At 38.2% G+C, this 142,220-nt stretch overlaps 6 protein-coding genes across 37 annotated transcripts in view; 5 read left to right on the forward strand and 1 right to left on the reverse strand.

Moving 5' to 3' along the window:
* plekha7a (pleckstrin homology domain containing, family A member 7a) overlaps positions 1-7,490 on the forward strand; it is a 91,787-nt gene extending 84,297 nt beyond the window's left edge. For all 26 annotated transcript variants that reach the window (XM_084124629.1, XM_084124648.1, XM_084124649.1 and 23 more), the window contains 8 exons: positions 1-132; positions 942-1,038; positions 1,150-1,235; positions 1,967-2,185; positions 4,911-5,066; positions 6,740-6,873; positions 6,952-7,082; positions 7,177-7,490. The exon at positions 1-132 is cut by the window's left edge and continues 54 nt beyond it. In XM_084124629.1, coding sequence (XP_083980755.1) covers positions 1-132; positions 942-1,038; positions 1,150-1,235; positions 1,967-2,185; positions 4,911-5,066; positions 6,740-6,873; positions 6,952-7,082; positions 7,177-7,199 — 978 coding nt within the window. In that variant the 3' untranslated portion in view covers positions 7,200-7,490. The remainder of the gene's footprint in view (positions 133-941; positions 1,039-1,149; positions 1,236-1,966; positions 2,186-4,910; positions 5,067-6,739; positions 6,874-6,951; positions 7,083-7,176) is intronic.
* Positions 7,491-7,789: 299 nt separating this feature from the next.
* On the reverse strand, positions 7,790-10,467 carry cUnh11orf58 (chromosome Un C11orf58 homolog). The gene is made up of 5 exons (XM_084124657.1): positions 10,314-10,467; positions 9,730-9,813; positions 9,560-9,620; positions 8,477-8,586; positions 7,790-8,351 (listed from the first exon to the last, which is right to left on the reverse strand). The coding sequence occupies exons 1-5, from the start codon at positions 10,368-10,370 to the stop codon at positions 8,154-8,156; spliced, it is 510 nt and encodes a 169-aa protein (XP_083980783.1). The 5' UTR covers positions 10,371-10,467; the 3' UTR covers positions 7,790-8,153.
* A 1,695-nt stretch (positions 10,468-12,162) lies between these two features.
* cd81b (CD81 molecule b) lies at positions 12,163-22,662 on the forward strand. Its single transcript, XM_084124658.1, has 8 exons — positions 12,163-12,350; positions 14,351-14,465; positions 19,733-19,830; positions 21,029-21,103; positions 21,197-21,310; positions 21,406-21,507; positions 21,789-21,872; positions 21,979-22,662. The coding sequence occupies exons 1-8, from the start codon at positions 12,285-12,287 to the stop codon at positions 22,039-22,041; spliced, it is 717 nt and encodes a 238-aa protein (XP_083980784.1). The 5' UTR covers positions 12,163-12,284; the 3' UTR covers positions 22,042-22,662.
* Positions 22,663-23,593: 931 nt separating this feature from the next.
* Positions 23,594-32,710, forward strand: LOC311089367 (tripartite motif-containing protein 14). Its single transcript, XM_084124010.1, has 7 exons — positions 23,594-23,908; positions 25,203-26,074; positions 27,047-27,142; positions 28,100-28,348; positions 29,087-29,109; positions 29,464-29,612; positions 31,440-32,710. Exons 1-7 carry the CDS (start codon positions 23,680-23,682, stop codon positions 31,994-31,996), a joined length of 2,175 nt encoding a protein of 724 aa, XP_083980136.1. The 5' UTR covers positions 23,594-23,679; the 3' UTR covers positions 31,997-32,710.
* A 21,520-nt stretch (positions 32,711-54,230) lies between these two features.
* tp53i11b (tumor protein p53 inducible protein 11b) lies at positions 54,231-121,440 on the forward strand. Of its 6 annotated transcripts, none has more exons than XM_084123751.1 (9): positions 54,261-54,410; positions 87,333-87,426; positions 91,170-91,316; positions 93,503-93,640; positions 114,119-114,177; positions 116,401-116,449; positions 116,537-116,633; positions 118,033-118,134; positions 119,355-121,440. In XM_084123751.1, exons 4-9 carry the CDS (start codon positions 93,512-93,514, stop codon positions 119,486-119,488), a joined length of 570 nt encoding a protein of 189 aa, XP_083979877.1. In that variant the 5' UTR covers positions 54,261-54,410; positions 87,333-87,426; positions 91,170-91,316; positions 93,503-93,511; the 3' UTR covers positions 119,489-121,440. The 6 variants fall into 6 exon arrangements, with proteins under 6 accessions (XP_083979879.1, XP_083979881.1, XP_083979877.1 ...); XM_084123752.1 differs by lacking the exon at positions 54,261-54,410 and adding an exon at positions 54,752-54,974; XM_084123753.1 differs by lacking the exon at positions 87,333-87,426 and having other exon boundaries at positions 54,231-54,410.
* A 5,285-nt stretch (positions 121,441-126,725) lies between these two features.
* cd82b (CD82 molecule b) overlaps positions 126,726-142,220 on the forward strand; it is a 26,931-nt gene continuing 11,436 nt past the window's right edge. Inside the window, exons 1-5 of one of the 2 annotated variants that reach the window (XM_084124151.1) lie at positions 126,726-126,869; positions 132,623-132,695; positions 134,119-134,191; positions 139,119-139,243; positions 140,193-140,267. In XM_084124151.1, the coding sequence (XP_083980277.1) occupies positions 132,633-132,695; positions 134,119-134,191; positions 139,119-139,243; positions 140,193-140,267 (336 nt within the window). In that variant the 5' untranslated portion in view covers positions 126,726-126,869; positions 132,623-132,632. The remainder of the gene's footprint in view (positions 126,870-132,622; positions 132,696-134,118; positions 134,192-139,118; positions 139,244-140,192; positions 140,268-142,220) is intronic. The other variant, XM_084124152.1, reaches the window with a different exon arrangement.

A 142,220-nucleotide genomic window follows, 5' to 3' on the forward strand; every position in this document is an offset into this window, starting at 1 on the left:
ACACCGCCTGTTGTCCCGCCCCTACCTAAAGAAACATCGGTCATCAGACACACTTCTGTTCGTGGCCTCAAGAGACAGTCTGATGAGAGGAAACGGGACCGAGAGAGCAGCTACATTAACGGAGATTGCAGGGTAAGTTGAACTCACTCATCCATCAGTGTTATTGTTGTTTACTAAAACTATTAAAAGTCATTTTGTCATTTAAATAAAGCTGAAAACTCAACCTTGAAAAACATAAAGGAACATTTGAAATGTTGCCTTGGCAACAACACAAATACAACATAAACAATATAATAGTATATAAATATTACTAAAATAACACTGATTGTCATTCGTCTCACTGAACTCCACATGTACAGTACAGTACACACATGACAACTCTCTGAATGGTTTTATCATGTTTTTGAATGTGACTGTGTTCATGTATTTGGTTTGGGCAGACTAGATCTGTTGCTGCTGCTGTTGGTTATTACTGCTGATGAAGAGCAAGTATGGACTTGCTAATGCTAATAGATACACACACGCTGCTGTGAGCATGTAAGAGATGCTAGTGCATAAATAGACATACATAAATCAAATCCCGTAGCAGATCTAGGCAGGTGGAGCTGGGGGAGGTGGAGGATTTCGGACGAACAATAAACCAGACTATTTAAATATTGAGCAAGCAATCTCATTGGCTGCAGGATCAGCAGAGGCCAATCAGCATGTGACACGCGGTAATGGTGTGATTGCTTGAAGATTGTGTCTAAAGGACCTTTCAGCCTGCGCCCTCTAGAGTTACATGAATGAACTAGATATTAATTGAATAGTTGAATGTCTTTCAAAGAAGTTTTAAAATAATTACCTTATACTTCCTTATACACCAAGCATCCATGTGACCATAACACTTTAGTCTTTGCATTGTGATTAGATGCTCGCCATTTAAAATGTTTGGGCTATAGGTGGAACTGCGGTCCTACCTGAGTGAACCAGAGCTTCCTGGAAGTGGACAAGGGACAGACCAGGTGGACCCAGGCTACCTGACTCTCCAAAGAAGAGGTCAAATATTATTTTAGATTTTGATCATTCGGGTTATTTCCAAGACACTTTATGTTTATAGGGATAAAATGCCATTTAACCAATCCCAGTTATATTTTTGTGATCACTTAGGTCTGTCAGGCTCCTCGTCCAGAATAAACCAGTACGGTGTGGCCTTCTGCTCACAGAGGAGAGGAGATTCAGTGTTATCCACAATGGTGAGATTCACAGAAAACCAACATTATTCATTCATTATAGTACAGATCAAATGTTTTTGAAAGTCACTTATGCTCATCAAGCCTGCATTTATTTGATCAAAAATACAGAAAAAAACTGTAATATTGTGAAAAATTATTACAATTTAAAATGATGGTTTTCTATTTTAATATAATTTATTCCTGTGATGCAAAGCTGAATTTTCATCGGCCATGACTCCAGTCTTCAGTGTCACATGATCCTTCAGAAATCATTCTAATATGCTGATTTATTATCAATGTTGGAATCAGTTGTGCTGCTTACAAACTTTTGACCGGTATTGTATTTATATGTAATAAATTATGTAAGTGTATAAAATAATATTTCATGTTAATATTAATTTATATTTTGAATATTTATAAATTAATTAATATATTCACATATTCATTTTTATATATATATATATATATATATATATATATATATATATATATATATATTTTTTTTTTTTAATGTAATTTAATATTTGTATTTAAAATTATGATATTTTCATATTCAACATAAAAATGTTGTTATAATCAAAGTATATAGATCCTGTATGTTATTTCTTTTACCCCCTTTTTTTGTGGTCCTGTAAGCAATGTAACTGTTATCCTTGTGCATTGTGGTACTTTTTCTGAATATTTGAAAGGCCAGATGTAGCATTCTTCAGGCATCAGAATAAGTTCACTCTTTTTTTTCCTGTCTCACGTAGGAGAGACCAAAGAGTGCCTTGGAGCGGCTGTGTTCGGGAGAGTCCCAGCCGGATCACCAGCCTCAGAGAGGGAGGATGAGTGTGGATGAGCAGCTGGAGAGAATGAAGAGGCACCAGAAAGCTTTAGTGCGTGAGCGCAAACGTAACTTGAGTCAGGGTGAGCGACAGCCCGTCGGCTCCCGCGGCCCCACTCGACCCGTCAACTCTGACCCAGGATCCGTACGTTACTCCTTACCCAATAAACACAGGGACCCTCGATATGGCTTTCCCCCATAAGGCCACAAAACACAAAGCTAACATGCTAACACACGTTTTACCCCGTGAACAAAGCACAGCTTTACATTAACAGGCCGTGGGTGGGACGGGGGCTGTGCTGTGGGTGTGTTTAGGGATTGGCCAGAATGTGGACAGGCACATGGAGTTGTTACAGTCCTGCAATGGACTCCTGGCTTTTCCTGCACAGACTTGTGAATATTTGAACGTGAAGAGAAAAGGATAACACTTTCCCTGACTGCCTTTCTGATCTCTCATAATGGATTTTAGAACATTTTTATGCCTGTTTTCTCGAATGTTAATTCACTAAATTATTTATTAAATAATCGGAATATATTTTCTGGAAAAATTTGTAAAGCTATATTTTGTATGAACATATTACGGTGGGAATTACTGATCCTGCTGCCTCGTCTTAACAACAAATTAATTATTGTAATTAACTGGGTATGAAGGTATTTCTGTGTGCAATGACTCTTAATCCTCATCTCCTATAGAAGAAGAAATCAGTGAAGTGCCTCTTCTTTCTAACCTGATCATCCAGCTCCAGCTGAAACACTCTGAGAATGACTTCAAATTAAACTGAGGAGTGCAACCAGTGCCTGCCCACTTTTTAAGCGGCTTTGGTTCCGGAAGGACTTTTCCCATTCATTTTTTGCCATAGGGATTTTTAAAACGTCTGCGTTAAAGAGTTATAAAGCATTGCAAATGACATAATCAAATAAAAAATGATGGATATAGTATATATAAAACTATTGATTTAAAGATGCTGATTGTATATATAGAAACAACATATTTTACATATATATATATATATATATATATATATATATATGAATTCCGCTGTTAAATGCGATTCGTTCAAAAATACATTGAAATAACCTGGGCTGATGGCTTCAACAAAAGCATTTGATTAACAACCTCTTAGCTCACCTTAGGTTTGTCTTGAACGGTTTATACATTATTGTTAAAAATCAATTCCCCTATGGAGAAAATGAATGGGATTTTTACTTCTGGAGCCCGACTGATGAACTCTATTGCCCATATAGTGTGGTGAAACATTGCTGATTGGCCATGAGAGCTTGCACTCATTTAGTCAATTGCTTTGTTTGCTAATTGCTAATGGTAGGAAATTAGCAAGCATTAGTCGGTGGGTCAGAAAGAGTGTTTGGCCCAATCAAACGCTTGACCACCTTTCAATTTACTGTAATCAGAGTAATCAGCAGGAGCTGACTGATATTTGGGTTTTCTTTGCTCAAAATCACCTTTGTCTTTTTTTAAATCATGGTGCATCCAAAGGTATTTTTGTTGCTCACTTGCTCTAAACTATGTCTCTGACTGACTTTTTATTTAATGATTGATTACTTCGATCACATTTTTGCATTCAATCGCATTTCCCAATTGCATTTGGGAAATACTTTAACAATCAAGCACTTAATTCAATTGAAAAGCAATGCAATACTCGGCTCACAAATATTCGTGAGTCATGCTGCCCACTGATTCATGGGACAATTGACACCATTCCAACATTTTTTTTTTATTCAGTTATAACTGATATCATACTAACACCAATTTCAGTTTGGCCAACGAAAAAGTTCACTCGCTTCTCTATAAATTGTGCTGCCAATGAGAAAGGTTACTAACCCTAACCTTTGAGTTACTAACCCTAGTGTCAAACTAACCAACTTGACATAATTATCAATTAATACAACTTTCCTCTAAACCAATAAAATCCCCTATACATTAATGCCTCTGTAGATATTTGGCTGAAATTTCTTCTTTGAAGACTCCATGAAATCAAAATCGCAGTTTGTCTGTTAGCTTTAATGCCATCTATATATTAGTGTACTCTTAAATTTGACTTTCAGCCCAAATGTACAATCTACAGGACAGAAGACTGCACCCATCATGGCATTTCATGGGGTCTTTAACCACACCAGCACCTTCATCACTGTTAGCCTGTTTGTCAGAAGGAAAAAAGAACCATTAAATCACAACTAAACTGTAATAGCAGTAAGAAAATATAATGTACATCAATCCACCAACATCTGCATTTTGAGGTTTGCACTAAAGGCACAAATAAAATGAGAAGTTGTCTAAATGCCTTGTTTTTCATTGCAGTTAACTGACAACTGAGTTGTAGATGGTATCCTCTTAAGTTGAGAGTGAGAATGAATGGATGGTTTTGCATGATCGTTTAATTGTTCATGTTGATTGTAAGCTGTTATGCATGGTTAGATGTGTTCAACTACAAAGTTCCACAGCATGTTGTAATTTGGTGATGGGTTTGATTTGTAACTGTGACACAATAATGCCTGTAAGTAAATAACTGTTTTTCCCCCTTTTATTTTCCTGTCTCTTCAGGCTTAAATGTAAGTGCAGGAGAACTATACAAGCATACAAATGGCTGCCAGACAGACTTTACTTACTCTCATTTGATTTCCCACAAACTGTTAACTACAGACATTACAAAAAGCTTGTTTGAACCAGTTGATCTGCCAACCATTTATAATTTCACAATTGATATCAGTCCCCTAGTCACTTTGTGATATGGCAAAGATATTGTGTGTCTGACCCATATTAGGTTTTAAATCCAGTATCAAGGCTAATTTCCAGAGGAATTGTGTAGTGTGTGTTGCCTAAATATTGTATATTGTTGTCTTCGCCCTAGTAGGGATGGGAAAAAGTCATTGATTTGCAGCGACCGAAACAGACCTTACTCGCCAAATCTCAGCGGCCGGCATCGGATGAATGGCTGACGGTTGAGGCTCGGCCAATGAGCGAACAGGAGCTGGAGCATGTGGACTTTGAGTTCGATCTTACCCAAGAGGTACTTCAAATTTTAGTTATGTTTGCTTGCATCCAGTGCTCGCATGTTTAAAACCAAATTCACCTGATTCAAGCAGTTCAATCCTTCCCCGCTGGATTTAACCCTGTATAGAGCCTGACTTTAAAAGTTTGCATATGTGTTTTTTTGTTGAGTATCATATGTGATAGATCAGGCTTCTATGGCTGATATAATAGGAATACAAAGCTCATACTTTGTATGAGAAAAAAAACACCTCAATTTTATTCAGACGCCCAAACTAACTAAGAATATGAAATCTGGTGCATTTATCATAAATATCAGCAAATGCACCAGATTTCATATTCTTAGTTAGTTTGGGGCGTCTGAATAAAATTGAGGTGTTTTTTATGATATTTGTTCAAAAATTAAGATGAAATCCTGATAACTTGTAAAGTTAGAAATCCTGATAACATAAAATGCTTATAAATATCAGTTATCACTCTATATTTTCCAGTAATATGTCTTTATGATGATATTTAAATGCTTAGTTTTATGATCAAAGATCTATTCTGTAGTTTAATTGTGGTGGCAAAACATGCAATGCAATGATGATTCAGAGATTTCCAAATAAACGTTCCTCAAAAGCCTGATGTATCATATTTGATATATTTTAGCATTATTTTTTCCTAAAAACATATTTATAGGTAATTAAGTAACTGAGTTTCTTCAGTCCAGTAAGTGTTTGTTTTGAAATATTACGTTATTTTTACATTTACTTTATAAAAAAAATTCACAGCAAAAAGGCACGTGAACCAGGACCTGAAGGAGGACGATTTCTGTATTATTTACTACAAGACCTTTTATTTGCTAAAGCAATATAAACTATAAAACAGACGACAGTTTGTCAGTGGAGGTTTGATCATGTTTATATATGTGCATCCACATATATGATACAGTAGGATTTATAGTGTTCAATTATAGTTAATTATAACTAATAAGTTATTGAGATCTTGATTTGAGATAAACCCTGTTGATTCCTCTGTTTTTACAGCCAGTGTTGGGGAAAGTTACTTTTAAAAGTAATGCATTACAATATTGCGATACGCCCTAAAAAAGTAATTAATTGCATTGGCTTGCATATTTGTCTTTTAATAAGAATAAAAAGTAAGGTTTTGGCAAATGTTAAGGCCCTTTCACACCATAAGTGAAATGAATAAGCCTCGGCTGAAGGAAATGCAAATTCACATCTGTACAGTAGAGGGCGCCGCTCAAACAAGCCTTTCAGCTGTGCTGCCTTTCTGGATTGCAGAGGAAAAAAAGTCACTTTTACTCCAGACATAAAAACAAACAAAAATTAAACATAAATGTGATGTATATGTAAAATCATTTTTGCTTATTAGTATGGTTGAATTGGATCATCGAAGGTCGGCAGCAAAGACAGTGGTTAATAAAGTGAGATTAAATACATAAAGTATACCTGTATTATTTAATTATTGAAGGTGGACAGAATTATTGAAGGAGGACAAAATAGCTGTCAGTCAATAAATGGGAAAACAAACTTGCATCACTTGTTTGAAAAAGTAACTTAGATGTAAATTTAAAAGTAATGTGTTACTAGAACTTGCAAAAAGTAATCTGATTACATAACGCGCGTTACTTGTAATGCATTACCCCAACACTGGTCACGGCTGAACTTACCCCCTGTCCCGCCTCAGCTGTCTACACCACAGAAGGTGCCCATCCCAAAGCGACTCATGGACGTGGAGTCAGATGAAGAGCTGACTCCAGAAGAGAAGGAGGTTCGTTCTCGCACCGTAGCAAAGATAAAAAGCCTTCTGTCGAAGTCGAGGTACGCTGGAAAAATAAGATGCAAACATGTAACTGGACTATGTGCTTAGATGTTGAGTCTTCCGTTGTGACGTTTCAGCTCGAAGTCTGTGGATGCAGAGCAGATCGATTTCACTGAGCTGGATAATGCTCTTCATCATCAGGAGAGGATCATGAGCGTTCCTCGTGCTCTCGCCACAGAGGCCTCCATCAAGAGGAAGCAGGTCATAGGTGAGACATCTGCCAACGCCGGGAATATTGAACATTTTATCATACACAATAATGTCCTGACGTTTTAAAGTAATTTTAATGTTTTGTTTTGCAGCCAAAGCCATGTCCGAGAGCTAAATTGTGTTGATACGCTTCCTTGGGAATCCAAAGAACAATATTTTTGTGGGGGGTTTTTGTACCAAATATTTATAATTCACATTCTATTATTCAGGTTATCTGATGTTCAGAACGTTTTATATGTTTTTATTCATTTTACTGGTCAATGCCAGCTACGGTTTCAATATTATAACATCGAAAATGGTTTATTTTGCATGACGATATGTTTTGTTAAAATGTAATTGTGTACTTAATTGTTTGCTGTGTTATGTATTTTAATAAATACTATTAAAGGTACCTTTGATTGTAAAATACTTGCAGTGTTTCTATTCTGAAAAACTCAAGTAAGCTGTCATCTTCCATGTTATTTGAGTCATCATTAAAAATCATAATTTTAATATTTTGAAAGACAATAGAGAGCTCATGCTCTAAATAAAGTATGTCACAAAGTTATTACACTTTTTATATGTCCCTTTTCATCATTTTAAAACAGCACTTCCAGATACACCATTATTCAATTATTCAACTTCTAAATTCTCTAATTTCATAATTGTTTGCAGGCAATATATATATATATATATACACACACACGGAAAGTTTTATAATCACAATCACAGAATAATTTTTTCTCTTTATTGATATTCATACATTGACTTAATACACACAATGGACATTTTGTCTGCAATTTAATGCATCTCAGTTTCACAATAACCTCAGTTTCTGCTCATCCTCGTGTTTATACTGTATGAAATTTCAAGGGCTGAGTAGACTGAGACCGGATTTCCTTTCTTGAAGGAACTATTTATTTAATTTGTAGAGAAGAAACAGTTCTCAACAAGTTCAAGCAAGTCCAAATAACATGGCACAGACGTAATTACATTTTTTTTTTAAATCCATTTTGGATCCATTCACTCTCAATCGATTACTGGAACATTTTGGGAGATAAAAAAAAACAACAACAACGAAAAAAACCATTTATGTGGCTTTTACAAATGCCATTTTAAAAGTTTTTTTCTTGTCCTCTGAGTCTGTGTGCTCCTCCTGTTTCTTGAGCTCTGTGTTAGAAGGGGTTTTCTCTTCCTTGAGTGGTTCTGATGGTTGTTCACTGGCCTCTTCTGAACCGTCCGGCTTCTCTGGCACAGCAGCGCTCGGACTCACAGCGGGGGGGTCGGGCTGTGAAGAGGAAGCACAGCAGTTCACAACAAATCACAAAACATTTGCTCACATTCTACAATTCCCAACATGAAAATCTCAAGTATCAACATTATTTCACACCACAGCTTATAAGAGTCTCAGACCTCACTAAAGCCCAGGCCACAGTGTCTCCTGTTCCTCCCTGACATCTTCCCATCCAGACCCTGTTGGTACTGGTGTTCAAGCTCTGCGTTAATCTTCTGATCCTCTGACCCTACAGACACACAAACAAATACAATATAACATCATTACAAACGATAAAAGGCCATCATACTTGTTAGCATTTGCCCATATCAATTTTTATTGCTATATCAGCATCAAAGCAAAAATGGCAAAAAGTATACCATATATATATATACAGTAGTCAACATTTGAAATGAATCAAAAAAGTTCATCAAAGTTGTCCTAAGACAAGAACGGGTATTGTTCAATATTGATGTATAACTTTGATGAAAGGTTTTGATCCACTTCAAATGTTGACTACTGTATGTTTATATATATATATACATACATACATACATGTATGTATATAGATATATAGTATATACTGTATACACACCTATGTATATTAATTTCTGTATATTTAGAATTGTTCTATTCAAAGAATGGCAAAAATACACACACACATATATATATACATATACATATATACATATACATATATATATATATATATATATATATATATATATATATATATATATATATATATACACACACACACACACATTACTCATTATATATATATATTACTCATATATATAATGAGTGTGTGTATTTTATGCCATTTTTGCTTTAATGCTGATGATATAGCATCAAATAGAAACATAGCATTGATAGAATTTCAAGCATTTTCACATAACAATAAAATGTCTCCCTCATGGTTTGTTTCACACAGCGTATATCAATAAGAAACTGGAATAAGATAGTTGTTTTATATTTTACAAGTGTACACTGCATTGTAACGTAGTCCTGTGTGCACAGTAAATGACAGAACATTACCGGTGCTTGGTCTAAAGGTCAGAGCATGTTCTCTAAAGCTGCACTGTAGGGAAAAGGATATGCGGCGTTAGGATGTCATCTGATCCAGCCCCCATAAAACCGGGGATTTTGAAGTGTCTCATCCAGCACAATAGGAGACTGCAATCACTTTCCAGCAACCCTTCACTTCCACCCTAGAGACTCACCGCTGCGGAAATGGGACGTTGACTTGTGATCCCCAATAACAAGGCGTCCAGTGTGCTCTTTCTGCCAATGCATGAAAACATTTGAAGCAAGAATGTGTGATGTTCAGGTTCGAATTAGTTAATAATTGTTTGAAACAGTTGAGATGATTTAATAACAGAAAGAAATGTACCTTTCCTGCTCCCATCAGCCTCAAAAACTTCTGCTTCCTTTCGTCTGTCCCTAAATCTGCCGATGTCCATTTTGTGGATCCTGTCTGCATTAACAGGTTAAAACAGATTCAGTTGATTCATTAGTGTTATTGAAAAGCACTTTAAAATTAGTTCTAATAATAATAATAAAAAAATGAAAACATATATATATATATATATATATATATATATATATATATATATACACACACACACACACACACACACACACACACACATATATATATATATATATATATATATATATATATATATAAAAAAACGTTTATCTATGAATGCAGAAAATGCTTAACATATCACCTGGAACTGAATTATCCACAGTAGCTACAGTAGTTATGCAAATTTATTTATAGCCAAAGCAGAATAAAGTACCAAAGAGGCAGATAATCCACTAGTAAGATGCATGTGTAACTCCTTTGGCACACGACTAACATTTAAAAATAGTTGCAACCCACTGCTAACAATCTGCTAACATTTCTGGTACACCAAAATGCCAGATCTGCTGTAGTTAATTCAAAAATACATGCTGATGGAAATCACATACTTCATCTGGAGATGCGGGTCGTTTTGTGCCTTTACATTTTTCGTCTGAAGAACTCATTATCAAGGGTTTTGAACAACAGTGGTCAAATCAACCACTGCCTGCCTGCTTCACCGTTTAACTAGCATAGCAGCTAGCAGCTATCGAGAACCTGCGCGCAATGCATCTTGGAAGTTGTAGTTACAACGACGCAAAATCGAGTCTACGAGGCTATAAATAACTTTTATCCTATTGTTTTGTGTGTTTGTTTTCAACAAACCAATTGACCATATCCATCATATAGACAGCATAGTTGAAACCTAGTTGATTTTTGGTCTTCAAAAATATGAGCTTTTTTGTGTAGCCTATTTCACAATAAGGGACTGTCTATAATGCATGGGACTTGTAGTTGTATTGTATTATTGTCTTATTTTAATGGACTTTTGGGGTGATTTTAGTATGTTTATATGTAACGTACTATATATCTTCCCCTTGTCTCTATTTTTTGCGTGGGTTCAGAGTATTTATTTTTTCCCGACATTAATTTCACACGTCTAGTACAATTATGTGGTTTTGTTTTAATAATACAGTGTATACTTTTTTCTTGATATAGGCTACCCCGAAAGAATGGAAGTGGAATGTGACAACATGCCCCATCGGTGGGGCACATTGTAACATGACCATATGACAGCTTAAAATGCTATCTGATCTAATAAAAAAATATATATACAAGACAAACTAAAATATTTTCTCAATTAAATACAATTATTAACTTTTTCATATAAAATAATGGCATTTTTTAATAATTAAAAATAAAATAATTTTTGAGTTTGACAACGAACACACCGGAAAACACTGCTATACAAAATATAGTTCAAAACATAATAATAGTTAATAATTTCCGAACATTGACTCTCAGTTTTTATTCACCTTTTTCTCATGTTTTCTCAATAGAATTCATAAAAGTATCAAATAGAATAGCATAGTTCTAATAGGGGCACATTATAACGGTGTTACAATGCACTGCATTTAAACTCTGCTAGTGTCTTCTGCTAGTTAGCGAAGCAGTAAATAACCATATCAACTGTTAAATAACATATTGGAGATTAAAATAATATCAGATTTGTCTAATTTAAAATAAACACCAAAACTAGAGATTAAAAAATAACTTAAGTAAGAAATTTACTTTTGCTATGGTTAAATAAATGTTCAGTGATATCTTCCAAAGATTTCTGAATTTTGGCGGATTTTTTTTTTCTCTATATAGTGTTGATATGGCAACTAGTAAATACACTAAGTAAATGCTAGCATGTGTGGAAGTATTTAAAACAAGTGTGTTAGCCCCGCGTTAGGCTGTGCCTCGCTCTCCCCGTATACTTAAGAATTTTGTTTAGGCCTAGCCTTCATGTAATAATTTTTTGATCAACACGTTGTTAGAAATTTTTTAATTGTTGTAAAGGAGGTAACTTTTTTAAATTCACTTTTTTTTTTTTTAAGAAGTAGGCCTAAATGGTAGGCTAAATGTTGCAAACAGATTAAATAGGGGTTCGTTTTTATGGAGAATAGAGACTATAAATTATAATATAAAACAGAGATTATACAAATTATCAAATAAAATATAGAGAATATGTTATTCATTATAATGTAAATTATATACAAATGTGCCAGTTTGTACCAACTGATGTGAATTTAGATTCGTCATGCATTGCCGTTTAATCAATTAAAACATGGTTTTTATATATATGTAAATGTGGGGCTGAGCTTGGCACGGGATGCATCTCTCTCTCTCTCTCTGTATCTCTCTCTCTCTCTCTCTCTCTCTTCTGGCTCAGTGCGTTAATATAAGCACATGAGCTCGTGTGTAGTCTAGTCTCAGAGATCCGGTCTGCCTGCACTTCCACTCAAAACCATCTGTGGAACAGAGACTGACACTCATCTTCCTCATCTTCCTCCACACCAGCATCATTTCAGCGCCTGCTTCGACGACATCAAGCCATGGCTGTTACCGGCTGCTCTCAGTGCATCAAATATATGCTTTTCTTCTTAAACTTCATTTTCTGGGTAAGTTTGCTTGTTTACCAATATTATTTTTAGCGTTCCTTGTACTGCTATTGAAAAAGTCTAAAGCAATCCTATAGCTAACAAAAACACCTTCAAGTAAGACCTTTTTGCTAATGTTCCCATGATGAAGTTATGACAACGTTATTTCTGAATGTTCTCTGTCCAGTTTTTACTTTCAATCGTTAAGGAAACACTTTGGGAACGTTACTTTGGAATGTTCTCTTAAGTTTCTAAAACAAGTAACTTAGTAGCTAAAAAATAAAATAAAGTAACATTTAAAACGTTCAACTAAAACCTTTCAGGAAAAAAGGGTTGTAAACGATATATAGCTAAGTAATGTTTTTGTGCTAATGTTTTGAGAGCATGATAAAGACCAGATAACTTCGAACAAACAATTTGCCATAAGGTTGTAGCCAAAAGTTCTGAGAATTTTCCCTGTTTTATCATGAAAGGAAAAAGAAAAAGTTTTTTTATGGTATTACACATTTATATCATATTGATATTTGTTATTACTAATATAATGTAAAATACTACTGTCACACTGTAAAACACTATATATAAACAAACTTGTAATATTGATTGTTCCTGAGTTAAATTAATCCAAAGGTCCTGATTTAAGTCAAGTCTTCAGAGCAGAAAAGCAAAAATGTTCTGACTCTAAACAATCGTCACATCTGAAGTGATTCGATTTTTTCCACAGTGTTTTTTTGTTTGTTGTTGTTGTTGTTGTTTGTTTTATGTGTTGTCTGATTTCTGCAATAAGGCACTGACTGGATTTGAGTTGTAAATTCAAAGATGAAAATTTTGTCATTATCATTATTATTTTGAAGAATATCCATGCTGCTGTTTTACAGAATCAAATAATGCCCCCAAAAAAAAAAAAAAATAGTGTTTGAGTTTAAGGACATTTAAAACACATACCTGTACATTAACTGGACTAAATAATAACTGGATGTCATGTCATAGATAATTTGGCGTTTGCATGCATAGTTTCTTTTGCATCTCACAGTCAGTTAAATAGTGTAGTCAGAGTTTGTCTTGCGTTCCTAGACATGAATAAAATATGTGTCCCTCCAGAGAGCCTCCTGTAGAATGAGGGTTAGCTGTGGTTTTGCTATATTTTTACACTCTATAATTATGTCCATGTGCTTTAGGGACATGAATACACCTTAAAATAACTGAAGCAAATACGAAAGAGAGAATCACAGGCACACATGTTGTTTTAGTAAATTTAGTTGATAATAATGGTGTGCACACACACACACACACACACACACACTCATATATGCTGCGATATCTTCATAAAATGTTGACATACAGTCTGCTGTGATTAAAACATCACATGATGTTCAAACAATGATATCATAGAGTCAAACTAATTATGCGTTTTGATGTCAAATTAGCATTTAGCAGCAAGACAAACATTTTGGAATAACATTCATTACTGGAAATAAATGATGTTTACCGCATTCTAAGTTGTTCAAAAACTAAAACTGAAGATCACGTAATTTTCTGACTCATCTTGATAAAAGTCTACTTCCCACTGCTGCAAATTTAAATTCATGTTTTCATCCAAGACCTTCAGCTTTCACGAGAATGATGTTGTGTGATATCACATCCACAGCGCCAATCCCACACTCTCTCGAGATGCGTATTGTTTCCTGTCATTGTACTTTACATGCTGCCAACACAAAAATATATCTGCCTGACTTCCACAATTCTCTGAGTGAAGCTGCCGCTTCCTGAATTACAAAAAAATAAACAAACAGAAGGTATCACAGCAGACTGAAGAGGACCCACACCCTTTTTTTTTTGTGCGTGAATAACACCAAACCTGTCAGATGTTTCTTCCCCAAATGCAGGAAGAAATAACCTCTGGAATGACCTCCGGAAAAAGAATCGAAACAAACATTTCTGGGTGATGACAGTCTGTTGAATTTCAGTATTTAAATAGTGAAATGTACGCTCTGTTTTTCTCTTTGGTCTTCTCTTATTTTTAGCTGGCTGGTGGTGTGATTTTGGGTGTAGCTCTATGGCTTCGCCATGACAGTCAGACCAGTAACCTCCTAATGCTCCAGTTTGAAGGAACTCAAGCACCAGGAACCTTTTATATCAGTAAGTGACTTCCGCTCACACACTACAGCTGGCTATGCCATTGATGACAAAGTTCTAATTATTAAAGGGGTGGTATAATGCCCTTTTCACAAGATGTAAAATAAGTCTCTGATGTCCCCAGAGTGTGTATGTGAAGTTTTAGCTCAAAATGCCCCACAGATATTTTTATATAGCATGTTAAAATTGTCACTTTTTAAGGGTGAGCAAAAATGCACCGTTTTTGTGTCTGTCCCTTTAAATGCAAATGAGCTGCTGCTCCCGGCACAGGGGGCGGAGCTACAACAGCTTGTGTCCTGAAAATTTCAAAAACTGTTTTGTTTATGTTTAAATTTATGTAGCTGATGTGGAGTTAACTATCTTCTAGTCATTGATTAGCATATTCTGTCATGATAATCTATAAATCGCGTTCCGGGGGCGGGGTTTATGTAAATTTTAGGGTTAGTGATGTCACTAACCCGGGAGGAATGTTGTGTAGTCCCTACCAGCCGTTTGTTGTAGTCCTAAAAAAGCAATTTCTTTAAAAGCAAATATCTCCCTTTGCTTTGAACTTTGAGCATTGTGACTTTGCAGATGTTCTTTATGCTCAAACAGCAACATTACACACTAACTACAGTTAAAAAAGTCATAATCAACCACCCCTTTAAGTTCAATTATAAATACCTAGTTTTGTTCCAATTATCCAACCTTGTTATTTAAACTAGCCACCCAAACATTGCCATCATGAGCATCTGATAGTAACTAACAACCATCGTTTAGAATAGAATTGTGTTATTCATTCTAATTTTGGGTCTTTATTTACCTATGTTTTATTATTATATATAATCCTGTACAATGTTGTTAAAATTAGGGAGCAGAATATTTTAAATTATTATAATAAATTATTATTATGCTCACAACAAAAACGCAGACAAAACAAAAAAGGACAAAACAGAGATGCAGAACAACTGAAGGACATGTACAGCATAAACAAACAATTCATAATCAAGTAAACATAACAGTATTTCAACAGGAAATGCATTGAAAATGTATAAACTTGCATATGTCCTTTATGTGAGCTAAGGGATAATCTACGGCTAGCTATGCATTAAATGATTTTAATGAACGACGTGGAGGAAAAGAACCACTGTTATTGATGTTTGCAGTGCAATACTTGACTGAAAGGACAAAAATTATGGTTATTTTGAATTATGGTCAGTTACGGCATTCTGCCTGCTTTAAATCAGACACAGAGATCAAGTAGTGCTGTAAGATTACATTTATTTGAATTAATTGTTGAGAGAGAATGTGTGATGAGAGATGCGTGTGTGAATTACCTGAGTCTGTTCAGCATCTCTCTCTATTAACAATAAAGCTGTGAGTTGAACCACTTCAAAACCAGCGATGTTACTCCTGTTGCTGAGAAATATAATGTAGCGATTCAGTAGCTAAGCTACTTTATTAATAAAATTCACAGGGCAGAGTTTGGTAACAAGTTTCTGTGCTGATAAATGTTTCTGTGTGTCGAGTTACGTGTGTGTGTGTTTCAATGAAAACAGCGTATTAATATAGAACAGTGACTGGATTTTAATGCACGCCTTCCAGCCAATCAGAATCGAGTATTCAGACAGACCATGGTATAATAATAGTTTGTTAAAGTTGGCATGAAATGGAAGTTGCGAGTCTTTTCTGCCCTATTGTGTCCTTATTTCTTCACTAATCTAGATTATGAGGGCACATGAATTTTTAAAAAATGATGTTTTGCACAGTTAAATCATTTATAATAAATCCTTTGTTTATGACTTTGCATAATCAGGAAGCCTTTGCACTAAGAACTTTGAGAAACAATTACTCCTGAAATAGAGGTGCATCTCCTTAAAAGATGGAAGGAAGAGGGAAAGCTGGACTTTGACAGGGCCACTTAATCACTTCGTGTGTACGTGTGTGTTTAAACAACTAATATGATGGCATCAGCGCATTATCGTTGCATAAGAGCTTTGATCCTCCATAGTCAGATGATGGAGTCATGTTGTCGTTCCTGTATTTTCTTTAATAACACTTTATTTGACTGTTTTCACATGAAGTCAGTGATTCTACAGACACACCCACAGGGTGTTTTAAAAGAACCAGGGAAAGACTAAAAGTGACCACAGGGCGTGTTCATACTCCACCCGTGCACACACACACACACACACACACTCATGTTTACACACTTAACCACAGCAGATGCACACAGAGTTCAGTGGCACAAGCTCAGCTTGTTGTGGGCACTAGCGTAGAGTTAGCGGCCATTCATTTTTGTAGAAACCATGGGGTTGTCTCTCTCCACTCAGTATAAGTACATGTAGGAGCAAGAGCTCCGCCTGTTCCTTTTTATAGCAGCAACAACCTTTTCTGATTAAAGAAGTTTAAAGGGTTGTTGGTCTGGCCCACCCAGAGAAAGAAGAGAGAGATGAAGAGTTCTTCTCCCACTGCTCCTGAACATCCGTGTAATTGAAAAAGCCCAGCTCATGTGCCCGTTACACCACAAATTAGAATGAGCAGTGCTTGGGTTCGCTCAAGTGCCGGTTAAACAACCCTAAAAATATGTTCAAGCCCGGCCGCCCCAGCAAATCATTACAGCTTAGAGAGAAATCTGGCTGGAGAATACACTAAAATCCCTAAATATAAGTTTTAAACAGAGAGTGGAGCTTGAGCAGCAGCGAGGGCAGTGTGTTTTGAGCAATGAAATAAATCTAAAAGAGGATACATCATCATATAGACTACTTGTATCATATTAAAGAGGATGTAGTATATACATTATATAGGCCTACACAATCTTTTTAAGACTAAAACGTAACGTAAGTCTAACGTAAGTCTTTCATTTATCTTGAAACACAAATGAAGATCTTTTTGATGAAATATGAGAGTTTTCTGTCCCTCCATTGACAGCTACGCAACTACCACTTTGATGCTTCAAAAAGTTCATAAAGAGATCGTAAAACTAATCCTTATGAATTGAGCGGTTTAGTCCAAATTTTCTGAAGAGACTCGATCACTTTATATGATGAACAGATTTAATTTAGGCTTTTATTCACATATTCATCAACTCACACATCAGTTGTGGTAAACGGAAGCTCAAGCATGTTCGCTTGACGTGCGAGAACCAATGAGGTTCATTCTCGTGTTACGCATCACGTTTGAGCTTCAGCAAGAACCAATGAGGTTCGTTCTCGCAGGTTCGGTTGAGCTTCTGTTTATGTTCGCTGATCAATGTTTATATGTGGATAAAAGACTGAATTAAATCTGTTCATCATATAAAGCGATAGTGTCTCTTCAGAAACTAAACCACTCAATTCATATAGATTAGTTTTATGATCTCTTTATGAACTTTTTGAAGCATCAAAGTTTCAGTTAGCTGTCGATGGAGTGAGAGAAAGCTCTCAGATTTCATCACAAAGATCTCCATTTGTCTTCCAAAGGTTTGAAACGACATGAGGATGAGTAATTAAAGACAAAGTGTTCATTTTTGGATGAACTATCCCTTTAAGTCCTATCTATATAAATTTAAACTATAATACATTTTCATTCAATTGCAATTAACATTAAAGGGATAGTTCGCCCAAAAATGATATTTAAGCCATGATTTACTCACCCTCAAGCCGTTCGAGATGCATATGTCAATCTTTTTTCAGACGAACACATTTTCAGTTATTTTAGAAAATGTCTCAGACCTTTCAGTGGTTATAATGTGAAGCAATGGGGTCCAGCTGATTCAAGTCGCAAAATGTGCATGCATCCTTCACAAAAATAATCCATCCGGCTCCAGGGGGATAAACGAAGGCCTTCTGAGGGTAATCCGTGCGGTTTTGTCGTAAAAATATACATATTTAAAACTTTATAAACGAAAATAACTGGCTTCCGGTGGCGGTTGGCACGCGTTCATGGAGATGAATGACGTCGTGACGTAGAGCGAACGTAGAGTTTTGTTTTGCTCTGCTCTCTGGCTGCGCTGTCACGCTCGTTCTACGTCACGACGCTTCCTGCGCTACGTCCTACGTCATAAGCCAGCAACCATCTCCATGAACGCGCACCGACCGCCACCGGAAGCCAGTTATTTTCGTTTATAAAGTTTTAAATATGTATATTTTTACGACAAAACTGCACGGATTACCCTCAGAAGGCCTTCGTTTATCCCCCTGGAGCCGGATGGATTATTTTTGTGAAGGATGCATGCACATTTTCCGACTTGAATCAGCTGGACCCCATTGCTTCACATTATAACCACTGAAAGACCTAAGACATTTTCTAAAATAACTGAAAATGTGTTCGTCTGAAAAAAGATTGACATATGCATCTCGAACGGCTTGAGGGTGAGTAAATCATGGCTTAAATATCATTTTTGGGCGAACTATATAGAGAAGTTAAGTCTCTAAAAACATTACATTCGGTTTGCATATTCTTTTAAAGTATTTTAGTATATAGATAGAGTATATATTAGGACTGTGGAGTATAAGTGTAATTTTTCAAAAGGGAAGCCAAAAATGTGGGGTTTTTTTCTATTTTTTAACATACTGGAATATTCAACAGTGCGGGTGTTGCCACTTTAATTCTTTGGTTTAGGGGTTTAGAACAAACTCCCTAAACTTTAGTATGAGCAGTAATAATAATGATACATTTACAGAGATGTTTTCCATGTGTTTAGAGTCAGTTGTGTTTTCAGATGCTGTTGTGTGAGTCTAATGGGCACAGAAAGCAAGTCTGGCTCTATGTGGAAGTTTCCTGTTTAAAGTAGATCTTCCTATGCCTGTTTATAGCTTGTATGGTAACATGCTCTTTTACCTGTAAGTCTGAGCCTGAGATGTTGTTTTTGCAGTGTTTAAAGCTACTGTTATGGTACTGTAAGTCAGACAGGAAAACTACTCAGTGGCTTTTTTTAGTTTTTGCCTCTGAATTCCACAGAGCAAAGTGACACATAAAAAAGAGGACTAGACTTTACCAGCTCAACATTGACAGTTAGTCAGTGCATTATTTTATTTATCATTAGGATGAAGGCTATATACTCCACATACAGTAGTTTTAAATGCAATCACAAATAGGGTTCAAATTTGAGGTAATGTTCAACACAGCTGCACACATGCCATCTAGTGGCAAAATATTGCATTAGCCAGTTACAAAATCACAATACCTGTTCATAAATATGAATGAGGAATGAGTCCTCTAGAAACTGTGTGAACATGTGTAATTAATGTGAATCTCTAAATGTTTGATGTCAGGATCATATGCATACATTATCTGTGTTTCTCTTTCAGGTGTGTATGTTCTCATAGCGATTGGGGCCGTAATGATGTTTGTGGGATTCCTCGGCTGCTATGGAGCTATTCAGGAATCTCAATGTCTCCTAGGAACGGTGGGTTTTACTCAACTCACACTGTTCATTCTGCATGCCTTTAATAGATTTACCATTCATCTTCAAAAGACCTTTACAAGAGCTGCGGTTTAATTACTCAAAACCAGTGCATTTTGCATTAATCTCTTGTACACTTTACTTTAAGCATTATTTATTACTTTAGAAAAGAATATACTTAAATGCAAACTGAATATAATGTTTTTGGACACTTAACTGCATTACAGTTAAATTAAAATGTAGCAAACACTTTACAATAAGGTTTCATTTGTTATCATTATAGTTAACTACATTAGTTAATATGGACTAACAATGAACAATACTTCTACAGCATTTATTAATCTCAGTTAATGTTAATATCAACATTTAGCCTATTACTATTTTATCAAAAGTTGTATCTGTAAACTCCATGGTTAACACTAGTAAATGCACTGTGAACTAACATAAACATTAATATTTTTAATACCGAACATTAACAAAGGCTAATAAATGTTGTAAGAATATATTGCTCATTGTTAACAATTGAGACCTTATTGTAAAGTGTTACCAAAATGTGTTATAGTTTACATTAATATTAAATGCAATTAGCAGAATTTTAGAGGTCTGTGAAACCGGGGGTATATGTATAATTCATAATTATTCATAATTACGTTAAAGTGGTTAAAGTGTAGTGCTAAGTACTGACAATCAAACTAAAATATATATAATTCCTATTGAATCAGATAATTAAATGTATTTGTAATTACACATTTGTAATGATAATGTTGCAATTTAGTACATTTATTTTAAAGTATTTTAACTTTAAATGTAATATATCAAATAATCAAACAAGTTGCGGTTAGTATTAGGTAGTATTACGTTTTTAATAAATTATTAAAACATAATAATTCAAAATGTGCCTAAAATGTAAACGTAAAACTATTCTTTTTACTTTATGACAAAGTGCACTATTTAACAGTCATGAAAATGTAAACTTAAGTGGCCATTTGCACGTTCAGTTTTAAAAAAAAACATACTTTTAAGATTTAAAGTACACTACAAGTACTCATTCAATACAATTAAGCACGCTTCTTTTTCACAACAAGGGTTGTGCTGTTTAGTCATAATATTTTAATGATTTTTAAAGGAAAAACCATACAGTCTACCTTCCTATTCCAGTACTTCTTTCTTCATCACACATTTTTGTCTTTTTCTCCCTCAGTTCTTCACATGTTTAGTGATCCTCTTCGCCTGTGAGGTGGCAGCAGGAATATGGGGCTTTATTAACAGGGACACGGTATGTCTACACACACACATACACTCAAAGAGTCTGTCTGTATGTTAACACCTTCATTTTGAGAGCGTCACTCTCCTCTTTCTGTCCGTCCAGATCTCCACTGAGCTCATTAACTTCTATGATACTGCATACATTAAAGCTGTGGATCCTGTGGAGACAACATCCAAACAGGCAGCTTCCAAAATCCTGGAGGTCTTCCATGACACAGTGAGTTTCCAAAATCAGTTCTCTCATCAAAACTCCTCTGTTTGTGCCAGTTAATAATCCCTATCCCATCTTTTTCACACTCTCTCAATATCTAGCTCGAGTGCTGTGGTAAAGGGGATGATAATGCACTTTTCACAGCTGTCCAGGCCTCTGTGTGTCCCAAGAAGACCAACCCAGTCGACCTGCTCATCTCTCAGGTATCTGTTGGATGTAGTGTCAACAAAAAACATGACATTTGTATATAACAAATATTTCTATGGTAAAGCAACATCTAAACATTTGACCAGTGTGGCTCACAAAACACTTTTTATTGTGGTGGCATTGGCCGATTTACTACACATTAACTAGGAATTAAATATTTTGGGTGAGTTACTACATTTCACAGACATGCAACTGAGTTCTGATGTTCCAACAAACTGTTGTGACAATTGCACTTACAGTTTAGAGAATGCTAAGACTGTTTTGATTGAAATTCCAGAGTTGCCACACGAAGCTAAGGGACCTGTTCTCTGAGAAACTCCATGTCATTGGATTGGCCGCCCTAGTGATCGCTGTCATTATGGTGAGAATGTACACACATGCACAATTACAGACTTGTACTATGAATAACTCACCGCCCCTCCCAAAATTTCCCTGTGTGTATAATTTCCTCTCTGCTTGGCGTCCAGGTTTTTGAGATGATCTTCACCATGGTCCTCTGCTGTGCAATCCGCAATGCTCCTGCATACTGAGTTGCTGGATGAAGACCAGGTTGATCAACAATGTTCGATGTTCTGATGGGCAGGAGGCCATTTCACTTTTGCATTCCCTCTCTTTTCAAGTTCAGATGTCCAAACACTGAACATTGATCCCTGTGTTTGTAGAGAGGACTTTTTAAGTGAATGCACACCGAACACTATAATAAATAAACCAATAACTGATATCAGGGAAGAGGAATAATGTGATTGACAGTAATATGGATAACATTGCTATTATGTATTGTTTTACTTTTATTTAATCAGTTTATTAGATAACTCTTACATTGCTCTTATGGCCTATTTTCAACTTTAAGTAGTAAAAGTGCTTCAATGCACTTACAATTTAGTTTGTGTATGTATGTATGCTTGTTTGTGAAGTAAATCAATGTGATGTTTATTGAGAGATAACCTATGAATCTATGAGTCAATTTGTATCTTGCATATCACTGTGCAACAATGCATTTGATTTCATTAGTGGCCCTTATGATGACGGCATGATAATCTAATGATTTAAACCTAAATCAAATAAATCATTACTCAATGAGCCCATACTTTTTTATTTTGGGGACATTCAGTTTATTTCTAATAAATCTAAAATAAAAAAATTCTGCCAAATTATTGTGTCATGAATGTTGTGTTAGTAATGTATTGAATAAGGGCCGGGGCCCCTTTAGGTTGGGGAGGCGGGTGTGTGTCACCGTGCGGCCTAGTGTGCTTGGACCAAAATCGTACTTTATTTGAAGCATATTTGCATAAATGTTTAAGGCAAATAAATTACTGTACTTGTATTCCAATGTGAAGACTGTAGAAATAGAATGTACAGACAGATAGATAGATTATGATGGCGTTGATCAAAGAAAACTGCACTGTTGCTTTAAAAACAATGTTTGCAAGATTCAAAAGATAGATAGATAGATAGATAGATAGATAGATAGATAGATAGATAGATAGATAGATAGATTATGATGGCGTTGATCAAAGAAAACTGCACTATCGCTTTAAAAACAATGTTTGCAAGATTCAAAAGATAGATAGATAGATAGATAGATAGATAGATAGATAGATAGATAGATAGATAGATAGATAGATTGATTGATTGATTATGATGGCGTTGATCAAAGAAAACTGCACTATCGCTTTAAAAACAATGTTTGCAAGATTCAAAAGATAGATAGATAGATAGATAGATAGATAATGATGGCGTCGTGCAAAGAAAGCTGCACTGTCGCTTTAAGAACAATGTTCGCAAGATTCAAAAGATAGATAGATAGATAGATAGATAGATAGATAGATAGATAGATAGATAGATAGATAGATAGATAGATAGATAGATAGATAGATAGATGATGGCGTCATGCAAAGAAAACTGCACTATCGCTTTAAGAACAATGTTTGCAAGATTCAAAAGATAGATAGATAGATAGATAGATAGATAGATAGATAGATAGATAGATAGATAGATAGATAGATAGATAGATAGATAGATAGATAGATAGATGTGCAAAGAAAACATTGTGCACTGTCTCTTTAAGAGCAGTGTTTGCGCGATTCAAAAGGTGAGGCTCCGCCCACTCCGTCTTAGGTCAGTTTCGTTTACTCGATCGTGAGACGTTCTGCTGTAACAAACCCTTTATGATGGGAGCATCTAATGCCAAACCTCTGAAATGTCCTCTGTGTCATGAGGATTGTCGGGAACAGGTGACGCTGGGATGCGGACACAGCTTCTGTCGGCTTTGTATCAGTGAGTTATGGAGTGGATCTGACACTGGACCGTATTACTGCCCCGAGTGCAGATACGAGTACCAGCAGCTGCCGGACTACACGGACGGAGCCTCGACATCCACAGCCACACCAAACACACGTACGGGCATTAACACACAACTAAACAAACCTCGACTGGTTGACCTTGATGGCTTCTAGCCCAAGTTATATTTGTTGTGCACATGTGTAAATTGACCATGACGTAGGCCACAATTACTCCTGTGTGTTTACTCTTTTGTAGTTGATTAACGTTAGTTTTCTCATATCAAGTTTCAAGCATAATGCTTTAATAGTGAATAGGAGGACGCATTTATAGATTATTCTTATAGAGTTATAGAAAATTAAGACTTTTCACAGTCTCACTAGTTTGTTTAATTTTTCTACTGACAATGTTCAACAGTTTATAATATACATACTATATATCACGGGAGAATTATGATATTTTTGTCATGTTCAGCCATTTCCAAAACAGCATCAATAAGGCAATATCAAATGTGTTACATTTAAAAGCATTCCAGGACAGAAATGATATACGGTATATTTTAGGATAGATAACTCAAAGTTAGAATTTTGTAATATTATAATGCACACTATTGAATAATATTTCTTTTACACTTTGTGTATAATTTGAAATAATGTACAATAAAAAAAAATGTAGTTCATTAGTGACAGTTACTTTGCACGTCAAATAATTCATATCAGGCTCTTGACTGATATATTTTGTCTCATTGGTAAACAAGTTAAAGGGATAGTTCACCCAAAAATGAAAATGCTGTCATCATTTACTCTTCCTCAAGTTGTTCCACTTTCTTTCTTCTGTTGAACACGAAAGAATATATTTTAAAGAAGGTTGGTAATTAAACAGTTGCTGGTCCCCATTGACTTCCATAGTATTTTTTTTTCCTACTATGGAAGTCAATGGGGTCCATCAGTCGTTTGGTTACCGACTTTCTTTAAAATATCTTCTTTCGTGTTCAACAGAAGAAAGAAAGTCATACAGGTTTGGAACAACTTGAGGAAGAGTAAATGATGACAGCATTTTCATTTTTGGGTGAACTATCCCTTTAAAAAAACAATAACCACAACTGAGAGGTATAATTAAAAAAAATCTATATTGTGTCAAAATATTTTTTATAATTTAGTTTCATAGATTAAGAAGATCAAAAGTATGAGTCTAGGACAATAAAACGTAAAAGCCAATTGAAAAAATAATAATAATTAAAGTATGGTAAAAAGCTTCCAAGACTGTTTTAATGTGACTTTCATATATCAAAAATAAAAAGTTGAAATCTGTTAGTTTTAATAAAATCAATCTCTAAACAAAAATAAAAAAAAGCAGATGTTGGGAGAAAATCACTTACAGTACATTAATGCGGTTTCATGTTTTCCTTTAGATTGGGCCTTCAGAAAGAAGCATCATGGCCGGCACTCGAAGAAATGGCTTGGGAAGAGGAAGTTCAGTTCGGCGTTCCATGGTGGCGGATGGAGACTTGGCACAGCGCCGTTTAATGACATCGTCAGTGGCCCTGATGTAATCGCCATCAATGACTCTGATGAAGAAACATCAATACCAAGGAAAAGAAAGGCCACAGCAGATGAACGTCCATCTGAAAGCCAGACTCCATCAGTGGTTTGGGGGATGACCTCTACAAGTGAGACATCAACACAACACACACCTCCAGAAACAATGGAGATCACATCTCCTCATGCAGAATCATCTCCTGAGAGGAACACAAGTTCCTCTCAGCAAGACCAGCATACCGTGTCTTCACACGGTGACACAGGCTCACCAGGAGCCAGCACATCTCAGGGAGAGAGAGAAGTCTCACAAGAGCCACCATCAACCTCTTTCAAACCTCTTCCTCGTTCGCCTGGAAGGCGAGAAAAGGACAGTGCTTGTAACAGTGAATCAGCTTCCCTCAGGATCTGCTCTACATCTTCAGACAGACGGTCCAGGAGCAGCTATGTGCCGTGCCATTACTGTCCCAGTTCAGACCAGAAGGTGGCGGTAAAGACCTGCCTGGTGTGCGGGGCCTCCATGTGCTCCGAGCACCTGCGCGCGCATCTGGAAAAGCCTGTATTCCAGAACCACCCGCTCGTGGACGCCGTGGAGGATGTGTCTCTCTGGAGATGCCAAGAGCACCAGGAGATGAACCGGATCTACTGTCGATCATGTGCAGTGTGTGTTTGTACTGTGTGTTCCCTGGTCGGGTCGCACAAGGGGCACGAGTGCATCAGCATCCGCGAGGCAGAGCAGGAGCTCAGAGTGAGGCTTTGTTTGGCACTTGTTTTCTCCTTTCGAATTGGTGATTTAATATGTGGCTCAACTTTCAGGTTTCTATTGTGAATAGTATTTTTAGGCATAAGTAGTACACTATCTACAAAATAAAAGATAGAAAAGTTATTTAAAGTGATATTTCACCCAAAAATGAAAATTCCGTCATTCATTTCTCACCCTCATGTCGTTCCAAACCGTGTTCTGTATCTTCGGAACACAAATGAAGATCTTTTTTGATGAAATCTGTGTGATTTCTGTCCCTCCATTGACAGCTACACAGTTATCACTTTGACACTTCAAAAAGTTCATAAAGAGATCGTAAAACTAATACATATAAATTGAGCGGTTTAGTCAAAATTTTCTGAAGAGACTTGATCGCTTCATATGATGATCAGGCTGAATTTTGTCTTTTATTCGCATATAAACATTGATCAGCAAACATAAACTGAAGCTCAAACGTGATGCGTAACACGAGAATGAACCTCATTGGTTCTTGCTGAAGCTCAAATGTGATGCGTAACACGAGAATGAACCTCATTGGTTCTTGCTGAAGCTCAAACGTGTTGCGTAACACGAGAATGAACCTCATTGGTTCTTGCTGAAGTTCAAACGTGCTGCGTAACACGAGAATGAACCTCATTGGTTCTTGCTGAAGCTCAAACGTGCTGCGTAACACGAGAATGAACCTCATTGGTTCTTGCTGAAGCTCAAATGTGATGCGTAACACGAGAATGAACCTCATTGGTTCTTGCTGAAGTTCAAACGTGCTGCGTAACACGAGAATGAACCTCATTGGTTCTCTCACGTCAAGCGAACATGATTGGTTACCACAACTGATGTGTGAGTTGATGAATGTTTATATGTGAATAAAAGCCTAAATTCGAAATAGAAATATTTTTTAACATGAAAAATGTCACTTTTAATCATTGGTACATTGGTTTATCTACATTAATTTCTCAGGGCTCACTGAAGGATGAGATGCAAAAAATACAAAAAACGGAAAAGTCCATTCAGGAAAAACTCTCTGAGCTCAGTGAGAAAAAACATGGTGTCCAGGTAAGTGTAAGTGTATCATGGAGTTGTTGCAAGTTTTGTTGTTGTTGTTTAGTTATTCATTTTGTATTTTATAGTTATAATTGTTTGACTTGTTCATGTTTTTAAGCTTTCTTTGATCCAGTGTTATTAACAAAAAAATTAAATAGTTTTTTGCCAATTGTAATTAAACTGAATTAAGTGACATATCAATGAAAAACATGAAAATTAGAAATGTTGCCTGGGCAGCTAACTGAAATAAGATAAGTTGAAGTACTATTGAAAGAGAAATATTTATATAGAAATTTAAATGTAATTAGAAATCGCTGAATAGAAGCACATAACAAAATGGCTAAAAATGAAAATGACGACTGAAAATAGAAAAATACAAGCTAAAAGTATATAAAATGATTCTAAAATAACACTGCTCATACACATTGGGTCTGGTTGGTTGGGTCTGTAAAGCAACTCTTGTGTTGTTTTTAAATGTGCTTTAGAAATAAAATGATTGATTGATTGATTGACATGAAATCAACCATGATCTCTTATACAGGTGAAACTCGAAAAATTATATCGTGCAAAAGTTAGTGTATTTCAGTAATTCAAATTAAAAGGTGAAACTAATATATTTAGTATATATAACTATATACATATGCATGATGATACTTTTCAGAGGGCTGACATTTCTGTATTTAAAATCCTTTTGTTTATTGATTTCAGGTAATAAATTTTCTCTAATTTTCTGAGATTTTGAATTTGGGGTTTTCATGAGCTGTAAGCCATAATCATCAAAATTATAACTTTCGCACGATATTCTAATTTAGTATAAGTCAAGTCAATATTAGTGTTAAAAGCAAAGTTTATTTATAGATTCCCTAACAGAAAAGATGAAAATAAACAAAGGAATAGATCAGCATACAATAGCATGAAGTAAATGTTAACTCTTTGTGCAGTAACTGTCATTGTCCCTGACTCTCGTAGACGGGGCTGGAGGACGTGCGGGCTGCTGTTTTGCAGCAGTATCAGGTGATTCGAGAGGCTCTGGAGCACGAGGAGGGACAGGCGTTACGCTGCGTAGCCCAGGAAGAGCACAGAGTGCTGGGAAGCATTGACAAGCAGCTGGACACGCTACAGGGCGCCTTGACATCTAGCCAGACCGTATTAAACACCCTGCAGGGAATGACCGATGCTGAGCGGGTGTCACAGTACCAGGACCAGGCCTTCATCATGGTACGACAAGCAGCAGTGATCATTAGCTAGCTATGTTTCCATCCTTCTGTTTTCATGCTCGTTTTGGGATAACACGTCAAAAAACGCTGAAGAGAAATGCCAAGGGTTGCATAAATTCTAAAAATCCGCATTAAAAATGGATGTGCTCAATTGAGGCGGATAATGTTTTAACAGATGCAGCGCAGCAAAAAACGTTGACTGACTCAACAGAGGATGTGATTGGAAAACTGGACTAACCAGCAGATAATTGTCATTGCATCATTGTTTTAGTTCTTCTGAAATACCTGAGCAAGTCTGTCATCAGAATGATCTGGTTTAATTCCCTTCCAGAAGCGTCTCACATGATAGCGTTCACAAACACCAGCATCCGAACACAAGATAACATGACAGTGTTTATTGCATTTCGTCTGTGTGTTCTCAGAGGCGCAAGTCATCTGATGTAGGTTAAAAGAGCCACAGTTTCTTCCCCAGTTGCAGCAACTTTCATTTTTATTACAGATATTTTGCGATTTTGTTCTCTTGAACACATGGGATGGAAACGCTGCTTTATTCCCAAATGTTTTATGCGATATTCCAGTTTTGTGCAGGTTAAATTCACAACTTTGGATGGAAACATAGCTAATGAGAGATTTACAGAGATTTATAGTTTTGTTTCTTAAACATATTTTGGTACTTTCATTTTAGTAAATGTTGTATATTTAGTTGTATATGTAATGCAAATCTTGCTGTTTATTTCAGGAATACAGCAAAATAGCAGGACAGTAAGTAAAATTATTTGGTGATTTGGATAAATATACTAATTTAAGGGATAGTTCGCCCAAAAATGAAAATTTTGTCATCATTTACTCGCCCTCAAGTTGTTCCAAACCTGTATGAATCTCTTTGTGCTGGACACAAAAGAAGATATTTTGAAGAATGTTTGTAACCAGATTTGTGGGGCACATACTATGGAAGTCAACGGTATAAATATCTTCTTTTGTGTTCGGCAGAACAAAGACATTTATACAGGTTTGGAACTTGAGGGCGAGTAAATGATGACAAAATTTTCATGTTTGGGTGAACTATCCCTTTAAGTGTTTTTAATTTATTTGACTAACCACCCTGTCTTCATCCAGACTGACAGCACTATCTGACCCTGTGCAAACCCTCCAGCCTCCTCAGGAGATAAACCAAGACCGACTGGACTGTCTTCATGACTGGACCGAGAGGAGACTGGAGACTGTGCTCATAACACTGCCTCACCGAGACCCTTTCAGACTGCTGTGTGAGTCATTTACACTCCTAATTATACTACAAATACTGCTAGGGCGCATATATATATATATATATATATATATATATGCGCCTTAGAAATGCTTCCCTATTCAGACAGTAATTGCTTCTCATGTGTACGTCTGTAAACTGTCGAGTCGTGCTGCTTAATACTGTATATTTTTGGAAACCATGATATATTTTTTCAGGATTCTTTGATGAATAGAAAGTTCAAAAGAACAGCATTTATTTGCAATATAAATCTTTTGTGACATTATGAACGTCTGTACTGTCACTTGATCAAAATCCATGTATGCTAATAAAAGTAAACATTTCTTTTTTTTTATTTAAATCATGCTGACCCCAAACTCTTGAATAGTAGTGTAGTTACCACGTACACTTTTACTTTTAAACACTTTTTAAAATATTTAAATAATGTCAATAAGTAAGGCAATTGTACTTGAACTTATTTGATTAAATTTGGTATTGTGATATATTATACTGTAATACTTTAATGGCAGATAAACAAAGCATATTAGATTTTATATCTAAAGATGATATACTTTAGTTTAGGGTCCAGTTATCTCTAACTAGTTGCTTATTAGCATACATATTACTAGGATATTGGCTGTTTATTAGTACTTATAAAGCACATATTAATGCCTTATTCTGCATGACCATATTCTACATCCCTTAATCCTACCCGGTCACACTTTAGATTAGGGTTCAATTCTCACTTTTAACTAACTACAACTTTTGCCTCAATAAACTCCTAATTACTGCTTATTAACAAGCGTGCCGGACAAGTGCTGAAAAGCGAAGCCAAACCGTCTTGATCGCCCCCGGTGGCTGGTCCCAGTATAGGTCCTCCCCGTGGGGTCTAATGGACGTGATGGAAACTAAACAATCAAATTACACTTCAAATATTTTTTTTCCAAAGTCATTTAATGTAGTTTTTCTCACGCTGATTTAAGTTTAAGTGTTCGTTTTTTAAAATAAGTTTGATCTTGGTTCGTTATTTGATGCTATAAAAACGGGAATGTGATGTAATGATTGACAGCTTCTCTAGACGAAGTAGTCACCAAGGCACCATGTCTTTTTTGTGGGATTTTCGGGAGGAGATTGGATCTTCAACTTTAATTTCTACATGTCCATAACTGTTTATTTCACACGGAGTGAGGGCGGGACCATGATATCGCGGCTTTACTCGGGTCCCGCGTTCACTACTGCGCAGAAGCAGGTCCCAAATCAGGGCAAGATGTCAGCGCCATATTAGGACTTTGACGGCTTCACTTTTCATCAGTGGAAGAGAGTGAAGGGGCGTCATCCATCTTTTTTTACAGTCTATGCTTATTAATAGTTAGTGAGGTAGTTTTTAAGTTTAGGTATTGCGCATAATTTTACTCATTCCTACAGATTTTGTGCTCACACCCAGTGCACGCACATAAAGCCACCTCTCAGTATTAAATTGAGTTATTTTTCGCTGCTTTTTGCACTTGAACTGTCAAATACACACAAAATAAAGACAAAATGCCAATTTTGGTGAGTATTAATGTAAACAGTTGAGAACGAAAACGTGTGTGTAACAGTATAATGGACCCGTGTGCCAGGACTTAAAGTGACAGCAGCATAATAAACTTGAGGCCAAATGCGATAATATTAAAAATATCTATATGGCAGTTTTCCCCATGGTATCGATGTCAAAATTGTGGCCAGTGATAATGCTGAGGGACTAATAACTTTGGAAAACCACTAGCCACAGTGTCTGGTGAGCCATAAAAGTTAGTGTCAAGACCCGGACACACATATGATGTCTGACACCTGATGTTTCTGTCTGCAGATGGGATAAGCCCAAGTCTGGATCCTGATACTGCCCATCCAAAGCTGCTGCTGTCAGATGAAAACCGTACGGTGGAGTACAGCGAGACCCAGCAGGACTACAGCGAGCAGGAGACACGCTTCAGCATTTTCCCACAGGTGCTGGGCTCTCGCGCCATCGACGGAGGCTGCAGCTACTGGGAAGTGGAGGTCTCCCTGGATGAGGGCCGCTGGAAGCTGGGCGTCTGTGATGGACAGATAGGCAGAAAGGGGCAAAAGGACGTCTGCCGTATTGGCTTCTACCCCAATTCTTGGTGTTTAATTTATGAGAAGGGAAAGGTGGAAGCTCTGCACGATAAGGTGGCGTCACCTGTGTGTGCCGCTGAACTTTGGAAGGTCGGAGTGCTGCTGGAGTTTGAAGAAGGTCGCTTGTCTTTTTACAGCGTGGCCAGGGAAGGAGCTCTTTCTTTGCTGTACAGTTTTGAGCATAAGTTCACTGAGCCCTTGTATCCGGCGCTGGCGGTTTCTAAAACTCAGCTCAGCATCTGTGATATATTTACCAAGATCACTACAGACTAGACTATTTTATGACATTTAAGAAACACAAATCACTTTTACATGACTGCTGAATCTAAGAGTGCAAGAGGTCTTGAAAACAATGGCCTATTTTTTTCTGAATGATTTATGATGATCCTCTGATTTTTAATGCGGAAGATTTACATATCTGAGCCATTTCCATTCCAAATATATGCTTTATATATGCATTTATATATCATCTGGAATGGTCTTTTTTAATAACAATCTTGCACGGCCTTTTAACTTTTTTCAACCACTTCTCGATCTTTTTTTAAAACGTCTTTTTTTATTTTTTTAGATAAATCATTTTGTATTTTTATATTAAGTAAAATATATATGTCCATTGTATTTTCATGTATACTTTGAAGGCCAGGAGAAATATTTTTCAGTAATCTAAAAGACTAGATAAAGTGAAAAATTTCAAACGTTACTCGATTTTACACTAGATACCAGCATATCTATATCATTCCATGTTGAATTACTGTTGCGAGTTGATGAATGTTGCATTTTAACTCTAGGTGGCGGTATTGTTCAATATCTAATTTGAAATTTCTATGATGATTGTTTGAACTGTGCAGCAAAGCTTATGGAATTAAATTAAGATGTTTCTTAGAAATTTCACAGATGTTTCACAGCACAAATATATTCTTCTGTGCTGTACTGTGTTCATGAATTACCTGTGAGATATTTCTAGATAAAGCCTGTGTTGTCACGAAAGCTTCTCTCGTTTCGTATGTTTTGTAAATAAGGACGTGCCCTTTTGTTTTCATTTAAGCCACTGGTGGGAGATGTCCTTCAGGAGTCATCCGTTCTAAACACTGCTTTCACAATTCATTTCAGGTCAATACAAATTGCCCTGGCTGTTAATAAAGGAAACTAATGAGTGAAGAAAACATTACAGTGATGTGGTGATAAAGACCCTCTTAGAAAATGTCAATACATGACTAAATTATTCATTTGTTCATGATGTACATTTAATAATTAACCTTTAGTTCACTTGTAAAATAACAGAATTAATTGGATTTACTTGTCAAGTACTCAGTAATCCAATATTACATAATTTGATTTAAAAATCTCACAAAAACAAGTACATTTTTCATCTTGCATAAAGATAATAAAATCTGTTTTAGAATCATTAAGATTTTTTTGCATTGTGACTCATTTTACTGAAAATCCTCATTACCATAATATGTCTGGGCATTTTTTATTCTCAGTTATTGTTATTCTCATATTATTCTCATTAGATTCCATTACTGTAAGTACAGCAAAAAAAAGTAAAAACAAAAAAAGTTTAATAAACTACATGCTTATACACCACTTAAAATGAATATATATATACAATATTTCTATATACACACACAGACCTTAATTCTTTGCGGCATAGATTTAGCAAGGTGCTGGAAACATTCCTCAGAGATTTTGGTCCATATTGACATGATCGCTTCACACAGTTGCTGCATATTTGTCGGCTGCACATCCATGATGCGAATCTTTAGTTCCAGCACATCCCAAAGATGCTGTACTGGACTGAGATCTGGTGACTGTGGAGGCCATTTGAGTTCAGTGAACTCACTGAAACCAGTTTGAGATGATTTGAGCTGTGTGACGGACGATGTTATCCTGCCAGAAGTAGCCATCAGAAGATGGGTTATAATGGGATGGACATGGTCAGCAACAACACTCAGGTCAGCTGTGGTGTTTAAATGAAGCTCGGTTTAGTATTAAGGGACCCAAAGTGTGCCAAGAAAACCTCCATTACACCAATACACCAGCAGGAGCCTGAACCGCTGATACGAGGCAGGGTGGATCCATGATTTCATGTTGTTTATGCCAAATTCTGACCCGATGGCCTGAATGTCGCAACAGAAATTGAGACACATCAGACCAGGCAATGTTTTCCCAATCTTCTATTGTCCAGTTTTGGTGAGCCCGTGTGTATTGTAGCCTCAGTTTGCTGTTCTCCACTGACAGGAGTGTCACCGGTGTGTCTTCTGCTGCTGTAGCTCTTCTGCTTCAAGGTTTGATTGTGTGTTCAGAGATGTTCTTCTGCAGACTTTGGTTGTAACAAGTGCTTATTTGAGTTACTGTTGCCTTTCTATCAGCTGAACCAGTGTGGCCATTGTCCTCTGACCTCTGGCATCAACAAGACATTTTCTCCCACAGAACTGATGCTCACTGGATATGTTCTCTTTTCTGTAAACCCGAGACATGGTTGTGTGTGAAAATCCAAGTAAATCAACTGTTTCTGGAATACTCAGACCAGCCCGTCTGGCACCAACAACCATGCCATGTTCAAAGTCAGTATATCAGTATATATATATATTTGTTTTTTTGTTTTGTGAGCTTCACCTTTTTACTTCTGAATAACTTCTTTTGAAGTTCCACCTCCTCATTTTTGGCAAAGCATCTCTACAGGCGAACTAGGTGCACATGCCATGGCAACAAACCTGCGCCCTGAGCCAGGCTCTATCTCAGCGGTGCAGACATTGGGTCAGGGGTGCTTTTGCTCCCGGCTGCCTGTGGAAACAGGTGCAGAATAATTGTGTAAGTGCCTTACAGCTGCTCACCGTACTCTGAACGCTCACACATCAACTCTCCCCCAGTGTGAATTTACACCGTTCAGAACAGCTGAGACATGGAGGGGACACTCAGTCCTACTGAGATTGAACTAATTCGCTGAAGAAATTCATTTGTCATGTAGGGCTGAGCGCACTCGATGCTAGATCCATCTTATTTTTGATATTCTAATATTCAGAATTTGTTTTTCTGCTATACCTCTCTTTCATTGTGGTGGCAATAAACAAGAAAAGCTGTATTGGATTACCTTAATTGTGTTTTTGTCTTTTGGAATTTGTTCAAAGTAAAAAATTATATGAGATCAGTCATGGCAGCATATTAAAATAACCAGTTTCAGCTTAATTTTTTAAGTTATAAGAGATTCAACTTGTTTTTTTTAAGTCAGTTTATATAATATTAATAAAAATTTCACATCCAGTTTGATTTTACTTTAATGCAGCGATTGGACAAAGTTTTTAAGTTGAAATATATATAATTTATTTACAGCAGCCTATAGGTTCGATTGCATATGCTAGTATATGCAATGAGTGAAATTAATATAACTCATTTTTATAATTAGAATCTCTCTGATCAGTGTCTTTAAAAGCCCCAAGGAAGCTTTTTGCTGTTGGCATGTGTGTATACAACATCTCCTTATATACTAGACTGTTCCTCTGGCAACAACAGCGCCTTGGACTGCTGAATATATCATACCTAACGGCAATCCAGCGCACAGAGCTTTTATCTGAGATTTGCAGACTTTATGTGAAATTTAGGCATGTCTAATTTTCTGGTGATGTGACTGAATTCTCAGAGTACATCGCCTCATCATTTTCATCATGTATCATCGTTGTTCCCATGAGGATGTTCATTTCAGCCTTTAGCACAGATGGCCAGGGACAGAGAACGTGGCCAGCTGGCTAATGTACATATTCCAAGACCTCTCTCAGAGGAAAAGACTTTTGACACTGTCCTCAATGTGACTTGACACTCAGAACACGGTGTACAGCAGGGATAGGCAACTCCGGTCCTGGAGGGCCACTGTCCTGCAGAGTTTAGCTTCAACCCTAATTAAACACACCTGAACAAGGCAATCAGTGTTTTCAGGATTACTAGATAGATACAGACAGGTGAGTGTTTATCAGGGCTGAAGCTAAACTCTGCAGGACAGTGGCCCTCCAGGACCGGAGTTGCCTATCCCTGGTGTACAGTATACTGTATCAAAGCTATACTTGCCTAACAATGCAATGCATGAACCAAAAAAACTACATGAATGCTTATCCTAATGGACACAGTGACAGATCTTTTACTCTATAAACTTGTTGTGTACATCCAGGTGAAACTGATTATTGAAAAAGAAAAGGGCAGTGGCTATTTGCACTAGTGAATAGATGCTATTTACACTAAGTGAAAAATAGAGATAGCTGCTATTTACACTATAAGGAGAAATTCACTTTAGGGATTTCACTCACAGTTTTTGACTAACAACACTGTTGTTTCCTCTCTCATCCTCATAATTTTCAGTAAATGGGTTTGACAGAGTATGTCAGTCCTTTAATTAAGCTGTCACTCAATGAGACCCAAATTAGGGTGGATGGAACAGATCTCTCAGTTGAGAATGACAGTCTGGGTATATTGTAATCGAAATAGACATATCCAGCTACTCGAAACTAATTTACATACAGCTCAAGCTCCTAAGCTTGTTTGGTCCTTGAAGACTTTTGAGATGGCAGTAAGATCAATACGTTTTCGGAGTCAGAGCTTTTCACACTGCTTTTTATATTGGTGTTGTCGACAGGTGTTGATGCCATAAATCCATGCACTGGCAGCCTGTTCAAACACACGTCCATTTGTGTTATGCTCACTTACTATTGGAATTCGCCCAGTATCCGCATCCTGTAACTAATACTGGTGTGTGAAGATTTGCGTCATCCCTTGAAATCGGGTCTCTTTAAATACTAAGCTACACACATATGACATTTATTTAAAATATGTAGCCTATACTACGTGCATAATAAAACAAATTGGACGTAATGCAGTTTATTTCACTTGATAAACTGCCATGAAAAGGAAGTTGCGATTTTATCTTTTTTGCATATTTTCATAATCTGAGTGAAACGGCTTCTCAAAGAAAAAATAATGTAGGGCGGGACTTTTGTCCATTGGGAATTGATTGGATGGTTGTGGTTTGCAATTGGTGGATCTCACGTGAGTGACAGGTTGCCTCATCGGAGAAGAGATTACAAGAGGGAGGGGAAGTTATTTTGATCAAAGATTATAAGGACACGTGGACACGTTTTTTTTTTTTTTTTTTTTTTTTTTACATTGTAATGGACTATATTTTTCTTAGCGGAAGCATGAAGACAATGTAAAATTATAAAATAATTTGAACTCAAATCAATAGGCCTATTTCATGTCCATGTTTTTTTTCCCATTAGCTGTGAAGTAAGAAAGATAGTGTAGGCTACGGTCACAAAAACCCTAAGCATTTAGCAACAAAATGAGCTTTATATGTGCAGCCATCCCATAAATCCTCTGTGACTCCAAAAAAGTCTCTTGCGTGAGAATATGGTTTGATCTCATCCGCGTTATTTCTTTGGAGGCTGTTGGGAAGAAAGTGTGATCACATGATCATCATCGTCTACCCCAGAGACGAGGGAGCATCGACGGAACGTGTTGCTCATCGGTGACATTTAACTCTCTGTAAGGAGAATGGGAATATGATTCTGTTTCAAAGGCTTGTAGATGTGGTCCTTCCCGTAGCAGTGGACTTTTTCCCTCCTGCTGGCTAGTTTTCTCTGGCCTCTTTCATTCAGCTTGTTCTGGACGACGTCATCACATTGCTGCTGTCACATAGACATGTTGTTGCGAAACTGACTTCATAACATCTTAAGCACTCTCTAGAGATTTTTCCTTGAGCGTGTAATAGTTTAAACACCTCATGATTAAACACAGGCCTCTGACTATAGCGATAGCAATGTCCAAATCAAAGTTTTGCTAGGCTGTGATGTAAACAAATGTATTGGATAAAAACTGTGATACACAGAAAAATTACAATTCAATAACAAATACATCACAGGAAAGTGATCTTCAAGCCATTTCATGCGGTCTTTCATTAGAGATTTAGCACTGACAATGGCGCATTCATTTCTCCATGTTTCACTGATGCTGATTTCTTCACAGTAACTGCTGTCACCTTTCTTTATCAATCCCGGCCATGAAATGAAACACCTTGTAATTGATGCCAAAGAATTCTTTGTACCGCCATATGTCTCGCCTACAGCTCGCTCGTCTCATATAGAAGAGACTGAAAGGAATGCCCACACAAATCCATCTCTGACTGCCTGTGACACGCAGCATCGCTTCATTTCTCCTGCCTTTGCCCCTGTATCGGTTTTCTTCAGACCTTCTTCAGAGTGTTGTAAACTGTTCTTTCCTCGTACAATAAACAAATCAAATGCAGAAAATATTTTCTAGTAACATCAAGAGAATATTTAACTTAAAAAGTTAAATTGAGTAGGAATTGTAATCAGTCGAGTTCCCACTTGAGTAATCTTTCTAACGCAAGAGGAAAATCTCACAAAACAAAACTGCATGCATTTTGAAGAAGAACACTGTTTTGGTTGTGCTTTAGCTCTTCATGACTGTGCGGATAAATATGGTTATTTCTCATTACTAAAAGAGTGAGAGAGAGATTATCCTACTGTGTACTGTTCAATAAAATATCTTACTCACCTGTTGAGTAATAAAAATGCCATTTCCTGCTTTTACAACATTTCAAATCCCTCAGTTCTCGCCATCTCTGAAAAGCCAAGACAATGTTAACTACAATCTAACTATTGTTTCGTTAGAGGTCAATGCCCTTTTCACAAGACGTAAATAAGTCTCTGATGTCCCCAGAGTGTGTATGTGAAGGTTTAACTCAAAATACCCCACAGATATTTTTTATAGCATGTTAAAATTGTCACTTTTTGAGGGTGAGCAAAAACGCACCATTTGTGTGTGTCACTTTAAATGCAAATGAGCTGCTGCTCCCGGCACAAAGGGCGGAGCTTCAAGAGCTCGTGTGTGTTTGCAACTCCGATTACTTCACACAGACACACACTGAAAATGAAACAACTTTTAGCCTTTTATGTCCAAACAGGAGTCGGACAAAGATGGAGAGACTCGAGAAGTGACAACATGTAGAATGCAACAGGACATTTCTGAATGGTTAGTTGATGAATTTGTGCAGCTGATGTGGAGTTAATGATGTTGATTACCTAGTCATTGATTAGCTTATTCTGTCATGATAATCTATAAATCGCGTTCCCGGGGGGCGGGGTTTATGTACATTTTAGGGTTAGTGATGTCACTAACCAGGGAGGAAGCTCGTATTGTCCCTACCAGCCACATTACACACTAACTAAAGTTAAAAAAGTGAAATCATAATCAACGACCCCTTTAAGGCATAATTTCAGTATTTCAGTTATGGACATGTGTTTGTATGGCGAATTATATTTCTGTTGTTCAAGAGCTAAAAGCTGTACTGCGTGACTAAAAACATCAAACTGTCAGCTGTGTTTACCTCTCCATTTGTTAATCTAAAGCTGTTACAGAATGTTGCATCCCTGACTGTTTTCCTCTTTCTCATTCATACTTTCATTCACTCTAACTGGCATCAGATGCTGCCTTAATTTCAGCCTCATTTAGCAGAACAAAAGAAAACATTAACTCTGCGTTTTAGCAAGAAAGCACTCTTTCTCTCCTTCCTTCTTTCTCTTCAGAGCCGTCCTCATTTTCCCTGTTGTGTCTTCTAAAGTTAATACTCCCACTCCTCTTCCTCCCACACGTCTCAGTGCTTTATGCATTGAAGAAGAGCCTCGGGCTATGGCTAGAAAGCCCTGTGCCCCTGCTGTTGCGTGCAGCGTCGCCACAGTCGATGATTTCCAAAACCTCCAATCCATCCAGCGTTTCTCATTAGAGCTGACAACTCTGCTCGCTGAAACCACCTGCTAGACCGGAGCACAAGGGCTAAATGCAAGTCGTCACCACAGATCACACTACCCACTGATTTAATCGCTCTCTAATTGGAGCTTTTATCCCAGCCGTAATTTATGAGAACAATTAAACCAGCGGAGGGTTCAATAATGAAGACTGACAACCCATTTTGGGGGGTTGGATCTTCATATCTCACTCTAAATTATATTTCTTGGTCTCATGCACGCACCTTTTTTAGAAGAGTGTATTTAATTGGGATGAAAGATATAGAATGTACTGAATGTTATTGCTTATTGTGCCCAAGAGCCGGATCTATTTTAGTCCATCATGTTAACAAGAACTGAAGTTCCAACCACACAAGTTTGCAATGTTGTTTGCGAATATTCATTTCTGTAAATGCCAGGTGGTCAAAATGGCAAATCATTGAACAATTTTGGTAACGACAGAAAATTGTTGGCTAACGATGCATTTGGAAAACGCAAGCCAGAAGGTTTGATTAAAAACATGTACTGACACCCACAGGCACCGGTTGAAATGCAGAACCAGGAATAAATTGATGTTTGAGCAAAAGTAATTTGTTAAAGTCAAACACCTTATGACTATGTGACAGTGATTCCTACAGCAATGAATATATGATTCTTGAGATGTGTGAGAACTTGATGGACAAGATGGTTCTGCCAGACAATGACATTCAACGTCCCCCGCTGTGTGCTGAAACTGTCAGCCTTTTTGAGTTTCCTTTCAGAGATTTTTTACGCTAGCCTAAAAGGAAACTTTTTTTTTTTTTTTAAACCTGCAATAAAATGTCATGTGTTAAAAGGCTTCCAGTAAAAACCTGAAGTTTCTTGGACTGAACGGATGCGTGACCTGGATATTAAGATGTTAGGACGGTCTCGACAGAGCGAGAGCACCAGGGCATTTTAACACTCAGGCTAATGTGAGAGTTATAATCTTCTGCAGCCAAGAGTGACAGCATGGAGAGAGAGTTTCTTTCATTTAACAGCGTTATTAGATGTGTAAATCACACAAATATTTACTGATTTTATTTGCAGTTTATGAAGATTTTATTGCTTTCAATTTTAAAATGGACATAATTTGTCTATCTTATAAAAGATTTCTAAAATGTGCACATAAAAAAACATTTAAATGTTGGCATGAAATGAAAATTTACCCCATATATTTTCTAAATGCATCTTGTTTTTATTATTGTCAATGATTCATCTATGCATCCGCAATTTTATTTTTTTGGAGCTCATAATGTTAAATCAACTTGATCTTCTGTTGACGTATATGCCAAACTTCTCCAATTATTTTGCCCTCATAAAACCCGCCCCTTTCTTACAATCGTACTCGGTTACCTAATGTAACCTCGGTTCTCTCTAGAAGAGGGAACGAGTATTGCGTAAGTAGCTTACGCTTCGGGAAAGTTCTCTTTCTTCGAGATCTGAAGCCAAAAAATTATCCTTAATTTTGCATTTATTGTCAACGCAGTGCAGCAGCAGGCAGACCAAAGCAAGCTGTATAAGCGTGCTCATTGGCTGCCAGGCGGCAACTGCTTAAGCCTATCAGTGAGCCCGGTGTGACGTCACACCCAATGAGGGCGCTTCGCGCCCTCCACACCCTTCTAACCGTCAAGAAGGGTGTGGCCAGTGTGTATATATTGCGGGCTCACAGGCTGAACTCTGGTTTTCATAGTCTGAAGCGCAAAAGCTTGTGGCGCGTCACGGCAGGTTACGCAATACTCGTTCCCTCTTCTAGAGAGAACCGAGGTTACATTAGGTAACCGAGTACGTTCTCTTACGAGAGGTTCTCTCGTATTGCGTAAGTAGCTTACGCTTCGGGAACCCATTGTCAACGCCGTGCGCGTCGAGCATCCAACACATGAATCCCAGGGAGACCGGGGAAAAACATAGCGTTGAAACAGGTGGCCGGTGGCCAACGCCTGTACCAAGCACTTCACTTCACATAAATGACAGAGCAGCATAGCCGGTCTGTATACATCAGTGTAAATGGTGTGGCCGGCAGCGCGGGCCCACACAGTGCATAAACACGTATAGGGAAAGAAAATAGAGCAGAAACACTGGTCTATTTATGGAAAGAATCCTTCCCCTGGTGCCAACCAGAAAATTAACCAGTAAGTGGACATAGTCTGCACTTATACTGATAACAGTGTAGCCTGCAGGGCGGGAACTTCCAGGTTATAAAACCTCACGAATGTAGATGGGGAGGCCCAGCCCGCCGCCATACAAATATCGTGAATCGAAATTCCGCTGGACCAGGCCCACGAAGAGGCCATGCCTCTAGTGGAGTGGGCTCTGACACCCAAAGGACACTGCAGGTGTTTGGAGGCGTAAGCTGCTGCAATCGCGTCCACTATCCACCTGGACAGGCTCTGTTTCGAGGCGGCGAGACCCTTGGTGCGTCCGCCCAAAAGAAACAAAGAGCTGCTTGGACCGCCTGAAAGCGGCGGAGCGCGTGATGTAAACTCTCAGCGCCCTAACAGGGCATAGGAGGTTATCACTGTCCCCGTTATCGGATAATGGCAGAGCCGAGAGGGAGATGATTTGTGCCCTAAAGGGGGTACCAATCGCTTTGGGAACATAACCGTGTCTCGGTCTGAGAATGACTTTAGAGTCATTCGGTCCGAACTCGAGACATGCAGGGCTAGTAGATAGCGCGTGCAGGTCCCCCACGCGTTTTACTGAAGACAGAGCTATCAGAAAAACGGTTTTGAGCGAAAGGTACTTAAGATCCACAGATTCAAGCGGTTCAAAAGGAAAAGCCTTCAGGGCCTCCAGGACCAAGGACAGATCCCAAATAGGAACCGAGGGGGGCCGCGGGGGATTCATCCGCCTGGCTCCTCTGAGGAAGCGGATAATAAGCTCATTCCTACCGATTGCCCGGCTGCGCGTCGTCTCAGCGAACGCTGCAATAGCCGCCACATACACTTTGAGCGTGGAAGGGGACCTACCCTTTTCCAACAGCTCCTGTAGGAAGGAGAGCACTTGCGAAACCCCACATGTGCGTGGATCAAAGCTCTTAGCAGCGCACCATTTAGAGAACACAGACCACTTAGACGCATAGAGCCGCCTCGTGGAGGGAGCTCTAGACTGCGAGATCGTGTTCACAACCCCTTCTGGCAGGTCAACGGATATCCGTTGATTACCCATGCATGCAGAGACCACCGCTCCGGGTGGGGATGCCAGATTGACCCGCCGGCTTGAGAGAGGAGATCCTTCCTCACCGGGATCGGCCATGGGGGTGAGTGCGACAGCCTCACCAGCTCTGGGTACCAAATCTGGTTCTCCCAGCGCGGGGCTATAAGGAGCACTGGGTGCTGTGTTTCCCTGATCCTTGTTAAAACCTGAGGTAACAGGGAGATCGGGGGAAAAGCGTACAGCGGGAGGCTGGGCCAAGTCTGGGACAGCGCGTCCTCGCTTTTCGAGAAAAATATCGGGCAGTGAGCGTTGTCTTTCGACGCAAAAAGGTCGACCTCCGCCCTGCCGAATAGGCGCCAGAGGAGCTGGACTGTCTGAGGATGCAGGGACCAATCTCCCGGGGGAATGATGTCCCTGGACAGTCTGTCTGGTCCCACATTCAAGTGGCCCGGCACGTGCGCGGCTCTCAGCGAGCGCAACGAGCGGTGAGCCCACACGAGAAGGCGTTCTGTCAGTTTGCACAGGCTCTTGGATCTGACACCGCCCTGTCGGTTCACATAGGATACCACTGACATGTTGTCCGAGCGGACTAACACATGGTGATCCCGTATGAATGGGAGGAAGCGCTTGAGAGCGTTCTCGACCGCTATCATCTCCAAACAATTTATGTGGAGGCATTTCTCCTGGTCCGACCACAGGCCAAATGCCGGTTTGCCCTCGAAAAGAGCGCCCCAGCCTGAGGTGGAAGCGTCCGTCGAGATAACTTTGCGGTGCGAGACGAATGCCGCCAGAAGCCCAGGCTCTGTGAGGCACTCGGGCGTTCAACCAGCGTTGAAGCGGGCGCATACGCAGTAGACCCAGCTGAAGCACTGCTGCAGCTGAGGCCATGCAACCCAGCATCCTCTGAAATGTCTTTAGAGGAGCGGTGCTGCCCGACCGAAAGGAAGCGGCCAGGCGTCGAATGCAGCGCGCGCGCTGTGTCGACAGACGGGCCGTCATTGCCACAGAGTCCAGTTCCAAACCCAGAAAGGAGGTTGAACGACTGGGCACCAATGAGCTCTTGGTCCAGTTGACCGTAAGCCCCAGGCTTTCCAGGTGGCTGAGGAGCACTGTTCTGTGAGCGATGAGCTCGGCCTCTGACTGTGCTAGACTCATCCAATCGTCCAAATAATTCAAAATCCGCATTCCCTGACCTCTCAGGGGAGCGAGAGCCGTGTCCATGCACTTCGTGAATGTACGGGGTGCTAGAGACAGGCCGAATGGTAGGACGGTGTATTGATATACCTGACCGTCGAAGGCGAATCTCAAGAATGGCCTGTGACGGGGTATTATCTGGATCTGAAAGTATGCGTCTTTCAGATCGAGAGAGATAAACCAGTCCCTCGGGCGAATTTGCGCGAGGATCTGCCTGGTTGTGAGCATTTTGAACGGTCTTCGCATGAGAGCTTTGTTCAAATATCTCAGATCCAAAATCGGTCTGAGAGCTCCGTCCTTCTTGGGAACGAGGAAATAACGGCTGTAAAAGCCCGACTCGCTCATAGAAGGGGGAACCGGTTCTATAGCCCCTTTGCACAGAAGTGTCGCTATTTCTGCTCGAAGCAGATGTGCTACTTCCCCATTCACTCTCGTCTCGGTACGCGCCTGAAAGCGCGGGGGGCGGCGAGCGAACTGCAGAGTATAGCCCTGTTTTATTGTGTTTAGCACCCATTCTGATGCACCTGGGATAGCCTCCCACGCTTCTGCGTGTGCAGCCAGGGGTAGGATGGCCTCCGGGCTCTGATCGCCGCGTATCGCGGGCTCGAGAGCTCGAAACGGAGGGGCGGGTGCAGCGCGCGCGCTCTCTGTGCTTAGACACGGCGGATCGCACGCAGCGATAACTGGCCGTTTTACACGTGGTGTCCCGGTGGCTTTGGACGGGGAACACACAGTGTGAGGCGCGACGCGCGAGGGCAGCGTCGGGGGCGAAATGTTCGTTAGTATGTGTGAGCGCAGGGGAGCGGGCACAGCATCTATATTTAGAACATGACCGGTTGTGAATGGCCGTGTGACAGAGCGGGCAGTGAGTAGACGGGGGCACCGTGAAGTGGACACGTGACCTACTCGAGCGGATTCTACTCGCTTTATGAGAGTGGGCTCTGTGAGAGACACGGGATTTATAGTGCTTGTGTGCAGGGGTGAACACAGAAACGTGGGCACATTCACTGCATTTGAAACACATGCGGCGCGAGCCGTGCAACCAGACATAATGCTCTCTTTGAGATTTCTGTGGGTCGCCGTGAAAACGGCGGTTGTATGCAGGCGAGAGGGTGAGATTACCGGCTCGTTGGCTGCGAAATGAGTGTCCGCAGTAACCGTGGCAACGGGGACTGACAGGACATGAAGCTTTGACGGTGGTCCGGCCGCAGCGGGACACAGCCGTCGCTTCTTTCCTCGGGCTAGGAGGTCTTAGCGGGCTCCGGTTTCACCGTAATCCTCTGCCGGGGTCCCCGGGGAGGAGGCGGTCTGTTTCGGCTGGAAGAGCGCGATCTAGGGCGGCCGCCCTGTCGTCGCTGCGATGACGGAGGTCGAGCTGGACGCTGGGTGGAACTTTGCGCAGGCTGGTCGCGAGGACGGCGTGCAGCAGAGCTAGAGCGTCGAGGCAGGAAGAGATTCATCGCCTGTGTAGTCTTCTGTACCTCCGAGAAACGGTCAACGATCCCGCTAACCGCTGGGCCGAACAGGCCGGTGGGAGAGAGGGGGGCGTTGAGAAACACCGCACGCTCAGACTCTCTCATGTCGGCGAGCGTCAACCAGAGATGCCTCTCTGTAACGGTCAGAGAAGCCATGCACCGTCCGATGGCCTGGGCAGCGGATTTCGTAGCGCGAAGGGAAAGGTCCGTCGCGCTTCTTAGATCCGTAATGGAAGCAGATTCCAGAACTTTCTCGTCCATATCACGGAGGAGATTAGCCTGGAGAATCTGCAGCACGGCCATGGAGTGAAGGACAGAAGCAGCTTGACCGGCGGCGGAGAAAGCGCGGCCGACAAGGGCTGATGTGGTCCTGCAGGGCTTAGACGGGAGGGCAGCCTTTGAGCGCCAACGAGAAGGCGGGCAAAGGTGCGCTGCTACCGCCTCTTCTACAGGGGGAATGGCATTATACCCCTTCTCAGCGGCGCCGTCAACCTGTGAGAGCGTCGATGAAGCGTGTGAAGAGACCCTCGCGGAAACCGGTGCATTCCATGACTTAGAGAGCTCGCTGTGGAGCTCAGGCAGGAAAGGCGTGGTTCTGGAAGCTGGCGATCGGCGGCGGCGATGGAGAAAGCAGCCGTCGAGCCTGTTTGGTGCTGGCTCCTTAGGAGGAGACCACTCGAGGCCTAACTGGTCAACAGCCCGGGTAAGGAGGCGCAAAAGCTCCGCATCCTCGCCCGCTCGAGAACGGCCAGAATCCTGGACTGTAGAGGAGGCGGTGGACCAGTCCTCACTGTCAGACGCCAGGATAGAGCAGCTGTCAGCGGCGCGTCCATCAGACTCATCCGCCTCGTCCCCTGAAACGGCGGCGGCGCGGGCGAGAGCCGGCGGTTGAGCGGCCGGGAGGGGGGGCGGAGAGGGCGAGAGAGAAGCTCGAGGGAGAGGTTCCGGCGAGCTTCTGAACGCCGCATCTGTCTCCGGTGGTCGCTGCGAGCGGCGCTTTTTCTTGCGCGGCCCAACAGGGACATGCGGAGCGACAGCCTGGTCAAAAACCTCAAGTCGAGCCCGCAGGGTCGACATTGAGAGTTCTTCGCACTCGGGGCAGCCGCCCGTAGAGAGTGCGGCGGCGGCGTGATCGCGGCCCAGGCAGAGAGCGCAGATGAGATGGCGGTCTCCGTTGCTGAGCGGGGCGCGGCACGAACCGCAGGAAAAACGAGGCATTTTGACAAAAACGCCTCGCGCTCTTTTAGAGAAAGTGCGTGTCGCAGGGCGAACACACACACAACACAGAAAATGCAGAGAAAAAGGATATGTCGCCGGATAGCGTAGCAGGCACGGATGGCTGAAGGCGGCGAAGGTGGCCGGCTTCCTCAGGCGCTGTCCTAGGCTTGCTGGTCGCTGGTTTCAACGGCGGCGGCTTCTCAAGATCCAGCGATGCGAAGAGCTTCGCTGAAGACAAGAAAATCAGAGTTCAGCCTGTGAGCCCGCAATATATACACACTGGCCACACCCTTCTTGACGGTTAGAAGGGTGTGGAGGGCGCGAAGCGCCCTCATTGGGTGTGACGTCACACCGGGCTCACTGATAGGCTTAAGCAGTTGCCGCCTGGCAGCCAATGAGCACGCTTATACAGCTTGCTTTGGTCTGCCTGCTACTGCACTGCGTTGACAATAAATGCAAAATTAAGGATAATTTTTTGGCTTCAGATCTCGAAGAAAGAGAACTTTCCCGAAGCGTAAGCTACTTACGCAATACGAGAGAACCTCTCGTAAGAGAACTACCAATTTTCAGTGCCTGGTTAAACTGGATTGCATGTGGTTATAATAAGATGCAGGGTTTTTTTCCGTTTTTCTTTTGTTTTGTTTTTGATGCAATATGTGTGCAACTTTTAAGTGAATTTGCCCCACAACATTACACATTTCAGAAAGTTCAAGAATATGTGATAAACTGTAATGTTTGAGAAGAAGAGAGACCACATATGCTCAAATACGACCTCATTCTCTATAAGAGCTGCACTTAGACATTCAAATGGATGAATTTTTAAAACCTCATTACTGATGAGTTTCATCCTTGACCCTCTTCATAACATTTTCAATTTTTTCATTTTCTGGCAAGCTTGATACAAAGAGGTGTGGGAATGAACTGATGTAGGAGGTAAAAACTTTAAAAAAAAAATTGAATACAAATATCTTGGTATTTGTATGTAACCTTACACTATATGAGAATAATTGAAAAAATTACTTTTAGGGTAAAACAGATTGTCACATGAGAAGCACCCTTAAATGGTTAACTTTGTACCATGTCTACCTCTAAAAAGTTAATATTCATATCTTGGAGTATTTCTATGAACTAGTATTTCTATGAACTTTGTAGAGGTAAATAAGGTACAAAAATGTCTCTTTGATGGATAACTGCACCTGTGACAAGCTGTTGTACACATTAAGGAACAATTTTTGCATATTCTGAGAGTCTAGTTACAGTTCAAAGGTTAGCACCCGAAAGCTGCACTCGTGTGACTTGTCAAAAGTTGATTTTTAGGGGGTTTATTGCCACACATTTTATGTTCAATGCTTTTATTGTACCATTTGATGTTGAGTCACGCATTCAATTAAGCTTCAGAGCTTTTTATTTCCACTTGTGTACCTGAAAAGGTTATACTAATGCTTGAATGCAAATTATACTAATTTGAAGTTCTTTCACCATTTAAACATAATTTCTGTTACAATGAAGACTGTACAAATCTTCTTTAAAGCTCTGGCGCTGTCACAATATGAATATGGTCATTAATTATGATAACAAACCTTGGTTTTCTTCTTTAGACTGGGAGACGGAAAGAATTCATTAGTGGCTTCACTCAGCAATTTAGTTTAGTGAGGTTTGTGTGTATAGAAGGGAAGTGTATAACTTGCTTTTATAGCTTAGCACAACTTAAAAGAGGCTGTCTACACGGTATGCTAATTTAGTCAATAAACACATCAAACTGGAAATTGTGTAGCAAAATGGTCATCATTTGCTTACTTTAAGATATTTTGAAAAATTACATTATGCATACACTGAAAGTCATGAAATGTATGACATGCTCCTGTAATGTATGTTATGTTGTTTTTTCCACTACAAAGACCAAACTCAAAGCTAGCATTAGCTCATCACAGGTCAGTTTAATATCAAATTAAGTCAGTCTGTTCTAGATGAGTGCAGAACTGAAAGGGGGTCAAAAGGAGGTCAGCACAGTACACAATAACAGCCATTGATTTGATCAGCAGTAGGAGGGTCCATTTTGAACTGAGTGGACTAAGTTTTTGAGCCATTCACTTTAAATAGGGAACTTACTGACTATTTCTGGTGTAATCAATGTGAAGGAACACCCACGCCACTAATGACTGCTCTCAAATCAACAGAACAGCAAAGTGAACAAAGCACCGTCTTGACATGTTCTGATTGATCTAACAGGCATCTCTGAGCTTAGATTTATGGGTAATCCATATAGATGTGTGTAGGTGGTAGAATTAAACGACACAGTCTTGTTAGAATTGTTGAATCATTGGGCCTCATTTATCAATCTAATGTAAAAAGCGCAGATCCAGTGCAGAAATCATGTTACAACATTCATGATTCATGAAACATTCGTATGCCACCAATCAATCGTACTAATGATTGGACGTTGATTAATGTGGCGGCTGAAAGCAATCGTCATTTAAATTTCATTTCCCTATAAATTCACGGTTTAGAAGCCTTGTGAGTTTACGACAAACTTAGACTTGTTGCCTCGCATCCCTTATCAGCCAATGACTTTGCAGCCAGCATTTATGCACAAAGGTACCTCACGAAATTTCAGACAGACCTCTGAGACGTAATGTTTTAATGATCTACAACAAAATAGAGAGAGCTTTGGTGATGATTAAATTAATATTTAATTACTACAATAGTAATGTCTCGCTAAATTACATCAAAAGTGGAAAACAATGGCCAAAAACGTCCACTTACACACAATCTGACCACCAACCACAGCTTTCAGATGCCATCTTTATTTTTTAGCTCAACTGTCACAGAATGGAAGCACAGGATTGTGGGATATCAAAGGCAGCGAAGGATACATCTATGCTGCCTTCAGAAATCGATGAGATGAATCTTCTTCTTTCCCCTTCTTCTTCGGCGGTCACTCGAAACGAGTATGACTGTCCTCTCCGTCGGGTCGCCTTATTTGTGGATCCTCAGGTGGCTGTAAAGGCCGATCTGTGATCCACAGATTCTGCTGCAATGTGGGCATTGGAAGGTTGAGGTGATGTGTGGTGGTAGAGCCTTTCTCTGTTTGTCCGCTTTGCATCTGCGGCACGGCGGAGTTCTGTTTCGTGGTGTGCTGCACCTTCCTGCACTGCTTTTCTCCAGTGGTCCCTGTTAAACGCAAGATTCTCCCAGTCGCCGGACGTGATGTTAAACTTTTTCAGGCTGGTCTTGATATTGTCCTTAAAGCGTTTATTTGGCCCACCAGGGGCTCGCTGTCCTTCTTTTAGCTGGGAGTACAGGATCTGCTTAGGGAGACGGTTGTTGGGCATGCGGATGACATGTCCTGTCCATCGGAGTTGGTGCTGCATTATGGTGGTAGTGATGCTGGGCATATTCGTTTCCTCCAGAATACTGGAGTTTGTACGTCTGCCTTCCCAGTTGATCCTCAAGATTTTTCTTAAGGCACTTTGATGGAATCGTTCCAATGCTCTCAGGTGTCTGCTGTAGGTGGTCCAGGATTCCGCCTTTCAGATGCCATCTTTATTTTTTAGCTCAACTGTCACAGAATGGAAAGCACAGGATTGTGGGATATCAAAGGCAGAGAAGGATACATCTATGCTGCCTTCAGAAATCGATGAGATGAATGTATCTCAGGAGACAGGAAGTGAAGCCAACATTGGATTTGGACATGTTTTGATAATTCCGACCTTGGAATGCATCCTCCGAAAGCGGCATTTTTCAGTTTTCGGATGCAGCCATGTTTTCGGAAAACCCTGACGAACTTATGGCAACTTTGAGATTTGCTCTGCAAGTCCGTCTGGCCAAGAGCCCATTCAAGCCCATTTCCAATTTTTCCAAATCGAGGCACCAATCACAAACGTTGAGGCGGGCTTTACACGATGACGATAGCGCAGCGACGTTGAAGCAGATTTTGTACATAACAAAGATGGCTGCCGCCGTGGAACATCCAGAACATCACTCGTTCTAATCAGCTATCGCGTCTGTTTTAAGCGATTTGAACGTTTCCTTTTTAAATACCGAGCAAAGAACAACAACTCTTTTCCGTCGCTCTGCATACATCATCTCCTTCATCGCTCTGATTGGTTTTAGGTCTATCAAATTGCGCTCAGAGGCATTTGAGCGACGTCCGTTGGTGAAATGAACTGTGAATGAACCTTCCCCAGAGACCCACTCTCAGTTACAACTAAGAAGGTCTGGTGTCAACCAGGCTAATGGAGAACTGTAACTCGGCCAAGAAGAGGAAGTAATCTCATGAAAGAGAAACCGACACCAAAAACACCTGCTAATACTTTAATATAAGAAAATGCTTCATTAATGTTATGGATAGGCAATATGGCACACTGTCAACTGAATATTTTACCATTGGCACCACATTTTTAAATGATGAATAAGTTGCTTATGTTCATGCTAACTCAGAAACTTGCATACACAAGTTGAAACCGGATGTGAGATTTGATCATTTAGCCACCACTCACATCCATATTGATAAATGTCAAGTTTTGTGTCGAAATGCCCAGTTTTACGTTCGTTACGTAGCCATTATGTTTTCGTGCACAGCCTATCTATCCTTCATAGGAGCTAAAGCTATGAATTCAGCTGCCTCTTAGCACTTGTGTTAATGTGAGACTCAACTGACTGTTCACCAAATGTACTTACCCCCATTTTATTTTCTGCATAGAATAACAGGAACTATGTTTGATATAACATTGTGAATGAATACATGGCAGTGCATGCTAGAATAAACAGTCCTGATTTCATTGGTGCAATGCAGTGCTCTTGAAAAAAACATCGGAGCAGCATCAGGCGTGATGAAGAGCTGTGAGAATGCATTGATATTCATATCATTTATTCTCAAAAGCCTGCACGTGACATTTAGAAATGCCTCTATCCTTAGAGAGGTTGAAAGATGTTACACGAGTATTGAAGGTTGTTTATTTTCACTCAGTATTTGTAATGTGCCTATCAACACATTTAACATTTGTCCTCTTTATCCGAGCAGTTTTCATGAAAGGAAACTATTGATATCATTTCTTACAAAGCCCCCAAAACTTATGTTGAATTGTCTTGGAATTATATACTGTCTGTAAAATGACTGATTCTTTTCCAACTGACAGACATCTTGAAAATCAAAAGTTGAATTACATGAAGTGTAAAGCCTTGAAATTGCTATTAGGGGTCTGGATGAATCATATTTGTTTAGTATATGAAAGCGTCATCCATTTGCATAGCTTTTGTAGGCCTATTTTTAAGGAAACAGAACTGTATTTCACATAAATAAGCTACTGTTTTTAATAGCAAACTGAAATAATGAATGAATCTCAATGCAGCAAACATTCATCCATGCGCAGCTCAAGCTTATGAAATATTTTCTTCCTCTAGGTGTCTAATAAATTACTTCATAATTGCTTCCGGAACTTTTTTCACAATAGCCTACAAAACAATAGGTATTTAAATGTAATGGCCCTCAACACTGCACTAGGTTCAGTAATCCAGCTCTTGTGAGAAGAAAGTGCAAATTACTGTTCTCATTAAGGATCCTTATAACCGTTTTAATTGCCCTGAGCAATGAGTCAACACAGACTGGAAACCACGTGACATGAATCAGAACCAATAAAAATTAATGTAGACGACCACTTGTTACAAAAAATAAAAATAAAAATAATACTGAGCTGCGGGACACTTCGTTCTTTCCCTTAAATAGATTCGAAAGCAAAATACCTGGCGTCAGACTGTTTTTAGGAATGTAATAGTTGGAGGAAATATGCTTTATTGTTAATATCTATTTTCATACCATAATCTTTTTCCATCTTAAACAGTACATTTTAACATGCATTCTTGGGTAAAAAGTAAAATTCCACTCACAAACTGTTATCAATAAAACTCACAATGATAGAGGCATGCTTATGTAATATTGTTCAAGTTCATGCCTAACTGAGAGAACGAGGACAGTGAGAGCTGAGTGTTTTCTCTCTCTCTCTTTTGCTAGTGTACTGACATGGAAATATTAAACATTATGTTGGCAAGACATTTCTGTTTAAAGAGTGTGTGGGTTGGTGTCTCATGAGATTATTCCAGAATTCTATGTGGGCTGCTTTTAATTCTAGACTATACAGCCAATGTATGCTTTTACTCTCCTGTGGAAGATTGTCTTACTACGGAGTCAACAGCTGAAGCAATTCTCACGTTCAGATTTGTTTAATCGCAAATAGATTGTAAGCTATCAGACTGAGGTATTTTAAGGTGCACAAGGTTATTTAGATGAAAAGGTCTTTATGGCACCCGCTCCTCACCTGTAAGGACACCTGAAATCATTGGTTCCTTTACAGAACAATACAGAGGAACCGCATTCAACTCTTCGCCATCTTTGATAAAAAAACATTTGATTGCATGATTGACTGTAATGGAAGCCCATTTCCGCCACATATAAAAAAATCATGCTTTTGTAAATTGTAATTATGACATCAAAATGTACAAATATGAAAAGTCATAATTATGACATCAAAATTCCAAAATGATGACAGTAAATCGAAATTATGAGATAAAAGTGGGAAATTATGACAAAGTCAATTTGAATTTTTTTATCTCATAATGATGACTTCATATTCATAATATCATAATTGTCTTTGTTTATAATTTTGACTTTTTTCACAATTATGACTTAGTATGTCATAATTATAGTTTATAGTTTTATCTTATAATAATGACTTAGATGGCTATGTAATAATTACAGTATGTCATAATTTATGATTTATGTCAATTTTGATTTTAACCATAATTTTGATTATGTCATAACTGACATACAATTTTGTTTTAGTATGTCACAGTTATGACTTATGTCATGATTATGAAATAAAAATTCAAAATTATGACATCATTTAATCTCCTAATGATGACTTCATAATATCATAATTTCTCATAATTATGACCTTTATGTCATAATAAAGAGTTAGTGACTTTTTATGTTATAACTTTGACTTTTTATTTCATAATCATAGTATGTCATCATTTCATCTTTTTATCTCATAATTATGACTTAGTTGGCTATGTCATACTTACAGAATGTCATCATAATTATGACAGTGGGCTAAGCCATAATTGTAATAATAATAATAATAATACATTTTATTTATATAGTGCTTTTCAAGAACCCAAGGAGACTTTACATTACTTTTAATGTCAGAATTCTGAAATGAAAAAGTCAAAATGATGACTTGTCACAATTATGACTTTTCATTTCATAATAGAGATTTACCAAAGCATTAGGCTATTAGTGCGGAAATGGGATTCCAGAAATAGCAGTTCAAGCTATTTGTTGACCTATCTACACCACTAGTATTAATGAAGGTGTTTGAAAGGCATTGGGAAGCAGATCGAGCTGCTGCAACCACAACAGGCACTTGTTGATCAATATGTTTCCTTTTCCAATGTTTTTATCCTTACAGCATGTTTCCCTGTTACCAAGGACACAGTTACAGCCTTGTTTGGAAGTCAACACTATTTTTACAATCTTGTTTAAGCTATAAAAATCTTAACAAATCACTTTTCAGACTATAAAGATATAAAGATAAAGATTTCCGTGAGGAATCTGTATGTCACGTGTATACGAGCGCTCTGTGTATTACGGTAGACAGCGCTGAGCCGATGCTGTGTATATGTGACATTACGGTAAATTTATAGATCAGTCGGAGTCTTGGTTGTTTGCAAACCCAAAGAGCACCGCAATGTAAATTTATCAAGAGAATAATCGGACCGCATACCGAAAATAGCGCTGCAGAAACGCAGAAGACCTCCGAAGCTTCTTTCAACTAACTGGTGAGAAATATATTAATTTTGTTCATTTGGATTTTTATTACAGGTTAAACATCTTTGTGCGGACGCTAGCCTACATCTATCCATCTCACATAGTTATACACAGGAGTTCTGGCTATTCTCTTTGATTCATAACCGAGCAAATTAGAGAAACGCACGCGGTGTCGCAGGAATGACAAAAAAGTAGTGCGATTTCTTCCAGTAGGAAGTTAATTTTAATTCACTGTTGAACAGACCACGCTCAACACTGCTCAAAATGTGTTTTATAAAGTATATGGAGAATACAAACAGCTTGGAGTACTGAAGGCACGCGCGCGCGCTCGAGCACGCGACAACTTACTATTGCACAAAACGGACAGTTTTGACAGTTATGGACGTTTCCTTAAGAAGCACCTCCTTTAAAACGTAAGATTGGATTGGCAATACTTGTGTTGTGTAATATCACACTTTCTGAGTTGCTTGAAACACATTTCTGTCTTTAATACTTGTCACCAACTGGTGCGTCTCGCGCGGCTCTGGACGTTGATAAGACAGATTCCCTCACACTACAGTCAGTAATGCGCACAGGTTTGTCTATCTGTTATTTGTCTTTAGTTTCGGTCATTCCGCTCAATGTGTCTTGTTTTTATGCTGAAAAAGTGTTTTAAAGTAAATGTTAGCATAGGCTTTAAATGTTGGGAAATGCCTTTTTACAAATAATTGATTTTTAATAGGCTAATAATCATGGTTTCCTTTAATTTCATACATTTGTTATGAAGTTGACAGTTGATGGTAACTGTTTGTTATGAATTATATAGGCTGCTAAATAATTATATAACAATTATAAAGTGCATCATTGCTATTAAAGCAAAGAGAAGTTGAAAACAGGTCAAAAAGACATCCTCAATCACTGTATTTTTTATATTTGAAGAAAAATACCTGTAATAACACAAATATGAGGGTCACAAATGGCATGTTTTGGAATGACAGCTATTGCAGTGTTTGATTTATTCCATACTTTCTGTAAGTCATCTTCAATTGGACCCAAAAGGTTTTTTTTTTTTTTTTTAACTGCATGTACAATGCTTGTTTATCTGGCCAACAGAACATGATATTATGTAAAAAGTCTAGACATGCTTTTAAAAGATTTTTTTTTTTTTTTAAAGTCTGTTGCACTTTATACTCTCGGGAATGCTTTTAACCCACTGTCTTTGCACATATTTTGAGCAAAGCAGGGGCTGAAATTTAAACTGTAATAATATAAAAAAGCCTTTGCACACTCATGGTATTTCTATGCAAGAAGCTTTTGGAAAAGAGCCGCACAGTTGTGTCAACAAAGACATTGATCCCTTTTCTCCTCTCAAACTACCAGCATCTGAGCTTTGTTATGCTTTCAAGTATTTACTGTTAGTAGTCTTTCTGCATGCAATCATGTTCTTGGCATTGTAAATGATTTCTTGGAAGTCTCCGCTCCCTGTCTGATGTGTTACTTGCTCTGCTTAAGGTCAGAGAGTAATTGTTGCTTACAGTCTTAGTAAAACGCCAAGTGCAAGGACAGATGCATGGAAATGTTTGGGTAATGTCTGGCTGTTTTATGTCCTTGTTTCCTGTCATATAATTCACACCAGTCCCTTTTTCCGCCATTTGTTTCTGTGTGGTTTGTCACGTAACAGCTCAACTCAAATAACCATCATGGTCACCTATATGCCTCGAGGTGAGTCCTCAAGCAGCTGATTTATGAGAAAAGCAACACTGCTGCGATCCAAAATCCATAGCACTTTTTAAGCAGCTGATCATAACGCACAATACAGCGGTTGTGGTCGTTTGTGTTTTCCTGGTCTTTATTCTTGAGACAGGTGTGGGCGGTGAATGTGTGGGAATTTATTACTCAAAGGAGGAGGAAGAAACGGTATCCCGTTCTTCCCGATTCTGTTACCATGGTTACATATAAGAAGCAGGGGTTATGCATTTTATATAAAGTGCAGAAACCAATAGTTTGAAATAGGGGGCTTGAAAGAGCACTAAATCTAGATCATATGTGCACTGGACCAGAATTGCTTTTTGTCCATTTCAGATGTCTCATGAGAACAGAATGTGTAGTTATGCATGTGCAGGTGAAATATGGAAGAAAACACCTTTTTGTTGTGTGCAAAGTCAAGTCTAAGATTAATTATGGTGAGCTGCATTAAATATCTTCATAATAGATGACATTTCTGGGTGTCAATGATATGAAGTGACCTGTAAAAAGAGTCATTATTCATGAGGCTACTGCAGCTTTTACCCTGCTTTCATTCGATGAGGCTGGGAAGTGCACCTCAACTCAATATGATCTCTTTGGTTTACTAATCAAACCGGTAGTGATGATGATGATTTAATGTCACTGCAAAGAGGCAAACCACTCTGTTGCTAGTCCTCAGGAGCACAGCACTCTGGGTAAGACAAGCAGATGGTGACCTGCTTTCTGTCCGGTCTTATTCTATCACTGGGTTGATTTATCAAACACTGTCCTGTGAAACTGTGACGGCACCATATTTTCAGATACTCGGACCAAGGAATCTTCAATTGCTGTGTGATATGGTGATGGACAGTTTGGTGGAAAATACGTATTATTGGTGATGTTAATAGTAGTGAGTTGAATGTGTGATTAGGACAGAGTCGTTTATTCTCTAATAATGAGTGTTCCCTTCAGTCATAGACTGTGCAGCATGTATAATATATTAGTGTGTGCAACAGGCCTTAAAATGTGATATGATTCATTGTAGTCGACACAATACTGTTTCCTCCTGCCCTACAGGAATCGGTTTGTGATTCCTGATATTTATGCCTTTGCATTTACACTTTTCATGTGATTTCTTTGTAGAGAACACAGGCTCATTGTAAATACTTAAAATGTGCAAAAACGTACCTATACGTTTCAGTTTCCAGCTGAAATGAACACTAGAGGTATTAAAAGCACCAACAACTTTTATTCCCTTTTACACAAATTATGATAACCGTGATGAGATTATTGATTAATAAAGTTTATTTTTTGCACAGTTCCTTGCACAATACTATGTTATGACCTCAAAACACTTTTACCGTAGTGCATGATTTGTAAACTAATACATTTTGACGTTTGAATTACATAACCAACTCCATATATATTTCTTTTCGGACTTGGTGAACTTGCTTGGAAGCTCACCTGGTATGCAGAGATCTCAGGTACAAGTCCCATGAAACACGGGAGTCTCGTCACTTGATAAAAGAGCTCAAAGTCTTGTAGAAGTGAACGAAAACAGCGTTAAATAACCATGGTAATAAGATGTTGCTACAGTCATGTTGAACTGTTGAAAATTAAAGACTCTATGTAGCGCCAGTCACTGTTTAAACTGCCGTTATTCATGCTACAAGCAACGCAATATCATTTTGCAAAAATTTACCCTCAGGCACATTTTTTTATTACACTGGGCAGTTTAATAAACCTGCATCTGCAATGTAGAAAAAAATATATATAACACCTCTTGTGGACGTGCCAACAAGGGATGCGTGATATATTGGATTCATATCAGTTATTGGCCAAAATTACTAATGCTTTTACGTTTTTTGGTATTATCCCATATTAGATATATATCGGCAGATATTTGATTCTTTATTTAATTGGATATTTGTCCTATTAAGTTAATCCTTAGTAGCTGGTTATGTACATTATAATGATGTGATGCCTAAAACTTAATATTATTTCTTGTGTGTTATATTTATATATATATATATATATATATATATATATATTATTATATATATATATTATTATATATATATTATTATATATATATTATTATATATATATATATATATATATATTTTTTTTTTTTATATAATCAATAAAGTATAACATTTTATATCGACCATATAGTTAAAATAATTATGGCTTCAATCAATATTGACCAGAATATTATTATCGGTACATAATTTCCTACATGCACACTTAATACTTGGTCTTGGTGGCCATGAACTTGAAAGCTACAAATATGGTCTTTTTTGTTGTTGTTGAAAGATTGAAAGCTTGTGTCGTGTTGTAACTGTTGTATTTCAGAAACCTCTTTCTGAAAAGAATTTTGACCACTGACGTGTACAGCACTAAAGGTGGTGACTAATATCTTTAATAAAAACATAGGCATGTGTTTTTATATCAAGCATCTGTCACAAAGCGAGGTGTTCTGAGAAAAGGTTAGTGTGTTCTTCTGATTGATTGGTCCCTCAGAGTGAGGATCTAGTTGAGCTTCTAGATTAATTTCCTCCAACACTGTTATGTCAGCAGGGCACCGCTGTGCCACAGAATGAACAGATGTCCTCTCCTGGATTTCTCACAGATTGAATTACTACGCCTAGGCAGCCCAGGCTCTTAGAGACTGCATTGTTGCAAGGCTGAAAACAATCCCTTTGATTTTAGCCAAGGTTTTAATATGGTTAAAGCAAGAAGAGAAGAATGTTTCACATTTTGGGTCTAAATATTTCTAAATAGGCAAATTAGTGTCTGCCAAAAGTATCTAAGACCCTGAAGCTCATGCGTGGGCTTATCAGGTTTCAGAAGCTGTCGTTTGGGATTTAGGCTAATTCATTGCATGGTTTGATATGAGTTGTTCTGACTTGACTTCTACACAACCTGCTTTTGTTTGGCATGACGCAGACAAGCTGACATCTGTGTGTAGAGGAATATTCCGAAAACAAATTAAGCTTTGTCAATAGAATGTCAATTGCCTCAGGAAATGATTTCAACTCATTGAAAAGACAAAGAGTGATAGTCTATGTGGTGAATATCCAGTACCGCAAAGTTATAGAGTTGTAAAGTTGAATTAACCTTCCTTTAAGTAGGAATGCATAATATATTAAAACCATATAAGTTATTATTGGTCGATATTAGAGTTTTTGTTTTTATATATATATATATATATATATATATATATATATATATATATATATATATATATATATATATATATATATATATATATATATATATATATATATATAATATATATAATATATATATATTTTAATCAGTGTCAGTTGATATAAGGCCATGTTGTATATTTAATTGTGCATGCTCATTTTTCCTATTTTAACATTTACTTTTACCACCACGATCCAACACTCACTTAAAGTTAATCTCTAAGATCACTAAACATTTATTACATATTTCAAACTGTAGTGTACCTTATAAAGTTGTGATGCCTAAATTGATTTGTATCTTTTAAAATGATTGATTTCAGTGATTTATTTTGTAATTTATTTCGACAAAATTGTATACAAGTTTAATGTCAGCCCCTTGTATTGGTTATCGACCATACATCAAAATAATTATAATTACAATTTTGTTTAATTTGGTGCCTTGCTAAGTAGGACTTTCATTTTAAGGACTGTTTTAATTATATTTAAAAAAAAATCTATTGATTTCTGAAGTTTTTTTTAGTAATGTCTAGTCATTGATTTACACATCTATAATGTCTTAAATTATCTTTATTTGATTAATCATGGTTAGTTTTGATTGATTTATCACCATAAGGTGTAATTAACCGGATTGAAATTTTCAGTAAATGAACAGTCCTTACAGTATAGCCCCTTTAACACAGCGCGTTGATCCTGGGAAATTGGCGTAAAATTGCTAGAGTGCCTTCTGTGTGAATGCAAACACGTCCCGGGATTGATGCCAGGATTGATGCCGGGATGGGGATCTAGTAACATTGCCGGGATCAGTCCCGGAACACGCCCTGTGTGAACAAAAGCCAGGACCAATGCCGTAAGGGGTGTGTCATAGTGAGAACTTGATGCACAACGTAATGGCGGCTTATTGGATTAACATGTTGAAAAGAAGTCATAATCGAAAAAAAAGTTGTGATTTGACCACGAAACATGTTGTACATAAACAACGAAGTTTGAACATCAACATCTAATGCCTGATCAGCTGCCATGTTGTTCAAAGCAATGCAAACAATTCCGCTGTTGTACCACAACATGTTTTCGACGTGTACGTTACACCTCACGTGTCTTTACGGGATCTTTGCGAGATGTGTGTGAACGCACTCACAGATTCCGGAAAATCACTGGCAGTGTAAATGAACCAAAATCAAACGATCCCGGGACAAATCCCGGGACACATTATCCGTGTATTTTCCAAAATCTCTGTGTGAAAGGGGCTCAAGTGTCCCACTCTGTTAAATAATCACACTCTTTTGCCCGGTTTCACAGACAAGGCTTAAACTAGGCCTAGTCCCAGAATAAAAAGCATGTTTCAGCTGTCTTAACTAAAAGCAACTGGCACTGACATCTTATATGTCAGTGTCATTGTTTTGTCTGTTTAATAATGTTTTTTAAGGCATGTTTATAAAATCTGCTTAAATGTCCTAGTTTAACTAAGGCCTAGTCCTGGCTTAGTCTAAGCCTAAACCAAACCTTTGATTTCTAAGTTTAGCTCTGTGCACTTTTAAAGGCTCTTTGACTGCTCTCTATTGTTCTGTTTTGCAGACTAAACAAAATTAAAGCAGGTTAGTTTACTGACTGTGTTTATGCAACACATTGCAGCACATGACTGTCTTAAATTAGAAAGGGTAGACAGACTTGCTTTTCCATACTGTTAGAGATGGTCATGCTGTCTTAACTGACGTTCTTCTCATTATTGGCTCTGGCTCAGCTGTGGTTTATTGTCATTACTGGTGAGAATGATCGTGTTCTTTCTAACACTACCCAGTGGACCTTTCTCACTTGTGTGAGACAATTGGCGACCAATAAGAAAAGCACTACGGGGCTCGGGGACATACTGATATAATTTCTCAGAATGATTTTCTTATGAAATGATCTTGGGTTATGCTATTAAAATGCTGTATTGCCACATGAGCGTTCAAAGGTCTGTTTAGCTGGTGCCAGTTCAATTCTCTGCAATCTTTCCAAGGACTCAGCATGCAGTTTTTTAATTCCAGTGATATTTGGTGATGCAGGTCAACAAAGATTAAGCCTTTTTTTGGTTTGGAAATACATTGTGATCTTATGCTTTTGTTTAAGGCTGATTTAAGGCTGATGACGTGCCATACACTATACGATATGTGTTCTAAAATCGGCTCCAAATATCAAACTTGGTTTGATGTCCTCTAACTGGAGTCAATCAGTCTGTGCCAATCATACACTACGCAATTTTCTGTGAAATCTGTCAAAATCTACAGACTGGTTGACTGTTGACTGTTGACTCTTCTAGACTGTATGTCAGGATAAAAGTCTGAGCAAAAGTCATGTAGACTATATTCCAGCCTTTAAATGTACTTCAGAAGTGTTTTCTGTTCTTAATATTGCTGTAGTAGTTCCACTTTAAATGAAATGGCTACAAAAGTTCTTTAATCCATGCTTGGAGTGGAAACATAGTTATTTTACTCCTTAAGATTACTAGCCAGAGCAGCAGTCAAACAATAACATTCCTTTGCTTGATAAAATATACTTTTTACCTCTGTGTTCTTCTGGATTGTTGAACAGTTGAGGTCATTGCTGCAGTTGTGTGCTTAAAGCTGTGCACGGTTTCAGTGTTTGAACTGAGGGACACCCTATAAGGCCCAAAAAAGTTCCCCGTGGTTTTTCATTAACTAGAATACCGCGCTGACACAAAGGGACATTGTCCATTACTTGTACCAATTTCATAAGGCGCTAATCCAAATAAGAATTTTGTTTATCTTAGAACCGAACAGTCACTAGTTTATAATAATTATGATATGCTAGTAGTCTTTCTTTATCTGACACCAGGAGTGTCCAATCCTGCTCCTGGAGGGCCACTGTCCTGCTGAGTTTAGCTCCAACACAACCCAAATAAACACACCTGATCAGCTAATCAAGGGCTGTGTACGAAATCGTCCCCTATACACTCATTCACTATTCCTTACATTACTCCACTAATATAGTCCACTTGAGGGAGTGAATGAAAACGAGTGAGTGAATTTGGACACTGAGTGAACCGGAAGGGCTGCCGCTTTTTTTTGCGCTTGCTAATGATTTGAAATTTGGCAAACTGGCAGCTCCAGTAGTTATGAAAAGATTTATCTTGAATTCTGTCATGGAAGCATAAACCTTATTATTTAATAATCCATTAAAAAAAAAGGAATTTATACCTATAAGATATACCACATTGGACCAGCGTTTTGGAAAATGGATGGATGATTCACCATCTTCTGGGGAGACGCGGAACTTCATTTAGCATGACCCTCACAGTGCATTATGGGTATTCTCTAGTCATTGAGCGTACATCAGTTGTACACTCGTTGTTGCGGTGCATTATGGGATTGAATGAGTGCACTCGATAACGTCTACTATGGTTTCTGACACCACTAAAAATGGCTGTCTCCTCAAATAGTGCCCTATTCAAGGGTATAGGGGTGATTTTGGCTTACTAGGCATACTATAAACTTCCATGCAGGTATGTTGAGGTAAGTCGGAGCTCCAGGACAGAGTTTGGACACCCCTGCCCTGTCTTATGTAATGTTAACTCACTATCAGACAGTGCTAATTAACCATTTTATAATTGGGCAATTCTATTCAAGTAGAAAAATATTTTTGAGTTGTAATGATATTTCATAATATTACTATCTAATTACTGTATTTTTGATCAAATAATTGCAGCCTTGATGAGCATAAGAGACTTCTTTCAAAAACATATTGTACCGAACCCAAACTTTTGAATGGTATTGTACTTTTTTAATGCACATTCTTGGTCTTATTGTGACTGATTCATTTGTATATTTTAATACAAAGTAAGACGTATTTAATGAAAATGTAACTTGCTCTTCCTCTGAAATAACTTTCCTTTTCAGCTGAAGTCACTTACACAGACTAGAATGTTAACTAATAGGCTAGTTGTTTTAGCAAACTTGCATTTGGTCTGGCACAATTATTGTATTTAATGCCCAGATTTCACAATCCAAGCAATTCCCAATGGAAATTGGATTGGATTGACTTTAAGGAGAACCAGTCAGCAGCCCACACATAATCTGTGCTGATATTGAGGGAAAAATGCTTCCAAATTTCGTGAAATAAATTTTAATTTAGTAAAATATGTTAAAAAAAGTTTCTGCAAAATGCAGTTGCAACATAAAAAAAAAGTTCTGAGGACATTTTCAAAGCTTTTCTGAGAATATCTGTGGGCTCTGATACCATGCGGGAAATTAATCAGCAGTGGGAAGCTTATCTGCTCTTTTGAGCACGACTGGAGAATATTCAGCGAAATTCATCATAACTTATGGCGGTGTTGTAAGGGTTTGGTATATGCCCTGCTCATGAATGGTGGCGTACAGTCAGAACCTTATAAAAGAACCATTAATGGTGACTTGCAAGCCTTGGGCGAAACTGACAGTGTTTCAAACAGAAGCACTGTTTTGACGCAACTAAGGCGTTGTAGCAGCAATGAATGTCATGTTTCATTGGCAGTGTGAACACACATCTCTTTCACATTTGTTTCAGTGGTGGTCTATGGCTGTATTTCATTGCTGAACTTGTTGCATGGCAGTGTTTGAGGGTGTGGTGATGGAAGATAGACAAAGAAGTACAGTAATTCTCCGAAATTAGCTGGTCTCCTAGTCCATGTTTTATCTTTCACATCTGTTCACGCCAGTGCTCTCGCTTGAATCCCTCTATTTATGAGCTTAAGATAGATATAGCGAATGGGATTTCAGTGTAGTTTACTGCATAGACATCTCACACTGATTTAATTTGGAAGGTTCAGACAATTTTTTTTGCCTTTTAAAACATGATTTATAAATTAAGAAATGAACAACGCTGAGAAATTACGAGATGTTTAATCTAGATTTAAACTGGGAGAGTGAGTCTGAGCCCTGACATTATCGGGAAGGATATTCCAGAGTGTAGGAGTTTTGTGATCTTAAAGAGTGTGATGGTTTGGTGATAGAAGATCGGTTAAATACACAGAAGCTAAACCGTTTAGGGCCTTATAGGTCAGTAGCAATACTTTGTAATTGATAGAACTTAATAAGGTTACCAGTGCAGAGATGATAAAATTGGTGTTATATGATCATATTTTCTTGATCTAGTCAGAACTCTAGCAGCTGCATTTTGGACCAATCGTAGCTTGTTTACTGATGATGCAGGACAACCAGCTAGTAATGCATTACAGTAATCTAGTCTAGAGTTCATGAATGCATTAACTAGCTTTTCTGCATCAGAAACAGATAGCATGTTCCGTAACTTAGCAAGGCTGCTTTTGCAACCTACAAAATATGATTTTTGAAAGACAAGTTGATGTCTAATAGAAGTTAACACCCAGGTTTTAACTGTAGAGGATGAAGTAACTGTATATCCTTCTAGATGCATATTGTATTTAATTACACGGCTCTGTGAAATACTTAATTCTAATTGGTCAATCGCGCCATCCAGCGCATGTTATTCCCAGATAACAACCGTTCAAAATAGATAACGCAGGCTTATCCGGGTGACTTTTCTTGGTGGAAATTTTGCATTTGGTGAGCTAATAAATTATTAAAACTCAGTCGAATCAATATTTTGTGTACAGTTATATATGCCATCCAGAATCGTGGACTCGCTCTCTCTTGTTTCATACAAACGCAGCCGCTGCCATTTTGTGACTATTGTTTTGTACACTGTTGGATTATAAAATACAAACAGGTATGATTTTAAAACAGTTTAATCTGAAATCAATTTATCTTATCTCCATAATTATTTATGTGGCGAAATGCTGTGTAATAAGTGGTATGACTGCATAGTACCGTATCCCTTAAATGTCCGTCTCGTTTGAACTTCCGCTCTCTCCGCGGAAGCTTTGCGTTTAAAGAACTAATAAAATATTTCAACTCAGATCAATATTTCGAGTCTAATTATTTATTTACTTGCAAGTAGCCATGTAATAAGCGGGATAATGTACATCCAACCGGTCGTTCTCTCAAAATAACCCCCTTCAGGCTGATGGAAGACCCCTCCGCTTCGCGCATTCGTTTATTGTGAGAGAACAACCGGCTGGATATGTACATTATCCCTTACATAAGAGATTCTGTGTACAGGTTTTTGGTCCAATAAGTAATACCTCAGTCTTATCCGAATTTAATAGAAGAAAATGACAGGTCATCCAGTATTTTATATCTTTAACACACTTAGATAATTTAGAGAATTCATCTGGACGTGATAAAATGTATAACTGAGTATCATCAGCATAACAGAAACTAATTCCATGTTTTCTAATAGTATTACCAAGGCGCAGCATGCATTGAAAATAGCAGAGGGCCTGTTGTGTCAAAAACTCTCGCCTGATTCGCCACAGATTGCAAAGCACAACTGCTTTTAACATTGATAATAATACGAAATGTTTGCTGAGCACCAAATCAACATATTAGAAATATTTCTTTAGAATAATGTGACACCAAAGACTGAAGTAATGGCTGCTGGAAATTCAGCTTTGCCATCACAGAAATAAAAAAAAAAAATATTTCACAATATTACTACTTTCACTATTTTGGAACAAATAAATGCAGCCTTGGTGAGCACAGGAGACCTTTCAATAACAAAATAAATCGCACTGATCCCAGACTTGTGGTAGCAAACATGTACCTGCAGGTCATGGTCAGAGGGGATGTTCAGCGTGTCCCAGTTTCCGGTTTCATCCCTGTAAGCAGTGAGGAATGTCCTCCCATTACACATTACACATGATTGTGTTCTATATGACGTAATACAGTGGCCTTAATTCACTCTGTTTACAGTCTGTTATTTTGACTTTGCTTGCAGAGAGGCCTGGAGTGGGTGGAGGGACTTTTCTGTCCTTTGTTTATTTTCTTATATTATTTATTTTTATTCAAGGCCATGCATGATGTGCTTATCTGACTAATCTGGTTATCTCAGTTGGTTGAACATAACAAAAATGTAACAAAAATGTAAACACAAAGCAGACTGACATGTCCTCCAGTTGCTTATATTCCTGTACAGTGTGAGTCTGAAGTGATAGTTTACGCAAAGATGTTTGAGAATTGTCATTCATGGCATGCCATTCAAATGTTTATAGTAAAAAAATTAAATAAATCCAAGATTCCAAGTCTTTTGAATCCACATGATAGCCTGAGGAACAGACTGAAATTGCTATTCACTGAAAAGCTGCATAATGATACTTCAATTTTTTTTTACTTTTGTTTTAAACCATATAAGCACCATATGAGTTTGGAGAGACATGACGGTGTGTAAATAATAACAGACTTTAATTTTGGGGTAAACTAATCTCTGAAAAGTTATATCAAACCTGCTGATGTAGTTATTGGGATTTTCCAATATTTTTATTGCTAAAGGATTCAAATTTTTCAACAAAAGATTCAAAAAGATTACATTTAATCTTAAACCTCTAGTATAATCTTAGTAACGTCTAATGATGTGTAATGCTGTTATATGAAGTCAACATGAAATCAAAATTGACTTCTTGTTTTTATGGAGAATTTATCAATTATTTATTAGTGTACATCGTAATTAATGTGTCCTCCTACTAATCTTTGAAAATCTTTCCACAATCTTTCTATGATCCAATCAATTCCCAAATGGACAAAATACCAACAAAGTCCCGTCCTACATTTTTTTTTTTCTTGTTCAATAAGTTGGATACACATAACAATATTGAAGAAAAGTCAGTCGCAATTTCTGGTTCATGCTGACTTTAAAAATGAATTGATTCCTCATCACATAATGTGATCTTGAAAATGGTAATGGCTACAAATAAAAACCAGCCATTGCAAGTAAATGTTATTGAATTATTTTCATGGGGGCAGATGCAATATTACAATGACTTGCTGCTTAATTGACCTTTTAGACCATTTCTTTATATTCCTTGTCCTATTTGGCACATGTTCCTCAGTGAAACACATCCAAATAATTTTGAGAGAAATTAAGACAAATATATGTAAATAAATGCAAATGTATGGCAACAACCTGGCCACCTGCTGACTGAGTGATGGAAATCCATGATCCAGTTATGCAGGTTTGAATCCTGCTAAATAACCTCTCGAAGTAGACCTCTATTATGGTGATGTAAGAGCAAGACTGACAGGCATGGAGAGCGAGAGAGTCGCATTAGAAGGAACACTGACTGAAGACAACGTCGATGTGCTGATGATAGGAGCTGTCATTGAAAATCCCATTTCTAACCTCTTATAAAGCTGTTTCAGATGACAGTCGAGTTTCATTCTCACATATTATAGTCTCCTGCTTAACCCTTTGCAGTATGTCTTCTACTAGCTGCCTTTGGCCATAAAGCCTTGTTGTTGAGGATGAATGGGCATTAGAAAGCACTCAAGCATCAGTATTAGAAAGCACATCAAGCGTTCAGCATTCCCTCGAGAAAACAGCTCTGTATGATTTTTCTTTTAAGCAAATTGAAGCACTGTAATAGCCTCCAGGAAAGTTCACTTTCATCAATAATTTTGTACAAAAAAAGAGCATATTTGTGTTAGGAGGCGTTGATTTAATCTATCCTGGTAGAAATTCTCATTCATAGATCCAGATTCAATTGAAGCCATTCTTGTTAATGTGCTGTTTATTGCCTTTTCTAAAAATAAAGAAAGGTACAAACAGAAACGCGCAGCATGGGAGGAAGAACGCTCACTGACTGATTAACAATCGGCAAATGGAAAAACTCCCAAATTAGATTGTCATGAAATGTACTGAAAACATTTGCGCCGCTTGTTTATATTTTGCCCTAAAAACACAATGTTATTAGGGGGATATGAATTGGAAGATGTTATTGTCAACCATTATAAAGCACCATAAATTAAATGCTCTTATGATTGAAACTGTGATAGATTGTTTTTAATCGTCACCTGAAAGATGTAATAAACCTTTTGTTTTTGCTGAAAGAATACTCACATTAGTGCATTTACACACACACACACACACACACACACACACACACACACACACACACACACACACACACACACACACACACACACACACACAAATACTGTCGTAATTGAGTTCAGGTCATTTCAGGTAAGGGAAATAACAATGGTTACGGCTGCTGTAATTTAAAGCCTTGGCTATAATAGTATTTTATAGTATATACAATATAGATTAAAATGTGTTAATAAATATGTTAATAAATAACAGTATATACAGTATATTGTTTTGAGGATATACATAATATGGACAAACCTCTGGTCTAACTGTAATTTGTATGGATTTTCAACACATACAGGTTTTCTTTTTTAATTTAATATTATCATGTGAATACACCAAACAAACCCTTGGTGGCGATTCTTAAGACAACTGTGAAAAACACTTGTTTTCACCTCCATGCCGAGGGACATTATGTGTGTGTGTGCGCGTGTGTGTGTGAGAGATAAAGTGTGAGCGAGGAAGAAAGGGAATGAGAGTGCAATAGAGAGTGTTATTCTTTGGTTGTTGTTTATACTGAACAACAAAAGAACAATAGGACAATGCTGAAATGATAGTTTTGTCAAGGGAAATATTGTTTTCAAACTTTAGAATGGGTTCAGTGTACTTAAGTCACATGCATTGTGTCCCAATCAGAATTAGGAAGTCAAGAATCACTAATATTAGTAAACCAAAGGTGGCCAGATGATATACTGATTTACAAAGTGTGCATCAATTAAAGGGTTAGATCACCCAAAAATTATCCCATAGTTGACTTAACCCCAAGCCATCCTAGGTGTATATGACTTTCAGCCAAACACAATCGGAGTTAAATTAAAAAATATCCTGGCTCTTCCCAGCTTTATAATGGGAGTGAATGGTACCTTAGATTTTGAAGCCCCAAAAAATCATCCATCTATCATAAAAGTAATCCATACGACGGGGTTAATAAAGGCCTTCTGAAGCAAAGTGAAGAAAAATATCCATATTTATAACTTTATAAACTATAATCACTGGCTTCTGGTAACGGCCGTACGCGAGTTGAGTTTCGGCAGAAGAGTGACCTCTGACCCGACGCATGATGGATGATGTAGTAGTGTAAGCATAGGTGAGAGCAGACGCCTCTCGTGGTTCAAACTAATAGGGCTGGGCAACAAACTCAAGATCATTCGATATTTCTCTTAAATGATTCTTGTTTTAGACTTCCAATTCTTGACCAATTTTTTGTTTTGTCCTCTGCTCTTCTGTGTTTGTCAGTAGGTCATGCGTCAGGTCAGAGGTCACTCTTCCGCCGGGAACTGCTTGCGTACGGCTGTTACGGGAAGCCAGTGATTTAGGCTACGTTTACACGGAAACGATCTGAAGAGAAAACGCAAAAGTGATCACTTTTTATTCTGCGTTTAGACGAGCGTTATGGGGGGGAAATCTGCGTGCATATGGTGACGCAAAAGTGTGTGAAATTCAATGTAGTATGCACTCCAGGCGGCTAGGTGGCAATGTGAAGCACTGATCGGTGCCTTCACTGTCTAGCAGACTTTTGCGGTTTTACCGTTTAGACGGAAATGCGACGGTGGAGCGTTTTTAAGATTTCCACTCTGGAGGGTGGTTTCACTTTTTTGCGTTTTTAAGCCCCAAAAACGCCGTCGCCGTCTAAACGAAAGGCACATCTGATAAAATATTTTTACGTTTTCACCCGCGAGCGTTCTCGTGTAAACAGGGCCTTATAGTTTTTAAAGTGTTCTAGGGTGTCAATAATCATTTTTACGTAGTCAAAATTACTTTCCCATCAAGTAAATAATTTTAGTAGTAGTATGTGAATTAGGAGACAGCCAGACACTCTTTTAGAGATCATGGTATGCTTGTGCTAAATTTGATAGAAGTCCATGCATTCATCACCATTCAGATTGTCTTTTAAATAGCTTTTTAAATCTAGGGATGCAGTTGAAACACTTTGCCATTTGAATCATTTATAGATGAATCTGTAGGCTATTAGAACATTTGTGTACAATATGTGTTTAGTAGACAGAATGCATGCATAATGTTGGAGTGTATGCTGTACAGGAAAACCTATAAAATAAAATGTCATAAAATACAGAACACATTCACTCTTTGCAAAGCCACAGAAAGTCAACATGAATTGCTTTTTGCAACCCATTTTACTTTTGTATTATGACATTTCTGAGTGAAACTGGATAGAGAAAAGAAGTGAAAAGGCTAGGGAATTGTTTGGATTGTAAAAAGTAGGCTTTGTATATCAGAAAGGAGCCTGGCTAAATGCCAGTCTGCTAAAACACAGCCTAAATAGCTTTTTTGGCTATTGGTTAACGTTGTCCATTATCCATTAAACATTTACAGATAAGGAAGCAGAAACTTGCATTAAGGAAATAAAACGTTCATTTTGATTTCATGTTGAGTGTCCTAATTAATTTGGAAATTAAAGTGTACATACTTTTTGTCACCTTAACCCATCTCTAACCTAAAATTCAGTAATGATTGTCTTTCTAAACTGGCTCTGCGAGCTATTGTGACAGTAGACGGCGCTGGCAGAATTGTGAAGGGTTTTTGATCAGTTGCTTGACGTGGAGCTTCTCTGTGGAGCTTCACACACCACACCAATTCAAAAGCATGACTCATAAAACTGTAGAGTCGTGATATCACTGCTAAAAAGTTGCTTTACTTCTAAAAAAAGCAAGCTGGATTTAGCAGTGAGAACAGGTCAAGATATATCAAGATGTCTGTTGTTGATATGCTTGGAGTCAGCGCTTTTCAGTGCTGGGATATAATGCAATGTCATATGTCAAGAATGCTTCTTAGTTTGGCAATTTGATTGCAAAAGTTAAGCCCCTGCTTCATGGGAAACTGGAAATTCAGGCTTTTTCATTGTGCAATGGTTTTCAATTCTTTGACGTTTTGTCACTGGTAACATTGATGGAACGGCAAAGGTACATTGATGTAAATGCCTACAAATAAACACTCTAGTGTTTGTGCCACTCTGTGGGGTTTGAAAAGATAATGGTGCATGCGCAGGGCTCGAAATTAACTTTTTTACTTGGTAGCACTGGTGCTCCCAACTTCAAAAAGTGAGGAGCACCAGCAAAAATTTTGTGGCACCCACCAAAAATTAATGAGCACCACAACTACAAATTATATATTAACAGTAGGGCTGTCAAAAGATTAATCGCGATTAATCGCATCCAAAATAAAAGTTTGTGTTTAAATAATATATGTGAGTGTACAGTGTATAATTAAATTTGTATCTAGAAATACACACACATGCATGTATATATTTAAGAAAAATGTGTTATTTATATATAAAAAATTATATTTATATATAATATAAATTATATATAAATATATACAGTATATGTATGCAAATATTTCTTAAATATATACATGCATGTGTGTGTATTTATATATACAAAATAATTATACACAGTACACACACATATATTATTTAAACACAAACTTTTATTTTGGATGCGATTAATCGCGATTAATCTTTTGACAGCCCTAATTAACAGATTTCATTAATTTAAAAACAACACCAACAATCACTGGGGCTTTACACATCCTGTGGCCAGGATTTGAAATTTGGTCTTTGGCTCTCTATCATCTCACCTTGATGATATTGGCACATGATTTGTCATTTGCATACGTCATGTTAATCGCAACTCCATTCTTTTTTACCGATGTTACCAAAGTGTTACCGATTTGTTATACACCGATTCAGACGTCTCTTGAGTTCAGTGTTGGACAGATCAGTTGTTTTAACCATTCATTAAAGTGAATCGGTTCAAAGGAGTCATTAGTTTGCGAATCAGACGTGTCATTAGTGGACGTGTAGCCTACGGCACGCGTTGTGTGATTATCCCGGACATCGCACAAGATTTGTGTCAACACAGAAAACATTTCATGCACTGGATAGTTTTTTTTGTTTATTGAAATTGTGGTTTATGTCAGCTGAATGTCAATTTTCAGAGAAGATAAGGCAATGTTTTTTTTTGCACAATTCACACTCCGCGGACCTGAAAACAGGTCGCACCACAACCATTATTTGCACTCGCACAAATGCTCCCAAATATATTTTTAGGTCGCACAGATTAAATTTCAGGAGCATATGCAACCAAAATGGTCACAATTCCAGCCTGAGACTGTTGCTACAGGAGAACAAATGTCATTGGTGGAGACTCTTGCTGATGGAAATTACACAATTATTGATGGTTGAGTTGAGGACAATAACCTGCCCACTCAAGAGGAACATTTGGTCTTGCGTGCTTTTCTTTGCTCACAGTTTCAATTTGTTCGGTTTGAGAGACCCAAAGAGCCGCCTAAATGACTGTCTAAGACATACTCAATAGAGAAATCAAAGGATTCAAACACTTAACAGCTGTGCTTTGTGAGTCTGTTGCTATTTTAGGCTGTCTTGTCTTGCTTCATTAATTTCACAAGGCGTAAAAGACATCAGGCTTCAGCAGAGGTGCACTTCTGTTTTCGTCTCTCCCACAGGGAAGTTGTAAATGACCAGGATCACTTTACTCTATTGTTCAACCAGAATGGTTCACATTCTGGAGCCAGAGCCTGTTCTCGGCCAGGCGAACTGGAGTCTGTCGTGAATCGGCCGCATGTTTTACAGACTTGAGGCACAAACTATGACGTAGCGCTACTATGTCTTCTTTACCTGCTTATAACCAGTGTTCATTTTTTTGTGCAGGCAGTGCTGCACTTATGTTTTCTTCCAAAAGGCACATCCAAGGAATCCTGTCGACAACGCCAAATTCTATTACTGAATAAGAGACAAACATGTAACAATTGTCTTTAAAGATTATTTATTCCCTTGCAAGGAAAGGTCAGCAATCATACAGTCATACAAAGTGGCTGCAGAGTGTGACAACAAGAGGAGGGCATCCTTCCTTCTTAATAGTCCTGACTCCCCCAAGGTTATTTCTCGAGGCTAAATGAAGATATGTCTCAGCCATAGCTAACACATTGTTTAGATTTGTCTATCATATTATACCCTTGAATGGAGACCCTCTGTCTCGGTCATAAACCTAGGGGCTGTTTACACCTGGCCACTTCATGCGTTTTCTATCGGATAGCTATCTGATTTATCAAAAAGTCATACACATACATACATACATACATACATTCATAAGGGTTAATAACAGTTCTTTGTTCTAATAATGTGGCAGAGAATCATGGGACTCCACATGCAATCCTTGTGCATTGTGTTACCGTAATCTTATTACTAAGATTCTATGAATATAAGAAAATGCAAACACATATTCAGTTTCTTCCACACTGTTCACAGTACCGCAGTGATTCTAGCGAACCGGCAGTTTATGCGAGCTCTCATCTGTTCTTTTCAGAGATAAATTGAATCTGAAACCATTGATTCATTCGCTCTCTCACACGCTGGGTCTCTCTCTCTCGCACGCGCACGTAGTTTTATATATTTAGATGTAAAGAGCAATGTAGTGCAACGTTATTATTTCTCCACCTCCCGCTCTGCTCGAGACCAGCAAGTTTTTAGGGCCGTAGTTGAACCGATCTTTCCGACCCGGAACCTACTTTCCTGCAATGATGCACGGAACAATTCAAAAATGGACAAAGGCCGGGATCCTGCACTGGAACAGTGTCGGTGGATAAGGGGTAACAGAGCATCAGAAAGGGCCTTTGATTGGCACCTATTATGCATTTTCCGTTTTGAAATGGCTTGCCAGGGAAAGCCTGACATGAAAGGGATATCATTAAAGATAATGAAATGCAAATTTTATAGGATAATAAGTATCCTATAATCATAATGAGGCAACAGAGAGTGAAGAACAAGCTACATGTGGCAAAACCATGCTGAGGTCTGCTGTGTTTGTAAAAATTAGTCTTCACTCTTCAGTATGGACTTCTTTTTTTTCCCCCCAAGACTGTTTTAAACAAGTTTTACTAAGCCAACATTCAAAGGTTGCTTTGATAAGATTAGCCACAAAATTGACTTCCTAAATTCCTAAAAAAGAGACTTCCTAATTCAGTTTGAATGGCGCACAATCCTGTCATACAGTGTATCCATTATGGTTTTGATTTTTTTTTTTAACCTTATTTCTAAATATAAAATATATATTTGACACCATAATATAGATATGGTGTCAAGCCACAGCGTATGTGTGAAAACTGCAATTGATATTTTAATTAACTTTTATTGAACAGCAGTACTGAATCTGCCATAAACTCAAGTACTATTGGAATCAGCTTTTAAAATTGTACTTTCTGAAATGGACGCATTTTGTTTTCACATCATTTTACAACTTATTGATGATCTCTCCCCCCATTTAAGCCTTCCGTTCAGCTTCAATAGAGAATACAGTCACAGTGAGTTCTGCCAGTGGATATGCAACACGGACTTGGTAAGAAACTGGAGAGTTCCTGCTCTATCACGGATTGTAGTGCCCTAGAGCAAGACACTTGACCCACGATTGCTCCTGTGGTTGGTGTGCTAGAAGTCACTTCAGATGAAAGTGTGATTCACGCAATGACAAGGAACGAGTAAGTAGAGTGATCTGAGTAGGGTTGGGCCGATAGATGATGCCATCGTCCATCGCGATGGCTGACAGACATCACGATGTTGAGCTGGCATCGTGATACCCCCCCCCCCCCCCATGTTTCCATGGTGACGCGTCATGCTTGGCACGTGATTCACCACAGCCAAAATAGCGTTGTATGACAGAATGTTACGTTACCCCTCATCGTCCATCGCGATGTTTCACTGAAAATATCGTCTGATGACATTGGTAGACATCGCCCAACCCTAGATCTGAGGTACTTTAATGGCTCAAAGGCTGTGTTGGCGATGCCAGAATGCGCAGCCAATGGTCTTCAACTTCCTGCTAGTGTGAATGTCTGTTTCTGTGCTGTGACTGAGGAGATCCGGTGTCATTTGTTGTTTACTTCAGCAGAAGTACATTGGTCGAAAGATCAGACGTATGCTGGGAGGGACAAGATGTTTGAGTGACTTTTTTTTCACACTTTCATCACATTAGCACGAACAGAGGCTTAATGAGCTGTCAGCAAGCTGCTGCCACTCACGTGGGCCAACCTCTTCTGAACGTCCTGGGAGAGAGGCTTTCTGTGTGTGTGTTCGTCCTGCCATCCTCCACTTGATGAAGGGTGAAATGGCTTAAGACAGTATTATTATTCTTGCACTCTAACCATTTCCAAACAAAGCTGAATCATCTACTCTGCAAATGTTTTGATTTCAAGGCCATCTATCTCTGCATGCTTGGAGCGCACACAACATGAGTTTCACTGGTGGCTCTTCACACACCCACTCAGAGAGAACAAACTAGTCTATATATATGTAACGTCAATACGTGTGATCCTTTAATCTCTCAATGCCTATAGAGCTGTTTATTTCAAGTCCTAAAACTCTGAAGAGTATTATGGGTTCCCTTAGGAGTTTCTAGAATAGTGGTTTTTGATTTGTGATTAAAATAAGGTCTGTGGTTATAAAAGTATATAATTAGTGTTGGGGAAAGTTACCTAAAAAAATGAATTGCAATATTGTGTTACTCCCTGAAATGTCATTATACAGATATAGACAACATTGATTTGACAAAGTAATTGCCGTCCAAAACAGCATTGGACCTCATTGACTTTCATTGTATGGACAAAAACTGTTTTTAAAGTATCTTGTAATCCATTTTTGGGTGAAGAATATCTTTAAGTTAAGGCACACAGCTTTTTCAAAATGTACATTTGAGGTACATGGAACATGTAGTTGATTCAATAGATTAATTACAACACATTCCCAAAGGAACCCATAGTGAATTAGCCCCCGGGTTGGTCTACAAATTGAGTGGCTGTATTTGTGTGAACTGTGGCTTATCACCCTGGTCAAAGTAAGACGGACGTCTTGATGACCCCTTTGAGTAATGCTGGAGGGTGGTTTCCTGCCTGCATTGGTATGAATCACAGTGTTGTCTGTTTATTATATAAAAGTCCAATTAAGAGGGCAGCTTTGTATGCTTGTTTCAGTGTGTTAAATGTGCAGTGGCTTGTGTGCATGGCATGCTTGTTTCCTTCGATTGTTGTCTGTGATGTATGCACTTGTTTGTCTTGAAATTAAATGAATTGTTTGGTCAGACTGCAATCCATCAGTTACAGTTGTCTCATATTATTTTAAATGTCACTTGAGATATTGTGGCAGTGTCCTGTCTGATGTCATTATTTACAGAGATTGCAAGATTGCTGACAGGGTGTCACTTTCTGGCTCCTCGATGAAGATTGTGAATGGATGTACAACTTTCTGGTAGCATCAGGCCTAATGTCATCATGTCTCTAGGGACGTACCGCTGGTCTGTTGATTAAACCAAATGACAGCTTGTGTATTATTTATCAGCCAAAAGGGGAGACATCTAATGTCAGTGGATGATCTTATAAAAGACCTGTTGACTGCCTGCAAGAGACTCGGCTGGATTTGTTAGCACATCCACCTCCTGTGCATTTGGCTCAGTGTGACGTGGATCGTTTGCAGCTGCATTGATTTTGTTTTTGTCATTGTACAAAGATATATGCTCCGTGCAGGTAGCTGAGGTACAATGAGTTCCTCTGGGATTGAGAAATGAGAATGAGAATGAGAAATCAGTACACAACATGCTAAATGTAACAAAAATCAGCTACTACATTTACATAATCTTATCTATCTATAAATCACAGAAACGTCTGTCTGTGTGTGTGTCTGTTAACCACATATCTCTCGAACCGTTAGTCCGATGGATTTCAAATTCGACAGGTGTCTCGCTACGGGCACGAGTAAGTGCAGTGCCAAGTTTGACGTTGTTTGGATGAGAAATGCTAAAGATATCGTTAAATATATAATTTTTAAAAGGTTGTGGTTTAAAAATAAACATTCTGACATTAGAGGGTTGTATCGGTCAAAGAAGCCCCAAGAAGGTTGTAGTTTAAAAATAAACATTCTGACATAAACACTCAGTCAGCTACACTGTTTACTTCTGAATATTATAGTTTGGTTCCTTCTGAATATTATAGTTTTTTTTACCAAGAAACCAACAATTACTAAAAACACACACAAAAACTGATTTTGTTTCTTTACCAAGAAACCAACAATTACTAAAAACACACACAAAAACTGATTTTGCACGGGCACTTTGCACTGCTCCCTGAATCGACGGATGTGGATGTAATTCATTGTGGATGTAATTCATATTCATTTGTGGATGTAAACTGAATCTATAAGTCAGCTATGCTGTTTACTTCTGTAATTTATAGATAGATTCTGGTGCGCTTAACGTTATCGCTACCGTTTTAATAGTAGCCTATGCTATTCACCAACTAAACATATCCTATTCAATGCGATCACAGTCTCTTTCATGGGCATCATTTGTAGTAGCCTATTCACAAGCTGTTTGCTCAAGCATAGCGTTTTCTTAAATATATCGGTAAAAAAAACACTTAGAAGGTTGTGGTTTAAAAATAAACATTCTGACATAAACACTCTGTCAGCTACACTGTTTACTTCTGAATATTATATTTTATTCACGGCCATCATTTGTAGTAACCTAGCCTGCTCCCTGAATTCAATGCGTTCACAGTCTCTTTCACGGGCACCAAACCAACAATTACTAAAAACACACACAAAAACTGATTTTGCACGGGCATTTTGCACTAGTACCAAATAATTCACAATAAAATACTGTGTCCTTCATTTCTTTCCTGAAGGAAATGCAGTAGCATCGCATGTTCAGTTAAGCTCACTGATATTATTTGACTAAGTTGAACCAGTAACCAATAAACCCTGAAAATAGGGGTGTAACGGTACATTGTTATATCGAGATATTGCGATATAAAAATGTGACTATATCTGAATTTATCTGAATTTATTGAAAGGATAGCCCTTTGAGATGTAACATCTCATTTTCAAGGGGGTCCTATATGTAAGGGGGACTATATGTATAGTTGATGTAAACTATATTATATGCAATGTCCAAGCTTAACGAAACGTGACACACAAAGACAACAGGACATTCTGAGGATGCACACCAATTTTAGTACAATTCTGCCAAAAGGGGGGCGCTACAACTAAAAAACTATTATAACTCTAACCAAAAGATCCATTAAGTTGAAAATTGGTATGCATCTTCTTTGGTGAACATCCTTACATATGCTGTAATATGACTCGGATACTTCAAAAAACATAACCGCCAGCAGCCAATCAAATTTCAGCGGCTAATAACATCAAATCTGAATGCCCTACCATTACAAAAATTTATATATTTGTACATTGTGTGAAAATGAATATGTACCAAATTATGTGAAAGTTGGACTCAAGGTGGTGTTATAATAAGCAACGCTAAATTTTAGCTAATAATTCTGCAACCGTGTGGGACAGAATCAAAATTCTCGTTTCTTCTGAATTCTTGCTTTAAGCCCCAACAATAGCACATTAAAAATACTGCTGTCCATTTAAAATGAAGAGACAAGTTTGTATTCTTCACAATAATATATACTGTACAAATTCTATAAAGACTAAAGACACTTATTTTTTGTTATGTTATGAATAATAAAGTAAACACTTATGTGTTGAACGGCAAGCATAAGGTTAGAAGGCATTACAAAAACAGTAGAAATAAATTATAAAATGAGAAGGGCATTTGAGATAAATGCTTCAGATAAATAATGTTTTGAGCTGCAAAACTTCACATTATTTGAAATGGTCCTGTCCATGTTTTTTATCTAAATTTAAATGTTGAATATGAATCCACACATAAATCATATATATTTTGATTAAACCCTAACTTTCAGTGAAGATTCAAGATGGACTTTGCTATAAAAACCACAACATAAGATACGTTTCAGTTGAATCGCTAATCATGTACATGGGCCATTGGTGCTTGCTCCCCGATGACTGCCACTTGCGACTATATTTGTTAATGTATTTATTTGCTTGTTTGCATGTCATTTGCTGATGTATAAGGTCATGTAGCCACAATCAGAGATTTTCTCCTCAGTAAAATCCAATCACAAGTGGGCTCAGGAGATGTATTTGAGATGCACTTTAATATCCGCTGTAAATGTCAGTCGGTCTTGTGATCGAATTGCCCAAAGTGAATGTAAACAGAGCCTGTAACCATCCAGCACCATAGAAAACAGAGCGATTTTCAACGAAAGGACACTAGAAGCTGGACACATCATTTTTAATTACAGTACAGTTGCATGACTGATCTGAATTTGACATAATTTATTATTTGATTAGTTTACTTTCTGCATGTAAAATGCCTAGTCTTACAGGTGCACCAACACAACGCAGTTTGCACTTAGTCTCTCAGTCGTGTTTCTGTGTAAATGTAGGTAATGTTTACTGTTGAGCTCTGCCGAGGGAGCCAATGTCTCAGCTGGGTGCATCAACAAGAACGTTCCACTTTTTTGGCCTGTCACTCACAGTAAGCTCCTGTGACAGACCATGAATTGGTGTAAATAGACAAGTGCAGGAAAGCTCCTTAAGCTCAAACAGATAGAAAAACTCATCACAACTGATGCAGCAAATGTAGGAAATGCCATTCAGTTTATCTCTGCTGATGTCTTTTTCATGGCCTCTGTACGAGTGACTGTGAAATCAGTGCTGTGACAATTACATAATTCATTAAAACTGCGAATGTGTAGTACTAGGTGTGCCACCCATATTAGTGCATTTTACTGTGAAATGAGACGGAGTGTTAATAAAAATCCCAATTATAAAATGAATGCTTCCTTAATTATGAAAGCTGTTATTGCTGAAACTAGAAGTTCTGTAGTAGTAATCAAGTTAATTTACTAATATCTTTATATATATTGTAGCCTTGTACAAATACAGTGCTATGCATAAGTTTAGACACCCATGCTAAAGTTGACTAAAAAGAGGAATAAAAAATCATCTTTTGGAAATTGAACTTAATGCCTTAATTTAAAAAATTAGGAAAAATCCAACCTTTAAGGACACCAGTTTTCTTTGTGAATGAATAATGTATCTTAAATAAATTAATGTTCTTCCTTAAAATACAGGGTGCATAAGTCTGGACACCCCTATGTTAAATTCCCATAGAGGCAGGCAGATTTTTATTTTTAACGGCTGACATTTGCCTACACTGGATGTGAGCGTCACATCAATAAACCCAGATGCTGTCTACACTGATACAGTATACTGATGCGCGTTCAGTTTCTGACACTCCACGCACTTGAGTCTGACGTCAACAGTACAGTCGGAAGAGTGAAAGAACATTTGCTTTGAGGCGTCCAGTTTAAATGTCCAGTTTATGTTTGTTCGGAGCATTTTGTTTTGTTGAAACTTTTGCTGAAAGATGAAGCAGCCGACTTTATTGAATCTGACAGTAGCTGAATGACACTGTAAGAAAATGATTTCATAATGCATTGTGTGTAAATGACAGTCTTTTTGTGCAAAAAACTTTATTAACATTATAAGTAAACCTTAAGGAACATTAAAATAAAATAAACAATCCATGTCATGACCCCTTTAATTATAATTATATAGAGTTTTAATTGCAATTATACATGCTAAATTGCAACTATTTCGTTATGCATTGTATAACAAATGCGTTATAGTAAACAACTTTTTGTATTAGGACTACACCACTAGCAACTGCACCAAATTGCTTATTTTTGCTCAGTTTTTGAGTATGAGCTCCATATTCTCCTATATCATGCTATTTAAGCATTGTTTTCTCCCATACATTTTCCCACAAGTGGTCTGTCTCCTTCCCCTTATTCTGTCTCTACTAACGTTTATGTTGTTGTTCTTGGCAGAGATTTCCTTACAAAACCGACCTTTAAACTGAGTGCAAGAGATATTTAAATCCACAAGTCTGTAATCTTAAAAATAGCTGGTTTAAATTTTACATTGGCAACAGATATTATCCTGAGAGAGGAGACCTCACTGCTGAATCAGTTATCGGTACAATCATTCATTATATATAAAGTATGAATATGTAAATAAACATGGAGTCAAGCAAACCATAACAAACAAAACCATAAGTGACTGATGCACAGATAATACTTGTAACGTACATCCCAGATGGATGTGTAGAGAGAGATGGAGATGCAACAGGTGTGTTGTGAAGATGATAGAGTGTGTTTTAATGAGGTCTCTTCAGCAGCTGCACTGCAACATTTACTGCTCTGCAAGCTTATACAGTGCAAGCCGAGACACGCTTGTGTAAACATGGAGTAAAACATGCATTTTGTAAGTCAAATTAATGTATACAATGAAAACCATTTGTTGATAAATGTCCACAACTTTACATTTTCTACAGCATTGTAAACCGAGCACCTCATTAGTTATTTTAATCCACTTGTATAGTTTTGACCAAAATGTTTATTTTCATTTCATCCTGCAGTCTATCTTTAACAGACGTTGAGTTTGAATGTGTAAGAAATCATTTGCTTTACTGGGAGAAATTCAGTTTGTGTAGCAGTAGCCATACAAGGAGCTCTTCAGTGAACTGAAGGCCTAGGAGTTCAAAGCAGCTTGCAAAAGTGACCTTTCCCGGAAAAGTTTGCTCCGGCTGGTAAACCACCATCGGTCCGTGGCGATTATGTAATTGGTCGGTGTGCTTTGGGGCCGGTTGCACCAGCTGTGTGTAAGTCACAGCCTAGGTTTGACGTAAATGGGCACTAAATTACAACTTGCACTACTAAATATTTTTGCGTTGCATCATTAAACTTAGTTGAAGCATAACTACACAAGCTGAATATTTCTGGGAAGCCTCCGAACAGCAGTAATAGTTGTAATAAACTAGCAGACTGACTGAACTGCATTTATAAGCTCTTATTTTACCCGACAGACTTCAGTTCTTTGGACCTGTGTGATAATGCTTACAATTACACTCGCTTACATTTTAAGAGAGAGATCATTATGGGAATAAATTACTTTGTTAGCGGCTCTTCAACACAAACTCGTCGTCTCTGTGTGCATCACTCCGTGTTAAAGAAAATCAGTCATAATAAATAAATGTCATTTCTTGTAATTTTTTGTATCAGTATTTATTAATTGATCCTTATTCATTTCAAATACAGTTTCTCAGTATTATTTGCATATAATTGAAATATTGTTATCCATGATTGAGTAGTATTGTATTTTATGGAAGCTTATTTTTACCGTTAGTGACATGAGGCAAAAGAAGCTAGAATGAAGGATAAACTGAAATTCACAGCATTTTAACAACCTCTTCTCACGTATTTGAAGGCTGCTATTGAATCATTGAAGGTTTATGTCATTTTATGTGACTACGCATTACTTAAAGGTGCTCTAAGCGATGTTGGGTGACAGCATTTCTTGTTGACGTTCGGAGTATTGTCAAACAAAACAGAGGCTAGCTCGACCCTCCCTCCTCCTCATCCCGTCCCCTCCCCCTCCCTTCCGTGCTTCCTGAAACAGTCATGAATTCGGGACTTCGCGCGTTCCTTCTCCTTTTCCCTCTTCTTTGGCTATTTGTTCATTTGGAACGTCATCTCTTTGGTCGTGTGTCGGCCATATCGAAATTCTCAAGAATATAAAATTTTAACGTTAGTCGTTGTCGTTGTCTAGGACATCTCTCCTCTAGCTAACTTCCCTCTTCATGCTTCTCTCTCTCACTTCCCACACCCCCCTTCATGTGCACACGTACTAACCCCCCAGCCACCACCCCCAAATTATTCTTGTCGGTTATTGGCTGGAACACTGTTTATGTTTCGTGGTCCAGGCTGGGCCAGTTTGTTTTTCTTGCCGTTTGTGGAGCCTGGGCTGTCTACAGAGACCGCGTTTTTTTACAGTGTCTTCAGGGGACAGGCAGCTAGCGGATAGTGATGAGATGATTGCGGTATGTGACAAAATATTTTGGCCTAAAAAACGCGTGACATCGCTTAGAGCAGGGTTTCTCAAACTCGGTCCTGGAGGGCCACTGTCCTGCAGAGTTTAGCTCCAACCCTGATCAAACACACCTGAACAAGCTAATCAGTGTCTTCAGGATCACTAGAAACTCACAGCTAGGTGTGTTTGATCAGGGTTGGAGCTAAACTGTGCAGGACAGTGGCCCTCCAGGACCGAGTTTGAGAAACCCTGGCTTAGAGCACCTTTAACAGAGAGCTACGACCTACTAGTTACGTAAGCCTTAAGAACAAATAGTGCAACCGTATAAAGTACAGAGTTAGTTACAAACTAACTAGTAGTTATTAAGCCTCTAGTGTGGACTTTACGTTCCAATTCAAGTAGGAACTTGCGAACGACTGGTGCAACCCCACCTTTGTTGATATCTACGTCACTATGATCAGATGCTTTCTTAATTGCTGTTGTTTTCTCACCACTGTCATTTTGTTGTGTGTTTATTTTGTTATTGAAGGGAAACTCACAGCCCATATTTATACCAGTTATACCAAACTTCTTTTTACCTGTAAGTGAAAAACAAAAAAGAACATGCCAAATTATTAAATTGGGCCATGTGCTAATAATTAATTCCCTTGTTTAAGTTAAATCAAAACGAGGGAATGAATTAGTTCAACATGGCCACAAATTACTAAAATGAGGGAACGAATTAAACAATTGTGGGAACAAATTCATAATTCGTGGCCATGCTTTAACTAAAACGAGTGAACGTATTCTTGGCCACATATATATTTTTGTCCACATGTCATGTGCCGGACTCCAGAGAAGTAAATGAACTGAAAAGCTGCTATCGGTTTGACATTTGTGTGTTACCGGGTTTAATAACTTCTGTGCCGGCTTGTGCTCGTCCAGCAGCTGGTTAGCTTTAGGAGGAGATTCCTTGCTTTGTTTTTGTCATGTTGTCACAGGCTGTCAATTAGAGGCATGTTCCTTTTAGCCTGAAGCTTATTTGCCCTTTTCTCACAAACCCCCTGACTTTGTCAAGAGGATGACATGATGCCAGCAATTATTGTAGCAACCCAATGGACTCTGGGTGTAATCTGATGATGGTTCTCAACTGGTTTTGCTTCCAGAACCAGATTTTACATTGAATGACCAGAGGCATATGGAAAAAAGAAAACCAAGTATGGAAAAATATTTGTGGTTCCAGACTATTGCCCCTCTTCCGTTTTAGAGCATGCTATCACTTCAAGAACACCAATGAAAAACCCCCAGAGAAAATAAAAATATTTACATAAGACTGTATATACCAAACATAATGCTGAAAATAATGTTGTATGGTCCATTTATGTTAAATATGTGCATAAAAATATACAGATAAGGTTTGGATATTTGAGTCTGGATAAGAATGGAATTTTAAATTAGAAATGTGTAGTAACCCTGATTAATGGGAATATCAGCCATATTACCAAGTGAAAGATGAATTTCTACCAAAATACCATTAAGTTTAATTGTGAGGCAGCATGTTGCCAAATTTGTTTATATTAACAGAAACGCATTTAAAATCACACATTGAAATTTTATTGCTAGTATCAGCCACATTGCCAAGGAAATTATGAATTTGTACTGAAATGCCATTTAGTTTTATTTGTAATTTTTTTTTTTACTTTAAAAAACTATAGTAAAAACAAAAATGTCATGCTTTTGGGATCCACTAAACAATTAGGCACTAATAAAAAATATATATATATTAGAAATATAAGAAATGTAATTTGTGCCAAAATTCACTCCTAATTTTTGAATGGTCGTCAATGGGGATAAATGTATTTTGTTTTTGTTTTGTTCCAGAAATTGTGTTAGCGTCAACCATGGCCTTAGTCTAAAATAATTTCAGCTGTAATGTTAATGGAGAACATGATCTCACTGAGCAATGAGAGATGCATTTGCAAGAATGAACACCCAAATCAGAGGCACGACTATGTCTGACAGATGCTTTCAGGAAATAAAAGCATCATGCTTTGTCCCAGCGTTTAGGACTAATGGACCAGCAACCGTACATCGGGTTGTAGCTGTTTGTTAAAATGCGCAAATTTCAATTGTATTGTGTATAAAATGCATTTAGACGGTGCTTTGAGAAAATACTTTTTAATTAAGATGTTGTCGTGGGTGACGAATGCCATTCAGCCTCTGCACAGTCTTTATTTGAGGTGTTTACTTATTAAGAGTTCAGATTCTACTCTGAAGATGGATTATAATTGAATGCAAAGTCAATAAGCCACAGATCCCACGGAAGAGTACGCTTTGAGACTGATGAGACACACTTTGCTTCTTGAAAATGATTAAAGGTTTTTCCAACAAAGGTTGCCTTGCTAGTCTATAGATATAATAAATGAATTATGCATTTATTTTTCAGCTAGGTTTTATATTTTATATACAGGTTTTAGTCTTTTATTTATTTATTTTCAATAATATTTGTTTTGCATTCCTAGCAGTGATGTATTAAAGTGTCGCAGATTTTCAACCCGCTTTGTAACAATGTTGGTGATATATTTAAATGAACAATGTTTACTCCTTCTCATTGTTACCGAGAAATTCACGTTAATGTGTCAGAGAGTCTGCCGGATGACTTCTGACCCATGGCTTTCGTGAACACTACAGATTAGCCCACAGATAGTCGGATCGACAGAAGGCTATTAACAGAACAGTACGGGTAGTTTTATTTCTGAAAAGTGTATTGTACGTATATGTCTATTCTTTAAACAGCATAATGTTAAAAATGAAACACAAAATTTTTGATTCTTTGCAGCCTTTATCCATTGCCTAAACGCGCTGGATGCTTCACTGGAAACTGAAAGTAACTCACTCCCGCTAAATGTTTACTCTTTGAATTCTTGCACCTGGGAACAATACAAGTCAACAGCATTATGACTAAAAGTTTGCTAAGAAGTATTCCCTACTAAGGCAAGGCGGTATTTGACTCTGCCTTGGCATCTTGTCATTAGGTTATTATAGGTTTGCAAATTTAAATTTTTAAATTTTTAAATTTTATTTTAATATCATTTTCAAATTTCCTATAAATTTCGTTTCATTAATAGTTTTAGTTTAGTTTTTATTTTGTGAACATATTTCTATTTAGTTTTTTTATATATTTAGTTTCAGTTTTAGTTTTAGTAATTATAGTTTAGCAGAGTTAACAGAAGACTTCCAGTTAGACATTTAATTTCAGCAAAGTTTAATGTTTGCTGTTTACAGTTAACTCTTGTGCAAACTTCTTAATAATAAAAATAAAATAATTGTTTGAGATTGAACAAAGAACCAAACAAATGCAGCTTATAAGTATAAAAGTAAAAATTATTCATTCAAATCATTCATATTATAGATGATATCTTATTAAACGTGTATAAGAAAGAAAAATAAATGTGTATGATTATTATGATTATTCTTTTATGGTTATTTCTATGATTAATCCTTTCAAACATATTCTTATATTGATCAATTTATGCTTTTTTATCTATTGCATCTTTTAATATCATATACTCACAGTTATATTTATTTACTTGACATTTAGTTGACTTCTACTCTGAAAATGTACGTCCATTTGTGGGCTAGACATGCCATTTGTTTTTTTCCGTTTCCTGCTCAGTGTGGTATCCTGTCTAATATGTGTGGTATCTTGTTTATTATTAAGTTTTTAGATTGTTATCTTACCTGGAATTAACGTGCAGCTGTATTTACATATAAGGTCTAGACGTGATGGCCATTTCTGCTACTTAGGGCTGGTTCACACAGAAAGCGTTTTTGCTTTGACAAACACGAGACGAGGGCAGTGGAATGAGGAAAAAGTGCAAGGTCTCGAGACGCGTCTTTTTAAAAAGTTGAACTTATTTTAACTTGAGTGCCGGGTTTTAGAACGTAGTGTCATGCGCGAGACGCTGAAAAAGTGCAACATGTCCGTGTAGCGCGTTTACATTAAAAAATAAAATAAATTAAAGTTTATTTTAGTTTGCGAAAATGTTTTTTGACCAATAGTTTTAGTCTTAGTTTCAGTTTTCCTTTACGAAAATAACCTTTCAACATGCCCAGTGCATTATGGGTGTTGAAGTTTTCCTACCTATTTGGCAAAAGGAAGACGACAGCTTTTTTTCTCTGTTTTCTGTAGTCAGTTAGCACCTCTGATTGAATTATTTTTCTGCCTATTTTTCTGACAGGAAGTTTTATTGAAAGCCCATTTTGCAAGTGGTAAAATACCTAAAGTGAAATCCAGTTACAAGTGGACTCAGGAGACACACATTAATACCAGCTGTAAGTAGTATTATTAATTAAGTTATTTATTTATTTTTTCATTTGCGTATTCATTCATTCATTCATTCATTCATTTATTTATTTATTTATTTATTTATTTATTTGTATGTTTATTTATTTATTTGTATGTTTATTTATTTATTTGTATGTTTATTCAATTATTTGATCATTTATTTATTTTACACCCCCCCCCCCCAAAACCATACAAAACCATAAAGAAAATGGCATAATGTGTGTGTATGAAGTAATTGATTAATTGCGATCATTTGTGTGTCCAGAGATGCATATGACTGTATGAGAAATAGCCTTGCACTCATTTTATTGTATTATATATTTATAAGATGCAAGGGCTGTGTATTATTTTTTACCTCACACAAGCAATTTTATGTAGCACCAGAGGGCTAATTAATGCTAATGATGATTGCTTTCTTGTTTCATTCATTAGGCTTAACAGTTCTAATATTAAGTAAAATAATTTATTTATAACATGAGTTATCCTAGATTGATGACTGAAGTTATAAAGTTCCATTCAGATCTAGAGCTGAAACAACTAATCGATTTAATCGATTAAAATCGATTATTAAAATAGTTGTCAACTAATTTAGTCATCGATTAGTTGCTAAATAACTTTTATTTGCCATAAGCGGCTCATTTCGTGCATATTTTAAATCTGCGGTGACCAAAGTGTGGCAGTAATGAGCCACCGGAGGTTTTACTCAGCCAGTACAGCAGGAGAAGTAGCGAATAGCCAATAGCTGGCCTTGTTTTATGTCACGTGCTTCCCGCACAGCGTCTGTGCGGCATTCAGCGAGATGGCGGAGGCAGACGGCAGTGGAGCTCGAGAAAGAAAAAGAAAAAAGCGGAAGATAAAACTAATCGAACGAAGCAGCATTCGGCAGTTTAGGATATCGCACAAGATTTGTCAACAAAGAAAACATTTCATCACTGGAGAGTTTTTTTTTCCGATACCATCGTATCAATTGATTTTGATTAATATGCGCGAGGGAGAGAGAGAGAGCAAGACAGCGCTCGGGTGAGTGCGCGCGCGCGGCCGGGGCTCTCTGTTAAACTGACTGGACTTGTCACAAGCAAATGATACACTTTAACTCTATGATGGTTAAACTCTGCAATTCATTATTTTTTCTCAGAACTAATGTTTTGGTAGGAACGAAAGTTTACCATAAATTTACCAAAAAAAAGCTACTTTCTGATTGATTTCACAGCATAAGCTATAAAGCTGTTTCCCAGGTATAAGCTGTGTGTTTACAGGAAAAAATAAAATAAAATGCAATTTACTGCAACTGTAGTCTTTATTCTTATTCTTCGTGAAAATATGTTCTGCAAGATTTCTTAATAAGCTTTGTTCGGGATGTTATTAAACTACTTTAGGAGCCCTAATGACTGCCATGGTGAAAACATTTGAAGTCTCCTTGTGAAATTTGCTAGAGTACGTATGGGTCAGTGTTTTGATAGCAGAAGAGTCCGACAAAGGATTACTAACACATAATAAAACACAACTCCAAGTATGTTTTTGATGAGGATATGACAATGCAAAATGGTTAAAATCTCTAAAAAGTCTATATTGAATGATAAGGACCCTTTGTTAATAATTTACTTGGAAAAAAATGGGCAAAACTAAAATATAAGTACATAAACCGATTAATCGATTAATCGTAAAAATAATCGCCCGATTAATCGATTATCAAAATAATCGTTAGTTGCAGCCCTATTCAGATCACATGCTTTCATGATCATCCTCATTTTCACATTGTATACATGTTTAATATCCCCAACATACTGATGCTGAGGAGAAATGCTCTGGTGGGCTTTTGTCCTGCAGCTAAAAATCTTTCATTCACTCACACAAGCATGTACTTGTCTGTTTTTCTTGCAGTTGCAGTGTGTTGCTGTTTAGCAAATCCATTAATATTTAATTCCTCCTTTATATGCTCACCACCAAATGCTGAAGTCTTCCCGGAGTGTCTGGATGATTTTTTTAAAATGAAAAATGAAGGCTTTGCTTCATCTTTCCATCTGTCATTAGCTTCAAAATTCTATATACAGTAGCCACACTTTAAAAATTCAGCTTCACATGGAGCCTTTAACCTGACAAAGCCAGACGTTAAAACTCGCACACGGCCGCGCGATCTTTAACTTGCGTCAAAGGCTTGATTTGACCGCCAGAAGAATAACAATGGGGTGAGTTGTCAAGATGAACAGAGCCTTGTCACAGAATATATACTTTCGATAATGAGGGAGGGTGCCAAATGCGCAATCTGAGGGGTTGCTAGGCAACTGCATCAGCATCACTCCAGCAGCCTCATGTCAAGAAACGCATTGGAACGACGCATTTGAATGGCATCGCCTGGCTCGTTTATTTGATTTGCTGTACATTGATTGAAGGCAGCTTGGCCCATTGCCTGCCTCTTATCTGTGATGTTAAATTCACACACAGGCTCCGTAAAGCAATTAATCCATTCATTGTTTTCCTGTGATGATCAGCTGATGTGTGTTTTTTAAATGCAGATGCCAATATTTTCGCTTGATAATACGCAAAGCTTTATGTTTTTCGTGTTTGTTCAATGAACCATTAAGAATTATTGCACATGCAACACTTCTCAGTGTAACAAGATCCTTTAGAAATCATTCTAATCATTCTATTTTGAAAACAGTTGCAGCTCAAAGCAACACTAAAGATTATTTTTTACCTTAAAATAAAGTTTACAAAATGGTTTCAGTGGTTCATCAAGTCGTAACAGGGTGAAAGGCACTTCTGGATTCGCTTTGCAGCCCTATATATGCTATAACCACACTATGCAAGTTTGCCAGATCAGGTCGCGTTTCTGTAGTTCGAATGAGACATAAGAAACTACAAATTCGACTTGCTTTACGGCAAGCGTTACAATAGTCATTATTTAGTTTTTCTTCGTTTCTGATGTCTCAATACATCATACTTTCATAAAATCATGCAACATACTCTACCTTGTCTGTGGACATCGTTCATTCCAAAGCCGGTGCTGGATGAACAGCGAGTGTGCGTGAGACAGTAGGCGAGTAGCGGCTAAATTATTTACGACAGCGGTAATGGACAATTCCGCTTCCAACCTGTAGGGCGACCGAAGAGGAAAAGTTCTTTGGTGTTGCTTTAATATTTTTGTGGAACCATTTTTTTTTATTCAAATGAACTGTATCTTGAATAGAAAATTATTGGGAAAAAAATATTTACTTTAATTTTTGATCAATTTAATGCATCCTTGCTTAAATACAATTTTTATTTATATATTTATATTTATATATTTTTTTTTATTTAAAAAAAAAAAGTTATTTACTGTATATTGTAAATTCTGTGTGTGTACAGTTTTAAACAGTGCAGTTCAAATGGATACCTTTATTATTAATTATTATATTATTCATTACTTTATTATTCACAGCATTTAAATGACATGTTCTATCTTTAAATTAGTAGCCTGTATATCTATGATTGAATAAGTTTCATCTGTTGGTTTTGGTAGGTTTCATCAGTCTTGGACCGAAAATGATTGCAATATGTTGCAGTGACTGATTTATTAATTCATCAATGCATTCATCTATGATTTAATTCCTTTTTTTTAATTTATCTACTGGTCGAATGACATCTTCATTAGTACTGAAATGAATACTGCTTTGCTTTTTTTATTTTATGTGCTTCTACATCTTGCTGTCTGAAGAGCACACCGGTGATGACTGTACTTTTGCTCTTGCAGTTTCCTGAACACCTTCAGGCTCAGTAGGGCTGGAGCCTCAGACACATTTCATCCTTTTCCTAATCGATTGTGACACCGAACTCCTCTCTCCCTCTGCTGGGGGAGCACTCGCCGTCTGTACCTCTGCTGTCCAGTACACGAGAGCAGGTGACTGGAGTACACACACTGAAAGTCACCTGAGATATAATGTTCCTGCAGAACAAGCAGTACATGCTATAGTCATGTCTACATCTGACATTCAAATGTCCTTTTTCTACAAAACAACATCACTGGGGAACAAAGGTCTCGCATATCACATATGTGACCCTGAATCACAAAACCAGTCACAAGTCGCACGGGTATATTTGTGGCAATAGCCAACAAAACATTGTATGGGTCAAAATGATCTAATTCCAAAAATCATTAGGATATTAAGTAAAGATCACTTTCCATGAAGATATTTTGTAAATTTCCTACTGTAAATGTATAAAACATTTATTTTTGTGAGTGAATGCAGCACAATCGTGAACATAAATTGACAATTTTAAAGGAGATTTTCTCAATGTTTTGATTTTTTTGCACCCTCAGATTCCAGATTTTAAAGTAGTTGTATCTCGGCCAAATGTTCTCATATCCTAACAAACCATACATCAATGGAACGCTTATTTATTCAGCTTTCATATGATGTATAAATCTCAATTTCAGAAAATTGACCCATGTGACTGGTTTTGTTGTCCAGGGTCACAAATGTGAAAAGTAATGTCCAAATAACAGGAAATTACATTGCAGACATGGGAAATAAATCCACAACTGCGAGAGATAAAGTTGCATTGTGTCCTCATGTCAGGACGTTCATATCCATGTTCTCTTATAGAAGTGCTGTCCCCGAATTGACCGCAAACGTGCAGCAGGAACTAAGGAGCTTCTAAGGATTTCTTTTTACTGCCTTTTTGAGAGGAAAATATAATTAATTCCCTTGAGTAATCCTTTGCCTCACAGAGATTCACTGTCACTATCATACACACAAAATTAATTACATGATGTGTCGACTAATTCATCTTAATTAATCGCACATCAAATCTGCCTGAGAAATTACCTCCAAAAGATCATTTAAAGTCATTATTGTGTGAAATGAGGAAAGCCCCAAATATACATTACAAGTGGCTTTAGATTTATTTTATTTTATTTTATTCAACATAGAATTTATTACACATAAACTTTTAGGCTACAATGGCCATGATTTTCTTTTTTCAGAAGCTGCATATAATTGGTATTCAGATATATTTACACTGCAATTACATCTGCATAAATAATGCCATGTGATTATTGGGATTTAAATGGGTATAAAAAGAATAGTTCTCTCAAAAATTAAAATTATGTCGTCATTTAATCTCCCTCATGTCGTTTCACACGTATGAATGTCCTTTGTTCTTTGGAATATAAAAGAAGGTATTTGGGAAGTCAATGGTAACCAATTGGGATTTAAACTATTGAGATCTGGAAACAGCAAACATAGTGGTAGAGGCTTGTTCAGCAGTCTGTAATATTATGTCTCCTCTTATATATATTTTTTTATTATTTTTATTATTTCCCGACAAATATAAAGACGGATTTTGGAACTTTTTTTATTTTTATTACATTTTATTCTCGTTTTTTTTTCTTCAAAGATATTGCATGTCATAGTTATTGTTTGATAACCGTATTGTCGTCTTGTCATCATCTCATCTTAGTCATGGGGGAAAAAAGCATGTCAACAAACATTTCATAGTTTTTGTTAGTGAAATTAACAGTATTTCACTATTGGTCAGATGGCCCAGTCTTTTGTAGTTGGTCTATTGCGTGTGTCGAAAACAAAACGGCCTTCACCTTATTTGAATTTGTGTAATAGTTCACAATATTACTATTTAAAAATAATTTTCCATGTTTTTTTTTCTTTTCTGTGATAGCAAAGCTAAATTTCCAGCCATTACTCCAGTCCATAATCCTTCAGAAATCAGTACATGATCCTTCAGAAATCATTATAATATGCTGATTTGATGCTGTGCCCAATTTGACTGCAAATGTGCCACAGGAACCGAGGATCTTGTCAAGACTTGTTATACCTCATGTGATGTTGTTTTACTGCCTTTTCGAGAGCAAAATATTATTTATTCTCTTGAGTAATCCATTACTTTATATAAGGGTCACTGGTTTGTCAGGACAGCCTGGTGCGCAAGAGGATTGTGCATAGTAAAGATCTTGTCTTGTTAGAAGAAGAGTGAGAACTCCATTCCCAGAGCAAACGAGAACATGCATGAGCATGAAGTGACAAATCAGATCTCATCTTGTTCTCTCACTCCTCTTCTCCTCTGTAGACTTCTGGAATGGCTTCTAAACCTCATCCGCCTCTGATGAAGAAACACAGTCAGACCGATCTGGTGAGCCGACTCAAGACTCGCAAGATCCTGGGCGTCGGTGGAGAGGATGATGATGGAGAGGTGCACAGGTCAAAGGTCAGTATTTGTATATCATGTCCTTGTACATTTCCTTATCCAAGTTCCATGACTTGCATAGTAACTAACTTAAACACACAGACATGCATATTAATGGTTTGCATTCTGTTGTTGCAGTGAAACAGATGTTCATATATTGTCAGTGTGCAATTAGGAGCAGTACAAAAATCAACAATGCAATCTGCTTGAGACTGTTGCGCTAATAGGCTCATTTAGCCTCAATTTTACCTGCTTCTTTTTGAATAGTGTGTTACCATTAGTAGGGTTTTATGAAATTCCAGTCCAAAATGAACACTTGCCAAAATGTGAGTAAAAAATGGCCTTGTCGAATAAATATAATCTTACGGTCTAAGGTTGAGTAAAATATAATACATGGCTATGTCAAATGAAATTATTATGTCAAAGGACCTGTTGTTGATGTAAGTGACATGCATGATTTAAAGCAGATGTATAAACCGTTTACTAAAGAAAACATCTGTCATCATGACTCACTTAAAATAGTCTTTGCACTACAGCAGCAAAACTAAATTATGTGTCATGATTAAGATTTTATTTTACCTGTAATGTTTGACACAGCCCCCCCTCCCATTTTAATGTTTAAAATATCCATTTGCCATAAGGGCAAAAATATATATTATTTATCACCATTATATTTTTACATATACATTAAGTTTTTTTTAAAGGGGTCATGAATTTTTGACATTTAAGAGGTGATGGTGCTATTAGAACATTCAATAAGTTTCAGAGCTCAGAACATCTTTGTTACTCCAAAAACAGCTCTCTTTTTTTTCATTTGTTTTTGAAGCTGGCAATATGACCCGTTTCCGACCAAATATATCATCACATGACTTCCTGGAAAAGCTCAGCACTGTAAGTTTTAATGCGATGGGAGTAGATTAAATATAATATCATATGCAAAGTTACCCAATCACAGCAATGGGCTTTTATTTTCAAGACCCGTCTATTTAATCAGTGTTCAAATCAAAGGGATAAAAACAGGGTATAAAATTGCTTTTATTTATAAATGATAACAGTTTTTAATGCAAAAATACCTCAGGAAACATTAAAAAAAAAAAAAAAAAAAAAAGCCATTTATGAACCCCTTTAAAGGGGTCATGACATAAGAAATCAAATTTGCCTTGATCTTTTGACATACAAGACACCATTGTACCATTAAAACATCCTGCAAGTTTCATAGCTTAAAAATTCCTCGTCCTTATCCATCTTATTTTTCAACTGTTTTCTGTAAATGTGCGAGACTTCCGATTTATTAGGCGCTCTGACGAGAAGAATATATCAAACTGCAGTAAACTGTAAAACTGTTTGCGCTACAAATCAGCGTGTGTATAATTCAGACAATACATTAGAATAATATGGTAAAATGGCCCCTTAAAAACTTATCTTTTCATACAGAGAGTCAGAATGAAGTTTGAAAATAATCTTATTTCCATATATATATATATATATATATATATATATATATATATATATATATATTAGTTTTTTTGTGCAAAAAACTTTATTAACTTTATAGGTAAACCTGAAGGAACATATTAAAATAATAAAAAATATAAAATCCATGTCATGACTCCTTTAAATACTATGTTTGACCTCACTGTTATATTATCTGATAAAAATGTCATATATATCAAATGTTCAATCATCTGATCACTGCTATTACTATAAAGCATGTAAAGCTTGTTAATGTACCATTTGTTCTTGTTTTGCTGGTACTTGTACACGAAGAGCTTTTTCCATTGAAATTAGATCTGCACTTGGTGCACAACATGCAGTAATCCAGCATCTCATGGGTGATATGAAAAATGTAAACATTGATATACTTCCATGATTTATATATATATAGTATATAAATATAGTATATAAGTGCTCATGTTCACAAATATGATGCTTGTACCCATTCCTGAGGCGGTTTGTCCTCGCTCATGAGAATTGTTTATCGGGTTTGTGAGAGAGGAAGATGGACCTATTCACAACTAAAAATAAATGAAGGAAGCTCTCCATTTTACTTTTCACTCAGTCCTTAAGCTGTACACCCACAGGAAAGTGATGCGGTGAAACGGCTGTTGTTTCCTCCATGAGCAGGAGGTTTGAGTTTCCTGTGTATAGAGTGAAGGGTCTTGGTTTTGCAAGGCGTTCGAGTTACTCAGAGCTGTGGTATGGGCCCTATCCTGCACTTCCCCTTTCAGCACATCTGATTCAGCTCTGTGGTGATTTCACTAATATAGGGTCTTTTGTAGGATTTAACAGAGTCATTCATCAGTATTAAACACTTTGGCTATTCAGTATAATTTGTAAAGACTAATGAAATTAAATGATTTAGGCATCTAACAAGCTCCCATTTGCAGAGATTGCAATGAAAGATCTTCTGGTTTGCACAACTGGGTCCAGTTTGAGGAGGGGACTTTAAAAATGTAGCTTGCCAGTAACAAGCTACTCATGATTTTAATTAAACTTCAGTCAAGGTATCTTTGTGAAAATAAAAAAAAGTAGCTAACTACTTTGAAGGTGCAGTGTATTTTTAAGTGAGCAGATAGGCCGTATATATTAATCAGAGCAGTATTTCTCTGACTAGGAATAGGAATTTAAATGAATGAATTTCGATAAGTAAACAACTCCGGGTTCCCAGGCTGCTTGAAAGCACTTGAATTTCAGACACATGGATCCAAGGACTAGAAAGTATGTGAAAACAAGGTCCTTGAAAGTGGTTGACTTAAATTTTGTTCGAGTAGCATGATGCTATTACAAAAATGCGCCTTTATGTGTTGCCAAAGCCAGAATGAAAAATTGGTTAATATTGAATGACGAATGTAACTTAAAATGTGATGACAATTTGAAAGGGGCTCATTTGGCCTACTTAAGTCTTCAGTGTCACAAGATTATATTATTGTAATTTCTTATTATTATCAATTTTATTCGTGCTGCTTAATATTTTCCGGAAAACGTGATCTTTTTTTTTTTAAGGATTCTTTGATGAATAGAAAGTCCAAAATAACAGCATTTACATGAAATGGGAATCTTTTGCAACAATGTAAATGTCTTTACTCTCACTTTTGATCAATTTAATGCATCATTATTGCATAAAAGTATTAATTTCTTAAAAAACTTTAGAAAAGTTGTGTATATATGAAAAAAGAGGAACATTAAAAGGGATATTTTGAGCCAAAAATGTTGTCATTATTTACTCACCTTCATGTTGTTTCATGATGAATGATGTATGATAAAAGAAGAATGTTTCAACCTTTTTTGCCCATACAATGAAAATCAATGGTGTCCAGAACAACATTGGATGCCATGGGCTTTCATTGTGTGAAAAAAAATCTAAATATCTTTCTATCTTTTGTTGTACGTAAGTAAGTCATACAGGTTTGGAATGACGTGGATGGATAAATTATGACAAAAGTTTCAGTTTTGGGTGAACTATCCCTTTACTGGAGAGCTTGCTTTGTTGTAAATGTGCATTTACACCACTGTTTGTCGGAGATTACAGGTCACGAAAGCACTCCCTAACACTGTGGGTCACATCCTACAAATGACAGATTAACTGTAGAATTTCTGTTGCTTTCCTTTCCCTGTATTGCAAATGTTTTCCTCACGCATGTGCCGTTGTTTGATGAAGGATGAAGGATGAAGGAGCAGGCGGTCACACAGAGCAGATTAAAAACAGCATTGTTTATTTCTTCCTGTTCCTGCCTTCCCTCTGCCTCTGTTCGCTGGCCTGTGCCACACTATCCTGCATGATTATTCCTGCTAAATGCGTCTCACGCTCATGATTCAGGTCTGCTTCCTGGAGTAGGGAATGTTCCTGTGAAAACCACGCATGCTAGAATGACTGTACAGATGCATGATTCAGTAATGTCACAGAAGCCAGACAGAGGCCAAACCCTCATTCAAACAGATGCACATGTCAGAACACATGCGCAATCACATGATACACACAGCACTGTTTTTATTTATGCATAGCCTTTTAGTGTAAATGGCCCGTGAAGTATCCAAATGGAAGTTGCTTTTGTATCAGCAGTTGTTTTGACAGCCGAGCCAGTGTAAAGATGTGGTAATAATCCCACTGATCCCTCCATTTCATTTTGCAATGTTTGATATCCTCAAAAGCACAATATATGTTTATATATCTTCCACACAAGTCGACCTGGGCTTTGGTCATAGCGCTCATGAGATCACTCTCATTGCTACGCCTGGCTTTTATCTTCTGCTCGACTCTGACCTGCAGTAGCCTCTAATTAGGATGTTGATACTCGCTGAGAATTTCTTGCGGAGGCCAAAGCGGTCAGCAAATTGAAAATATTTGCGCTGTTTTCAGAGCTCAGAAAGGTCTTGGCTTCTCGCACTGCTTGAATAAGATGGCCATCACAGAACCAACCACCAGATGAAATGCAATTTGCAGTTAGGCTGTTGGGAAAGCACGTGTTACAGCCTGAAATCTTTACTGCTGTGAATCTTAATGAAATATGACAGCTATAAAATTAAAACTCGATTGGATTTAAATTGAATCTAGTCTTATCATCACTACGGTTGTACATCTCTGACCTGCAAGCAGAAGTTTCTACTTAGTGATGCATCTTCTTTGTAATCATTGTAAATTGCAGATACATTTTATTTTATTTATTGCCATAACCTAGTTGTCTGGAATTTTTCCTGGTGAGCTCATCAACAATAATAACATGCACCAAAATACAATAAACACATATAAATACAAAGAATGAGAAAAAAAAAACATGCATACATAAAGTATATATCCCATCAAAATACAGATGCATTAATACTGTACCAGAGGAATTAAGAGCATGAACAATCCTGCAATAAGTGCCGCTAAAAAAACGCTTTTCTCTGCAAACGTGAGACATAAATGTCATCAATGGTGGAAAGACCACGACCTATAATTTGAGGCAGACCGCACTATATAACTGCTCTGACTTCTCTGCTGAACTGTGGAGCTGCCGATCCACACTGTAATTAAGAAAGTCAGCACACTTTCTTTCACAGATCGATTAAAGTTGAACATACTGACTTTACTGTAGATACAGCAGAATTTTTAAGGTGTCAACTCATTAATGGGATTTTTAATAATGCTTCTTAGGTTATCATCCCACTTTAACAATTTAGAAATGGTGGTTCGGCATGTCAACACATTCTCATTCCTAACTTGTCACGTATTGATGCTTGCTCAATACGCCGTCACTTTTTAACACGGGGTACCCCTTTAGAGTCCTTTTTCGACGTGCAGGATGCTCCATTGCTTTCAATTAGAAACCTTTGGTGTCATACACAGGTGCAATGGGCATGGGACTTTTATCCTCATGAATGGAGGTATAATTGTGCCATTATGACATATATGTTGGGGTGTGATTTTCAATTTAACCAGCCAGCATAATTTTCTTTACATTTTCTTTGACTTTTTTTATTTACACTATTTTGAGCACATAACCCTACCCCTAAACCATTTGTGTATCATCTAAAAAAGGATACAAGTTCCACTCTGTTCATATGGCTTCAGAAGACTTGGAATGCAACACAAGTTGTTTGTAACACTTTTATACTGTTTTTTGGTCAGTTTTTGCATTAAATAGCCATGACTTTACTTAATTGCCTGTTAAGCATTGTATGAGAGGGGTTAGAGTGCTCTAAAATCTATTTATAAATATTTCAAAAATAATTTCCTCTTTTACAAATGCAAAGAATTGAATGCATCTTGATCTATTATGTACCGCCACAGAGGACTGCAACACATCGCCATTTGGACTTCTTTTGGTACCGCTTTTGACTTTGAAAAAGTCTGTTATGTTTTTTCTTTATAACTGTACTTTTTATATTTTTAAGAAATGCTTATGGGTAGGTTTCGAGGTAGGAGTGGGATTAGCGGCTCAAAATATCTTTTTAATGCTGTATTGTCAAGCTCAAAACCAAGAAAACATGAATACATGAAGTAATCTTATTTATGTCCTTTTTTCTTTTGAACAACCCATTTTTCAAGATATGATGCAATCTGATCAAATTATTTGAACAACATCTGACCTTCTGTACAAAGATCAATGATCAGTCTCACAATTTCTGCATTATTTTTGTCAGAATGCAACAAAACAGTTCAGAATCTTCATTTTACTTTTACATTTAACTTTTATTTGCTTTTACATGTTACAAAAGGCCTGTTCACACAAAGAACGATAACTATATTAGCGTCCACACCAGCAGGCGATATCATTCTGTTTATGATAAGCGTTTACGTCGTCTGCTGCTTTAAACTCGTTAAAGAAGGATGGATTCTGATTGGCTGTCAATGTTTTTAATCATTCATCAGTTGGAAAAAATAATTCTGAAAGTGATTCCAACGGTATTGTGTCTCTGTGCCGTCATATTTGGTGTGAACTCTGATATTCTTTTATATTTAGAACATTTTTAGAACTTTATCTTTATTTTTATCATTATAGTTTTCGTCCTTGTATTTGATATTTGCACCCCATTCTATGTTTAGTTACATTATATTTATTCATTGTGTTTTTTAGCTAGGCATTTCTTGTCTTGTCATGCAGAAATCTTATTTTACTCTATGCTCTTTCAGCACTCTTCACACTCTAAACCCGTAAAATAAGTCTGTCTGTCTGCTCTTTGAAAGATATTGTGGTATTGTGTTGTCATTTCATTAACTTGAACAGTCTCTCAGCAGAGGCTGAGTTGAAATACCCGTTGTGTGGCAGTATCGGATGTAATGGAAAAATTCCTATTATTTCTCTTGTTTACTTTGGGTGATATTGGAAGTTGTGGTGATTGTTTAGACAATTCTGGCAGTCACGAAATCTAATTTATTTTCGAGTCATTAGCACATCCCAGTATGAAGGCCAGCAGCATCTTCTGTATCACTGTGGCTGGATCTACAGGGGACCCGCACAACCGCAGCCCTCATATAGTGTGTGTTCTCTCTTTATCTCTGCATGCTTATTTTCCCACCTCTCTGCCTCCATTCTGTCTCTCACGCTCGCTTTCTCTTTCTTATCTCCTTATTGCACTCCTATTCTGTCTTATTTCACAGTGTTTAAGGAAATCCATACAGAGGGGTTCTGGAGGTTTGGCTTTTTATTGACATTAGATGTGTACCCAATGAGAATAAAAGAAACACATCCCACTCATATCCGTCACAGCATTTATAATGTCATCCATGAGTTGAGTTGTGGCTCAAATTAAAATGCTTCTTCCATGCACAAATCAATAGAATAGCAATCCAGCATGTGATTCTGGTTCTACTATCCTCCCATTTCATTGCGTTCTGACATTCATGCTGATTTTGACTCTAATTGTTATGCTGATTATATACACTACTACCCTTCAAAATTTTAGGGTCAGTACGATTTTTTTGTTTGTTTTTTTTGTTGAAAGAAATACATTTTTGATCAAAAGTGACCGTAAACACATTTGTAATTTTACAAAGAAATTCTGTTTAAATCAATGCTGTTATTCTGAACTTTCTATTCATCAAAAACATCCTGAAAAAATGTCTCAAGTTTCCACAGAAAATATTAAGCAGCACAACTGTTTTGAACATTGATAATAATTAGCAATGTTTTCTGATCAGCAAATCAGCATATTAGAATGATTTCTGAAGGATCATGTGACACTGAAGACTGGAGTAATGATGCTGAAAATCTCAGGAATAAATAACATTTAAATAGAAAACGGTTATATAAAATTGCAATAATATTTCACAATATTTCTTTCAAAAACGTTAACAAACCTTTGAATGATAACGTACAGCCTAAATTCAATCTGTTCATCATATAAAGCGATCGAGTCTCTTCAGAAAATTTGGACTAAACCGCTCAATTCACATGGATTAGTTTAACAATCTCGTTATGAACTTTTGAAGCATCAAAGTGGTAGTTGCGTAGCTGTCAATGGAGGGACAGAAATCACTCAGATTTCATTAGAAATATCTTCATTTTTGTTCCGAAGATGAACGAAAGTCTTATTGGTTTGGAACGACATAAGGGTGAGCAATTAATGACAGAATTTTCATTTTTGGGTGAACTATCCCTTTAAATAAAATATTTCCTTAGAAACCAAAATGCTCCTTTAGGAGAAATGAAGGCTCTTATATTTTATGACACTGTTTTAAGCAGCCACAAGGGAATGTGTGATATGCCTCTAATGATAGCCATCCCTACCGCCCTGGTTAAAACCTGTATGCCTTCTATCTTACCGATCATAACATCTATAATCAACTCCACTTCCACTGTTCCTACATCTCTCAAAACTGCTTCTGTCACCCCGATTCTGAAGAAACCTGGTTTGGATCCTAATGACCCAAATAACTATCGCCCCATCTCCAACCTCCCATTCATCACCAAACTTTTGGAACGCACTATAGCGATTCAACTTCAAGCCCACCTGCACAACAATAACCTCTACAAACCTTTTCAGTCTGGTTTTCGCCACAATCGCAGCACTGAAACAGCCCTGGTAAAAATCACAAATGATCTCCTACTTGCAGCTGACAATGGCCTTTTATCCATCCTAATTCATCTCAACCTCAATGCACTTTGACACCATCTCTCATACAATTCTTTTGGAACGTCTGGCTGTCATCGGGATCGCTAACAATGCACTAGTCTGGTTCAGGTCATATCTACATAATAGAAAACGGTTCAATCAGGGAAAAAATGTCACATCAAAATCTACAACAGTCACCCATGGTGTTCCTCAGGGCTCAGTGCTGGGACCACTGCTTTTGATCATCTGTATATTACCTCTCGGCAACATTCTCCGTTCCTTTGGGATCAATTTTCATTGTTATGCCGACGATACACAACTTTATCTCTCCACAAAACACTAACACCTCTCTTCCCCCCTGCGCTCTCACTCCTGTCTGCAAGCTATCAGCAACTGGATGTCAATCAGTCTTCTCAAACTCAATGGAAATAAAAGTGAGGTTCTCCACATTGGTTCAAAGGCCACACTCTCCAAAAGTCACCCGTTTACCATGTCAGTTTGATGGCTCTCCGATTCCCACCTCCTCCCAAGTCAAAAGTGTCGGTGTCATTCTAGACAGTACACTTTCCTTCGGCCCTCACATCAGAAATATCACTCGGACTCCTTACTTTCACCTCCGCAACATCTCTAGACTCTGCCCGTCCCTCTCCCAACACAATACACAGCTCCTTGTTCATGCCCTGATCAAATCCCACATTGACTTCTGCAACGCCCTCCTCATTGGCTCCACAGATAAACTTCTCCATCACCTCCAAATCCACCTTTTTTCAAATGCAGCGCTGCCTTCCCGGGATGCTTTGCGGGCGCGTTAAAGTCGCTTGAAGTCACCCACTGGAATAAAGTGGAGTGCGGTGCGACAGAAGTGTCGCACGGACAAGTGGATCCGTACCGTCACTGTTCCTTACCCGAACAACTACAAAATTCTTCTGCTTACCTTCAAAGCCCTCCATGACCTTGCTCCCTCATACCTCTCAGACCTGCTTCTTCCCTATAATCCTCCTCAAACACTTCGTTCCTCCACGGCTGAAATTTTAACTGTACCATCATTCAGACTTGGCACCATGGCTCTGCCCCACGTCTCTGGATTCCTCTCCCACTTCACATTCGCCGACTGGACTCTCTCCATCAATTCAAATCACAACTTAAAACACATCTGTTTAGATCATCTTATCCTACATAAATTCCATCACTCAAATTTAATTTCCTGGACTTTATGGTTTTTAGCATAAAGATTGTACTTATTATTTTGATTTTACTATTGATATTATTGTTGGGCTTGTATTAATGTCTTGTTTATTTTTTTCTGTAAGGTGTCCTTGGGTGTCTTGAAAGGCGCCAACAAATAAAATGTATTATTATTATTAGTGGTGCTTGCTGAAAGCAAGGCATCACTATTGTTATTGCTCATACTTATTAGTGGTGCTTTTTTGAAAGCATCACTATTGTTATTGCTCATACTTATTATTAGTGGTGCTTTTTTGAAAGCATCACTATTGTTATTGCTCATACTTATTATTCTTCTTATTATTCTGGACAAAGTTTGGCGCGAAACTCGCCCCGCACCGTTTGTCACAGACCCCTGAGTGAGGCGTCAAATCGAGCGGCTCATTGAGGAGAGGTGTGCTATGACTTTTCTAAGCGATCGGGTGTACGATGTTCGCACAGCGGACGAAAAAGCGGCCAAAAAAGTCCCATTGACTTTACATTGGGAGTTCTAAAAATATTTGAATCCCAACCGACGTTTTCACACACACAGACTCCAAAGGGCCTGACACCCCTGCGTCTCTCCCTCTCTCTCTCCCTCAGAGGATTTATATTATCAAGCAACCAATAAGTAATGGCCTAAAATCTTCATAGCCACACCCTAGCAACCAGTTTCAGCACCCTAGCAACCACTAAGAGCTCCCTAGCAACCACCCTAAACCAAAAAAAAACATTTTTTTATTTTTTTTTTATTTTTTAAAGCAATTTTACTCTCATGGCCTTGCAATATCGCTCCATGCTTGTGCCTATTCGGCCATAGGCACGAGGCCGCAGGCCTCGTGCCGTACTGAAGGCACTCGTTATTAAAGATTTTAAGAACTCTATAAAAACTCCATAGTAACCATATTTGACAACTACCAACCACCTAGTAACACCATAGCAACTAACAAAAACACCTTAGCAACCACCCTGAACACCCTAGCAACGTCTAGAAATGCTCTAGTAACCACAGAAAACTCTAGCAAGCACCCAGAACACCCTAGCAACTGCCTAGCAACCACCCAGAACACCTAGCAACTGCCTAGCAACCACCCAGAACACCTAGCAACTGCCTAGCAACGCTCTAGCATCCACCCAGAACACCTAGCAACTGCCTAGCAACCACCCAGAACACCTAGCAACTGCCTAGCAACACCATAGCATCCACCCAGAATACCATAGCAACTGCCTAGCAACACCATAGCAACCACCCAGAACACCCTAGCAACTGCCTAGCAACGCCCTAGCAACCACCCAGAATACCCAAGCAACTGCCTAGCAACCACCAAGAATACCCTAGCAACCGCCTAGCAACCACCCAGAATACCCTAGCAACCACCTAGCAACACCATAGCAACCACCCAGAATACCCTAGCAACCGCCTAGCAACACCATAGCAACCACCCAGAATACCCTAGCAACTGCCTAGCAACCGCCTAGCAACCACCCAGAATACCCTAGCAACCACCTAGCAACACCATAGCAACCACCCAGAATACCCTAGCCTAGCAACTACCTAGCAACGCCCTAGCAACCATCCAGAATACCCTAGCAACCGCCTAGCAACACCCTAGCAACGCCCTAGCAACAACCCAGAATACCCTAGCAACCGCCTAGCAACACCATAGCAACCACCCAGAACACCCTAGCAACTGCCTAGCAACGCCCTAGCAACCACCAAGAATACCCTAGCAACCGCCTAGCAACCACCCAGAATATCCTAGCAACTGCCTAGCAACGCCCTAGCAACCACCCAGAATACCCAGCAACCGCCTAGCAACACCATAGCAACCACCCAGAACACCCTAGCAACTGCCTAGCAACGCCGTAGCAACCACCCAGAATACCCTAGCACCCGCCTAGCAACACCATAGCAACCACCCAGAACACCCTAGCAACTGCCTAACAACGCCCTAGCAACCACCAATAATACCCTAGCAACCGCCTAGCAACCACCCAGAATACCCTAGCAACCACCTAGCAATACCATAACAACCACCCAGAATACCCTAGCATCCGCCTAGCAACACCATAGCAACCACCCAGAATACCCTAGCAACGCCATAGCAACCACCCAGAATACCCTAGCAACCGCCTAGCAACACCATAGCAACCAGCCAGAACACCCTAGCAACCACCTAGCAAAGCCCTAGCAATCACACAGAACACCCTAGCAACACCCTAGCAACCACCTGAACAACATGATTAAGCCATATCTCAGCACCAGAACATCGTACAGACATGTTTGTTGGCTCGTATGCAATCATGTACCACACTCTAGCAACCGAGTGGCGAGTTTTGCCACTGCAAGCACCACTTCACATTTTCTTCAGGAAATGTACATTCTAGTTCTTATTATTATTATTATTCTGGACAAAGTTTGGCGCGAAACTCGCCCCGCATCGTTTGTCACAGACCCCTGAGTGAAGTGTCAAATCGACCGGCTCATTGAGGAGAGGTGTGCTATGACTTTTCTAAGCGATCGGGTGTACGATGTTCGCACAGCGGACGAAAAAGCGGCCAAAAAAGTCCCCATTGACTTTACATTGGGCATTCTAAAAAAATTCAAATCCCAACCGACGTTTTCACACACACACCACTCCAAAGGGCCTGACACCCCTGCATCTCTCCCTCTCTCTCTCCCTCAGAGGATTTATATTATCAAGCAGCCAATAAGTAATGGCCTAAAATCTTCATAGCCACACCCTAGCAACCAGTTTCAGCACCCTAGCAACCACTAAGAGCTCCCTAGCAACCACCCTAAACCAAAAAAAAACATTTTTTTACATTTTTTTTATTTTTTAAAGCAATTTTACTCTCGTGGCCTTGCGATATCGCTCCATGCTTGTGCCTATTCGGCCATAGGCACGAGGCCGCAGGCCTCGTGCCGTACTGAAGGCACTCGTTATTAAAGATTTTAAGAACTCTATAAAAACTCCATAGTAACCATATTTGACAACTACCAACCACCTAGTAACACCATAGCAACTAACAAAAACACCTTAGCAACCACCCTGAACACCCTAGCAACGTCTAGAAATGCTCTAGTAACCACAAAAATCTCTAGCAAGCACCCAGAACACCCTAGCAACTGCCTAGCAACCACCTAGAACACCTAGCAACTGCCTAGCAACCACCCAGAACACCTAGCAACCACCCAGAACACCCTAGCAACTGCCTAGCAATGCCCTAGTATCCACCCAGAATACCATAGCAACTGCCTAGCAACACCATAGCAACCACCCAGAACACCCTAGCAACCACCTAGCAACGCCCTAGCAACCACCAAGAATACCCTAGCAACTGCCTAGCAACCACCCAGAACACCTTAGCAACTGCCTAGCAACCACCCAGAACACCTTAGCAACTGCCTAGCAACACCATAGCAACCACCCAGAACACCCTAGCAACCACCTGGCAACAGCATCTTGCTAAAAACATGCTGGCAACATGCTAATCAAGCTAGCATCATGCTAGCAACATGCTAATCAAGTTAGCATCATGCTAGCAACATGCTAATCGAGCTAGCAACATGCTAATCATGCTAGCATTATGCTAACAACATGCTAATAAAGCTAGCATCATGCTAACAACATGCTAATCAAGCTAGCATAATGCTGGCAACATGCTAATCAAGCTAGCATCATGCTAGCATCATGCTAATCAAGCTAGCATCATGCTAGCAACATGCTAATCAAGCTAGCATAATGCTAAAAACATGCTAATCATGTTAGCATCTAGCTAAAAACATGCTAGCAACATGCTAATCATGCTAGCATCTTGTTAAAAGCATGCTAGCAACATGCTAATCATGCTAGCATCATCCAACCAACATGCTAATCATGCTAACAACATGCTAATCCTGCTAGCATCATTCTAACAGCATGTTAATCATAGTAAATCATGCTGGAATGTAGTAAATCGTAATAAATCATCTTAGAAACATGGTAAATCGTGGTAAATAATGCTAAAATGTGGTATATCATGGTATCACAACATGTTAATTGTGTTAGCATCTGCCCAGTGGTGAATTTTGCCACTGCAAGCACCACTTCACATTTTCTTCAGGAAATGTACATTCTAGTTATTAGTGGTGCTTTTTTAAAAGCATCACTATTGTTATTGCTCATACTTATTATTATTCTTCTTCTTTTTATTATTCTGGACAAAGTTTGGCGCGAAACTCGCCCCGCACCGTTTGTCACAGACCCCTGAGTGAGGCGTCAAATCGAGCAGCTCATTGAGGAGAGGTGTGCTATGACTTTTCTAAGCGATCGGGTGTACGATGTTCGCACAGCGGACGAAAAAGCGGCCAAAAAAGTCCCATTGACTTTACATTGGGAGTTCTAAAAATATTTGAATCCCAACCGACGTTTTCACACACACACCACTCCAAAGGGCCTGACACCCCTGCGTCTCTCCCTCTCTCTCTCCCTCAGAGGATTTATATTATCAAGCAGCCAATAAGTTATGGCCCAAAATCTTCATAGCCACACCCTAGCAACCAGTTTCAGCACCCTAGCAACCACTAAGAGCTCCCTAGCAACCACCCTAAACCAAAAAAAAACATTTTTTTATTTTTTTAATATTTTTTAAAGCAATTTTACTCTCGTGGCCTTGCGATATCGCTCCATGCTTGTGCCTATTCGGCCATAGGCACGAGGCCACAGGCCGAGTGCCGTACAGAAGGCACTCGTTATTAAAGATTTTAAGAACTCTATAAAAACTCCATAGTAACCATATTTGACAACTACCAACCACCTAGTAACACCATAGCAACTAACAAAAACACCTTAGCAACCACCCTGAACACCCTAGCAACGTCTAGAAATGCTCTAGTAACCACAAAAAACTCTAGCAAGCACCCAGAACACCCTAGCAACTGCCTAGCAACCACCTAGAACACCTAGCAACTGCCTAGCAACCACCCAGAACACCTAGCAACCAACCAGAACACCCTAGCAACTGCCTAGCAATGCCCTAGTATCCACCCAGAATACCATAGCAACTGCCTAGCAACACCATAGCAACCACCCAGAACACCCTAGCAACCACCTAGCAACGCCCTAGCAACCACCAAGAATACCCTAGCAACTGCCTAGCAACCACCAAGAATACCCTAGCAACTGCCTAGCAACCACCCAGAACACCTTAGCAACTGCCTAGCAACACTATAGCAACCACCCAGAACACCCTAGCAACCACCTGGCAACAGCATCTAGCTAAAAACATGCTGGCAACATGCTAATCAAGCTAGCATCATGCTAGCAACATGCTAATCATGCTAACATTATGCTACCAACATGCTAATAAAGCTAGCATCATGCTAACAACATGCTAATCAAGCTAGCATAATGCTAGCATCATGCTAATCAAGCTAGCATCATGCTAACAACATGCTAATCATGCTAGCAACATGCTAATCAAGCTAGCATAATGCTAATCAAGCTAGCATCATGCTAGCAACATGCTAATAATGCTAGCATTAGGCTACCAACATGCTAATAAAGCTAGCATCATGCTAACAACATGCTAATCAAGCTAGCATAATGCTAGCATAATGCTAGACTTCAGGAGAAACACCCCAGCACTCCCCCCTCTCACCATCATGAACAGCACTGTGGAAGCAGTGGAGTCATTCAGGTTCCTGGGCTCTACCATCTCTCAGGACCTGAAGTGGGCAAATCACATTGACTCCATTGTGAAAAAGGCCCAGCAGAGACTGTACTTCCTTCGCCAGCTGAAGAAGTTCAATCTGCCACAGGAGCTGCTGATCCAGTTCTACTCAGCCATCATTGAGTCTGTTTTAAGCACTTCCATCACTGTCTGGTTTGGTTCAGCTTCCAAATTGGACATCAGGAGACTGCAGCGGACAGTCCGGACTGCAGAGAGGATTATTGGTGCCCCCCTGCCAACCCTCCAGGACCTGTACTCTTCCAGAGTGAGGAAGAGAGCAGGTAAAATCATCACAGACTCCACTCACCCTGGACACCACCTGTTTGAACTGTTACCGTCAGGACGGCGACACAGATCACTGGCCACAAGAACATCCAGGCACAGGAACAGTTTCTTTCCACAGGCCATTTCCCTTCTGAACACTTAACATGCCCCCAAGGCATATGCCTGTAAGTGCAATACTCCCACTGTCTAGTGCAATATTCTCTAACTCAGGTGATATTTATATCTATATTATTCATATTACTCAAAATACTGTAAATATGTTTATAATCTGTAACATGCGCTAGACTCCCACTGTCTGGTGCAATATTCTCTAACTCAGGTGATATTTATATTTATATTATTCATACTACTCAAAATACTGTAAATATGTTCATAATCTGTAAATGTTTATTCGGACTAAACCCAACTGTGACCCTACTTTTTTACTTTTATACAATTTTTATTTATTTTTTATATATTTTTATTCTTAGAATTTGTATTACTATGTTTCTTGTTGTATTTGTATTTGTATATGTGCACTGGAAGCTTCAGTACCAAGAAAAATTCCTTGTGGGTGCAAGCACACTTGGCAATAAAGCTCTTTCTGATTCTGATTCTGATTCTAATCAAGCTAGCATCATGCTAGCAACATGCTAATCATGCTAGCATTATGCTAGCAACATGCTAATCAAGCTAGCATCATGCTAGCAACATGCTAATCATGCTAGCAACATGCTAATCATGTTAGCATCTAGCTAAAAACATGCTAGCAACATGCTAATCATGCTAGCATCTTGTTAAAAGCATGCTAGCAACATGCTAATCATGTTAGCATCTAGCTAAAAACATGCTAGCAACATGCTAATCATGCTAGCATCTTGTTAAAAGCATGCTAGCAACATGCTAATCATGCTAGCATCATCCAACCAACATGCTAATCATGCTAACAACATGCTAATCCTGCTAGCATCATTCTAACAACATGTTAATCATAGTAAATCATGCTGGAATATGTTAAATCGTAATAAATCATCTTAGAAACATGGTAAATTGTGGTAAATAATGCTAAAATATGGTATATCATGGTATCACAACATGTCAATTGTGTTAGCATCTGCCCAGTGGCGAATTTTGCCACTGCAAGCACCACTTCACATTTTCTTCAGGAAATGTACATTCTAGTTCTTATTCTTTTTATTATTATTCCGGACAAAAGTTTGGCGCGTAATGCGCCCCGCACCATTTGTCACAGACCCCTGAGTGAGGTGTCAAATCGACCGGCTCATTGAGGAGAGGTGTGCTATGACTTTTATAAGCGATCGGGGGGGCGGTGCTCGCCCCAGGGGCGAAAAAGCGGCCCAAAAAGTCCCATTGACTTAACATTGCGACGAACTTTGAGCACTCGTAGCTCTGAGCGAGGATTTCGGAGAAACGTGTGATTTGCCACATTTGAAGAGGCTGACAGGCTCTGTAAGAACATACCTCACAATGGGGTAAAAGTTGCACCCCTGGGGGGCAGGAGCGTCCCAAAGTTTCCCATTGACTTACTATGGTGAAGGACGGCCCATGAAATGGGCCGTCCTACACATTGCATAGGGATATTGTATTGAACGTAGCTCTGGATCACAGTGTCAGACAGACAAGGGGGCGGGCTCATTTTACTCAGACGACCAATCAGTCTCTAAGGATCATTGTGAAGCTATCAAGCCACGCCCTAGCAACCATTTAGAGCACCTTAGCAACAAGTCCCATAGACTTCAATTGAAAGAGATCAAAGGGATATCTCTGGACTGAATTGTCATAGAAACATGGGGGTGGTCTCAGTTGACTCGGGGCAGCAAACAGCCAATCATGAATCACCTCAACACTTCCTAGCCTCTCCCTAGCAACCATTGTCGAGCACCTTAGCAACCAAAATCCTAGAGGGATATCTTCCATTCTGAATGACACAGAGGCATGGGAGTTGGTTTAGATCATTCATAGTGACAAGAAGCCTTTGCAGTTTCATCATTGGCAGCTGCCAAGCAACTCCATAGCAACCAAACAGAGTACCCTAGCAACCATTTTGCAAGACCTATTTCTCTGCATAAGAACATCATAAAGAGATGGGGTTAAGACAAGTTTGACTCAGGGCAGCAAACAGCCATTCATGAGACACCACAACACTTGCTAGCCCCGCCCTAGTAACCATTGTCAAGCACCTTAGCAACCAAAATCCATAGAGGGATATCTTTCATTCTGAATGTCACAGAGGAATGGGAGTTGGTTTATATCATTCATACTGACAAGCAGCCTTTAGAGTTTCATGATTGGCAGCTGCCAAGCCACTCCCTAGCAACCAAACAAAGTACCTTAGCAACCATTTTGCAAGACCTATTTCTCTGCATCAGAACATCGTATAGAGATGGGGGTTGTATCTTTTGACTCATGCTAGCAAAGAGGAATTCCAACATGCTACACATGCTAGCTGTGAATAGCTACATGCTAATAGCAATTAGTAAGTGCTAAATCATGCCAAGAAAATGCTAAGAACTCCAATAGTAATCATCTGTGACAACTACCAACCACTTAGTAACACCATAGTAACCACCCATAATACCTTAGCAACCGCCCTGAACACCCTAGCAACTGCCTAGCAACTCCCTAGCAACCACCCAAAATACCCTACCAACCACCTAGCAACACCATAGCAACCACCCATAACACCCTAGCAACTGCCTAGCAACGCCCTAGCAACCACCCAGAATACCCTAGCAACCGCCTAGCAACACCATAACAACCACCCAGAACACCCTAGCAACTGCCTAGCAACGCCCTAGCAACCACCCAAAATACCCTAGCAACTGCCTAACAACCACCCAGAACACCCTAGCAACCGCCTAGCAACACCATAGCAACCACCCAGAACACCCTAGCAACCGCCTAGCAACCACCCAGAATACCCTAGCAACCGCCTAGCAAAGCCCTAGCAACACCCCAGAATACCCTAGCAACCGCCTAGCAACACCATAGCAACCACCCAGAATACCCTAACAACTGCCTAGCAACGCCCTAGCAACCACCCAGAATACCCTAGCAACCACCTAGCAACACCATAGCAACCACTAAGAATACCCTAGCAACTGCCTAGCAACGCCCTAGCAACCACCCAAAATACCCTAGCAACTGCCTAACAACCACCCAGAACACCCTAGCAACCGCCTAGCAACACCATAGCAACCACCCAGAACACCCTAGCAACCGCCTAGCAACCACCCAGAACACCCTAGCAACCGCCTAGCAACACCATAACAACCACCCAGAACACCCTAGCAACTGCCTAGCAACGCCCTAGCAACCACCCAAAATACCCTAGCAACTGCCTAACAACCACCCAGAACACCCTAGCAACACCATAGCAACCACCCAGAACACCCTAGCAACCGCCTAGCAAAGCCCTAGCAACACCCCAGAATACCCTAGCAACCGCCTAGCAACACCATAGCAACCACCCAGAATACCCTAACAACTGCCTAGCAACGCCCTAGCAACCACCCAGAATACCCTAGCAACCACCTAGCAACACCATAGCAACCACCCAGAACACCCTAGCAACCGCCTAGCAATGCCCTAGCAACCACCCAGAATACCCTAGCAACCGCCTAGCAACACCATAGCAACCACCCAGAATACCCTAGCAACCGCCTAGCAATGCCCTAGCAACCACCCAGAATACCCTAGCAACCGCCTAGCAACACCATAGCAACCACCCAGAATACCCTAGCAACCGCCTAGCAACGCCCTAGCAACCACCCAGAATACCCTAGCAACCACCCAGAATACCCTAGCAACCACCTAGCAACACCATAGCAACCACCCAGAATACCCTAGCAACCGCATAGCAACTCCATAGCAACTACCCAGAACACCCTAGCAACTGCCTAGCAACGCCCTTGCAACCACCCAGAATACCCTAGCAACCGCCTAGCTACACCATAGCAACCACCCAGAACACCCTAGCAACCACCTAGCAAAGCCCTAGCAACCACAAAGAACACCCTAGCAACCACCTGAACAACATGAATAAGCCATATCTCAGCACCAGAACATCGTACAGACATGTTTGTTGGCTTGTATGCAATCATGTACCACACTCTAGCAACCGAGTGGCGAGTACTGCCACTGCAAGCACCACTTCACATTTTCTTCAGGGAATGTACATTCTAGTTATTATTATTATTGTTATTATTATAGAAGAGGCTCACCTTTTGAAAAGGTGATTAAACAAAGGAGGAGTTTGCCAACACTTTGATTCCCTTGTAGTGTTGCCATCTTTGTTTAACAGCTATGGAGAAGTAGGTGGCTGCATTGAACGGCAGCCATAAACCTGAAAATGTGTGAATCTCTGGAAATCATCAGAGACTTTGTGTGGGTGGCTGCATTTGCAATTGGGTTTCATGCTAAATATATTGTGTTATTAATCCACCCATTCACCGGTGGCCACCAGACGTCAAAGTTGACAACAGGTTTCTTCACTTTAATTAAAGATGCTTTAATGATTCGCTCCACACCACTGTGGATAACTCACCATGCACTATTAATTCATCATGCTTCAGACTGATTTAGTTGTTTTTGTTCATCCAAAGTGAATTTAGATGGGACGTTTCTGCTTGCAAATGACTCTTCTGCTGGATGTGACAATTTGTTATTATTCTGAGTGTCGCGTTTTTCTCCCTCGTGTCTATATCTCTCTCCCCGCACCTTTCTTTATTCCTCACTTCAATTCCTCCTCTTCTCTCTCAGATCAGTCAGATGCTGGGGAATGAGATCAAGTTTGCGGTTCGAGAGCCTGTGGGACTGAGGTAAGACAACATCCCTGTGCTGTTCTGCCACTCTCTCTGCACTCTCATTCACCTCATTTATAACATTCTGCCTTGGGTCAACAGTGCAGAAAATAGCAGGCTTTTAATTAAAGCACAGTTATTTTGACAGGCCACAGCTGAACCAGCTGAACCCTGAACCTGATAATTGTACAAATTCAGGTTCTGTTTCAGTAATGTGTAGCGTTTTGTCTGTCTTTGGACACTAATGCAAATGATTTATGCAAAAAGAATCCCCTGCAATATTATTAGCTCCTAATTTATGTGCATGAGCTTTGTCATTTGTGAAGTCTCCATACCTCAGTTTGAATTTCACACCATTCAGTGACATAACATATTTCTGGAATGGATTCAGTGTCTGAGACCACTAGTGAAAATGCTGCTATTTTTATTTTATTTTATGATAATTTGTACTATTGTCTGTAAAAACAAAAGTTTATGTTCTGTTCATGTTATTTATTTATTTAGTTCCCTAAAAATAGGGTAGAATCTAAAATGTCTTATTCATTTATCTGACCTTCTGTAAAAAGTGTCATATATTCAAAGTTACAAATGTATTTATTAGGGCTGTGAAACGATTAATCGCGATTAATCGCATCCAAAATAAAAGTTTGTGTTCACATAATATATGTGTGTGTACTGTGCATAATTATTTTGTATATATATAAATACACACACATGCATGTATATATTTAAGATTTTTTTTTTATTTATACATAAAATATTTATATTTATATATAATACAAATTATATATACAGTATATTTAAGCAAATATTTCTTAAATATATACATGCATGTGTGTGTATTTATATATACAAAATAATTATGCACAGTACACACTCATATATTATGTGAACACAAACTTTTATTTTGGATGCGATTAATCACGATTAATCATTTCACAGCCCTAGTATTTATTTGATTAGTTACCTAAAATAGGGTACAATCTAAAATATTTCTTATTAACTCTTTCCCCCGGCTTTCCGTGTTTTCACTGTTATAAGGTAGAGGGCGCTATTACGCATCTTCTGAAAGAATACAGAATCTCCTGATCAAAACACAGGTGAAGAACAAGCAATAGCATAAGCAGATGCATATGTAAAATAATGCGATCATCAACATTAAACACCATATAAATAAAACATGCCTAATGTTAACGAATGAAATATCGACCCAGGATGAGCTACAGGACTGTGAAGCAGTTCCCCATTCAGAATCCCATTCAGACGTAGTCTTTGACAAAAACTTGATTTTCTCAGCTTTTTGCTCAAAATGTTGTTTTTAATTTATTTTATGAAACTTTCAAGCCACATTCAAGTATTACTAAAAAAAAGAAAGCATGAAGCTAGAATAAAACTTTTTTGTGTTTAAAAACAGAGGCTCTATTCTTTCTTTTGATGTAGCCTATGTATATTGCATGTTCAGATATTCATATTCAAAATATTCTGGGGGCCATGAAACTTCAACATCAAACATAAAAAATTCTGGCTCTGGCTTGCAACTTTTTTCAAAAACACTGGCGGGTTTTTTATATTAAAGGGGTTACAATATGATAAATCACTTTTGCCTTGATCATTTGACGTATAAGAGATCTTTGTACCATTAAAACACCCTGCAAGTTTTATAGCTTAAAACGTCGTCATTATAAATAAAACATTTGCATATGACTGCCTCCAGAGCAAGACATCGACGAATACTTATGCATCATCGCACCATAGGCCCCGCCCACTGGTGTTCAGTCGCTTAACGGCTGACACTTGCTAACACTGGATGTGAGCGTCACATCAATAATCCCAGATGCTGTCTACACTGATACAGTACACTGATGCACGTTCAGTTTCTGACACTCCACACAAAGGACAGTCGGAAGAGTGAAAAACGTTTGCTTTGAGGCGTCCAGTTTAAACAGCTGGTTTGTGTCTCTGTTCAGACTTCAGAAGGATCCCAGCAGCAGAAACAAGTGGATGGTTTATTTTAATGGCGTCATGATGACATCCTTTTATTATACAGCAGCCATAGTCTAAATCAAAGTTTCTTTCAGTTTCCTTCCAGGTTTAAATGCAGTTTTGAATCCTAGATATTTGGTCTCAGGCTTTTAAATCCCTCTTTACAGCATTGCTAAACTGCCCATGGCATTTTAAAATAGAGAATACGCAATCAAAGTTTGCTGTTTTCTCCACTGACTCTGTTTTTTCTTTCTCAAGGTTATGGATTCTCTTCTCTGCTGTGGTTTTCACGGTCATGGCCCTTATGGTGAGTTTCAGTACCCGAAGCTCCATAAGTTCTCAGGAGCATTGCTTTCTTACTATCTTCAAGTGGTTTTGTGTGTGTGATTTATAGGCCCTAGCCTTCCCCAACCAGCTGTATGAGGTTGTATTTGACCAGGAGCAAACAGCCACCAGTGTCTCTATACGTCTCTATGGAGGGGCCATTCTCAGTAAGTCATATTCATGTCATTCTGTCATTTTTAATAACGCAGCATTACCTAACAATCTCTCACAGCCTTAGTTAGACGCTGTCATGTGGTCAGTGCATCTATTGATGGGCCGTAAACAGACTCTTAGGAAATATTTTTGTGTTTTAATGGCCAGTCAGCCAGTGGATTGTGAAGAGAAGCGAGAAGGAAACGTTCCCTGCAGGGCTGCACGCTCTCCGCTGCTCATTCATGTAATTGCACATTAAATCAAACTCTTTCTGGCCCACTGCAGACAACAAATTTGCACAGATTAGCAGTGCAATTATTCCCCTCTCTACCTGCTTCCTTTTCACATCTTTCCCTCAAAAATTAAATAGATGAGACATGTTTTTAATATTACTCATCTAATCCTCCTGGTAATTGCGAAGTCTGTCAGTACATGACGGCCACTGTTCTTTGGTATCTCAAGGTGTACAGGAAAGATTTTCCATCCATCCATCCATCCATCCATCCATTTTTTCTGTTTTTGTCTGCCATTTCTAAAATTTACTTCTATTACTCAGTGGTTTAAACTTAGAAAATTAACTAAACATGACTCAACATGACAGAGACTTGCTACTGCTCATACACAAAATGCTGCTTTGAGCAAGTAAGACATGCTACCGCTGTACGATAGCATACATGAATTACCCATAGCAAATCTATACAGGTGGAGCTGGGGAAGGTGGAGGGTTTCTGAAACCCTGAACACTGACCAAGTATCTGAAAGATGAGCAGAATTGGCTGCTGATACAGCAGGATACATCAGCTGTGCCCTATAGAGAACGGCGTGATTGCAAGCAGATTGCCTACGCCATCTAGAGTTTCATGACAGAACTTTGTTTATTTATATTATATTTTATAGAACTGTGAAGCGAACACATTTCGTCTAAATGATGTTGTGGCTTCTAAAACAAAAACTAAAGTTTGGAGTCAGTAGGATTTTTTTGAATGTTTTGACAGAAGTCTCTTCTGCTCACCAAGGCTGCATTTATTTGAGCAAAAACAGTAAAATTTACTTTAAAATTGTGAAATATTATTTAAATTTAAAGTGACTATTTTCTATTTAAATATATTTAAAAATGTAATTTATTCATGTGATGCAAGTCTTTAGTGTCACATGATCCTTATTATAAATGTTGAAAACATTTGTGCTGCTTAGTATTTTTGTGGAAACCATGATAATCTTGCTTTGATGAATAGCAAGTTCAAGAGGAACTGGATTTATTTGAAATAGAAATCTTTTGTAACATTATAAATGTCACTTTTGATAAATGTAATGCATATTCTTACTGGGTAAAAGTATTAATTTCTTTAAAAAAAAATCTTACTGATCCAAACTTTTGAACAGTAGTGTATATGTTTGCCCTCTTTTTGTCAGGCCTCTCTCTGATCATGTGGAATGGCTTGTACACTGCTGAGAAGGTTATCATCCAGTGGACATTACTTAGCGAGGCCTGCTACTTCGCCATCCAGTTTTTAGGTTTGTATCAATGAGAACTAGAGTCTTGTGCATGCTGTATTTTATTTAGTCAGCCCTGTAATGTCGTGATGGCACTGCCCTCTAGTGGTTGTGGTCTCTCAATGGATTCAATCAAATACAGTACATACATTGGAGATTGTAATGTACACTGTCTGTGGTGTTTTACACATATAGTTGATTGATATATATATATATATATATATATATATATATAAACATTTTGCCAAATAAATAAATAAATGGCCCTGAAAAATGTATATTAAAATTGTTTTATTTATCTGTTTTTTAATCTTGCTTTATAAATTATATTAATAAACTCAACATTTTTTTATTTATTTTATTAACAGTGTAACATGTCTTCCTCCAATCCAGCTTTTTATCTCTTACCAGTTCTTCTGAGTGAAGTTTTCGTTTATTGGAGTCTCCTGAGTTTTATGCACACCAGATACAGCATATTAAAATTGCCCTCCAATGTCGTTTTTATTACACACAGTAAAAGTAATTGTTTTGAGATGCCTGATGTATCCAGTTACACTGATATAGAAAAAAAGAGAACAGAGTAACTGTTCAAAAACAGAAAACACTGATATGTTTCAATGGACAAGGTGAAATAGGTTAAGGGTCGGGGTCATTATACAAATATACTGCCACAACTGACCAATCAGAATCAAGGATTCCAGAGAACTACATGGCATTTCAAAAGATTAGGGTCAATAGTTTTTTTTTATTTATTTTTTTAGAAATTGATATAGAAAGGAAGACAATTATAATCTTACAAAAATTGTTTAAAAAATATTTAGTTCTTTTGAACTTTCTATGAAAAACTGTATTAAACATTGATAATAAAACATTATTGAGCAGTATTTGACATATTAGAATGATTTCTGAAGGATCATGTGACACTGAAGACTGGAGTAATGATGCTGAAAATTCAGCTTTGCATCACAGGAATAAATTACATTTTAAAATATATTCAAATAGGAAACAGTTATTTTAAATTGTAAAAAATATATTTTACAATATTACAGTTTTTTCTGTATTTCGATCAAGTAAATGCAGCCCTGGTGAGCATAAGAGACTTCTTTCAAAAACATTGAAATATCTTACCTAATAATATCTTAAGTCTAATTAGTCATTGTGATATTTATATTCCTTTACCATGTGTTTCCTCAAAACTATCTTGATATTTGGATCATGAATGTGTTCGTACTCTGTTACAGTGACCTCCGTCACTCTGATGGAACTGGGCTTCCTGCCAAACACTGCCATCCTCCTCCTCCTCAGTCGCATATTCTTCCTCACTGTCACGCTGTCCTACTACTACCATCTGGGACGCCGGCCCAAGAAGATCTGAGAGCCCCGCACACACCATTACCACACACACACACACACCTGGTGACGGTCCGCTGGGCTGGAGTTTCCATCTGAAGCTTTGAACAGTGACACAGTCAAACAACATCAACCTGTTCATCTGGCGTTGAGCCTCACTGCACCCAGGCCTTTGTTTTAATTTCAACTTACACACAACACAGGAGTTTGCCTTTACAGAGCAAACTTCTTTTTTTTTTTTCTATGGGAAATGCTCACAATCTGGTCAAATGAATTCCATTTTTATTTCTGACACACTGTAGCCCTCCTCATTCAGCGTTTATCACGTGAAGTATTGCACACCGTAGCCAAGCTGGAAATGCTGGCGTAACTGTCTGTAGCTTTGTCATCAACGAAACTGTCAATCATTTCATGTAATAATGCCAATGACTTTGAGCTTGTAGTCATGTGACGTGCGTGAGGGTGGCTAGTAAACACTAGAATGTGTGTTTTCCGTGCAGGTCATTCAGTATTTGAGCGGTAAAAACATTGTTACTGGTTGGTGTATCTGTGTCCGATGTGTCACTGAACCAGGAACAACTTACTCTGCGTGGGAATGATATGATCCTTATGGATGACAGACACAAGTTAGTTTGATTGGTTAGCTAGTTGGTGCATTGATCTAAAAAAAAAAAAAACCCTGTAGTTGCACTGTTTCAGGAACTTTTTCATTTTCTTCATTTTTCTTACTGTCATGTTCGTTTTTTCGAAGATTTTGAAGTGCATATGAACAAGAAAGGCCTTTTTCTTTTAGTAGTAATGCCACAGAATATGGTTTTGTAGCACAATGGCATGTTTCATTAATTTAAACAAGCAATGTAGCAGTATTTTCCCTCACGTCTCCCTAATATTGCCTTATTATGCTAAACTGCACAAGCGTTCCACACGTCGGCACTGCCAGTTGTTTGTATTCCTCAAAAGAACTATATTCTGTACAAATATAATTTCTTGTTGATTTGCAGTTTTCCAGTTGCTTATTTATTGGCCTGCCCAGACGTCTTTGCATACAGTAGGTTAGGTTTGTGAAATCACTTGCATGTTTATTGTCTGAGTCATTGTGCGAGTTCTGCTGAGACAAACTGCAAAATCAAAATGAGGCGTGTGTGTGTAATTACATGTTTGCTGCCTTGTGTGTATTTGCTATTATTTGTGTCCATTAGTTACAACGGTGACATCTTCCGCTAAAAGCATAATAGAATTGGAAGCATTTTATAACTTTTAGAGCATAACTTGGATATTGGGAAAAATGTTGATTGGATAGGAAGCAATATTTTTTAGCAAGAATCTACACAGGAAATTTCTGTTAAATGTTGAGTGCCATGCTTGTTGGTCGTTTCCACACTGTATATGATAGAGCTTCAGTGGAGTTTGTTTGAGTACAGTATGTGGACTAAAGTAGCAGTTCCTCTTTCTTAGGTTTAATTAGGTTTTCACATTTAGCTTATACATGGCTCAAAATGGGTAACAAAGAAGTTCAGCTTTTCTCTCACAACCCAGTTTTGATTTAGTCTCTTCGTTGTCTTTACTTGCGAACAGGTTCATAGCTCAAATCTCCTCTTACTGTCCTGAGAATATAATGTCTTTGACGCAGAACCAAACTAATCCTAGCTAGTAGTTCAGAATAGGCACGGCTGTTACTGTGTGTTCTGTTCCTCTCATTAAAATGCAAGCTCTCGCTAAATATGATGACGGCAAATGGCAAACATGAATCATTTGGTTATTCACGTCTCCAGATGAGAATTGTGTTGCCATGCTATTAGAAGTAAATATCCAGTAAGCTGCGAGTGGCTTCAGCTGTCTGACGAACGGTATACATAATGCCTCTGAAGGGATGTTAATGTACTTTTAAAATGTGTGTGTAAATATTTTATTGAAAAATGTTATTGTTATGGAACTGCATCGTTATCTTTTTGGAATAAAGAAACTGTACGTTTATTACATCTGTCACTCAAGGTCTTTTGTTGTTGCTGGATAATGATCTTCCACTTCACTCTAGCTTTAGCTTTTTTATTGCCATACACAACTGAAATCTTGAACTATTACCAAAAGAAAAAGAGACCTACTATGGTCTCAATTAGGTATTTGCTGAATTAAAAAGGTTATTTGTAATGACCTTAGCACTTTGTAACATATTAAAATGATTCCAGGAACTGTATTTTGTAGCTTTTCCTAGACTTTGTACCACCTTGAGAACTTGTATTAGTACCAAAATTTCCTCTACAACTATATACATTTTGATTAGTGTTATATCTATTATTAAGTGGCATTTAAATTTTTGAGAAAATGCTCCAGAAACTTTAAAGATTATTGAATATGCAATACTAATAATGGCCTTTTATTGTGGCCAGCCTAAGGCACACCTGTGCAATAATCATGCTGTCTAATCAGCATCTTGATATGCCAAGTGCGGTGGATGTGAGGTGGATGGATTATCTCGGCAAAGGAGAAGTGCTCACTAACACAGATTTAGACAGATTTGTCAACAGTATTTGAGAGAAATAGGCCTTTTGTGTACATAGAAAAAGTCTTAGATCTTTGAGTTCAGCTCATGAAAAAATGGGGGCAAAAACAAAAGTGTTGCGTTTATAATTTTGTTCAGTGTACATACATACATACTGTGGAGTACATTTTTAATTATTCATAACTAACATTCCCTTTTCTGCAGGATTAACATTTATATGCTTTTGAAAGCTAAAGGTCTCCAACAACACATGAGCCAAATTCAGTGTGTGTAAAAGAGGAAAGAAAACTAGACAGCTGTCTGAATATCTAAATATATAACCTCATGACTTGAGTAACAAGCTGAAGTAATCAAGAAATCTAAATTTGCTTTTACCTAGTAACAGAAATGTATACATATGAAGAACTAGAGATGCACCGATTGATCGGCTGGTGACCGGAATTGGCCGATTTTCACGTGATCGGCCGCGACCGGCCGGTCAGTCTGACAAATGCCGATTTTATGCCGGTCAAATGCACTCGGGCGCCGCATGATTAACATCGCGCAACATCAGCATCACACGTGCACACGGTACACACATGTAGAAAACCTCGTGAATTACGTCCGTTCAGACCGCAAGCGCGTATTTTTTTTCGGCGTGCATGTTAATCAATGAGTGCATTCACAACGGGAGCAGGAGCAGCGCGTGAGCGTCAAGCAGGAGCGTCGCGAGCAGTGAAGCGCGTGTTTCGGCGCCGAGTCCATTTGCTGCACTGCTCACGCTCAATTAAAGGGAAAGCACACTTTTGATGGACAAAATAGCCTAAATAGGGTTTCACCAAAAAAGTGCCCAAAATGCACAGACTTTGCGTGTTTTAACAAGAACTAGAGTAGGCTATGTCAGAAAAGAAAATGAAGACTAATATTTATAGAAAATGTACTCATTTAAACTTGTTTTATTATTCAGTTTGTACAAGTGATTGCAATAGGCCTGTGTGTGTGTGCTTTGAGAAATATCTTTATACTGCAAGGCTATATTATTTTATTTTTTATTTATATATTATTTTATTGCCATTCCCTGTTTTCATACAGACGTTTAGTTTGTTAAATACATATATAAAAAAATATTGGATATTGAATGTGAAAAGGAAATGGTTCTTCCATAACACTGCACTTTAGATGTGTGTGAACTATGCAAATTGTAAAATGTTCTATTACAGAAAAGATATAAAATAAATATTTGTGTGTGCTGTAAAGTGGTTAGAAAAAATGAAATCGGAATCGGCTAAAATCGGTATCGGCAGGTCAAACTTAATGAAAAATCGGAAATCGGAATCGGCCCAGAAAATTGTAATCGGTGCATCTCTATGAAGAACCATTCATACTGGAGAAAACAATTGATGTAATGAATTCTATAAAAACTCTTGTACACTGATTATCGATGGGAATCCTCTGTGATTGAAGCATATCCGAAGGCATTGTCTGGAGTCAGTCTGATCACTGCTAGAGACCTTATTCCCAGTGATAGTGTTCATAAGAGGTGAGACATCGTCCGTCTCAGCAGTGTCGACTGGGGACGGCTCTAGAGTAAACATTTTAAAGGGTTAGTTCACCCAAAAATGAAAATTCTGTCAGTAATTACTCACCCTCATGTTGTTCCAACCCCGTAAGACCTTCGTTCATCACTCCTCCATAGGCTTCTAAAGACGTTATAACTTGCTGGCCCAGAAAATGTATTAAAGACATCGTTAATATAGTCCAAGTGACTCCAGTGGCTCAATCTTAAGTTAATAAAGCGACGAGAATACTTTTTGTGCGCAAAAAAACAAACAAAAATAACGACTTTATTCCACTATTCATTTCCTTCTCTCTGGGCCTCGAGTTTTTTCACGTAGTGTAATAGTGTATGAGTAATAGCGCTTCTGTGTTGTACGTCACACGCATCACACACATGACCAGCGTCGGCCAATAGTGAGCCTACGTGTGACGTGTAACACAGACGCACTATAACGTCTTTAGAAGCCTATGGAGGAGTGAGCCAGCTCTCAGATTTAATCAAAAATATCTTCATTTGTGTTCCGAAGATGAACGAAGGTCTTACGGGGTTGGAACAACATGAGGGTGAGTATTTACTGACAGAATTTTCATTTTTGGGTGAACTATCCCTTTAAGTGTCGACTGGAGCTGCCCCATGTTAACTTAAGTTTTTATTACCACAATACTGTACTTTATTAATCCCTGACAGTTCTTCAGACAAAACATAGTAAATTCAAACACATACACACAAACCTATTGGCAAAAACATTCAATATGCAAAGAGTGCATATTTACAGTGTTGACTTTATTAGTGCTGAGAGTTGATCACAATTCGAGGACTTCTGCTTGTCCCCTCGCCTTGTGAGGACTGACCACAGCTTCTCTATGGTGAAGGCGGTGGATTGAAATCCACTCCAGCTTCAATGTGTAATGAGTGATTAATAATCAAGGATAAGCATTTCTACATAAATCATTTCTATATTCAATGAGTGATTCAAATATACTTTTAATCATATGTTTGCTGTGATTGTTAACCAGCTGCTTTTCTGATGTGACCCTCAACATGTGTTGTCTATATATCTGTTTCTAGCTGACGAGTTAAGGTTACAGGGGTCCAACTATACGTGACTTCACCTGATTTACAGAATTGTACCTCTTTCATGTGTATTTCTCTAGAAATTAAAGTGAATAGTTTCTGTACTTCTTTCTGAGGAGGGAATGTATTATAAGTATGTTTTGGTAGTTTGTCCTGATGATAGTTAGCTCAGGCCCTCTTTAACCTTGGAGAAACCTTGGATGTTTTGGGCAGGTCTTGTATAGGAGCTATGGGACACTTCGGCATGCAACAACAGACCCGAAGACGCCTTTCTCCGACCTCACCGCAGACCTAAATCTAGGAATCGTGCGGTGCGACAACTATCCTGACTAATGGCGACATGCTCTCCTATCTATCCATGTGTGGAAATTCAGAAAGCCAATCAGAAACAGCAACCTGAAGCAAGGACGTAGCTTAGACCTTGGTGTAGGGTATAACTGCTGTGATCTACGCGGCCTACGAACTCCTGTGTGAGTCTTGATGAAACTGATGAAACTGCAAACTATCTTCAGTAAAACTTTTCTTCAATTTATTATAATTCTGACTCCGGGTCTTCTTTCAAACATCTGGTCCTTGGATCCTAAACTGTTACCCCCTAACAAAGGGATTAAGATCCAGTGAGTTGCCTGGCCACTGATCCATTTTTTCTATGCAAAGATCTCAGAGATAATATAACCTGGAAACATCCATTATCACTCTTGCCTTGTGAAATGGTGCTCTATCATGCTGGAAAATGCACGGATCATCACCAAATTGCTCCTGGAGCTTTGGGAGAAGTTGCTCTTGCAGGATGTTTTGATTTCATTCTTTATTCCTGGGTGGTTTTTTTTTTGTTTTTGTTTTTTTTGGCTGAATTGTGAGAGAGCCGCTCCCTTGTATGAAAAGCGCCCCCACACATGAATGATCTCAGGACACTTCACTGTCAGCATGACACAGGACTCATGATAGCCATTTCACCATTTCTTCTCCAGAAAATCGATTTTGGAAAGCAATGATGGCTGGATGTCTTTCTTTAGAGGTAACTATTGGAGAACACATTGATTAGGAGCACCTTTTCCCTCCTTTTAAAGCAATTATAATGCTCTCATAATCCAATCAGAACCATAGAGTGATTTCACCTGACTTGTACCTATTCACACTTTCCCATGTGCTGATGATGTGATCAGTGAAATGTGACACAAAAAACACATATTTTACCACTTTTGACCTGAGGAGGGCAGTATTGTCAATACAACTCTATTACTGTTCCGTTGCATTGTAACAATAATGTGGTCAGAATTCATCAGTTGAAGGGTAAAGAATCCCTCAAGCTCTAGTAAGTAGAAATTACATTCATGTGGTGTGTGAAATAACATTTTTGGGAAGATGCATTCAGTGACAGTTTGGTATAACTGGTGTAAACCTTAAACTTAAATGCCATAGGCCTATATAATATGTCATTTCATGAGATAGTTCACCCAAAAATTAAAAATTCAGTCATCATTTTCACCCTCAAGTTGTTCCAAGCCTGTATGAGTTTCTTTCTTCTGCAGAACACAAAAGAAGATATTTTGAAGAATGTCAATGACTAAACAGTTGAGAGTAGCCATAGTAGGAAATAAAATACTATGAAAGTCAGCTGTCTGGTTACCAACATTCTTCAAAATATCTTGTTTTGTATTCAGCAGAAGAAAGAAACTCGTACAGGTTTAGAACAAAAACCTGGGTGAGTGGGTGAGTGAATAAATTATGAGTTCATAGGGTGAGTGAATAAATGATGACATAATTTTCATTTTTGGGTGAACTATCCCTTTAAGATACATAAAATGCTAGCTATAAAATTAGCCTTGAAAAGAAAAGGTGTTAACGATGTGATTTTTATATCCATCCTGTTTCTGTGGAAAAACAGTTACCACAATAAAAAGGGAGGAAACATGGAATTTACCAACTCTGTCATAAAAACGTAATTAAATAGACAGAACGGTCCTGAAAACTTTTTGCAATTTTTGAAAGATATCATTTTATTTTTTATTTTAAAATCAATTATTAATTTTACAGTATGCACAATAACCAGTGACAATGGCAGAGTTCTGACTTTGGCGGAAACTATAGTCTCCGTGGTACTTGTTCAGTCAGTCAAAAAAAAAAAAAAAAAAACTTGTTCAGTCAGTCAGTCCGGGCACGCGCAGTAAAGGGTTAAAGAAGGGGTTTCTTCTTCTCATGCTTCTTGCTCGTCTTTTTGTTCAGACTCCAGTAGCGACACGAACTCACTGACATCTGCTCAACGGATCTCCCTTTCGACTTGACACAAAAGAGGTAAATGAGTTTCCCTTGCATCTAAAATGACAGTACAAAGCGTAAAAAAAGTTATTTAAGTTACTGATGGCGTGCCAATAAGTGAATCTAAAGGTAGTAAATAAGGCTCTGGTGAACTTTGTACCTTATTTGCGTTTTCTATCATAGTATCAGTAAACTAACGTTAGTTCTGTGAAACTATTTGGAGAAGTGCGTTTTCTTTGTTGTTATGTGGCTTTAAACCGTCGCTGATGTGGCACTGGCAGTTTCACCATTTTCGCTGCGTTCATGTGTAACGTTACAATCTGAATGGACTCAACTCGCACATTCACTTCGTTCACACATGAGCAAATGCATTGCGCTGAGGTTTCGCAAGATTTTAAAGATGATTTGGCTTGTTTTGAAATTAGGAAGTCAATGATAATCAACAAGTTGTCTACTTTGAAATAGTGAGCATCGAGACAACTGGTTTTAAACGAGCGTTCTAGTAGTCGCGTGTAGTATGGCAAGCCGTTTTAATGTTTAATCCTTAATAGTATCTATTTTCATGCTACTTGTACTTGTTTTTTTAGACACTATCTATTCCATTAGGTACTAGTACTTATTTGTAAGTATAGTACTTATTTATAAGTACATTAGTAGGCCTACTTGTTTATAAATACTGCCTATTCTTTAGATACTAGTGCCTATTCTTTGTATTATCTTTGTGTGTATAACTTTAGGTGAACTGAGACACTTTATATGCTATTGACCACAATAACGCAATAACTTAAATGCCTTATAAAATAAGTTTTCTCTTTGAAGTCAACTACTATCTATTTTTAACACTTTGCAAGCAAAAAGTTGAAGAGGATCTTGCTAAGCAAGTTTGATGAAACCAATGGGCCTATATTTATTTTTCGAATAATACCACATAGGCTCAAATATTTGTAGTTAACTCTATATAGTCTACCTTGAGATTTGCTAGGGCAGTGATCGTTTCTGATCTTATGTTCAAATGAACCATTAAAGGGATGGTTTACCCCAAAATAAAAATGTTGTCATCATTTACTCGCAAGTTGTTCCAAACCTGTATGAATGTCTTTCTTCTGCTGAACACAAAAGAATATATCATGAAGAATATGTGTAACAAAACAGTTGACGGGCCCCATTGACTTCTATTATGGGGGGAAAAAATACTATGGAAGTTAATGGGGTGACAAATCTCAGTACTGAAGGAGTTAAATACTAATATTTGTGCCATGAAACCGGATGTATCATTTATCATATTACATATTGACATGAGGTAACCTGTTTAACAAGATTATCTTCAAACTGTTGCTCTGACATGGCCTTACTTGTCCAACTGACAGCAAAACATTAACATTTAATAAACATGCTCTGGGATTTTTAGAGGCACAGGTTTGCAGTCAGAACGGTTTCAGATTGAAAATGAAAACACAGATGTGAAAATAGGTCAGAATTGAGTTTGGGCAAAGTACTGGATGCTGCTTCAGGTCCTTAAAAGGTTAAGGGTTGGCAGACCTCCCAGGATGTGTCTTTGACTGGAATGAGCCCACTGAGAGAGAGAGCCAGGATACAGATGTTCCTCTTCTTTTACTTCGACTTTCCCTTGCTGGAAAACTCCTGCTCTTGCAGCCAGCTAAAAATGGGATGCCACTGTGTGTGTTGAGAGCTGCCTTTGCCAAGACAGGCCTGCAGTAGAAACTTAATAGGCAGCTCTTTTTCATAAGGGAAATTTAGGTTTGGGGGCTTTCTAAAAAAAGATTTAATGTGGAAAAACATTTCTTTTTGCAAACCAGTTGTAACTTTGCGTGCATGGTAGTGCACACTGCATTTGAACATGTAGCATTCAATAAAATGTCATTTTCCAATTCCGATTTCTTGTAGGCCTAGTCTGCATGAAACGTAAGTTGCGATATTCTTTTCCTTCCTCGGTGACATATCCGAGTGAAACAGCTTCTCGAACAAGAAACTTGATTTTGTTCATCTGTCATTGATTGGATGGTTGTGGTTTGCTATTGGTTGATTTCATGACAGGTTGCCCCGCCCTCGCGCCAGTAAATGCATCATCAGAGAGAGATGTTGTTGCAAGAGGGAGGGGAAGTTTTTTTTGATTAAAGATTATGAGGGCACATGAATAAAAAATAATAATAATGACGTTCACAGATAAATCATTCATTATAAATACTGCAATATTCCAATAAAAAAATAAGAATAATAGTCAGGTTTGATTTCATGAAACGTCGTAATTTTTAATCAAAAGGTCATAATTCGATATTCCAGTTTAAACGTTAGATTTCTCTCTGGACGTATGCCAGACTTCTCCAATCATTTAGTCCTCTCACGTTCATCTGCCTCCACTTTTGAGTACAACGGCCACATTTAAATATCCAGTCAACAACCGAAGTCGATGATTCATTACACTTAGATGTACGTCACAATATCGAATACAAGATATGTGACTACTTCCGTTTCATTGCGACTATAAAATGAAAGTCCTATATTGCACAAGTGTTTTTCAGACTCTGTCTCTGAAACCTCATTAGTGAACCACGCTATCAGAGCGATCGGTCCAGAGTTTGTTTTAATGGATCCAAACATGCCAAGACTGTGAACGCCCTAAAAGTGCAGCAATAATGACATTACATTATGAGTCAGAAATGTTCAACAGACACTCCAACCCCCTGAAACTGTGGGAGTCTGCTTTGTGATTTTTTTTCCAGAGAATGACGTAGGATAACTAACATGTGTTGATAAATATAGCACAGGAAATTTAGTTGATGGTGTAGATAATTGTTTCCCCTTCTATGATTGTAATGCTTGTGATGTGGCTGTCGAAGACCCGGCTCTCGTTTAGCCACGGCTCGACCTTCTTCCTGATTGAGGGGTGAGAGGGGGACACTCATGGGTAACTGGGGCGTGAGACTGTTTCCCCTCTTAAGTGGAGCATTCACACTGCCTCAATTATGGTTGCCATAGGAATGCCCTTAGAGCATAAAAGATGTTGGCTGGGGCCAAATCATAGGGTTATGCAAAAATAGTTTCTTGTGTGACCCAGAAGGGGTGAATTAGTAGACCTAGGCTGCTTGGCTAGTAATTTGGGTCTTTTGGATCAGCCTAAATCGGTAACTAATGTTTCTGTTTCTTACGTAAAGAACACCGAAAATGAAGCTTGTATAGTTGCATGCTCTTGGCTTCCACCCAGTATAGTGTATGATTGCTGACAGATATCAAATACTGATGTAATTAAACAAATACAGTTTTTTCTCTCTTCAAAATGCACCCTATACATGTTTAAAAACTAAACTAAACTGAACTAAAGCTCTGTCAAATTCTTTGTCAAATGAATAACAGTCAAAGAACCATAACATATTTGTCCATAACGATTATCCTGGATTACATTTCTGGTCATGTGATCAATAGTAAGTATTTAACATCCTCAATGTAAAGCTTGCTTGGGTGTGTTCAGATACCCCTTTGTGTTGTGCTAAAAATCCTAGGATAAGACAGCTTTTGTCTATTGTATGTAAGGGGGCAGCACGCCATCATTGTATAATGGAGGGGATGTTTGTGATTGACCGTAGAAAGGAGACATCTGCACAGTACACTGCAGCTGACAATGACTGTAGAGATTATTGAAGGAAATGGATGAAGGGGTGTCTCAGCTTCCAGATCGATTAGTGAAGTGGTGCTAATCCTGAGAGAGAATGTAATTGGCCTTTTAAATGGGATTGTACTTGTGGCTGAGGGCTCTGATGACTGCAGCGGGGTTTTGTCAATGTGAATCGTTTGGGTTTTTAACATTGTAAAATGCTGAATAGAAAGCCAAATCATCTGAAACCTGATGAAACTTGCATTCATCGCCGTTTATACTTCCCCTTGCATATTTTTCTGATTGTTTTCTCAGGCTAAACTGCTGAAGGTTGAAGAATAAGAGAAAGGCAAATCTTGTGTGGTACAGTGTTTTACCAGTGGAAAGAGATTGGCTGTGTTGTTATTCCTCTGAACTCCCCTTTGTAAATGAATAAAATAGAGAAAAAGACTGCATTCAGGGTAGAAAAATCCAGACTCTGGTGGTTTATAGCTCCCTGGAGTACTTAGAAGAGATGAAGCCAAGGAAGCTTGGCTCTCTGACTCTCTGGCTTCATATCCTGATATATTGCTTATTACTCTGGGTTACTGGATTGTGTGTGTGTGTGTGTGTGTGTGTGTGTGTGTGTGTGTAAAAGAAACAGTCCAAGTGAGAAATGAAAATGTCATGCACTCATGGTTACATTTTGAATCCTCCTCACAGAAATCTCACACTTTATTCCCAGGGTCTTCATAGATGTGAAACTTTGAAGAGAGCGCAAATATTTTTAAGATCAATTTCGTTACGCCCTTTAAGTCATAAATGTCAAAATTGCTCTGGTGGATTGGTTTAAGTCAGTAGTTCTGCTACTGTTTGCTTCAGGAAAAGTGTTTTAAGAATCAAACATCGAAACGTATTAATATTATGGCCCTGTTTACACCTGGTATTTTGTCAATCCGATCACAAGCGGACGACGCTTAATACAGGAGTAAACGGGGTCTAAAACTTTCGAGCTTGTCACTCTCGGCCACTTCCATAGGTAGTCGAAAACACATTCGACCGGATTGCTTTCGTAGTGTAAACGCTCATGTGGTTGAATGTGTTCGAACCACTACAAAAGACACCTACTAATATTATGGGAAGCCAGACGGGATTGAAATTTTGTCGACCGAAGACCCAAATTTGGTTTGAAGACGAAAAACGTACTCTCACCATTCCTGATTTCTAACACACACTTGTTTTTGTCTTGTGGCTGTCAGACCAGAAACAAAGGTGATGCTCTCCGTGTGTTTTTCCGTCATCTCTGGTTGTGCTCATATGTAAATTGCGTCAGCTTATTTCATCCATTAGATTGAAAGAAGGCCCTACATTTACCCGCCCATAGACCCTCCCCTCAAACAAATAGGAAAAGTGGACAAAAGAGACACCAAGAGTAAACGGGTATGTGTCTCCCTCGTCTACATGTGATCCGATCGACCAAAACGTATCTTTAATATCAGGTTTGAACAGGGCCTATGATGAATAGAATATTGATTGCAGTACAAAACACAGTTTACCATTGTACACGAAATTCCGGGAAGTTGAACAAAAGATAGCCTATGGAAAAGGTTTTCTCCTCCTTTTCAAAAGATAAGTTTTAAGTACATAAGTTCCCACTTTTGGACCTTCAAACCCACCAGTTGAGAATAAATTATATCATGAGATTATTAAAGTCTTTTGATGATTTAATTGTGGATTATCCTTATTTGCACACCGGTATAATTACTGTATACCTTTGTTCGATTCTCCGACATGTGTCAGAAACACAAACAAGAAAACGCTGCAATATTTTTTCCCACCAGTGTGGGTCATGTGGACTATTGTGGTGTAGTGTAATTCATTGCACTGAAACTTAATTAGAAACCCTAAAAAAAATGGAAAGCTTATGTCTTTAGAGTCATATTAATATCATTCATAGATGGAACTGAAACTAATCGACCACCCAAGAATACTAAAAACTGCATTGCAGCTGTGATTTATTGAACAGTTTTGTTTCCTCTTTCCATCAGTGAGAGATTATACATTACACCTGCAGTTTATTTTGAACTCTCTGTTTATTTAGAGAAACTCTCTAATGATCTTTGTCATGTCCAAAACTGGTCTCCGTAGCACTGGTGTTCTTCATTTCTCTGAGTTCTGATGATTTTCCTCTCTTTTACAGAGCAGCAGTCATGGGGAAAGGATGCATAGCCGCCACCAAGTACTTCCTGTTCTTGTTCAACCTCCTCTTCTTTGTAAGTGTCCACACTCCTACACCTTCATTCTGTCTCAGCAGGAGTCATGTGGCTCCCTGTCATTAGCTCTGGTCTTCAGGTCTACCATGAGCCAATGCAGGTTGAAACGGAGAGTTACTATTGAGAGTGGATATTTAAAATGGAGCCTTTTGGGAAATCTGAAAGAAAATGTAAATATTTATGCATAAAGAAGTTTCTGACCACAAAACCACTTTTTGCTTAAACTTCAATTTTAAAACTCAATTTATCATTCTATGGAAGTTGTTATAACAAACAGTGTTGGAACTAAAAGTCATCTTTTGAAGAAACCAAGAATAAGATGTTTTAAGTCAGACTTTTTAATCATTTGGAAGTATTTGTTACTTTATTTATTAGTATAATAAATAATAATATATTATAAATAATATAATATAATATAAATAATAATCTGTATTGGCCGATAAAAGCAATTATTTCCACTATCCCGAGTGAAAAAACACTAGAGGAGCTTATTTATTGTTAATTATATATGTAAGTTTGAATAAATTTGTCATGAAGATAAGTGTTTAGAAAAACTACCTACAGTTTTTATTTGAGTGTAATTATTATAACTGAAAATAAACAGCAGTTTTTGTTTTGGTTGTACATCCATTGTAGTTTTGGCTCTTTTGTTAATTTTAACCTCTAAAATTATAGTAATGTACCAGATGAGAGGGTTCCTTGTAAAATATTTATTTAATTTGAGTTTAAACTTATTTTTTTTTAATTAGAGGATAAATAAAATAAAAATAAATAATTTGTCCATATGTGACATGTAGAAAAGTACATTATTAAAATACTTTTTTTTTTACATTTCACATGACATTTTACATGCATTTGCATTATTATTGGGAAAAAACAAAAATACCCAGCAGTGTGATGTTTTGGAAATCCCTGTTAGGAAATAGTTTAAGCTCAGTGAGGAAGCAGGGCTCTGATCTCTGTTGCATTACTGCAACCTTCAGCTAGACATGTTATAAAGGGTCAAAGGCTAATGAAAAGTGTGTGTGTCTCTCTGATTCTCCCTCCTGAAGGCCCTTTAATTGTACAGTAGCCTGGTGTTTTACGGCTTCCCTCTCCACAGTGGCATAGAAGACGCCAGACTCAAATGAAACTTCTCTGATCCAGTTCATTTAGAGGACACCTTGGATCCATTAGTTTTGAACTTTGTGGCCGGAATGCATGAGAACTCAGTTCTGTGGAGAGTTGCTGTCTCTCTTTAGCAATTATCTGCGGTATGTTGATGGAAGCACAGTCAGTGTTCTCATCCATAATCCAGTCATAGTTCAAACTAAGATCAAGCTATGAGGAACCAAACGGGTCCAGAAGGAGACAAACACTCATGCAACATGTTCGTCATGTTCGTCGTGTTTGTTTGTTCATGCATGTTTCTTTCGCCCTGTAGATTTTTGGAGCTGTAATCATGGGCTTTGGACTATGGGTCATGCTGGATAATCAGAGTTTCATCATGGTTTTGCGTAAGTACAAAAAACTGTAACATAATTTCCTTTTCTGATGTATGTAACGGTGTCTCTGAGAGTACGTCTTATTTAAACCGTTTGCATCTCCAGGCTGCTATTGGTCAGAAATGGAAAGTTCCGGATTTGTAATGGAAGCACAAATGCTTTCTCTTATACTGAAAAAATATTTTTCTCACAGTATTGCATCAGTACTTTAGGCCCATTGCAGTTCTGTTCACATTTGCTCTCAAAATGTGGGTTTGAATATTTTAAGGAGTCACTTCAGTTCATAACTAAACTGTGTGTAAACAGTAAAGTGAGTAAAGTGTTTTTATACTTGGCAAAATACTTTTTTCAGCACGGATGCATTCATTTAACCAAAAGTGACCATTAAGACATTTATAATGTTTCTATTTCCTGAAGAAAGAAAAATCTAAAAATGAAGCAGTTTCTCGAGCAGCAAATCAGCATATTGGAAATAATTTTGAAGGATCATGTGACACTGAAGATGTGCTTTGCATCACAGGAATAAATTGCATATTAAAATTAGATTTAAATAGAAAACAGTTATTTTAAATTGTAATAATATTTCACAATATTGCTGTTTTTACTGTATTTTTGATCCAATAAATGCAGCCATGGTGAGCATAAGACATTTCTTTCAAAAACATTTTTAAAATCTTATCAGCCCTGAACTTTTGAATGGTAGTATAAATTCTGGCTCTGTGTCTCTTCTCTTTTTATGTCCTATTGTCGGACAGACAGTTAACCGTATTCAGTCAGAGCAATACGTTGCTGGTTGCACATTTTTCTGTCTTCACTTTTGAGTTCAAACTGGTGTTTATTTGATATACATGGGAATGCACAGTAAAAGCAGCTGTTATTCGTGAGCTTGACGTGGGGAATTTTAATTTTTTTGCCATTAACCAAGTTTTCCACAAACCCCTCTCCCACACTGCACTCTCTGTGTTTATATACACACACACACACACGTTAACTAAACCATCTGATGCTCACTTAAAGAGAGCGAAAGTTTGCAAAATAAGGGAAGAGAGATATTAAATATCTTCCCCATTTAAAGTGATTGGAGTTGTACTTGCATGACTGAAATTGCAGCCCAAAAGGTGTTTCAAAGATGGCCGCTGAGTAAAGGGACTTAAAGGGACTTTACTCAATTTTTAAAGGGAAAGTTCACCAAAAAATAAATAAAATGCTGTCATCATTCACTCTCATGTCATTCCCATTTATTTATTTTTTGTCTAAACAATTAAATTCAATGGGCACCTGCTTGGTTACCAACATTCTTCAAAATATCATATTTTGTGTTCTACATAAGAAAGATGTGATGGTGAGTAAATGATGACAGAATTTTCATTTTTGGGTGAGGTATCCCTTTAAGCAAAAAGTTATTTTTTTCACACCATTGCTAAAGCAAACTTAAAAAAATAGACATTCAAATTAAATATTTTCATAAGACCGACCAAGCCAAGTTCCCTCAGTCAAGATCATGGAGGTTTAGAGAAGTCTATATATAGCACATGCTCGGTTAAACAAATTACAGCAGGGGAATATTTATGTGAAGCTGACAAGCTCCAAAAACGTTTGCCAATCTGGTCACACCGCCATCCTTTCCACTCACTTTGTCTTTTTCAGTGTCTCCAGATATCACCGCGCTGGAGTCTCTGTTATTGGGAACATTTTTGGAAACATTGTTTTTCTGACTCAGCGGTTCCTCTGGAGATGGCAGGGAATATCTTAGGATATCCTCACACTCGGGGACCCTTAACTCTGACCTTGCCTTTCTGCTAACACATGTGTCCAGTAGTCCTCTGTTTTACTGTAGGGTCCCATTGGTGGTCACTCCCACACTGTGCTGCTCGAGGAGTTTGTTTGTTGACTTTGTTAGTCTGTGGTTTAAGGCCCTATTGAGTTCGAAAATAACGGGAAGGTGTGTTCTCTGATCTCGGTTGTATATTTTTTATTTTTCCCCTTCCTCCCAGGTTTTTTTTTTATAGACTTCCACACAATCGCATGGCAATAAAAGTGAGTCTTGGGGAATTGTATCATTATCATCCCTATTTTTCACATAAAGGTTTTACTTCTTTTTCAAATACCTCATTAATTGGTGCAATGAAGTTATACAACTATAATATGACTCAATACCTGAAACATGTTACAGCATGAGTCAGTGTTTGGTTGTTTGAAGCCTCGGAGGCTGGTACATAAATTAATGTTCAACTGTGTGCAGGGTGTTAAAGTTGTACATGTTTGGCTGTGTTTACATTTCTAGTTAGTTTTTCTTGGTCTGCTGCAAGGAGACGGTAAATCCGATGCCTGTAATGGTAGTGCAACCATGTATCCTTGAGCATTCTGTATTTTTTAGGGTCTGTCCCTTTTCATCTTGTGGCATCACATCCTGTTTTTGGTTCGTTTACATGTCTTTGGTCCTTGCTGTGTTCATATTTCATTCGAACATCACCAGAGTTTGTTTGGAAGTGGACTGAGACCCATCTTTCCACTTGTTTGGTGCAGGCCATGGTTCAGACGGCAGCGTTCACACTTGTTCAATTGAAAAACTCTAACAGAGCAATCGCTCCAGATCTTGTTTTAATTGAAGCAATCCTGCCAAACCTGAACACAACCTCAAATGCAATTATCAAATACAAATACAACAAGCCAATACATACTTATTCTTTAAAGTTAATGACAATTTCTTTTTACATTTTTGTTATATTTTCCATTCATGGCATGTAAATGGTGCTTGAAAGGGTCCAAGATTGTTTTTCTAGTGGAAAATGCTGCTGGGACAGAATTTCTGCTGATATACAGAGGTGTTTGCCATAGTACCTTGAGATCATCACAGCAACTATGAGCAAGCGCACACTGAGGTCTTGGAAACTTCAGATTTACCCTCAGACAGATGTTATGCGCTAGGCAGGAAACATGTGTTTAGAATTGTGACGCAGAATTCTTGTTTGAGGTGAGAGGTAATCTACCGACCATTTATTATTCTCAGTTTATAAAACAAAATAGTTTTCTGTCGCAAACGTGATGTCACAGTTTTGCTTTTTAAGGTCATACAAGGGCAACATAACCTCATCGTTTCGGATGGATGCATGTAAGAAGTCAGGGATAAATTAATTCGGACTGAAGATTGGATGAAAGTTCAAAACAATAATTGCATGATATGCTGATTAATTATAAAAAAAAATTAAAAAAAAAGAATAAAGAAAAATAAAAATAAATTAAAGGTGCAGTATGTTACATTGACAGATAGTGGTTGAAAGGGGTACTACAGTCCAAATTCGAAATATTTGAGAGGGTGGTTTCCCGCGTGGGTTGCCAGATTGATGGCCCGCAACAGTTAAGAGTGCAATTGACAATGGAAAGTGACGAGCCTTACACTATAAGTTAATCAGCTGTTGTATACATTTGCAATGTTTTTATTGCCAAGGCATTTTAGGTCGGGTAGAATCTGCAATCTCTGTCCCAGATCGTTTTCTGGCCTCCATGGCTGTAATACGCTGTGTTTTCTGGAAAACTGGCAACCCAGGGTCTCGAAATACTTTTGGGTAAATTGGCAGTGGGATCATACAGACATCCCGACACGGAACGCACATTTCAAAGTTGAATAAATGGCTTCAGCATTGTTTTTTGTATTTGAACATATCATGTTTCCTAGATCTCTGCAAACATATGGTGTTTTTATGCTTTAGTGCAGTCAAAAATATTACATACAACACTTGTATACAAATGAATGACAATACAAAAAGTGTCTTTTTTTTCATCTTTAAAAAAAAAATATATATAAATGTGTATAAATTTAAATATAAATTTACTTACAATTAATTGCACTACATCAAAATGTTAAATTGACAGCCCGACATTCTACTTGCATGCTAGAGAAACAAATGTTTTTGTGGTGAAATACAAACAGGATCACTTGGTTACGGAAGACTCGATGGTTCTTCAGAGCCACAAGCCACATGTCTTTGCCTTGTCTATCTTTGAAAGAATCCTCCCGAAGAACTACGAACAGCTAAACTCGTTTCTGCTTTGAATTGAAGGAGGGACATGCGCTCCCTCTCTTTGGACGTTATTTTCCACTCTCTTGACTGCTAGTTTCATGTCTTTAATTACTCTAAAGCTACTGATTTGTACGTAGCTAAGAATAGTAAGAACAACCTGCTACTCAAATGAGCACCACAGTTCAGCGCCAACTTTAATAACAGATTGAGAGAAAATGCAATTTTCCACGCAATAATTTTAAATTACTTTCATATGCTGAGCCACTGTAGAAGCAGAGAAGGTTTGCCATTATGAGGGTGTTCGCCACACCAATAGTGGTGATAATGTGTTGGTTCGGCCGTTTATTTTCTCTCTCTCTCTCTCATTAGTAAAATGAATTAAGATCAGGTTCTGAACGTCTTTAAAACATTGTTATTAGACAAACAAAATTCAGTTTGCGTACGTCTAGGTAACAATGAGACCTGCATCCATCGTTTACAAATTTTGATGTGGTGAAGTGCAAAGAAACTTCTGCTTACTGCATTAACAGCTTTTTTTTTTTCGACAGTATTTTTGTGTCAGAGACTTCTTCCTCTGCATACATATGAACTTGCTGCATTTAGTTGCAGAGTCTAAAGCAAGACTGATGTGTAGCTGTGTCTAAAATCTGTCATACACCATCCTCTAAACTCAGTTTCATTTTCAGCCTCTCCACTCCACTGTGCAAAACCCACATCTGCCGCATCATGACAGTTTCAACATTAGATAATGGCTGTTATTTGCTAGTTAGGTTTATGGTGTGCTATCGAATAATAAGAGAAGTGATCTTAATTCATTCTCATCATCTAAATGTTCTTTTTCCATCATGAAATATGAAATATTTTTTTAAAGTTGACCTTGTCAGAGAGTGTGACTGGTGTCTTCTGTGTTTATGCAGACGAGTCGTCCACAACACTGAAAGTTGGCGCCTACATCTTGATTGGGATTGGCTCTCTGTCCATGGTCATGGGTTTCCTGGGCTGCATCGGTGCCATTTATGAGATCCGATGCCTTCTCGGACTGGTGAGTAATTATAGAGAGAGTTATAGAGTATTTTATTATTTATTCATTTCATTTGATATGATTTAATTTCATTATTTTATTTTGCATATTTATATATAAATAACTGCTGACTACATCAAAGCCAGCCAACAGTGGTTTATTTGAATTTAACTTTTTTTTTTTTTTTTTTTGCATATTTATTTATATATAAATAACTGCTGACTACTAGAGCCAGCTAATTCTGTTCTCTGGGCTATTTATATAAATTATATTTCGCTTCTAACCATATTCAGTTATAGCAAAATTTGCATTAAGCGATCATTTTTTGTAACTATATTAAAATCCGTTATATAAAATTGTACAGTCTGTTAATAGCTTTAACAACTTTGAGCACTGGACCATTCAGAAGCTGCCATGCATAGAGTTGCTGTTACGCTGTCGTAATCACAGTCACAACAAGGCCAGACCAATGCGTGCCCAGACCGTCTGCTGAGGGGGCTTCATTAAACCCTTCTCCATTAGCATGATAAAGAGTTAGCTTCAAATGGCTCTCTGGGGTTAATGCTGCTGGATTTACTGAGCTGGAGTGACAGGGATAAGCCAGTCAGATTTAGGGGATATCCGTGGAAGAACTGGGGGCCATATTAGTACCCACAAGATCGCTCGATAAGCTTAGCGGTCAGCAAAGGTCTTTGTTAAACTGGTTGACCCATTTAGAAAATAACATTATCTAGCTGTCATGCTTAATCATGCATTGTTGTAAGTTTGTTAATATGTCCAATAAACAAATGGAAGTGTTTATCTGAACTCCTAATGACTAAGATATCAACTAGAATATAAAAGGTTTGTCAAGACAAACTTTTTGGCTTGAGAAAAACTAGCCAGAGAGTTTGAAGTGGTTTAAAAGGTTCTAGCTTTTGTTTTGAGTGTCCAGTAATTGTAAATGGACTTTTCTGTCCTCTGTTTGCAGTACTTCACCTGTCTCCTCCTCATCCTCATCGCCCAGGTGACCGCCGCTGTCCTCATCTACTTCCAGCGAGACCTGGTAGGTTACCATACCATAATAGAACTGTTTTTTTGTTATTGAGAAACAAGCAAGCCCAGCCCAGGTGAAAAAACACTACGCAAAAGTTACTTACAGTACAAAACACAATTAGTTACTTTTTTAGGGAGTACCGCAATATTATAACACATTACTTTTAAAAGTAACTTTCCCTAAAACTGATTAATTTAAGATTATTTCTATATAGTATAGATAAAAAATAATAGAAATAGAAATAATAGTAATATAGATAGTATTCTATTAATATTTAGAATTTATTTTTCATTTTAGTTTTAGTAATTTTATGTTCTTCTTTGCTCTTCTTTATTAGTTTGTTTATTAGTTTGTTTATTAGTTTGTTTATATATATATATATATATATATATATATATATATATATATATATATATATATATATATATATATATATATATATATATATATATATATATATATATCTAAATGAGATATACTATATACTATTTTGCTTTTAAAAAAGAATTAATAATCTGATAGTTATATTTAAAAAGATTTTAGTACCTTAAATAGCTTTAGTGTAATTAGCCTGTGGTGTAGCTAACGTTTTAAAAGAAGTGGCTTTACTGTAGTTTAAATTCTAATTAGCATTTAAAAGTAGCTTTTCCAACACTAGTCTAATGTGAAAACTTCTGATTTAGTTCATCTGGAACAGTGTTAGTTAATACATATTTCTTACATTTGTCCTAAATTACCTAACAGTATGAATATATGGGGTTTCTGATGTTAGCATATTACTGCTCTATTTGAAAAGCATGTTTCCTGCAATGGCGTCACAAGCTTGCAACACTTTTTCTAGTCAGCTGGGACTATAGTGTAATCTCGTAACCCGTGGTGTTAGGTGGTAACAGGAAAGTTAACAGATGGTTTAGAAAATGGGATTTTAAATTAAGCAGCTGAAGAAATATTTTGACTGTTCACTACTATAGTTCCACTTCCTTAGGAAGTGGAATAATTCACTTTCCACTGCACCAATATTCACCTTTCACACAAGATGGTTTCACACGAGATGTTTCCGTGCCTAACGAAAACAGGAGGTGTGTTTGATGCGGGTGATTTCACTGACTTCACTCACTCTCTCATGTGAAACTTTGACGACAGCGCCCTCTTCAGGAATAGGAAACACAAACATTTCACACCAAATGCCTTTTAAGATGATAAAAAAAAAAAAACAGGAGCTGCACTTCATCTTAACAGCCTTTCTATAGTGTTAGGAAGGAGATATACATCCTTTAATTCAACTTGTGCTTAGTCAGCCTTTCTTAAATCAGTTTTAGTTAAGTAGCACTAGGCCTAACCACAGCCATAAGCTCATGCTTAATGCTCAACTTAACTTGCTGTGTTTAGTTCCTTTCTGTGTCCATATCATCACACATGTGGATAGATATTTGACTTTTAGCTTTAGTCTTCCTGTAGTCTTTTAGTCTTCGTCTAGTTTAGTCTTCCTGTAGGACCAGTCTTGAGAGATCAGGTAATTGGAGTCTGTGCTTGGGCTTGCTCTGTTTTCTCTTTATACTTCACCACAGGGCATGGCGAGTGCTTTCCCAGAACAGGGCGAGGTTCACAGCGTCTCGTACACACACTATCTGCATAAGCAGAGTTTTTCAGTTTTAGATCATCATTGCTGTAGCCCCCCCTCATAACTGTGTGCACCGCCACACCTCCTACACACACACACTTCAAACAAGCTCTACACAATATAAAGTTCACTTCAACAGAGATTTGCTGTTGAAAGGTTTTCGACATGAATGTATACATTGTTTAAATAATAGTAATTGAAGGGCGGTTTTTAAAATGCTTTATTCCAGTTTTATCACTTTTATGATGTTCAAAACTTTACAGACATATAATACTGTTCAAAAGTTTGGGCTGTAAGAGAACTTTAATTCAGCAAAGATGCATAACATTTATCAAAAGGAA

This window comes from Abramis brama (genome assembly GCF_963993115.1).
Source record: "Abramis brama genome assembly, chromosome: 9".
Lineage (NCBI taxonomy): Eukaryota > Metazoa > Chordata > Actinopteri > Cypriniformes > Leuciscidae > Abramis > Abramis brama.

Bases quoted from the DNA above. Each gene is read 5' to 3' on its own strand.
- tp53i11b (XM_084123753.1), top strand. From the start codon at position 93,512: ATGGCTTCTAAACCTCATCCGCCTCTGATGAAGAAACACAGTCAGACC. The intron at 116,634-118,032 runs GTAAGTCATATT...TCTTTTTGTCAG, and splicing joins CTATGGAGGGGCCATTCTCA to GCCTCTCTCTGATCATGTGG. The intron at 118,135-119,354 runs GTTTGTATCAAT...ACTCTGTTACAG, and splicing joins CTTCGCCATCCAGTTTTTAG to TGACCTCCGTCACTCTGATG.
- LOC311089367 (XM_084124010.1), top strand. From the start codon at position 23,680: ATGATGGGAGCATCTAATGCCAAACCTCTGAAATGTCCTCTGTGTCAT. The intron at 26,075-27,046 runs GTGAGGCTTTGT...TTAATTTCTCAG, and splicing joins AGGCAGAGCAGGAGCTCAGA to GGCTCACTGAAGGATGAGAT. The intron at 28,349-29,086 runs GTACGACAAGCA...TGTTTATTTCAG, and splicing joins AGGACCAGGCCTTCATCATG to GAATACAGCAAAATAGCAGG.
- cUnh11orf58 (XM_084124657.1), bottom strand. From the start codon at position 10,370: ATGAGTTCTTCAGACGAAAAATGTAAAGGCACAAAACGACCCGCATCT. The intron at 9,814-10,313 runs GTATGTGATTTC...CTGTTAATGCAG, and splicing joins GACCCGCATCTCCAGATGAA to ACAGGATCCACAAAATGGAC. The intron at 8,352-8,476 runs GTCTGAGACTCT...TCCTCTTCACAG, and splicing joins GTGGCCTGGGCTTTAGTGAG to CCCGACCCCCCCGCTGTGAG.
- cd81b (XM_084124658.1), top strand. From the start codon at position 12,285: ATGGCTGTTACCGGCTGCTCTCAGTGCATCAAATATATGCTTTTCTTC. The intron at 14,466-19,732 runs GTAAGTGACTTC...TTTCTCTTTCAG, and splicing joins ACCAGGAACCTTTTATATCA to GTGTGTATGTTCTCATAGCG. The intron at 21,104-21,196 runs GTATGTCTACAC...CTGTCCGTCCAG, and splicing joins GCTTTATTAACAGGGACACG to ATCTCCACTGAGCTCATTAA.